We start from the raw sequence: 144,179 nt of genomic DNA on the forward strand, positions 1-144,179 counted from the left end.
GCACTATGGCTGAATTCCGCAGTATGTTTAGGGAGGAATTCCTTCCTCACAACTACCAGCAGCGAATGCGGCGAGAATTGGAACTCCGAACCCAAGCTCCCGACGAGTCGCTCGTCGAATACGTCAGGGCGATGCAGGAGCTTTACGATTACGCCGATCCCAACGCTTCGAACACGAAGCAAGTGGAACGAGTAATCCGACAGAGCCACCCCACCTTTGCTCTTTACCTGCGGGGAAGTCGCTGCAGGAACCTGAATGAGCTGGCCGTGGAAGCGCGTCGGGTGCAAGCCGAAATTTCAGCTGCCCGAGCGTACCGGCCTCCGCCACCCCCATCGGATTGTCTGGAGCCCAGCTGCGCCTGAAATGGCAGTGCGCGTTCAAGGAGTGAAAACGCTCGAACGTCACGTGTTTCAGGTGAGGGCGCTTTCCCGGAAATCTCGGATCGCGCTCTTGATCCCTACTCAAACGGGCCGAGGATCATCGAAGCTGTGCGAGAGGAAAAGTGGTCAACCTCACGCCGACCGCCCGACAGAGATTACCAAACACGGTCAAACGATCGAGCGCTGGTGACGCGTGCGGACGGGCAGCGTAACATGGTGGTGGCACCGGCTCAACAAGCTCTCATGGACGGCCGTACGCGAGAGCACCCTCGTCTGCCTCAGCCTAGAGCCCGGAATCCCGGGCCATGCTTCTCTTGTGGCCAAGTTGGTTACTTGGCTCGTGCCTGCCCTGCGAGTCAGGGAAACGAGGTAGGCCGCCGGTAGCAGCGCCGGCGGCCGAAGCTGATCCGAGCGACGGAGCTGCAATAGTGGCACCCTCACTTCTCAGGATCGGAACACCGACCACTACCAGGGCTCCGTTCATAGACCTTGCGATAGCAGGGACTACGTTCCGAGCACTGCTTGACACGGGTGCTAGCACTTCTCTAATCGGAGACGAAGTCGTTTCCCGCCTTCGACAGAGAGGCATTCGGGTGCGAAAACGCAGCCTGCCCCTCCAGTTGGCGAGCGGAGAAGTATGCTCCGGCGGTGATGTGCGCCTCGTCGCGCGTTGGAATCAGCGCGCTCGGCGACAGCGTTTCATTCATCTGCCTGGACTCACGGTACCAGTTATTCTCGGCCGAGATTTCTTGTCCCGTACGGGAATCGTGGTTGATATCGGCAATGGCGGCTATCGGGAAAGCCCGTTCGCGCCACTCAAACCGTTCGTCACAGCACAGACCGCGACGGCCGAAAGGACAGCTTCCGAGGTGGAAAGGAGGAATACCTCCCGAGGAAGCGGCGCTCCACCTCAGCCGCTGAATACAGCAGCTGCAGCCCGTCCCCATGCCTTGCGCGTGGGCGCGGAAGAGCGTTTACGGGGTCTGCTGGCAAACGCTGACAACCTGACAGACCATGAGCGCGGCCGCGTCTTTTCGTTGTTAGGAAACTTCGAAGAGATGTTCACGGACCGCCCCGGCTGTACCAAGCTTGTACAGCACCGCATCGAGACAGGAGACGCGCAGCCTTGAAAATCCAACCCGAGACCGGTCAGCCCTGCCAAAAGGCAGGCGATTGACGCGGCGCTGCAAGACCTGATCGATGCGGGCATTGTTCGCCGCTCATCAAGCCCCTGGGGATTCCCAGTGGTGCTGGTCCCCAAAAAGGACGGTAGCTCACGGCTGTGCGTGGACTACAGGCGACTGAATGCGGTCACACAAAAGGATGCATACCCCTTCCCGAGCGTGGACGACATTGTTTCGAACCTCGGCGGAGCGCGGTATTTTTCTACTCTGGACGCTAGCAAAGGCTATCTCCAAGTAGAGATGCGACCAGGCGACGAGTCTAAAACGGCGTTCACCTGCCACAGGGGTCCCTACGAATTCGTTAGGATGCCCTTCGGTCTGTCCGAAAGTCCGAGCACCTTTCAGCGGCTGATCGACCGTGTACTGGGAGACGCCAAATGGCATCACGCTCTCGCCTACCTGGACGACATCGTCATCTACTCCTGCACGTTCGAGGAACACCTCGAACACCTCCGAGACGTTCTGGGAAAACTCAGAACAGCAGGTCTCACGCTGAACCCCGCTAAAGCACAGCTGTGCAGGGCTGAAGTCAGTTTGCTCGGCTACCGCGTTCAGCGAGGAAAAGTAGCCCCGGACCCTGACAAACTTCGCGCGATCCTGGAATTCCCGGTGCCGAACGATGTAAAGGCCGTGCGCCGTTTTCTCGGCATGGTGGGCTACTATCGCCAATTCATTCCCAACTGCATCCGCCTGCGAACCCCTCTAACAAAATTGTTAAGGAAGGCAGCCTCGTGGGAATGGGGAGAGGAACAGCAGGCGAGTTTTCGTCAGCTCTCGCAAGCCATCGCCTATACCGCGTCACTGAAACTCCCCGACCTAAATAGGCCCTTTTTGATCCAGACAGATGCCTGTGATTTCGGAGTGGGCGCAGTGCTTCTCCAAAAGGAGGACGAGAAACTGCGCCCCGTGGCGTTCGCCAGCCGCGCGCTGACGCCGGCGGAGCGCAACTACTCAGTGACGGAGAAGGAATGCCTCGCTATCATCTTCGCGCTCCGAAAATTCGAGATGTACGTGGAAGGTGCAAGGTTCACGGTCGAAACCGATCACATGTCCTTGACATGGCTGACCCGCTTACGCGAGCCGAGCGGGAGGCTCGCGCGCTGGGCACTGACGCTACAGCGCTTCGATTTCGAGGTGCGCTACCGGAAAAGTGCCACAAACGTGGTTGCGGACGCGCTGTCGCGCGCGCCGGTGAATGACCCGTCCCCAGCCGCGGGAGAGGAGGCGCGGCAACTTCCCCGCTCGTCGGGAAAGGAGGGCCGAAAGGAGAAATTCCTGCCTCCGGAGCACGCGCATCTCGTGACAGCGAAAACGCCGATGGAGATTGCATTCAGCAGGGAAGAGCTTATCAAAGCTCAACAGGAAGACTCGTATTGTCGTAAGATGGTCGCCAGTCTGCGTGAAGAGACGGACCAATCGACACCGCTCCGCGGAGAACGTGGTAGGCGCGAGCTCTGTGCAGCTGGTATTGCTGCGAGTGAGCTGGAGAGCTTCCTGTTGGACGCTTATGGAGCTTTGTTGAAATACGTGCCTGGCAAAGAAGACTCAAACGAGTGCTACAAAGCCGTCATCCCCAGCCAACTGAGGCATGCTGCTTTGCAGCACTGTCACGACGCAGACGGTCACGGAAGCGCACCAAAGACATGGAAGAAACTATGTCGGCTCGCTACCTGGCCAGGAATGAAGGCTGATGTATGTAAGTACGTACGGACCTGCCACGTCTGCCAAGAAAGGAAGCCGCGAGGTGGAAAACCGCCTGGCCTGCTCCAACCGATCGTGAGCACAAAGCCATGGGAAACTGTGGCGTGCGATCTGATCGGACCGCTGCCGCGCAGCAAAAGAGGGCACAAATTTGTGTTAGTGGTGACATGTCACTTCAGCGGAATCGCTGAACTCTATCCGCTGCGAAACGCCACAACGAAGGAGATCCTGACGAAGCTCTCAGGATTGTTCTGTCGCTACGGGTTTCCGGAGAGGCTGATCACTGACAACGCCTCGTATTTCACGGCGAAAGTTTTTCGTGATACGTGTGCTGCCATGTGCGTACGGCAGCAGCGAACGACGTGTTATCATCCGCAGTCAAATGTGACCGAACGCCGCAATCGCGATGTGAAGCCACTACTCGGGGCATACGCCCGGACGCACAACGACTGGGATGAGCACCTCGACGCGATCACCTTTGCACTGCGAACAAGCGAGAATCGCTCCACAGGTTTCACGCCTGCCTTCCTGATGTTCGGGAGGGAACTAAATACGCCAACTGACACCATTTTGACCAAAAGGCAGGATGCTTCGTCAGGCGAAACGGCAATAGCCGACTACGCGCGGCGCATACGTGATCGCTTGCAAAAAGCAGTGAGCGAGGCCAGCCAAAATCGCGCTAAAGCAAGGGCTAGCCAGAAGGCTGCCTATGATCGCGCGCATCGGAACGTGGAATTTCAAGTGGGAGACTTCGTTCTAAAGCGTAGTCATCTGCAGAGCGATGCGAGCACGGGGTTCGCAGCTGGCCTTGCGCCTAAGTGGACTGGGCCGTTCATAGTTGCTGAGAAGCTCTCGCATTTGAACTAAGGCTGAAAGATCCGAACACGGGTCGACTCGGCAAGCCGATCCACGTCGGGGAGCTAAAGCAGTACTTCCAACGGGAAGTGGCTGGCAGGGCGGCAGCGCCGATTTCGCGAAGACGCGAGAAAAGGTCAGTGCCCCCACCTACCGCCAAGGCTCGCCCATACAATACCCGCTCTAGGCGAAAACGACCTTGACGGGATGACTGGCTTGACAACAACGCGTCGGCCGCTCAGAAGAGCGGTCAGGTAGGCAACCGGTTGTGAGGAAGTGAGCTGGCTACGGGAGGGTCGTATCTAGCAGTACTGTTGGTATGTCCCCTCGTCCCAAACAAAGGGGGGGGGGGGGGGGAGGAAAGGAAAAGCGGGCGGTGGCGAAGACGCTACCAAGCTGTCCCCCCTCTCCACTCGCTGCCGTAGGGACCTGGCCAAATGGCAGGCAACTATTGGCTAGGAGCGCCAAAGGAAAACTAGTCGGAAATCCGAAAGGGGTCTCCCAGAAGGCGCTGCGAAGACAGGCGTCATCTCCCAGCGAACTCGCTGACGCAGTCGACATCACAAGCATCGGATAGTCAGCAGCAACAAAGCCTTGGGTGCCAGCGACGGTCGCAGCTCTAGCCGCCACAACAGAAGCGCGCACTCCCTCGAGACCGGCCGTGCCACAACCCAAGTGTGATGATGGTGATTGTGGCGAGTGTGCGGGTGGCTCGAAAGGAAGTGAAGTGTGGCCGCGTGCAGGGCGTGCCAGTGCGCGTGAGTTTGTTCCGACAAGCGAACGGGTCGGACGCTCCTGGGCGTCGCTGGCGGCGGAGTTCATCGTCCTGGGCCTGGCGTTCAAGGCCGGCTCGCCAGCACCTGTCGGGCACCTGGTCCGAGGTCTGGTACTGCCCAGCGCTTCGTCATCCGGCGAACAGCTTGCGGAGACAGCTCAACCGCTCCAGCGTGCCTGGCCGCCGCACTTGTGCTGCCGCACTGGTGCCGCACTTTGCAGTACCCGGGCGTGACGCGGTACCCCGCGGTACACCGCAGTACCCCGGACTGTGAAGCAGACGCCGGATACAGACGCCGGAGCGTGGCCTGCCGCGCTACCGAGTCCTCGGGCGACTGGAAGTCCCAAACCAGAAGTAGGACGGTTTTGTGTTGGGACATATCCTATTGGGATAAGCTAGGCTGTATGCATGTCTGTGCCAGTTACGTTAATTGGTCAAGAAAAGAAAAGCGTCCGTGTGTCTGTGAACCTGCTCTGCTACCTGCCCAGAGCTCCTGGACGGACCTGGGCCCATATATAACATCACAATTTGGCGAGCCTGCCAGGATCCTAGAAATTAGTAGATTCAAGGAACTAATCATTCAGAGAGAGGGCAGAGAGTCGAGGACGGGTTCACACGCATCGCGACGTTTGAGCGAAGATGGAGCTCGAGGCGTTGGTGCTGATGAGCGAGCAGCTAGGTATGACGCTTAAAGAATTCCTCGGCTGGTACGAAGAACAGCTTAGCATTGACAAAGAGGAATTAGAAGCGGACTGTGCAGAAACGCGAATGGATGGGCGGCTTACGCCTAATGCCGAACCCAAGCATTTGCATGAGGTTACAGAACTCCGTGAAAGAGAACAGTGGTTGAAGGCGACCGAAAAAACACTATTAGAGCTTCGGAAACGCGTGACAGCGGAGGAGAAAAACGCCTCGTTTCATGGTGTTGGACGTTACATAGATAGAGCTACTGGGTTGGATCAGAGCAGCCCTGACAAAGTGACCCTACTGTTTAATGAAGCACATGGGGCATTACAGGCCGCAGCACCTGCTAGTAGTGTAAGATCACATCTAGAGCATGAGTACAAAGCTGTGAAAGACCTTACGAAGCCTTCAGCGCTACATGTGCTCTGTTTTGACATAGATACAGTTGGACACCGTCCTAATATGTTACCCTCTGTTCTTAACGAGGTTAAGAGCTCCATAAGGACATATGTCTGCATGGAAAGGTGCCTTACTGACTGTCACAGTAATACTGAAAACGTAAGCACCTTGATAAAGGATCACAGGGAAGGACTATGCATCCATGAGAAGGTTGAGAATAAAGTCGTTGTGAGCAGAAATGTGAGCATGCGTGGAGATGAGAAAATGCATAACGAGAGTTTAAGAGTCAAGACTGTGGCTGGCCTAGGTTATATAAGGCTGCTACGAAATGTTGAGCGTGAGAAGCTCGCAAATGGACTGTTGAGCAGCACTGGAAATTCTCCGGAACGTCGAGATGGCTATCTTACTTTAGATACAGCTGCAGCGACTCACACGCCTAGTGAGGATCGCCGCCGGAAAGGTGGGCGACCGAGGCATACCAAGAAAAGTACATATTCTGATGTTTCTAGACTATCTGGAGAACAGGCGGAGGCGAAAGACTGGCCGCAGATCTTCCATGTTCCCAAAGCCGTAAAATCAGTGATGGTTCATCTCAAGAAGAATGTTGGTGGCCGGAAAGAACACCCCCTACGAGAAGCAAGCTGTGCGAGAAAGTGCAGAAGTGCGCGAAGAACCTCGACGTGCAAAGCTCATTTCCGCAAGCACATTCGGTTTAAGCCAAGGACGGAAATGAAACCACATGCCATAAAACAGTGGCATCGTACTCACTGCCGGAAAAAAGCAGCTTGTGAAATAACGGAGGATGTTGCGTCATAGAATTATCGAGAAGTCGAAATCTCTCTACCATGCGCCAATTGTGTTTGTTAAGATGTCAGACAACGCATACGATTATACAGTAACTTCCGGGAGTTCAATAACGTCCTGAAGTCTGACTGTGGGTTCATTCCGCGCATTGATGCCGTCTTCATCCTTGCAGGACAGAAAACGTTTTTCTCCAAGTTCAATCTTACGAAGGGTACGTCATTGGAAGGTCACTATGGTTGCTGGAAGCAGGAAAAAAAAAACGGATTTTTCCAGTATTTCTGGACTGTACCACTTTCGATATATGCCTTTTGGCATCAAAACACCACCACCACCTAGAAAGGGCTCGCACAAAACAAGACATACTACGACCGCAAGAGTCGGCCGGGGAAGCTACAGCCTGGAGAGAAAGTGCTCATCTTCCTGCTGGCCTATTCAAACAAACTATTCATGTAATGGCGAGGTCCATTTGAAGTTGTGGGCGTGAGAAACGAGGTTAACTACCTCACTGACTTGGGAGGTGCAAAGGAACAATTCCACATCAACATGCTGAAAAAATATGAGAAACTGCGTACCAGTTTCCCCACCGTGGCTGTCGCCGCTGTAGAAGGAAACATGTCAAACACACATCCCATCTGTGGCAAGAAATGTGACTACAGTGACTGTATCCCGCTATTAAGTTTGTGCCACGCAAGGACTACCATTGATGCTTAGGTGTCGCAAACTATGGGAACTTGCTTCCATATGAAGTGCGAAAGAGTATGTCAAGGAAACTGACAATGTGGGCGCTGACTACGTAAGCCGTGTGTGAACTTGAGCCTGCATTCTGCAGCCTTGTATTTCTTGTGTTAGTGTTTAAGTCCTGTGTCTATGTTACATGAGCAGCGTGTGAAAGGTGGAGTGTGTTTCTGGTGTCCGAACAAAAATTTAAAAAAAAAACGAACTCGTGTGTTGCATTGTGAAGTTTTGTGTGCTTCTGATTTGGGTTTATTATTGTTGTAGTTTGTTCTCTCCCCGCCACGTTTTCCCCCTCCCCGGCGCCAGAACAGTTGCAAGAAACTGTCTTGAAACGGGGGGAGGTTGTGATGATGGTGATTGTGGCGAGTGTGCGGGTGGCTCGAAAGGAAGTGAAGTGTGGCCGCGTGCGGGGCGTGCCAGTGCGCGTGAGTTTGTTCCGACAAGCGAACGGGTCGGACGCTCCTGGGCGTCGCTGGCGGCGGAGTTCATCGTCCTGGGCCTGGCGTTCAAGGCCGGCTCGCCAGCACCTGTCGGGCACCTGGTCCGAGGTCTGGTACTGCCCAGCGCTTCGTCATCCGGCGAACAGCTTGCGGAGACAGCTCAACCGCTCCAGCGTGCCTGGCCGCCGCACTTGTGCTGCCGCACTGGTGCCGCACTTTGCAGTACCCGGGCGTGACGCGGTACCCCGCGGTACACCGCAGTACCCCGGACTGTGAAGCAGACGCCGGATACAGACGCCGGAGCGTGGCCTGCCGCGCTACCGAGTCCTCGGGCGACTGGAAGTCCCAAACCAGAAGTAGGACGGTTTTTGTGTTGGGGCATATCCTATTGGGATAAGCTAGGCTGTATGCATGTCTGTGCCAGTTACGTTAATTGGTCAAGAAAAGAAAAGCGTCCGTGTGTCTGTGAACCTGCTCTGCTACCTGCCCAGAGCTCCTGAACGGACCTGGGCCCATATATAACATCACACCAAGTCGTCGCCGCCCAGTCGTCAGGAAGCAGCGCCCGGCGACGGTACTGGACGGCTGTAGGAGCAGCAGCTGCCGGCTGCAGTGCTGCCTCTCGAGCGCCGGATCGCCATGGAGGGACACTTCTCGAGATCAGCGCTTCGGATATCGCCGCCGTGTTTCCGGCAAGTGGCTAATTGTGTGCGTGCGTGCGTGTGGGTGTGACCATGGTCGTCGCAGCTGTGTGACAGCATTTCCATGCTGTCGGCGTACCGACGAACGGCGCCGTGTGATCATCGCAACCTTCGAGGCAAGGGACTGAATTCGTGCTCACGGCAGACAGAGTAGCGGTGGAGCAGCGAACGGAAAGATTACGGCGCAACCAACCTCCAGGCACTGGACGTCGCGAAACCGCCGTGGCGGCGCTTACACCTGCGCAGTGAAGAAGTGTACGGAAGACCGGACTACCCGACCATCCAAACTAGCCAACCGGACAACGGCGTTGGAGCGTTGGACGCAAGACAAGGCGGCAAGGAAGTCGTTGCCGGCCTACCGTCGCCTGATTTCAGGTGACGTTCGGTCTTTAGGGAGGAGGAGTGTAGCGATCGCGGAGAACCGCGCATCCCTCCGAAGCACCGCGCACCGCGGAGGATGAAGGGGACAAAAGTATTCCGTCTCTTCCGCGGTTGAGTAACCCAAACGGGTTGCTCGATAGCGCCGCGTTTTCCTCTTCCCTCGCCGGGCGCAGGAGCGCACCGCTAGGCGTCACAGACGCGACGCTCATTGGCCGAAAAAGGACAAAGGGCAAGATGCGCCGAGATCGGCGGGAACCGGCTACCGCCGAGGAGAGACGACAGCGAGCCGCGACAACGGAAGGACGCAAGGTAAATACCTCCCCGCTATACTTCTTTGTTGTCGCCATCTTGCCCTTCGAAGTGTCAGGCCCCATCCAAAAGGATAGGGTCGCCAGCAAGACCTTCACCAGCGTTCTTTTTGGGAAAACCCAATAAACATCTGGTTCCGGGCAAAGTCCTGTTCTGTGTTGTGTCGTACTTCGCATTAGCACTTTGCGGCCGTGAGAACGGCTGCCCGTGGTGTGTGATCGCGGGAGATCTGTGTTTGCGGCCTAGACATCAGAAGAGGCTCGACGGCTTAGTAAGAACCCCCACACATGGTGCCAGCAACACTGCGGTCGCAAGTCTTGCGCGGCCTACACGACGCTCCCACAGCTGGTCGCCTTGGTCGCGGCAAGACCTACGCACGAGTGTCGGAGCGCTTTTGGTGGCCTAATATGTCCAGAGACGTCAAGGAACACGTTGCGTCCTGCCATACGTGCCAATACCGGAAATCGTCCACACGAATAACCAAGCCACCCCAGCAGGCTTTTTCGCCGCCGAGTTCACCTTTCGAACTGATTGGACTGGACCATTTGGGCCCATTCCCGAAGACGCCCGCCGGAAACAGGTATATTCTGGATGCGATCGACTACTTTTCCAAGTGGGTCGAAGCACTGCCCGTTCCAGACACCTCTTCCGCTCATGCCGTTTTGTTTGTGGAACATCTCGTTCTTCGGCATGGTGTGCCCCGACGCCTCATCACGGACTGTGGGAGGTGCTTTATGTCCCAGGAATTTGAGCGAGCCCTCCGCTCCTTCGGCATTGCGCATTCCACTACATCCTTCGATCATAGATCCCCAGTGCAATGTCCTCGTGGAGCGTGTTAACCGCACCCTCACGGATATACTCGCTTCCTACGTGGCTCCGTCCCACAGAAACTGGGATCGTTTTGTTTCTGCGGCAGCTTTTGCACTCAACACTGCGTGGCAAGAAACAACGCATGTCACGCCGTTCTCAGTCGTCTATGGCAGAACACCCTCCATCCCTTTCGACGCGCAGTTGGGCCTTCCCCATCAGACTGCGTCACCAACTGACTCTGTCCAACGACTTCGTTACGCCCGCCTCGACGCTCAGCGCAACCATCTCACTGCTCATGTGCGTGTGCAAGTGGCCAATGCGGCAGCACCACCACTACCCTCCTTCCGGTCCGGTGACTTGGTCCACTCGTTCGCCGCACCATCCGCGCGACTGGCCGTGCCACGAAGCTCATGCCCCGATACCGCGGCCCTTACCGTGTCGTTGAACGGCTCGGCCCCGTGACATACCGCCTCGCAGACCTCCCCGAGCAACGACCATGCGGTGTGTACCACATTTTCCCGGAGCATGTGTCAAACATGAAGCGATATGTCAACGGCGCCAGCATTGACTCCGACTTAGATACCGGGTCATCACCCCTACTGTCGTCGCCTGCTGTCTCATTGCCTTCCCCACGAAATGCCGCCCCATAAGTGGAGCGCCTGCAGCAGCTCACCGACACTCCCCCCCCCCCCTCCCCCGCGCGGTGGCAAGATATGTTACGGCGTGCGCCGAGGAGCCCGTCGCCAGAAAAAGAAGAGGCGCGGGACGAGCGCGAGGGTGAGAGAACAAAAGAAGAGCGTCGGGGCAAGTGGTGTTTGCCTGGTGTCCTCCGTTCTGTGTCTATCTCTAGGCGGGCGCAGCGTCCCACAACAATATACGCCCGTTTGTAGAATAAACCTCAGTTGAAATCCGGCGTTAATGTTGTCTCTTACCTTCGTCCATGTTTTTCGTGCGCTGGAAGAATGTCTTACGATTGTATAAGAACTCAGAGACTTGCCAGAGATTAGTGTATTGCTCTCGCATTTGGGCTAAATTAAGAATCTGATCCGTTCGTATGGCGGTTCGATCGATTCCTCGGGCCGTGACACCACCATTTCTTTCTTATGTGTCAGGTCGTGCGGACACGCTGATGACAGGCTTTATCCACGCCACTCATGAACTAAGAAAAGCTTTCACATTATTACAATATTCTTCTCAATACATCAACAACGCTTCACAATAACCGTTGACAGCTCTTTCAAGTTACACAGCCAATTCTTTGTGTTGTTTTATTTCAAGCCGCACCGAAAGGGCTGATCACCGAAGCTAAGAAAAGTCGAAATAGTGGTAGGTCATCGTAATTAAAGACGCGAAAACACGAGCGAGCCACTCACAACTGCTGTATTGAAGGAAGGACACACTAATATATAGTCGTCGTACACACGGAACACCATGGTGATTCAATGAAGGAAAGAAGCCAACAGTCGGCGAGGCCAAGGAAAGCATTGGGGACTGTACTCTTTTTTTTTTACTTCGGTAATGACATAAATTAGTAACGTAATCTGTTTAGGAAAAAGATAAGGAAAAACAACGTGCCGATGGTGGGAACCGAACCCACGACTTCCGAATATCGCGTCCGGTGCTCTTCCAACTGAGCTACATCGGTCGCTGTCCCCCCTGCTACTTTTTGGGGTATTAATGTTGTCTCTATACGAACCTTGAGAGTGTTCACCAGCGCCACCCTCAACCATAGCGGTGGACGTGGAACGTCCTGTGTTACCGCAAGCGTCACGTAGAACGTGATCAAGAGCGAGGGCGAAAGCTTTCGCCCTCGCTCGGAGAAGTCTTCGGACATCTTCTGCATGGTGTGGGCATGCCAGTCAACCCCGAACCTCGGCCCCAAACCCAACCCCACCTGGGAGGACTAGGAGGCAGCCCTGCTCGGCTGCTCGGTCTGGCAAGCCAGGAGCTCTGCATGGTCCAAAGAGCCCGAGCCGCAGCGGTCGCCAATGGGCTCCTGTACTGAGTAGCCCACCTAGTGTTTGCGTGAGGTTGCCCCGGCTACATCAAGCTTCCTCCGAATAAAGTTTTTCACACACACACAACCACCTAAAGCAAGCGGATATTGAAAATGACACCGAAATTTTCCCTCTCAATTTACACGCCGGAGCGCGCCGCAATGAAAGCGAAAAAAAGATAAAGATAACGCCATGCTCCACCCTTGAACACGTCACCGAGCCGACCGATTAGTCGGTTGTTTACCTCCGGCGGGAGCGCTCGCTCCGCTCTTTTCATCTGTTCGGCTGCTTCGGCTTTTCTCCGACATATGGACCCGAGCTGAAGCAGCAAATGCAGAAAACATGGTGAATGGCTCTAAACTCATCGATAGAAAGATGCACCAGCGATAATCAGATTCACCTGATTTATCCATCTTTTGGGATTGGGAAAGTGTTCGTCTGGAGTTGGCGCCACATGATGGCCTGGCTTTGTAAGTTTTTGGTGCGGACCTGGATAGAGTTTGCGAGAAAGACTTCTCCATGGACGATAGTGGTGAAGCAGGTCGCGTGAAGTGATTATGGTGTCCTTTCTGACCAAGGCGGGCATGTTGGGGGCGGGGTGATAAGCTGCTCAGAACGTGAGCCCTCGAGCTAGCTCATGTGCTCCCTCATTACCCTTGAGACCATGCAGACGTGCGCATGGTGCACGCTTACGTTTGCTAAAACAGCCTAATGACTGTTGCCTGGCCGCTTGCATGCCCTCACGGACCAGGGCCCTTATTCAGAGTTTGCGTCGTCATCGAAAGTGCCGCTATATCTCCCCTACTTAGAGTCATATATGATTGGTTGAAACGCCGGAACCGTATGTCGCTACTGCTTCCGGTTACAGCGTTTTCGCCAATAAGATGACTCAAGGTCTGGGAGGCAGCGCCACTTTGACAGCGACGCAAACTCAGAGTTGGAATACGGACCATGGTCACACCGGCACTTTGTGAGATTGTACACCCATGCTACGATGTAATAATAATAATAATAATAATAATAATAATAATAATAATAATAATAATAATAATAATAATAATAATAGTAATAATAATAATAATAATAGTTCACAGGAAGGAAAAGGCAAAGTATCTGTCACACTTGCTCTGTGGACACCTGACCGCGCCGTAGGGGAAGGGAAGAAGGTGGGAGTGAAAGTGGAAAGAGAGAAAGGGCAGCCGAAGTGGAGGGCTATATGAAGTAATTTCGACCACCTGGGGATATTTAACGTGCGCTGACATTGCACAGCACACGGACGCCACTTCATTTCGCCTCCATTGAAACGCAGCCGCCGTGGTCGGGATCGAACCCGGGAACTCTGGCACAGATAGTCGGGCGTCTTTGGTCTTACCACTGCTTCGATGTAAGCAACCGTCGATTTCAGTTGTAACCAAAAATATACTCAATGACCATTTTTATTCGGTAAAATTTGTGAATTTTCTCTCCACAATCACAAGATTTGTACACACGAACGCGACGCTCAAAACGGTGCACGAAAGCGATGCCGCATCCTGTTCGATGCCCGCGAACATTTACGTTGACAGTCTTTTCGCAGTGTGCCACCGCCCGATCCATGTGCGCGAAGACAATGACATAGCTCACGCACGCCTGAGGGATTTACGCAGGGCACGAGCAGATAAATTTCGCCGCTACCGGTTGGTTGGTTGCACAACTTTTATTTGCATCGGAAATGGGCGTCCTCTTTCCCGCCCCCGGCACGCATGCCGGGGAAGACGGGAAGTCATGCGCCTGCGGATTAGAGGCTGGCAGGTATAGCGGTATAGCCCTTGGCTTGTAGCGGCCTCTCCCGCCAGATGGACGGTGCGATGCTAGATCGCAAGGTCCGCGCTTCGCAGCAGGGTATCCCAGGCTTCTCTATCTGTTATATTTTGTCCTATCCCTGGAGGTTGTGGGCACTCCCAAATTATGTGGTCGAGGATCCCTTTCGCTCCACAGTGTTTGCACATATCATTGTCCCTAACGTCTGGTAGCGCGTGAAACGCCCAGACCGGGCTCATGAATGTAGCCGCCTCCTCGCGACAGCTGCTCTATTATTTAGGCTAACATCTGGCGGGGGTACCAGTCTACATCCTAGTTTATAATGATCGATGATTTCCCCGTAATTTTGCAGACGCTTGTCGTATGCCCAGTGTTCGTGGGGAGGGGGGGCCGGGGGGGGGGGGGGGGGGGCTCGACGGCTCCCCGGAAGTAGAGCTCGTGAACCGCCTCGTTGCCAGGAAGTGTGTCCGTGACGTCACGGTCATCGCGGCTGTATCAGGGGCCATAGCTGTACAGAGTGGCGGCCTGATACCAGTGACGTCACCTAACCGCCGGGGTGGCGCAGTGGTTACGGCGCTCGGCTACTGTTCCCAAGGATGCGGGATCGAATCCCGACTTCGGCGGCCGCTTTTCGATGGAGGCGAAAAGCAAGGCGCCCGTGTGCTGTGCGATGTCAGTGCACGTTAAAGAACCCCAGGCGGTCGAAATTTCCGGAGTCCTCCATTATGGCGTCTCTCATAGCCTGAGTCGCTTTGAGACGTTAAACCCCACAAACCAAACCAAACGTAATTGCCTCAAGAGTCAAAAGTTCAGGTGCCATCCTATGAGCCCGCGAATTTCAACAAACGCCGTTTCTAAAAATGGCTTGCTTTGCTCCAAGCAGCGATACTTTAGCCGTGTGCTCAAATAGGCATTCGATAAAAAGCATTCGTTCTACAAATTGATTCAAACATGTTTACCGGTGGCCTGACACGTACGTACCTCCCCCCCCCCCCCCCCTTTTTTTTTTAATGTGGCCCCGTTAGCCGCGGCTTGAATTTCTTGTTAGCACAGAATATTCCATTCATGAAGTGACGCGCGGCACAATTCCAACGTGTGAATATGAAACTTTCTTGCAGCACAGAGTTGAAACAGTGGTTTTCTTTGAACTTTGTTTCTCGTCCTCGTACGCAAGCCACGCTCTACGGGAGTACGATCAGACTCTAAGGCCTTTATTTCCGGACTTTACATTTTCTTGTTAAGTATGTGACACTAATTGAAGTGAAAATTGTGCACGGTGAAAGCGGCAAGCTGGTGCCCGCAGATCAGAATTGGTTTCCGCGCGAGCATGCTGCATGGGCATCATAGGAACCAGGAGAATGGTAGGACTAATGTACGTAAACTGAGCAAGGAATTATAAAAAGCTTCTGCGCACAGATGGAAGTTAATGGAGATGATTACGAGCAATGCATAGCGCGAGTGTGTGTTGCAGTCAGCAAGTTTGCGAATGGTTGCAGCGTATAGTTTCCATGTTCCATACTGCCTTCCGACGTGAAATTCTTGGGTTCGAATGTATTGCGATCTGAGTTTATTTTTTGCTTTATTGTGACAGACAAGAAACGAACATGCAAGCGTTAAGACCCAATCACACTTGCTAGTCGCGAAAACATGCGACCGGCTGTCAGATGCGACAAGGGAGCAGCACACCTCTAGATAATGTTCACTTACAAAAGCGACCCGTGGGCATGCCCGTGGGTCGCTTTCCCGAATTGGTCTCGTTCAGAATGAGATTAGTTGATCCTGCCTGTTCACCAGTAGCATATAGACATTTGCAACGAAGGCTCTCTGGGCGTCGCCATAATCGGCTCTGGGCTGTTGTGTGCGCATGACGCTAGCACCGTGGAAGCGGCAGCGGAACCGGTTTGCAACAGTCCACAGAGACGTTTTGACATCCTCCTCGCCCGATGCAAAGGTCTAAGAAGAAATACTCATTTTTCCTCAATTCTTCATGACCAGCTAGCAACGAGATAAGCCGAACGTACTAACTTCCGTTTAATTCAGCTGGGAGGTCCTGGCATGGCGCAGTCTCTACGTCACTTCTACGTATCCTGCCTGCGTTTTTTTCTTCTTTCCACTGGGAATGAGTGAGGAGGAGATGCAACGTCTTTCACAAGTAGAATGCGCAGGAAGGATGAGAGAAGGGGCATTGACCTTGAAGGGGCGGGCAGGCTAGTCAATGCAGACGAGGATGGTGGAAACCTCTTGCATGCCTTGTTCAGCGCCACTCTTACCTTCGGTGCGGCTGGGGCCGGCGGTGACCTGGTTTTAATAGTCACGAACAACAGTCGCTCTTCGCCTTGCTTGTCGCCAGTGTGAACGGGCGAGACAGTTGCTCTGCTGTGACACTCGCACAAGTGCTTTCACTTGCCAACTTGCTAGTGCGTCGGCAGTACGGTCGGCAGCGTTGCTGGCACGAAACGACGCGTCGCGAAAGCACGTTTTATCCATGAGCGCAGAGCAGCAGCGGCGGCTTCCGCAATTAATGACAATCTTAGCATTTCTTTCAACCACTATCGCACGCGCGCTTCTGTCACCTGCTGGCGATCATGCATATCTAGTCGGCGCTTTTCAGAAACGCCAGTTTTGGCCACTATACTGGCAAGGAGCAAGAGCATCAGCTATTTTCGGACACTCGTGTTCGAACGGAGACTCCTAGTAGAATACAGACTCAACATCACAATCCTCCATACTAAATTTCTAAACCCTATACTTTCTGTGACAAGTAATGGAATGTGTGAGCAGAGAACATTTAAAAGCGCCCACTTGTTTTGCTCTCGCAGTTTTTAAAGCCCTTTGGAGAGGGTGTGGCGCTGTTCAAATTGCTTCACTGGTGGCCTCACTTTTTAGTGAAAATACCTGCACCCAGGTCCTCCTCTACGAAATAAAATAAATATCGTGCACAGATGAGAATACTTGAGCCCCTAGGTAGTCGGCCCTTCGGTCCATTTTTTTGAAAAATCGTCGCAAAAAACACGGCCAACAGAGAAAATGAACACGACGCTTTCAACTCCGCATTATTGGTTATCACACCACACATTCCCTTTTTCTTTTCTTTTATCTTCCCTTTCACGTGCACATATCTAGGCATTATAAATGTGTGACTTTCCTGCATTAGACTTTTCTTTTGTGAGACAGCACTGTTTGTCCATGTTTATAGCGCTGGTTTTTCCACAAATGCGCCCAATTCATTGTTCCCCTTGGTCCCTCTGTCCACTCCCATGGCCAAAAGATATTATTCCCAATGAGTGAAAGATGAATGTCCTAAAACAAAGCATACTACTATAGTGTGAGGGAGATTCAGCACCACAGGTTTTCTTTTCTTGTCCTTCCCTAAACACTTGGTGACGAAACACCGAGGAGAAGCTAGATGTTCCACAAGATTGCTTCTTGAGCATGACTGGAAATGAACCTTAAAGAAGTGGGTGATGACTTTATTCAGGTGGTGAGTGCCGCCATGAGGTGCTCCATCTTGGAGAGGAAGGTGCGGCCTTGCATACGCTCGAGGCAGACCTCCCGGAAGGCCCCGCTCAGGTTGTGCCATTTGCGGTCACGCACCAGCGTTGACGGGTAAAAGTCCTGCTGCTGCGGCGAGCACGACACGCTCACCTCAGCACCCGACTCTGCACCGCACCGCACAGAGATCATCCTGCAACACAGTTCCAAACTTTGCTCATTTTCCATCCTTGGAAGGAAAAGCTCTTCTGCCACATGTACAAGTCTGCCCCTTTTGGATGGCATCCTGACAGCAGTGACACCGTCCTCAAATATCTGCACTATTTCAATAGTCATCATTACCATCATCATCAGCCAGACTATACCCACAGCAGGGCGAAGGCCTCTCCCATTTTCCTCCAATTAACCCGATCCTGTACTAGCTGCATCTACTTGAGCCCTGCAAATTTTTTAACCTCATTCACAAACTTGACTTTCTACCGCTCCCTGCTACGCCTTCTCTCCCTTGGAATATAATTTGTTGCCTTTAGTGATCACCGGTTATCCTCTCTTCATACTAAATATCCTGCCCATGCCTTCTTCATTTCCACTAGAATATCATTAACTCAAGTTATTTTGTTTTCATTTTCATGATCTGGACCTGCAGTTACTCCCTGTCCTAAGTAAGCATATTTGTATGCCATTTCCAGTGCTTCGCTACATGTTGTAAACTGCTGTTCCTGTCCAACGCTGTTGAGTATTACCTTAGTCCTCTGCATATTAATTTTCAGGCCTAACTTACTGCTTTTTTTCCTGTCTAGGTCATCAATCGTTCTTAGCAATTCATCTCCTGAGTTATTTATCAGGGCAATGTCATTAGTGAGTCGCAGATTACCGAGGTATTCTCCATCAGCCCATACCCTTAATTGCTCCCAAACCAAGTCTCTGAATACTTCCTTTAAGCAAGCTGCGAATAGTACTAGGGAGATCGTGTTTCCTTGCCTAACACTTTTCTTAATTGAAATTTTATTGTACTTTTTTTTATTTCTGTGCAGCTACTATAGATATCTTCCAGTAACTTCAGATGTGGCTCATCTACACCCTGATTTTGCAATGTCTGCATGGCTGCCGATGTTTCGACTCAATCAAATGCTTTTTCGTAATCAATGAATGCTATATATAGGGGCAGGTTATAGTCTGAACATTTTTCCATCACCTGGATATGAGTGATGGTCGAGTACCCTTTCCGAAAACCTGCTTGGTCCATTGGTTGTCTGAGTCTGAGGTTGTCCTGCTTCTATTAGTGATTACATTGTGCTACTGTGTTCAATATGACTTGCAACCAGTCAGCATGTGGCCGCAGCCCTTCTCCGAAGATAGGTGGCTGAAACGAAGTGAGAGGAATCCACTGCTCTGGTGATCAGCTGCAAACCCCGCATTGCCTGCTCAACACAATTGAAAAGTGTAAAGCATTTATTGCATGTCGAAATCGCGCTGTGTGTGAAACGCAAGTTGCCCTACCCACTAATTTGCTAAATCATGGGCGCAAGATGCGGGCATGATAAATGCCCATGATAGTAAACAGGCTCAATTGTACCAAGCGCTCGCGTTGTATGATAGGCATTGTCCCGCAAGCACTGGTGATGCGATAACGCTGGAACTGCACAGAACAATTTAGTAATACTGCCAAGTGCGGACGATGCGGAGGAGAACGCTGACATCTGGAAGAGCAGAATCCTTTTCATTTCTTTGTCAAACACTCCAAAGGCGAGCTCCACCATGCTTCCGGGAAGGACTGCAGCCACGGTGCTGGACACTGCAACTCAATCATCGTAACGAATAATAAGCTGACTACTGAAATGTTTCAAGTCCTTTCATCTCCTGTTTCATCTCCTTTAAGAAAATGTGAAGATAATATTTGCATTCTTCCAAGATTCCGGTACCGTCAAGTCATCAGGCATTGAATTCGGTTGCAAGTTTTTCTAGCATTTTTCTAGCACAATATCCCTATCGTCCTCCAACAAATCCATAGTTACTTGAGCCTCACCATCTGCTTTCCCTCTTTTCATAGCCTCTATATTTTTCTTAACCTCGTCCTTCTTTACAGGCTGAACGTCTGATCTCCATTAATTTACCCATATTCTAACTATCCTACCGCCTATTTGTAACCGATGTTGGTATAGAAGCAATAAACAGTAAATTCAGAGATATCATTACTGAGTGCACGTTACAAATAGGCGGTAGGATAGTTAGAATATGGGTAAATTAATGGAGATCAGACGTTCAGCCTGTAAAGAAGGACGAGGTTAAGAAAAATATAGAGGCTATGAAAAGAGGGAAAGCAGATGGTGAGGCTCAAGTAACTATGGATTTGTTGGAGGACGATAGGGATAGGGATAGGGATGGGCACTCAGTAATGATATCTCTGAATTTACTGTTTATTGCTTCTATACCAACATCGTCTTCCTTGGTAAATGATGTTGAATATCTGTTCTGCAGCGAGATCCTGAAATCGTTTATCTTGCCTCTCACCATTAATTCGTTGATAGCTTTCTTCATTACTGGTCTCTTTCATTCCCTCTTCCAACCTAGACTAATTAGGGACCTTACCATTGTATGGTCCCACCTTTCTGATTACCTCTACATCCTACACAATGCCAGGGTTAGACCACAGTATGAAGTCAATTTCATTTTTAGTGGGCTTTTCCATGTCCACTTCCAGTTCTTTCGTTGCTGAAGGTATTCATGATTCTCAAGTTATTGCGCTCTGCAGCTTAACTAGTAGCTCCCTTCAGCTATTCCTAGAGCCAGTGCCACAGTCACTCACTGCCTGGTATCCAACCTGCTTTTTCCCTACCTTGGCACTGAAGTCGCCCATCAGTACAGTATACTTAGGGTTGTTCGTTTTCGGGTAAAACCAGACTTTACCCGGTTTTTGCACCCCAAACATGTTCCTAAAACATTTGGTAAAACCTGATCTTTCCCCAGTTTCTGGACAACTGTGCCCATGAAACTTGTTGAAAGCTCGTATGAAAGCCCCAAAGCAGAAGCTATTCGAGCAATATGTTCTGATAAAGTTTCTTTATGCAAAGGCAGTCTTAATGGGAGATGCACTCGAGCCACTTTAAAACGTCCAGGAAATGCTGGAAAGCGGAAAACTTCTGATGCCAGCTTTGATCACCTGGTAAACGTCAAGCTATAGCGGACTGCCAACGAGTTTTCCACAATGATCGGTAAAGGCGATCGAACAAAAACAGTTTTGTCTCTGTTACCTAAAAGCAGTGCCGCAATAGTAAAAACTTGTGAAGAGTTCTGAACATCTCCACAAAATTGGGCTGCACTCTAAAACCGAACGTCTCAGACAAAGAAGCAAACTAGTTGACAATGTGGAAACTGGGTGCCTTACTCAATCCATTCCAGAAGTGGCTGCTGAGTCAGTCGTTTGATGGCTACCGACCTGTCTTTATTTCCGCTCGTTTCGCGAGGAATTTAACCTGTACTTGCGGAAGCGTTGACATTGTTGTGTCTAGCTAATGACAGCTGTAACGTTGAGAGAATGTTCCCTCAGCTAAGATATCTCCAGAGACCAGACAGGTCTCGGAGAGAAGCTGAAATGTTGCGCATGCAGATGATTATGTACGTTAACTATGACTAGCTCATGTGAATAGAAATTTTCTTGTCCAAAAACTGACCGTTGCATATCACTCAGAGTTATAATTACGAAAGAAATGCCATATTATTAAATAATTTTTTGAAAACCACCCACAACCTAACCCTAATCGTTACCGACTGATAAGGAGAAATCGAATATATTATTAGATTGTAAATGTAACTCGATAAAACCCAAACTCTGTAGTGTTTCTACGAAAAACCCGATTTCTGCCCTAATATCAAGTCGAAAAATAATGCCCGATTTTTACCCCTGAATTTGAAAAACAAATATAAAACCCGAAAACGAATAACCCTAAATATACTGCGTTTATGTTTTTACTTTCCTCATTGCCGTTTCTACATCTTTAACTGCCTGGTCATCATGACTACATGTAGGTACTTAGGGCTGTACAACGTTCAGTTTAACCGCTTATTAAGTTTAATTGATGACTGCCACCCTTTCGTTAATGCTATAGAATTCATCTATGTTACCAACTATATATATGTTGACAAGAAACCCTACTCCTAGTTCTCGCCTCTCCAGAAAACCGTGATAACACAATATACATGCTCCCCCTTTAGTACAGTATATGCCTCATTCGGCCTCCTAAGTCCTGTAATATCCCATCTGATGCTTTCTTGTCCCTCAAACAGCACTGCTAAACTAGCCAAACAAGATAGGGTTCCAGTGTTCAACATTGCCAGGGTCAGCTTACAATAGCAGCCTGTCTGGATCCACATCTGTAATGTCCATTGATGCAAAGCTCCTTTCTTCTGCAACTTACAAGCTTGCTCTGACTGAGAAGAGGCAGAACTTGCAGCCCATCATCCTGGAGTTGAAGCTTGTGTGCTACTGCTTTCATAGTTCTAACAATAACTCCTGGACATACCGTAAAAACCCGCGTATAATACGAGTTTTTTTTCCAACTTTCAGCGTTCCAAATTTCCGCCTCGTATTATTTGCGGATCCCAACCAAAATGTCAAAGTTTTGCGAGAAGTTTTGGTTTCGTTGTTGCCGCGTGGCTACGGCTTGGCTTTGTTATCGATGTGCGGCTACGGCTTGGCTTCGTTGCCCTAACGTGGCCGCACCCCGCAGTGGCCACGACGTCGAGGTGTCGTCTCTTTGTTGTTGAGTCGTCGAGTGCGCACAGCATCAGCGCATGTGCTCTCGTGCAAACCACGGTTCGCGAAAAAGTGCACGCTTTTTTCTTTAAGTGAACGAGCAGGATGCCAGGGTCTCGGAAACAGTACTCGGCTGCTTTTAAGAGAAAGGTGATTTTAGTTGCTGAAAACATCGGCAACAGTGCGGCCGGGAGGCAGTTTGGCGTCACCGAGGGAAGCATTCGCGGATGGCGACGACAGAAAGAAGCCCTTTTCGTGTGCAAGGGAATGCGAAGAAGCTTTCGCGGGCCAAAGAATGGCGCATTCCCGGAAATTGAACTCGCTCTGACGGAGTTCGTACGAGAACAGCGAGCATCGCATCTAGCTGTGAGCGTAGAGCTTATGCAAGCAAAAGCTAGGGAGCTTGCAAGGGAAAAGGGAATTCCGAGCTCCGCCTTCAAAGCAAGCAAGCACTGGATACATCGCTATATGTGCCGTGCTGGGTTCTCGCTACGTCGGCGAACCTCGATTTCACAAAAGCTGCCCGAATCCTTCGAAGAGCTGCTGGTGGCTTTTCAGCGCCACGTGATTTCTTTGCGAAAGACCAAAAACTTTCAGCTGGGGCAAATAGGCAATGCTGACCAGACGCCGGTTTACCTGGACATGCCATCGCCCCTCACCGTCCATGAGAAAGGCTCTAAACAAGTTTGTATCCGGTCTACTGGAAACGAGAAGACGCGGGTTACAGTCATGCTATCGTGCACGGCAGACGGCCGCAAGCTCCCGCCCTATGTCATCTTCAAGCGCAAGACAATGCCGAAAGGTGAGGAGCTGCCGAAGAATGTCATCGTGAGATGCCACGAAAAAGGTTGGATGAACGAGGATCTTGTCCTCGACTGGGTGAAGTCAGTGTGGTGCAAACGGCCCGGTGCACTGTTGTCCTTTCCATCCATCCTCGTGCTGGACGCGTTTCGTTGCCATTTGGCCGACTCGGTGAAAAGGCTGCTAAGCGACTGCCGCACAGAACTTGTTGTGATTCCGGGTGGGATGACCTCACAACTTCAGCCTCTCGACGTTTGTGTCAACAAACCCTTCAAGGACGCAGTCAAGCGATGCTACGCGGAATGGATGCGGTCAGGTGAGCCTGCAGTGACGCCGGCCGGGCGGCTGAAGCGAGCATCGCCAGCCACGCTGTGCAAATGGATTGTGGACGCGTGGGCAAGCATCCCAGAGGAGCTTGTGCGCCGTTCGTTTAAGAAGTGCGGCATCTCAAACGCCCTCGATGGCACAGAAGATGAGTACCTGTGGGATGATTTGTCCGACAAAGAAATTTCCGAGGAAAGCGCTGCTGAAGATGAAAGTGATTGAAGTGTGAGGTCCGATTTCAATAAATGTCTTGTTTTTTCTCTCTCGTATTATATGCGGTAAAAACTTTTTTTTTCCATTTCGCGTCTCCAGAATTTCACCTCGTATTATATTCGGGTTCGTATTATACGCGGGTTTTTACGGTACATTGCTTAAATTGCTTATTTACCCTGGATCCTCAGCTGATGTAAGTACGGCCACACAAAATTTTTTGTTTCTATCAGCATGATCAGCATTTTGGCAGCGGCAACAGCTTCACACGCACCGCCTCATACACTCCTTTCGCCTGTGCAGGTTAGTCTTCAAGAAATTCCACACTCAAGTTTTAGCAGTTTTGTTCAATGTCGCTGCTGCCAAAGTCTGCTGAAATTATACCTACCATATTGCAGTGTGCCTTCTTGATGCCCATTTTCTGTTTATGCTGAGTAACTGTTCTGCAAGTTTCCCACATGCGCTGAACTTGCGAAAGGAATTTATGATATTGAAGCAATGTTCCTGAATGAATCAGATCGGCTTGCCGATCAGATAGTAGGAAAAATCACACTTAAGATGCAGACATCAGGGTGTGACATCCTGGAGCTGAACAAGCAAATAGACAATCTTGAATCTAGCGTGCAATTTCTAGATGATTTGGTTGAGTAGCTGCGGCTGCTTTTGTGTCACCTGGCATCACAATTAAGCGTAGGCACGATCTTGAATTTAAGATTTAGAATTTGATTGCTCTGTTATAAATATTGACCGCAAAAATTTCATTTTAGGCTTTATTTATAGGTCACCATCCTCTTCAACTTCTGAGCTTTGCAATGCTCTTGAGCATGTCCTAGAAGTATTGTCATTTGAAAATGCAATGTATGGGTGATATCGATGCTAACCTTAATGACACTTCTTCCTCCATTTATAATATTTATTCCAGTTGTTTTCAAAGTTTTGGCTATGAATGCTTGATAACTGTTCCAACACAATGTACACACACAGTAGTCCAGGTACACTAATCAACCACTACCCTATCTGTTTACTTTTTCACTCAGGTTTTCAGTCTAATACAACCACTTTTCACAAAGTTGTGCTCGATAAGCAGCCATTCGTTACCGCCATATCTGATGCTAACTAGTCCGAAGTACTCTCATTGAAAGACCCACAAGACGTTTTTTTCACTGTTTTTACACTGCTGTTATCGTATTATCACTCATGCTTTCGCAAAGTAAAGTGTAAAAAAGCTTAAAAGGATAGCGTCATCGCAGACTCCATGGTTAACAGATCAGTTGCTGAAGTCTATGCGCACTAGAGAAAATCTTTATAAGAAAACAAAAAAGCAATCCTTCAACACAAAATTGCTTGCTAGACACAAACATTTTGCTAACTCTCTCTCAGTGCAATTGAAAACAGTGAAAAGAAAGTACTGTGAATATACATAACAAGCAGTGGAAGCAATGTCGGGAAAAAATGGGACACAGTCAACTCTGTCCAAAATCGCTTTAAAAAAACATACGATTGCCAAGGTTTTCGATGATGACAAGGAATATTGCAACCCATCAGAGATTGCAGATGCCTTTAGTAACCTTTTCCTCATATGGATAATGATACCACATCTCGCTATTCACATCCATCTAATCGCCTTCTGCACTCGTTTTTCATATTTCCAACTACACCTGAAGAAGTTTTATCTGTTATTAACAGCCTCAAAGTGACAAGTGCTGGCTTGGATAACCTTCATCTCAGTCATATTAAGCGCGTTTCAAACCTCATATCCCATGTTCTAACTGCAATCATTAATTTGATATTTAGAACAGACATTTTTCCTGCGAACTAAAGCATGGCAAGATAACACCAGTATTTAAAAAAAGGCAACCACACCTCAATAAAGAACTAAAGACTAATTTGTTTAACACCATCTTTTAGTAAAATATTGAAAAACTAATTGAAAAGTGCCTAACAAAGCATCTTAACAAGTTTAACATCCTTTTTTTGCGTCAGTATGGGTTCTGCTTTGGTTACCCTACTGATCTAGCACTTAATTTTTTTAACAAAGAAACTTAAGAAGTTATCTGACAATGGGAAATGTGCTGGCTTCGTATTCATAGACTTATTTAAAGTTGTCGACTCGCTTAATCACACCATTCTTTTTACTAAACTTGAAACAATTGGTATTACAGGCCCACCTTTACTGTTACTTTGTAATTACTTACTGGATAGAAATCAGCTTGTTACTATTGCACGAGTTGGTAAATGTCGAAAATTTCAGCGCAGGTGTGTGTGTCTCTCACCTTCTTGTCTTCCTCTGCCAGCACTGTGATACCATAATGCTCGACAACTACCAACTAGCCCAGCAGCATACCCTGTATAAACTAATATGTATAGGCCTCCTGTAAGGTTCTATCTTAGGACCGATTCTCCTTTTAATTTAAAATAATTTACAGTAATGACCAATTCCACCAATTGACAATTGCCTTCTATACGCTGATAATACCATAGCCTAAGAACCATGACCTTGCTAGCGTTCTGGCCTGGTGCCAGCTAAATCGTTTACAAGTCAATCATACTAAGACAAAATTTATGTTGTTCCCTTTGCGTTCGTCATTGCCTAATCCGATCGATTTCTGCACATACCTAGGAGTTAAATTCAACTCCAGTCTAAAGTTTCATGATATAAATCACATAAAAAAGAAAATTGCTTACGGCATTCATGTTCTTGTCAAATCCTGTAACGTATTTACTAAATCTACTCTTATGTTATAGTATCATGCATCCATTCATTTCCACATTAATTATGGCATACTCTCATGGGGCAACACTTACCAAGCACACTTGTTATTGTTGCAAACTTTCCAAAATCGAGCAATTAGAATTCTCACTTTTAATGCACGCAGCCCTAATGAAATGCACCTATTGCATGACAATCATATTTTAATAGTTACTGAACCTGTAGAATATAATTCAGCCATTTTTTTGTTTAAGTTGCTAAACAATCTAATTCCTGTGCTTCTCATTTCTAATAAATGCTTCATCAATACGAGCAGAACAAGATTTGCACGTAATTGTAACTTAAAGTGCATACTAATTACGGAAAGCAACCAGTACATTTCACATTGTTCTCACATTAGAACACACTACCACCAGACTTAAAAGTGTAGAATAGGTATGGGGTTAATTCAGAACACAATTTTTTAATAGCAAGGCATAATATGATGTGACTTTGCCTGTGACATTGTTCTGCCTGTACATTCTTTTTTCCTTTATTCTTGCGCGTTCACCTGGTGTATTGAGATTTTGCGACTGTCGACATGTTCTTGCGAAAATTGAGGGGATTTATTGTTTTCATCTTTTACATCGTTGAACCCTGCTCTATATTTTTGTTAAACGTTTGTTATGCTGCATTCTTTTTTGAACACTTTCATGTCGTTTAAGCGGCATTCACACGAGCGCTCAAATCCCTCTCTAAGCGAGCAATTTGTCAGTAAACTGTGCTGACGTCACGCCTTCGAGAGGCTGCTGGGCATCGCAGCTTCCGGTTTCCCGCCGCCGGCCGCAGTCTCTGGGCTGGGGGATATCTCAGCCGGCCGGTACAACACTCCCTGAGATAACCAGAGAGGGAAATAGAAGCGCGCTGCTACCCTGACCGGGCCTTTTGTATTTGACCCTTCTTCCACGGGCCCCTTCCATTTTGGACGAGTTTGTTTAGTTTATTTTGCATACTTTTTTCACTAACTTGTTTCCCTGACCGGCAAAGAAACATAGTAGGTCAGAAACAGCTGCCTTGTGTACTTCTCCATTCCTGTCCTGCTGCGTGCGGCTTAAAACAGTCGACGTCTCTCTTCGACTACTCTTCATCGCCCATGTGAATGTGCAAGTTCAGGAGCGGGGGCGAGTTTTCCCAGCCCGTGACGTCGTACACTTCCTTTCCACATCCATCCTCGTCGGAATTCCCCGTGTGAATACCGCTTTATGTACGGGAGGCCCCAATTCAGTTCCTCCTCCTGGATACCTACTGTGTGTATCATGTTAGTGAAGAAAAATAGACTGTTTTCTGCTTCAAGCAGCACTGTGTGCTCATATTTTCTTGCATCAGGTATTTCGGGCATCCCGACCATTAGTAGGTGGCAGACACCACCTGAAACCACTAAGGCAGTGACTGACATGGGAGAGAGAAAACCCATACACCCACGCTCGAAAAAAAACTTACGCGGAAAGTGAAAGTTGTCAAACCGAGTGTCAACTGATGTGTTCATGTGTAGGCGTGGTCTCCAAGCTGTTTCCTCTATTCTTTTCTGCTGTCTCGGAGTGTGTGAGTTTATGAAGAAGAGGAGAAGAACAAATTAGTTGTGGTTTAGCTCTGGTTAACCCTAGTTGAATTGCAAAAGCAATGGCGGAAGCTTCTTTTGCCTGCTACATTATTCCCCTATTACGCACTATCAGTGTAAGTTTAAGGTGCTACATTATTGGGGACACTTAAGCTCATCCTTTAAAGGTATGATACAAGAGTGTAAGCTACCAGCTCACATGTAACGCATTTTTTTCTTTCTTCAAATTCTCGAGGGCAAAAATGGGGAGTGAGTTCATTATGCGAGTGGGTTGACTACGCGACAAATACCGTATCATTTTTCACGATCGCAAGTGGCGTCTCAAGCCGATTCTGTATATCGAATTATCGATATAACTATTTCGCAATCCCCTTCGAGTTCGATACAGTCGAACCCGGTTATATCGAACCCTGATATATCGAATTTTGGTTATATTGAACTCATGGAATATTCCCTTGAAGATCCCATGTAAAAGTATAGAAAAGCCGCGTCATATATCGAACTCAATTTCACCGGTCGTTCGATATATCGAACTCCGCACCACGCACTTGAAAGTGTGCCTTTCCTGAAGACGATCGCATCACCCTCGGCCGTTTGCCGTGTGATGTTTTCAAGCCACGCTCGGAAGTAATGAGAGGGGACAGTTCGGCTAGGACAGCGCCGCGCCCATTCCCTAAAGGCGCGCGCATTTGCGGTTATCATTTTCCGCGCGCCAGCACGTGACGTTTGCAAGCCATGTGCGTGAATGAACCAGAGAGAACTGGTGGGAACGAGAGGGGAAAAACGCGACAGAGCGAAGCGCAAGGGTGTGCCCATTCTTTTGCCGAGCTATCTCTCTCCTTCCTCTTTCCCCGCTATGGCGCCTGCGGAAATTAAGAAGCGGCAGATCTATCTTTTTTTTTTAGCGAGAGTTGTCTTTATCGTCGTGCTGTACGCGTGGCGTAGCGTAAGATATGGCGTTACGAAGCGGCATTTTTTTTTTTTTGCGAGAGTCGTTTATCTTTGCATGTATGAATCAACGAAAGCATGTGGTCAGCTGCGATCATGACACCAGCTTTTAGCATTTTTCGCTTCAAACAGCATTTGCAGCTACTGTATCACGCTTTCCAATGATTTTGTGGCAGTGGACTACGCCCGCCCCAAGCGCGGGGTGATAAATCGAACCAGGCTTGTGCAATCAAGCCACCACGGGCAGTCTGCCAAGTTCGCTTCCCGCCGCCACAGGAGCTATCAAAAGATAAACACGGCGCGACGTTATCGCTGCGCAGCATCTTGGCACGCTGCCAAGAAATGGGCTGTGGATGAGACGACCGAAACGGAGTGCTACATGCAAGCGAAAACGCTGGCGATTTCTGCCGCGGCGACACAGAAACATTGTTTTGAGCTCCCGCATTGGCTCTAACGGCAGAGGGACGCAGTTCCAACAAGTTAGAAATTTTTTGCCGTATTGCTGCCGCTCGTTGCTGAGATCGCTTAATCGCTTGCATGTGAGCGAGCTGGCCTTAAGGCTCTTTTTTTTTTTTTTCCAAATTCTCGGTTGCAAAAGTGGAGGGTGGGTTAATTATGCGAGTGAGTTGATTACGCGACAAATACGGTATCGTTTTTTCGCATCGTAAGTGCCGTCCCAAGCAGATTTCTGTATATCAAATTAGCGATATATCGAACTATCCCTACAATAATGCCCCTGTGAGGGCACTGTAGGTACTGTGTATAAATATAAATAAAAATAAAAACAATCCCCTTTGAGTTCGATATATCCGGGTTCGGCTGTATTTGCACAAGCCTAATAAATAATTATAATAGTAATACAGTCGAATTCGGATACATCGAACTCGAAGGGGATCGCGAAATAGTTCGATATATCGATAATTGATATACAGAAATCGGCTTGTGACGGCACTTACGATGCGAAAAAACGATACCGTATTTGTCGCGTAATCAACCCACTCGCATAATGAACCCACCCTCCACTTTTGCACCCGAGAATCTGAAAATAAAAAAAAAAAAAAAAAGAAAACCGTTAAGGCCAGCTCGCTCACAAGCAAGCGATCTCAGCGACGAGCGGCAGCGACAGAGAGAAAAATTTCAAACTTCTTGGAACTGCGTCCCTCTCGCCACTCGAGCCACCACGGCAGCTCAAAACAAGGTTTCTGTGTTGCCGCGGCAGAAATCGTGAGCGTTTTCGCTTGCGTGTCGATGGCGCGCGTCACTCGGTCGTCTCATCCACGGCTCATTTCTTGGCTGCGTGCCAAGATGCTGCGCAGCGATAACGTCAGGGCACGTTCATCTTTTGATAGCTCCTGCGGTGGAGAGGAGCGAACTTGGCAGAGTGCCCGTGATGGCTTGATTGCACTAGCCTGATTCGATTTATGACTCCGCACTTAGGGCGGGCGTCATGATCGCAGCAGCTGACCGCGTGCTTTCGGTGATTCATACATGCAAAGATAAACGACTCCCGCAAAAAACAAACAAAAAAAAAAAAAAACCTGCCGCTTCTTCCGTCCGCAGCAGCCATATCTTACGCTAAAGGATGACTCGCAAAAAAAGAAAAATAAAAAATTAAGAGAGCTGCCGCTTCTTAATGTCCGCAGGCGCCATCGCCACGTCAGCCGCCACGCGCAGAGGGTTCGCAACCCACGCTGGAGAAAGCGTCCGACGTCTGTCTGAAAACGGGCTGAGCTGGCTTGGCGCATGCGTAGTGCGTGCTGAAGAAGAGAGATAGCTCGGAAAAAGAATGGGCACACCCACGCACATGGCTTGCAAACGTCATATGTTGGCGCTGGCGCGCGGGAAACGATAACTGCAGATGTGCGCGCCTTCGGGGAATGGGCGCGGCGCTTCCCAGACCAGCTGTCGCCGAACTGTCCCCTCTCATTCCTTCCGCGCGTGGCTTGAAAACGTCACGCGGCAAACGGCCAAGGGTGATGCGATCGTCTTTGGGGAAGGCACACTTTCCCGTGCGTGGTGCGGAGTTCGATATATCGAACGACCGGTGAAATTGAGTTCGATATATGACGCGGCTTTGCTATACTTTTACATAGAATTTTCAAGGGAATATTCCGTGAGTTCGATATAACCAAAATTCGATATATCCGGGTTCAATATAACCGGGTTTGACTGTAGTACTACTACTAATAATAATAATGCTGTGAGCCAGTTTATTTTTCCTTTTGCATTCCTTTCTGTCTTGTACCCCTTCCCTCTACAGCTGAAGCAAAGGATGTGTACGCACTTGTCTCCAGTTGGGGAGGCCATGAGGATGGAGGAGGCATTGCCCAGCTGCTCGGGGGGACCCACGCCAACATTGGCACATGTCGAGAGCACCTTCCAGCCCACAAACTTGGCCAGGGTCTGCACCGCGCTCACGTGGTGCTGGGCCACCTGCACAGACAGGCACCGCCACCACCAGTGGCATGCAAGAAGTGAGTGAGCAATGCACACACAGCAGGCACTTAATGATGAGGCAGGGAGTAAAGGGAATGTGTCAGTACCAGTTTCAAAAATGGTTTGTGCTGCACGCACTATCATCAACCATACCACAAGCCAGATTATTTCCCATATCTAATTGGCATGCTTCCCAACAAAAAGTGCAGGGGAGAGAGAGAATGTTAATATAGGGAATTATGATCTTAATATTTATTGCTACAGGATAAAAACAGCTTGTATGGTCTTCGTAGAATTGTATTATACTACGTATTCATTGTCCTTGCTGTGAGAGAAATTCAAAATGCACCCAGTCTGGCAACAGTGAGGGCAAACATAAACAAATGCTTCCCCTCACTACTCTTATGCATGCACTGAAGAGAGGCTGCGTTAACAACACTATACAGTGGGCCCTGCAGAAACAAATTTTTGGATAAGATTGTACGGAGGAGTCTCCATTCTTCCCCTCCAAGCTATGATGAGAACAAAGGAGTCGCCTCCATTGCAAGCGTGATGCAGATAAGGCAAATAGGCTATCAGGTGTTGGCATAATTTCTAGCATGTAACCCACACCAAAAATTGGAATAAAAAAAAAAAGAAAAGAAATGTGTTTAAAAAGTGAAAGTGCGGGTTATCTGCAATACAATGTATACAGTTGAACCCTTCTATAACGAAAGCCCTCAAGAACGAAATTCTCGCGACAACGAAAAATTCTGGCGCCCCCGGCGAACTCCCATAGGGTTCAATGCATTTGTCCCCTCTCAACAGCGAAGGGTTTTTAAAAAGCAGTCCCGCATTAACGAAAGTTTGAGGTAGTGATCTGCAACATTTTTTCGGCACATCAGCCAGTCGGGAACATAGAATGGGCGAAACTGCAGCAGCACACTCATCCGACAAGTCGAGCCCGTTCATTTCACTTGCCAACAAGCACCGGCGCAGCCATTTTTGTTTACTTTCGGTTGGTTCGGTAATGATGATGATAGCAAAGCATTTTTTTTTTTTTTTTTGCCCGCTGAAAGCGGCTTTTTGCTAGCCTGTCTGTTGGCCACTACGCATGTATGCGACGTTTCACGCCACGTGACGACACCGCCGGCCAACCGGGGAAGAGCAAGGAACCTCCTTTTTTTTTCTTTTCGCTAGTGCGCCGACCACGCGACCACGCTATCTCGCCGATCTCGCCATCCGCCTTGTGCCGCTCGCGACTTGCCTGTGTACAGTGTTTTTTGTTGTTTTTTTTTTTTACTGTCGGAAACATGCCGCCTCCTGTAAAGAAGCGCAAGTTTTTGACGCTGCAGGAAAAGGCTGCAATTATCGCCAAAGCTGAAAAAGGCAGGAAGAAGACTGATATTGCGGAGGAGTTCGGTATCCCGTGCAGCTCGCTTTCTACAGTAGAATCTCGGTGATACGAACTCGGCTGATACGAAATTCGGTGTGATACGAATTCATAAAATTCCCCGGCCGAATTGCATTGCGTTCAGTGGGCAAAAAATCGGATGTTCCGAACACTTTTTCTTTTCGCTACGGGTGATACGAACTTCAGTATCACGACCGGTCGAGGCCCACGCACACACGCACAGCGAGAAAAGCGTGCGCAGCGGCGCAGCACTGATAGCACGGATCACGCACACGCGCGCGAAAGAAGAAAAAAAAAATACAGCGAGGAAAAAACCGGCTTGGCAACCCGCGGCAGCAGCGAAGTTGGCGAAGAAGGCAGCGATATCTTGCCCCCCCCCCCCCCCCTCCCGCTCTCTCTTTCTCTCCCCTCCCCCCGCATTTTTTTTTTTTTATCTCGTTGTTGCTTTCTGCTACTGGTGTTGTGCGCACGGCCTTGCGGCCCTCTCCACATTTCTCCGCCGCCCCGCAGGCCACGCTCTTCCGATTTCCGGAGTCTCCGCTGCAACGGCAACACGTTGCTTCGTTTTCTCGTTTGTTGAGCAACGCGTTGATAGCGCGTCGTTTTGTGATTATCTCGGCAACGTGAAAAGGTACATCATACTGCAATGTCACGGAAGAGAAAGGCGCTGACCTTTAAAGACAAATTGGAAATTTTAAATAAGGTGGACAAAGAGCCCAAGAAAAGGCGCACTGACATGGCCAAGGAGCTAGGCCTGCCGCTGTCAACGTTGTCAACGATCGTTGGTCAGCGCGACCAAATTATGCAGAATGTGCAGCACTTCGCGATGAATTCTAAAGAAGCCAAAACTGCCCACCATGTGAAGTTGGAAGAGGTTCTTCTAACGTGGTTCAGAGAGGTCACGGCGGCCGGCGTCAACATCGACGGAAAAGTGCTTCGTGAGAAGGCAGCGGACATCGCACTCACACTTGGAATTGATGATTTTCAGGCCTCCGGTGGATGGATTCACCGGTTCAAGGTGCGTCATAATCTTTCATACAAGACCGTTTGTGGCGAAGGAAAAAAGGTCGACGCCTCCGCTGTGGAAGACTGGATGACAACCACACTGCCGTCTTACATAGCGGGATATGAGGCACGTGATGTTTTTAATGTAGATGAAGCAGGGCTGTTTTACAATCTCCAGCCCGAAAAAAGTTTGTGCTTTAAAGGCGATGCCTGCCGGGGCAGACAAAAGAGCAAACAACGTATCACAGTTTTGTTTTGTTGCAACGCCGACGGATCGGAAAAGATGCGGCTGACAGTCATTGGCAAATATCAAAAGCCCCGATGCTTTAAGGCAGCCGGTCGATTGCCCTGCGTCTACAAGGCGAACAAAAAAGCATGGATGACGTCTTCTTTGTTTATGGAATTCGTCACGTACCTCGACCGCAAGATGTCTTGCCACAACAGAAAAATAGTTTTGCTGCTGGACCAGTGCACCGCCCATCCAAAACAAATGACACTACAGAGTGTTAAGGTGGTGTTCCTGCCCCCGAACGCAACAAGTCATTTGCAACCACTGGATGCTGGGATTATAAGGAATGTTAAGCACCATTTTAAAGCTTTGTTGGTGCGCCGCCTCCTCGCGAAGATTGAAAGGAAGGACGCGAATCTCCAGATCACTCTTCTGGACGCTGTGCATTTTCTTGCAATTGCCTGGGATCGCGTCGTTCCTACGACCATCGCCAATTGTTTCGCGAAGTGTGGGGTTTTCAAATCTGCTGTGGCTACTGCCTCGCAAGTGCCAGACCCGATTCCCATCGATGTCTGGAATCAACTTGACGTCGACTGTTGCGTCGACGATTTCGTCACCGCGGACGACGACCTCGCCACCTGTGGTCTCCGCACGGTTGAAGATATTGCGGAGGAAACGTCATCACAGCCTGGCATTCCATGCAGTGACGAAGATGACGACGACCAAAGCGTTGATGACCCACCGCCGACGGCAGCAGAAACGATGCACGCCATCGATGTTCTGCGGCGCGCCGTGACCTCCGAGTCTGTGCGGGAGAAGACAGCGGCCCAATTTTTCAGTTTTCAAAATTCTCTGTTATCAGATCTCGCGGAAAAAAAGGTGCAGAAGGATATACGCGATTTCTTTCAACGAAAATAAATATTTCGTACCTGTTGGAAGGCTTGAAAACGAATTTTGCTCGTTTTTTGGTGATACGAAATTTCGGGTGATACGAAAATTTTCGTCTCCCTTTGAATTTCGTATCACCGAGATTCTACTGTATGATTCTGAAATCAAGGAATGGCATCATGGCGGCACTCCAGAACGGCGCGCGCGCTCAGAACAAGACTTTGGCAGCGCCGGTCTACGAAGACGTGGACAAAGCCGTATTTCAGTGGTTCCTGGACAAGAGAGTGAACAAGGTGCCTTTGTCCGGAAGCCTCCTGCAGCAAAAGGCGATTGACTACGCGTGCATTCTGGGGCACGACTTTAAGGCGAGTGCCGGATGGCTAAGTCGATTTAAAGCGCGGCACTGCATCGTCGCCAAAGTGTTGTCGGGGGAGTGTGCGAGCGTAGACGCTGAAGCAGCATCTTCCTGGATGGAGAAAAGTTACGAAGGCATAATGGACGAGTACGAGCCCTCCGAAATTTATAATGCGGACGAAACGGGCTTCTTCTATGAAATGTTGCCTTCAAAAACGCTAGACCTGAAAGAAAAAAAATGCCATGGCGGCAAGCTGAGCAAAAAGCGGGTCACCATTCTTTTATGCTCAAACATGGATGGATCTGACAAGCGTCCCCTCCTCGTGATCGGCCGGAGCAAGACTCCACGGTGTTTTAAACGTAACCGAAAGCTTCCGGTCCAGTACACTGCAAACCAAAAAGCGTGGATGACGCGCGCAATATTCACAAGCTGGCTGGAAGCCTTTGATACGGACATGCGAAAGCAGGGCAGATCTGTCTGCCTTTTTTTGGACAACTGCAGTGCGCACCACATTGAAGACGTTGCCCTGACGAGCATCCGCTTGATTTTTTTCCCCGCGAACTGCACATCCGTTATCCAGCCTCTTGATCAGGGGGTTATCAAAAGTGTGAAATCTGCATACCGAAGAAGGCTCATACAGCGGATGTTGCTAAACATCGAAATGAAGCGACCGACGGAAATTGACCTCTTCATGGCGCTGGAGATGCTTGCCAGCGCGTGGATTGCTACTTCGGCCACGCTTGTCCAGAACTGCTTCAGGCACGCCGGTTTCGCAGCTGGTCAGCACGCCTTGGCAGAACCGGAAGCTGCAAGCGGTGATGATCTGCAGCCACTAACCGAAGCATGGAACGCGCTTCGCAGTGTAGATACAATGGTGCCAGAGGCTGTTGAACTGGAGGACTTTTTGTGTGCGGACGCCGACTTGATCGTGCACGAGGAATTCAGCGACGACGCTATTATCGACAGTGTGCGCAAAGGAAATGAGGCGAGTGACGACGAAGATAGCGAAAACCAAGCACAAGGTAAGCAAGTAAGCTCGCGTGATGTGCTTGATGCATTCGATGTGATCCGGACTTTTCTCGGCGACCACGACAACGACGACGAAGCTATGCATAGCTTATCAAGCTGCAAAGCCAGAGTCGTCAAGCTCCTGCACAGCAATGTCAAGCAGAGCAAAATAAGCGACTTTTTTAATTAAATTTTGGTTCTGGAAGGTAATGGGTGTGCTTATTTGTCCATTTTCGCGACAGCGAAATTCTCGCGACAACGAAAAGGTTTTCCTTCCCCGGCAGTTTCGTTATTGCGGGGTTCGACTGTATATATATATTTTTTTTTTTTGAAGGGGAGGACAGGTTGGGCATGCGAGGGATCGGCTACATGGAAATGCACGACCTTCCGTGCAGATCCTGCCGTCCCTACCATGAATGACAGGACAGGCCAGCCTGAAAACCTGGGCCGGGCCTCAAATTGTGTTGCTGGCCCGGTTGGTAAACAGCAAAATGCCATTGAAATCTTTTTACAGAAAGAAATGGCTCACTACTGGTGGCAGTTAGCACTGCAGTGCTGGAAGAGGTCACTGAGTTGCTGGAGAGTTTCAAGCAGGCCAGCGACAAAATGGAGGGAGAAAAGGCAGCGACTTTGTTGCTGGTACTCGTGTATACACGACAGAAAAAAAATTGTCTTGCGTCTATTTTCACAGACAACCCAGCAATATTTTAATTGAAAGCGAGGGCACTGGAACTTCTTGATACTAAGATTCAAGTCGATTAACTTCACCAATGTGCAACATTTCTTTAACCAATCTTTTGCCAGCTATGAATGATTACTGAAAATGAGTGACAAACTACTTATTGCACAGTCCGCACAGTGTTGCTCAGGCTACGTTCATTTTTGTTTACGGAGAAAAAAAAGCAGCAAAGAACTTCCGCGGTGAACAACAATAGCTCAGCTGCTGAAACCTAAACAGATGAAAAAGGAAAATTTAAGTATAAATTATTTCGCAGACGTATGCAAAAATTACATGGTTATCGATGTATATAGCAATGTCTTGTGTGTCATTACAAAAGAAAGAAAGTGCAGCTAAAATTTGGTGTATGTACTTTTGCTCGGTTACGGGATATGGCTTGTGTAAAGCAGCACTACTCTGGACAATTCGATTGCACGAAAACCATGTTTTGTTCAGGAGAGCAATTTCTCATGAGAAATGGGAACACTACGAAGGACAAAGAATCGACATTTCTTTTTTTACCTGTGAACATGAAAAAAGCAAATGGCAAGAAATAACGCAGAAACAGAAGAAAGCATAGTGCTGTTTCTTTGCCCTAATGTGTGTCTTAGACTTGGTTTGGTTTGGTTTGTGAGGTTTAACGTCCCAAAGTGACTCGGGCTATGAGAGATACCATAGTGGAGGACTTCGGAAATTTCACCACTTGGGGTTCTTAACGTGCACTGACAATACACAGCACAAGGGCGCCTTGCTTCTCGTCTCCATCGAAAAGCGGCCGCCGAGGCCGGGATTCGATCCCGCTTTTTTGAGAACAGTAGTCGAGCGCCATAACCACTGCGCCACCCTTGCGGGGTGTGTTTCTTAGACTATACCGTTCACTTCATGTATTCACATTCCCATTGCAGCCATATAATTTTTTGTTGGTACTTTCTTGAAGAGTGCAAGCATTAGAAACTCCAGAGTAAACTTGCTCTCAGATAGCAGCACAGCAATGAGTTTCAAAATAACAGCTTGAGGGGCAAGTTGGTGTGATTGTGTTTGTTGCGCCACCTTTCTGGGTACAATGAGTTTCAGTGGGGTACAGCCATACAATAGGATATACCAAACCCGAAAGAGCCTGGCATATTAGCAACAGTCATCTGCAAAGTAATAGTGAGGATATCCATGCTGGTACATAATATGCTCTTTCAGAAATGACCAAAAAATCAAGGCGTAGCCAGTTTCTGGACTCAATCAAGCAGCTTTGGCTTCACCTGTGCCATAAGCAGGTAGCGCAGCTCCTGCGGCTCATAGGACAGCAGGATGCAGCGGCCGTCGCGGCAGACGACACGCAGCCGCTGATCTTCCACATGCACCACGAGCGGGGTGCGGCAGATGGTCTCGTAGCCCTGAGAGAGGATGTTGATCTTCACCGAGTTGTGCGTGGGGCTCGACAGGCAGGCCCAGTGCGCCACCACCAGGGGGTCCCGCACCTCCATCGCATACTGGTCAATCATAAACATGGTCCTGGGCAAACACAGTGGGAACACCTTTGTTACGTTTTGCAGAAGGTAGGTGCACTCGTGAAGGGGTGCACTTTCAGCATATAGCCTCATTTGCACAGATTTCAAAGTCATAGAGTTCAGCGATCAGATAAAAGACACACATGCTCATTCCAGTAGTTGAGCAAATTTATGGTCAATTTACACGTACAACTGGCTGATGTGTGATCGTCTTAGTCGAAAATGGTTGCATTGGTCAAGAATTACAGTCATGAGCCATTCGAGCATTGCTTATTTTGCCAGCCTTGTGCAGCTGAAGCGCAAAGTAGTTAGTTTTACATGTGGATTCTCGATTTGGGCGGAGAGGCAAGATTGACAAGGCTCACTCCAAACAAGATCAAAGCACGCCGTCGGCTGCCTCTCCAAGTGTGAACATCAGCAGACCTGAGCGAGTCCCTGGTCACATGCAACAGTTGGCTGCATGCCTGCTCTTCGCGATTAGTAGGTGTGAATGGGTCTTCAGGGTTTTATCTTCATCTAACAATAGTTCCTTATTCCAATCACAATAACTGCTTCAAGTATTCTTTCTTTTCCAGGACTGTTACTGAATGGACGAGACTGTTTTACTGCCATCTCAAAACCTGTTTTGCTCACGCCTCGATCTGTAACGTTAGTGTTATGATTACAATGTTGTTTGCAGTGATTTATTTTGTTTCAGTTTTTTTCTTTTTACTGAACTTTGTATCTTTGTTATATTGCCTCCTTGTTTCCTATAGTATTACTTGAATCATATTGTATCCCACCTTGCTAAAATCCTGTATTGTATTGCAGTATCTATAAATAAATAAATAAAATAAATAAAAACACACTGAAGAAACAAGAAATAATATTCACAGTACACAACTGATGCTGCAAGGCATGATGTGGAGACTGCATTTTCATTCTGCTCGTTTTCTAAGCCAGCTAGTGGAGTGAGCTTTCGGGTGGTGATGAGAGAACATGTGCTGACCATGTTACACGGTGGTGTCAAATATGTGTGCAACCTGTCTGGCATTGTCGACATTTCCAATTAGTACGATGAATTTGTTCCCACCGAGCTGCTTTGTGCCCTACTGCGCACCATCATGTTGTTGTTGTCGAAATTCTATGGTAGACTAAGAACTCATCTTGGCTGGTCCTAATGGCCTTTAGTTACAATGCTATAATAATAAAAGTTTTACTTCATAGCTAAAAATTCCTCAAGTTTGTTTTGACTCCTCAAAAAATCAAACTTTAAGAAGATTTTTTTTGCCCATTCTGCTCATTTTCCGTAGTCATTTTCTTTCGAGTTTACTCTGTTTTCCCGCTTGGCATTGCACAGCCAAAGTATAGCACTTCTGCCAGCAGGACGTGTAGCACTCATGTTCAGTTCCTCAAAAGCTAAGCCTAGTACGCATTTCAAGTATCCTAGGACACTGAGTGGACTCCCAGTTCATATTGGAAAGACAGCGCACAGAAGACGAGATATAATTTAACACCATGCTGGATTGGACTAGTTAGAAGCAGTTCATCTTGAGGATCAGTACAAAACAGAAAGAGACCAATATTTCCAGTGTTTTCCCAATAAACATTCAGCTATTAGATGGCCCTCCTTTTGTTATTTCTTTTGTTGGTTTGGTCCTTTGTCTCTTTAAAAATGGTGTCACAAGCTAAATGACTTCAGCTTCAGGTGACGGACAGCGTTGATGTCGCAAAAGCTCAAGTAAGCCCTTTTTCATTTTTTCTTTCACAGTGTGCACTATATTTATATATGACATTTGTTGGCTTTTACTTTTTTCTTTTTCCTGCCATTGCTACCATTGTTTCCCGATATGTTATATTTCCACCCTGCTAAGATCCCTTTTGCGGACTGCAGTATCCGCAAATAAATAAACCCATATCCACCTTTTCATAGGGCCACAGGCCCCACAAAGTCGGCCCTTGCTTATACAATCAGGTATAAGTAGGATAACTTATTCCAGACATGGCTCCCTTATACCTGCAGACATTTGCAGAAAGTGCCCAGCCAGACACAGAGGTATGCTGTATACTGCTTACAACAAGACAACCAGGGGGACGCAGCAACTCTCCACGCAGCACAGACCATTGGTGCAATATTGGCCCAACATTATGATGTGTTGGTAATGCACTGGTCCCATGTAGGGCCAAACACAGTATCAATATTGGGTGTGCAGTTCTAAAGCATTCCCATCCTAGAAGATCCCATCACCACTGTGTTTGTGCAGTCATTCCTTCAAGTGGACAGCCATTGAACAAACGTGGTCAGCAGCAGAGGAGGACACTCACCGCATTCGCAGGGCCACGTGCTGTGTCTGGGCAATGATCTTTTCCAGGATGGTCTGGCTGCAAGGAGCAAGCCAGTATCGTCAGATCCTTCTAATTCACACACTAACACGAAGGAAGTAAAACGTGCCTTGATGTTAACCGAGCTCAATAACTTCAGGGTCAACATCATCATCATCATCAGTCAGACTATATCCACTGAAGGGCGAAGGCCTCTCCCCTATTCGTTCAATTAACCCAGTCTTGTGCTAGCTGCATCCACATGACCCCTGCAAACTTCTTAACCTCATCCGCCCACCAAACTTTCTGCCACCCTTTGCTGCGCTTTCCTTCCCTTGGAATCCAGTTTGTTACCCTAAGCGACTATCGGTTCTTATCACATATGTCCTGCCCATGCACATTTCTTCTTATTTTCGACTAGAACTTCATTAACTCGAGTTATTTCTCTGATCCCCTCTGCACGCTTCCTATCTTCTAACGTTACACCTACCATTTTCCATCCCATAACTCTCTACATATGAATGACCTAGTTTTTTTGGTGCACAGAGCCCCATGCATCCTGCAAGGTACCCATCACTCATCCTACCCATCACACCCTGCAGAGAGGCCAGTCAAGTTTCGGATGGTCGTTTTCCCGAAGAGAGGCAGACTTTAAACCGTATCTATAATGATTTACCATGATGTCAGTAAATAGCCACGGCGCACCGTTAAAGCCGTACCAGTGTGGCTTTTTTGTGCTAAGAGCTCTGAGCTTAGGGCAATACGGTATATTAAGCATTAGCATCTTTCTGCACCGACATTTCGTGGCTCTGAGGGGGCCGTCACCTCATAGGTTCGTGGCAGAATTGCGATCGGCCTTCCCGCAAATAGTGCTCCAAATCTTAAATGCCTCTTGTGTGCTATTGCAGTGCTGCCCTTATGCTAATCTGATGTCCTAAATAACAGGTGACCTGACAGTGCAGTGACACTAGTCAGTCAAGAACGCAGACAGTAGACAAGCATAGGACATGGCATAGGAGTCCAGTCACTCGTATCTTCAATGGGACTGCAGCTATGTACCACTGAGAAATTAAAAACTTCTTGTTCATCTAGATTTGTGGTGTAGCACTTTGCACTTATCCCACGAGCTCGTTTGCTTTCTGAATGAATTGATTGCCAGCATGCACATGCACGGCAATGCTAGTCCTTGCATAAAATTTACACACTGATGGCCACCACGAAGTGGCCACTGCATGCGCCAGTGCAGATTTTGAACCGCCTTCATCGCGAGTACAGTTTCTTAAACAATCTGCCCTTTGTAACCACTCCTTTGCATTTTCATAGTAATACATATAACCTCACGAGGAAAGTATACAACACTCGCACCATACCAGTACCCATCCACAGGGCTGGAACGTGGAGGATAATGAAACAACAGAGGGCTATGAAACGAAAAATGGTAGGGTAAGAACTAGGAAGCATGCACAGCGGGTCAGAAAAATAACTCGAGTCAATGACATTCTAGTAGAAACCAAGAAAGAGAAATGGGCATCGGCAGGGCATGTAGAGCGAAAAGAGGATGGTCGCTTAAGGTAACAAACTGGATTCCAAGGGAAGGAAAGCGTAGCTGAGGGTGGAAGAAAGCTATGTGGGCGGATGAGGTCAAGAAGTTCGCAGGGGTCAAGTGGACGCAGCTAGCACAGGACCGGGTTAATTGGAAGAGTATAAGAGAGGCCTTCTATCTGCAGTGGGTATAGTTTGGCTCCCACCTATGCTATGCCCCCGTGCAGTTGTGAACTGAGGTAACGACCGGCATACTCTGTCTGCTGCTCTAGACGCTGTTTACAGAATGGTTAGATCTGTTTGCCTCATGGGCTGCTGGGACACCAATGGGAGATCACCTGTGCAGGGACTGGCGCAGCCGGTGCCGGTCGTGGGCGTGCGGCCCTGCCAGGTGGCGTTTGCGGGGCACCCCCAATGGGGCAGAGGCTGGCCGGGGCGCCCCCTGGTGCAGGAAGTTATAGTGGTGCTCACGCAGCAGCTGGTGCAACGAATGCTCCAGCACGTGCTTGTGGTCCAGCCGAGCTGGTGGAATTGCCGGCTGACGGTCCTGCACCACACGGATGCAGCAAACAAGGCACTTGGATTCCAATATGCTTGCCTCCATGCCATATTCACTCAAATGTAATGCGAGTTTTTTTTTTTTACGATTTGTCTCGCAAAATCTTGCCTCGCATTATAACTGAATACTGCAATTCAATTACCCTAAAACAATGCCGCTATGCAGCAATTTCGAAGCCTTTGCCACTCTGTTTCAGTTTCCAGTTTTACGATGTTATGTGGGCAACATGGGTACTAGAGAACCTAAATCATCCAAATCAAAACGTCACTGTAACAATGTTAGCCTATGTGCAGTGCTGCATAATGGCTTTCACAGGTATCTAATGACTGCCACACGGCCATCCAACAGTTGCACTTCATGCTTGTTGGCACAGAATCCTGTTACCCTCGCTACCCGCACTTGTTGCATTATTCGCAGTGTGTCGGTAAGGTTGCTTTAGCTGTTCCCGCAGTTCACACAATGGCAACATACTATGCAGAGTATGACGCTCTTATATTATTATTTGGTGCAAGACGATGCGAAGGAAACGTTCCCGAAGAATGTGATCGTCAGTTGCCAGAAGAAGGCATGGATAAGGCATCGCTAGCAGTCGACTGCAACAAAACCGTATGGTACCATCAACTAGGTGCGCTTCTTCACCCTGCGTCAATCCTGGTGTTGGACTCTTTTCGCGAACACCTGACTCCTGAAGTAAAGAAGCTGGAGGGTCGGAAACCGTTGTTGTTGCTGCTCCCAGGTCGGTTTCTGCCACTTGGTATAGCTTGCCTCATGGCACGGTCGCTCACTCTTTCAAGAAGTGCAAACTATCCAATTACCTCGATGACCCAAAGAACGACACACCAGGAGAACAACAGTGAGAAGCAAGCTGTGTGTGTAAGAACTTGGTCTCCAAAAACGGGGACGATGAATAGGCCAGTTTTGTATGTAACTACTAGCGTGGGCCAAAATGTCGAATTAATACAGGTGCTCTTTTTTCGACTGCTGGTCTCACATTGCATTCGTGGTTTTATTTTTTCTCATTGGGCAGTATATAAAGCCGCCCCTTGTATTACTTCTGGTATTCTTTCTTTCCCTCCTCTTTCCTATGTTCATGTCCTTTGCGCTATTCCAATGTACTACAAAGTAAATATGGTATAGTATCACTCTGTCAGAGAGAGGTAGGAAAACAGGTGGACAGAATCGAACAGCTCACTAATGCTGCTGCACTGCTCTCATTTGAGCCTGATCTGTAGCACAGTTTTCTATGCAATATCCACGCCACGAAACTTACCAATGCATGTGCGGGCACACTGCACACTAGTCATTTTTCCCACATACAGGGGTGGAAGCAGGATTGAACATTTTGGAGCAGCTTTAGGAGCAGTAGTAAAGCTATCCTGGAGCAGCTTTAGAGTAACGAAAAGAGAGTTTTGGAGCATTTGAATTATGTTTTGGAGCATGTTTCTAAGGTTAAACACCTTTGATAATTGCAATTTTCTTTTTCTGAAATACAAAATCTCCATTCTGATTCCTTTCTATGCAAGTTCAATGCCTTTCCAACCTCCCACTCACCTGTGACAAGACAAAGCATGTAAAGATATATAACACAGGATAACCTTAGCAAAACCTTGGAAAAGACTAGCAGCAGACGTAACGCTTCCATGTGCACTTTACAACTGAACATGTAGTCTGACCTAAAGCGTTTACCTATTTTGACTTGACAGACTCTTATGTCAAGTCTACATATAGATGCGTTATATCTCAAGCAGTACCACTAACTTAGAGATGACATTTCTGCTCCCTATCTTGTGCATATTTATTTTATTTTCCTTATTTAGAATTCAAATATGGGGTATTACATGATCCCTTTTGATCCTATGCCTCGGCTGTTAAATTCCTGAGCACATGGATATTTTTGTCTGCAAAAAAGGCGTCTTCGGATCACAATAATGCGCCTCGACAAGCTTGGCGCCAGTGCCGCTCTCTTGATTTTTGCCTACCGTGCGATCGGAGACTGCAGCACAACCTCGATCTTCTTGTCCATTTGCAAATATGATGGAGGTCCACAGGGGTGAAAGCAGGCTCGGGGATTTTGGAGCAGCTTTGGGCTATATAGAGATGTGGCTTTGAGGGGTAGACTTTCGATTCTACAGCTTTTTTACTTCACTGCCTCCTGCCAATAGTTCATCATTCTTTGCTTGAGCAATAAGGGGGCTCATTTTTAACATTTTGGCGATAAATTCCGTATGCCTTTCTAACAATCTTGAGAAGCTGCCTAGTGATTCACAGCTTTGGCGTACCAACCCATAAGGCTTCAAGTATGGTTTTGTCTGCCGTAGGTCTGGCCAGCTTGTCACTGACAAAGAGGCTTGATGGTGAAGCACCTCACAGCCGAACCATTAGAATAACTCATGCAGTTTTTGCAGTCGGGACAAGTTTTCTTTCTAACAGCTCACAGTAGGTTGCGCTACCTGCTTCGCTTGCTGATCTTGCTTCTCTCCCCCGGTGATTCAAAAGGCTGAGAAGGGGTGCTACATCACATGCACAGTGCATTTGTTTTTCAGTAATTATCGCCAATCGCCGGTGGCTCATACTAAATTTACTTACGAACAAATATTTATTATGCTCCATGCTTCCTTCCCTTACAAAACTTACATCTGTATTAAGTCCAGTGCAAGATGCGTTATACCTTTGCTACTGGTGCAATGACATTGTTCCCGTGTTCTGCTAAATTTGATGGCAAAACATCAAAATAGCCAGTTTGGAGAAGTTTTGAAGCAATGCATTTTGGAGCAGGATGGAGCAGGGAAAGCAGTTTGGAGCTGAATGGAGCAATTGGAGCAGCACTTCACCCCTGCACATAATGTGGAACGACTAGGGCAGACTGCTGGGGCTCACGAGATTCAACATAGCTCAGAAATCAAGGCTCAACAGGGGGCCATGATCAGAGTCTTTGAAGAAAGGGGACAACAAAGTCAGTCTGATGTCTAAAAATTGTCCCAGCGAAGTCAGGGCACGATATATCAAAACTGCACCAAGGCAAGAAGGGTTATAGCATCAGTGAGATAAGAGCATTCAAAGATACACAAAAGTAGAGTAAAAGAACAGTGCTTTCTTCCAAGCTCCACAACGTTCCTGCGATTTCTCTCTGCACGGAAGGAGAGATCAAAAACTGCAATGGGCAAAGTAGACTGCTGCTCCCAGATATAAAAAAAAAACAAACCAAAAGTCCCTTAGAGACATTAAAGCTGCTAGGATCGGGCTGAGGACCAGGCTAATGAGGCTGATTTGCCAGACATCCCGCAGAGAGCGCATTCAGGAAGAAGACGATATTTCCCTCTTTGATGCTTTTTCATCGTTTACTAAACCTTGCGCAGTTGATGTGCTGTTCGAAAAATTTCACGATATTGTTCATAGCTGCACTTCTGAGTTTGTACCTGCTAAGACTACACTAAAGCGTAATTTGAAGCACCCTGGTACACAAGGGGAATCTTGCAACTTGTTTAGTTTACTGAAAAATACACTCGTGTGATAATTGTAGAAGCTAGCAACTTTTCTTGCAACCTTTATGAAAGAAAACCCAGCTAAATTTTAGAAGTCGGTATGTACTTCCCCAATCTAATTATTCGTCTACATTCATCATCAGTGATGTGTCCTGTGCAGATCCCTTCATCAGAGCAGAAACTTTTGTAAAGGGGTTTATTGAGAGGTTAGGACGACTAGAAGGGGAAACACTGATGCAGGGCAATCAAGGTAGCGCAAGACCGGATCCAGAGAAGGTGGCTCAAGCTCTCTGTGCATGCAGCAGCTGGCAGCCAAGGAACACCAAAAGCTTCCTTGTCGTTTACATGGTCGCATGGTTGGCTGAAAGAGAAAGTCATCCTGGACTCGTGTCGAAGTTTTTCTCTGGGTTTGAGTCTTTAATTCCTTTGCATGCTGCTTCATTCCTCCTCCAACATGTTACTTTAACCCTTTGCACCGCATTCCATTTTGTTTGAAGCCTTTATCGGTTTTATCAGTCTTTATCCGATATTAAAAAAGCACCTCTTTTTGATGCAATAAATGCACATCTTTCTGACATGTGCAGGAGATGACAGGTGTTATGATGGTAAACCTACATATTTTGTGTGCCCTTCAGTAAAAGAATCAGTTGCCAATAGTGCGCCGTCCTCTCTTGTGTCCGTTTTGTTCTGTGCTAACCTGTTTTTGCTTGAAAATGCACCAGCTAGGCCAGCAACAAGTTTTACTTGTTTCTGCAAGTCTTGCTGCTGGCACGACAGAAGTTCACTAAAGTATTTGCACCACCCATAAGTGGCATCAGTGTGAGTGGCAGTGGAGTGCCCTGCTCAGTGTAGGCCGTCAAAACAGTCAAAATGGCTGTGCAGTACAAAGTAGGTACCATGTGCGCTACCACAACAGTGATGTAGCAGCCGGATTTGTACTGCACGTGCACGAATTTCACTGGGAGTTAGAAACGAGACCAACTCATGAAAACATGGCAGATAGAAGGCAGCAGGGTTGCGTATTTACTTCTCAGCGTACATAGCCGCACTGGCCGCTAGTCGCGCTGGTTGTCTTGAACGTCACATCCGGCGTTGCCAACATGACGACATTGGAACTGATTGGGACGCCAGTTCGCTCGTTGCTTGCATATGGCCGCCCGCATTGGCCGCCTCCATGGGGTATACGCCCGTGCAATATTCTGCGGTTAAGTACGCGAAGCGACTAATTTCAAAGCTGTTGTTCGGCAAGTGAGTGACAGGGGTTTGTTGCGAAAGGTTTGTTGTCTCTTCATATTCTGTCCCATGCTGTGCATCGGGAAAGTCTTGATCCGATGCCAGGAGGAGAGCAGTGATGTGTGTGTGAAAGATATTCCACCGTGATCGCGATGAGACTAATTTCAAAGCTGTTATTCGGCAAGTGAGTGGCTGTGATTTGTTGCGAAAGGTTTGTTGCCTCTTCATATTTTGTACCACGCTGTGCATCGTGAAAGTCTGGATCCGATGCCAGGAGGAGAGCAGTGATGTGTGTGTGAAAGGTATTCCACCGTGATCGCGATGAGACTAATTTCAAAGCTGTTATTCGGCAAGTGAGTGGCTGTGATTTGTTGCGAAAGGTTTGTTGCCTCTTCATATTTTGTACCACGCTGTGCATCGAGAAAATCTTGATCCGATGCCAGGAGGAGAGCAGTGATGTGTGTGTGAAAGATATTCCACCGTGATCGCGATGAGACTAATTTCAAAGCTGTTATTCGGCAAGTGAGTGGCTGTGATTTGTTGCGAAAGGTTTGTTGCCTCTTCATATTTTGTACCACGCTGTGCATCGTGAAAGTCTGGATCCGATGCCAGGAGGAGAGCAGTGATGTGTGGAATATCTTTCACACGAAAGATATTCCACCGTGATCGCGATGAGACTAATTTCAAAGCTGTTATTCGGCAAGTGAGTGGCTGTGATTTGTTGCGAAAGGTTTGTTGCCTCTTCATATTTGTACCACGCTGTGCATCGTGAAAGTCTGGATCCGATGCCAGGAGGAGAGCAGTGATGTGTGTGTGAAAGATATTCCACCGTGATCGCGATGAGACTAATTTCAAAGCTGTTATTCGGCAAGTGAGTGGCTGTGATTTGTTGCGAAAGGTTTGTTGCCTCTTCATATTTTGTACCACGCTGTGCATCGTGAAAGTCTGGATCCGATGCCAGGAGGAGAGCAGTGATGTGTGTGTGAAAGATATTCCACCGTGATCGCGATGAGACTAATTTCAAAGCTGTTATTCGGCAAGTGAGTGGCTGTGATTTGTTGCGAAAGGTTTGTTGCCTCTTCATATTTTGTACCACGCTGTGCATCGTGAAAGTCTGGATCCGATGCCAGGAGGAGAGCAGTGATGTGTGTGTGAAAGATATTCCACCGTGATCGCGATGAGACTAATTTCAAAGCTGTTATTCGGCAAGTGAGTGACTGTGATTTGTTGCGAAAGGTTTGTTGCCTCTTCATATTTTGTACCATGCTGTGCATCGAGAAAATCTTGATCCGATGCCAGGAGGAGAGCAGTGATGTGTGTAAAGGATCGCTTGCCAAAAATAAAACTGGCTCTGGATAACGACGCTTGAGTATCGTTTTTCCTAGAAGCAAGATGTTTGTTTGGTGAGTTATGCTTATGTGGAGAGATGCTTATCACAGGAGGTTGCAGGATCGTAGCTATCTTTTTCAGTTGGCTCGGGAACTGAAATATTGATTTTGTACATTACTTACGAGTAAGTACACGCCAATGGAGATTTGTTGCATGACATGCTAATTGCAACTATTTATTTTGATATTGTGCATATTTAAATAATGTCTAAGTTCAATCAAGCTATACAGTGAAGCCCGAGGCCATCCAAATGCACATCAGCGCTGCCGTCACATGTTTGCTTCCAAATACCTCATCTCGCAATCTGCAAGTGCAACAGAAGGATCACTTTTGTTCACTGTATATATATATATATGTCACCTTTCAGCCATTAAAATTAAGTTTTGAGTCTGCGCACGTCCTGTCCACCATTTCATTTGTCCGTGTGTCTTTTAGTGCAGTACTCCCCTTCATGGAAAAGATGAAACTTGGTAAATATGTTTGGCATCATCTGGATGATCAAGAGTCGTGTAGCCTTGCTGAAGCATCCTTTTTGGTTGTTGTTACATAGTTCTTACTAACCTCATTGAAAGGCCGCATTATTTCTGGGATTTCAAGCTATTATTCAGCAAATGAGTGACAATGGTTTGCTGCGAAAGGTTTGTTGCCTCTTGATATTTAGTACCGTGCTGAGCTATGCCTTATGTGGAGAGATGCTTATTATAGGAGGGTGCAGGATAATAGCTATCTTTTCCAACTGGCCCATTTACGGAGGAAAGAATGTAAGCACCCTGGCATTGACATGTTTAAAGTATTGATTTTTTACATTAGTTGCGAATAAGTACATGCCAATGGCACATAGTTTGCAATAATTTTGTACTCAAGGTGAACATAATCCAGTATGCTATCACGAAGCACATCACCACATATCGCGCAGCTTAACATTATGCTGCTATATTTTAGGACAGCTATCTTTTTCCGCCGATAGGGATATTTATGGATCGCTTCTGTATTCATCTTTCAGTTTTTTTGGTTTTTTTTCTGGTGTCCTGTGCAGGGACTGACCATCGAATGTACCCCTTATATGTGGGCAAGTACGTTAGAAACCCGTTCAGGCGATGAGGAGTGCACGATTGCCAAAGACACATTTCGCGTACAACGTTAGTAACAAGCCAAGGTTGATGAAGAGCTGCCTTGGTGATAATTATGGGGGGTTTGCAGTTTGCATGCTTAATGCAACCAAAGGAGAGAGTGCTGCAGAAATTGGGGGAGCAATAAGAGTGATCCATACAAACACTGTGAAGTCTACATGACATCATAAAAGAAAAATATGTTTGACACTAACAATCGCAAAAGTGGAGAACAGCTCTGCAATAATGCACGTTAAGGCACTCGACTACTGTGCTCAAGGATGCGCGATCGAATCTCGGCCACGACAGCCGCTTTTTGATGGGGGCAAAAAGCAAGGCGCCTGTGTGCTGTGCGATGTCAGTGCACGTTAAAGAACCCCAGGTGGTCGAAATTTCCATAACCCTCTACTATGGTATCCCTTATAGCCTGAATTGCTTTGGGATGTTAAATCTTATTAACCAAACCAAACTTTCCTTAACCTTGCTAATACCTTGGAGTTCACGTAAGGCACTCACTGAGTGCTCTTGTTAGATGAACATTGTGCACAGAACTTTACATTTGTTATGGCATTGTCAAATTTCACATTCCTTTGGTTCAACTACTTTTCTGCTTGAACGAAATACTTCTAAATCAGCTTTTTCTGTCCTCTCGCATGAGTGATTCATCAGCAGCATTTGCCTTTGCTCACGTATGCTGCTTTAAGCATACTTCATGCCTGTAGGGGTGGCCAGAAATAATTAGAAAAGCTAGGAATGTTTGGAAGAAGCACTATTTTGAGGTTTATAAATATATAGTTGCCTTGGCCCACAGCACTTGCTGTGGGGTGGGACATCAGAAAGACTGCTAATTTTTACATATGCACAGTAAGCCAGTTACTGCTGGTATGTGCATTCATTCTTTCAAGGATTCTCAGTATACTCTATTCTTGTTCTACAGAACCACCAAGTTCTTACTAGGATCCCATAAGTGGTTATACCCAAGAATGCATGAACCTGGAGCTTTCCTTTACTCCCCTTACTTTCGGACTACTCGCAATAATTGTGATAGAGGTGTTCACCATATGGCTAATCATAAATGACAATTTTCTTTTCAGAGGCTGTCGTGCCTCTCTATTTTCTGCCTACACGTGTCCTGCATGAAGGGATAGAAACTAAGGTGCGTGGCATTTCTCGGCACTTCAAGAAAGCTTTTGTGGTTCTCCAAGGGACAAGGACTGAGCATTGTAAGACACGCACTGACAGCATGAGTTATGCAAAAACAAAACAATAAAAGATCATCCAGCAGCACTGTATCTTTGAAAAGGTATTTATTCTGGACAGATTTACTACTGCAGACACATCTAGTGGTGATGAAATTGTCCCTGAAAGGCAGCTGTCTGCTGCTTGAAATACAACTTTGGCTATAAAAGAAAATAAACAGCACTGTGAGCCACAGTCAACAAGCCTTCACCATGTAAGCATTAATCATGTTTGTCTAAGGACAATATTTCGGTGATAACGCACATCCACTGTGGAGCAAAAACACATGCTTACACAAAGCGATTATCTGCACTGTCTAGGCATCAATACATTTGCATCCTTAAAAGGTGCCATTCGGCCCCTTTTATTACAACAACAATGGCAGTGCCCCTTACCGGTACAACACAATCACTTCTTTTGTGCCAAGTACAGTACCATGTCAACCAACAAGGAAGTGTTTGAGCTGTAGTTCTATTAAAACATTTCTCAAGTCTTAGCACTCTTTCATGCAAGATATATAGTACTCGGCAGGCTTGCAACTGCCTGCAGAAATCCTGTCAGTGCAAACTGTTAACATTTATTTACATGCAGTCTGAACCAACTGCTTTTCTTTAAGCTTGAAGCAGACTAGCAGCAAGATGGAATATTTAAATGAGTAGGGACAGAAAATTTTGTCCCATCTGTTCATATGTTTAAATACAAGAATTATAGTTAAACTGGTAATCTCATCCTGCTTCTGTTTCAACAGCTGCAGGAGTCAAGATAATGTTGGAAACTTGTAACCAAGTGCTACTTTTTGGCGTCTTTTGCTCCAACTTGTAGGCCTGCCTATCCCAAAAGTTGGTAGGGCAACAAATGGATAGGCAGCAAATTTTTCTATGCTTCATGTGACGAAGATTAAACTGGGCTCAGCTGGTCTCAGCTACCACAGCTAACTGGTGGCTCTTGAGGCAAATTCCTTGCACAATCTGATAACTTGTACATTATCATAAGAGCTAGCAGCCAAATGAGGCTTTGAATGCAGTTAAGGTCACTTATAATAAACCTGACGGTCACGTGGATTTTGCTTGTATCCGAAGTTTATAGTAAGTGGACTTGCTTTTTTACAGTCAAAAAGCAAAGATCAGAAAAAAGTGGCATTAATTCTTTGAAAAGTGTATTGCACACATTTATCCTTTCAAATTTCATACTATCAAGCTGCTTTCTAAGCTCTCAAGCTGTACGGATTATCCGCTTCAGGGATGTGAGAAGCAATTGGAGCATCAGTGGCAGATGGTGTAGAAGGTTGGCTTCAAACCTCAACTAAGTTATACGGATCCAGTGACAAAGCTATTACAAGCCATGTCTATGCAGAATGCTCAGTGAAAGTTACTTTTGTTTTAACTGCTCCAGTGACAAATTTGCCTCCAAATTAGGATACACCTTCCTGTAAATACATGGACTTTGATGTAACATCTGCGTGGGAGTAGAGCCACTTAGACCTAAAAACAAGGTGGAAACTTGCACTTTATCTGAAAACCGTCAGATCAAGTCAGATTTCAGTCTTCGTTAATTCGTGTGCACTGCCCGCTAGACACCGGAGTGATGCATCTATCTGTGGTCTGCATACTGTCTACATATGGCAGCAGTGCAGCAGGCAGAGATATGATTGCAGACAATGCAACTCTAACATGACTGGGTAGGCCATCAAGTCGTACCATGCAACCAGTATTCAAACGTATCAGATTGCTCTCATTAGTGGATGACTGGCAGTGTGCAGTAATTTAGTTTTCAACACAGCCCCTATTGGGCACTTACATTTCTCGTTCCACCATAGACACTTTTCCCAACTAGCATATGTGCATACACTAGCAGCCCTTCTAGCTTGTCGGGGCACACTTTGACCTGTAGCAAACAGCCAGTGAAAAACTGCCAATTCAAAACACATTTTTACTGTTTTTATTATTGCAGGGGGGGGGGGGGGGGTGGCATCATTGCGGCTTGGAGACTATTTATGATCTCCGCACTCTCTAGAATAGAAGTGTGCTCTTTGATTTTGAGGGCGAATTTATGGGGCCTCCTCATTCGTTAACATAGTGGTGCAGCCACAGTTCCCTTTTTTTCTTCAAAATGCAATGCCATAGCCCTAATACAGACAAATTGTTTTGGTAGTCCTGCCCTTTTTGTGATAAGCAGGTGTTTTGTTATAGCTGCAGCTGTTCTAAGCAGGTTAACTGCTGAGCTAATTGATTGTCAGACATAATTACAGGGAATTCAGCACAACACTCACACAAGAAATAGGCACCCATGGTGTCCTCTTTCTTGTGTGACTGTTGCGCTGAATTCCCTGTAATTAGTTCTAAGCAGACTCGACTGTATTTTGCCTAAAAATATTTTCATTACCCTGACTACCAGTTAAAGGGCCCCTGAAACGGTACTTTCCCCTAATATTCTAGTGGATGAACTTCATAGACGTGGGTTTTTATTAAAGCCAAATTCGGAAGCTTTGTATGAAGCCAATAATATACAAATAATTTTCAAAAAGTGCTCCTGGTTACCACTCACAACCGATTATTGCAACACGTTCCCTCTGTGCAAGCCTTCCAAGTGAAATCATCGAGGCTAGCTGGGTGCGCCCATTCATTGGTGGCTCCGAAGTGACACGGGCAGAATGGAGCGTGGTGGGGTGAATTCACGGCTTGTTTTCTTCATTTTTTTTCTTCCGCGCTGGCGTGTGTCGAGTTAAGGGGAGAAAGGAGGAGCGTCGTTTTTTATTGCCAATATTTTCGGTGTTAGTGACGCTAGGTTAAAAATTTTTGCATTGAGGAGAGGATTGATAGCATACTATTACGCGCGTGCGTTTTCTAGATTTTGTATTTAACAGGGCTGGGCAAGATACTTCAAAAAAGTATCTTCGATACTGATACTCAATACCTTGAAAAATTGTATTTCCGATACCGATACAAGATAACGAACCGAAATCGATTTCCGATACAGATACTCGATACTGTGACTTTGATACTTCGATACATCTCTGAAATTCTAATGTGATAAAGGCGGTAATATTATTAGCGAAGCTGGAAAATTTTACCATGCTTTCAAGAACTTTCAGTGGTACATATATCGCAGTTTTTGTTTCTCTGAAAGGGCTTAAACAAATTTGATAGCTCAAATTCATGAAACTCCGCTGTCCGGGCAGCTGGCCTTTTCAGAATGTCACATATTGAATTGAAGCCATGGCTACAAAACTTCCACAAGCAGCCTAGCGAACAATTTCTTTAAGGTAGTGCACTTCATACGAACCACCCTGTGAGCACTAGTCACTAACTAGTTCTAATTAGCAATTAGTCATAACTAAATAGTTATGAGTAATGATCTGGAACTTCTTTTGTGGCTTTTCATTTCATATACTACACGTTAATTACCCGATGGCCCCCTCCGTTTCCTCTTTACTATAACGCTCAATGCTGCGTGCGTTTGGGGAACTGAGCAGGCATTTTGATATTAGTGCAATAGCAGACTTTTGAAGCTCGCATTCTGTGCTAAAAGCTAGAGGATAACAAAAATAAAATGGCTGAACGTTTTCCGAAATAGCTGCGCCATGTGGGCGTTCTGTAAATGAGGTGAACGAGATAAGCATCTCTATATAATTAATCGAGCACGCCACACTGTTACATTTGATGAAGGGGCCCTTTACCAGAAGATAAGAGTGAAGTATAGCCGCGTCGACTCAAGTATCTTGAAGGTAGTTAACAAAGTCAAGATTCACTAAGTGAGCGTCTGGGTTATATAAAAGAAAAAGTTGTTGTTTTTAAGAGAGAGTGGATAATATGACGTCAATCAATTCGCATATTTCAAAAACATTTTAACAGTTTATTGCTTTATGAAACAAGGGTATCTTCACAAGATTTATTCACATTTCGCTGAAATGTTTTTGGCAAAAAAAATTCTTTCACCATGTATTTGTTATTCAAATTTATGTGCTGGAAAAGTGCAGTTACATAGCGTTTACGTTGTGTATTTCTTAATATTTTAGATGTAATAGTTTTTTACAGAAAAAGCCTAGTGGAAGAAAGATGTTTGTTTCAAATCAAACGCTGTAAACGACAAGATTGGCAACTGCATCGTGCCCAACTGAGGCCTTAGATGCTCATGTTCTTGCCGCCAAACAAAGCCGACATGGGAACCTCAAGGGTCTGAAGAGCTATGGTAGTGCATAAGTTACTGCGTTCATCAGCGCACTGAGCATGCTGCTTGACAAGAATCACATGCCTCAGAGACGGACAAGGAGGCAGATTTTAAAGGGTGGGAGAGCAGCTAGGGATGAAGTGCGCATGGTCCCTACTCCCTGTTTGTCTTCTTAGCTGTTTATTTTGTTCTTTGTTTCTGGCCGTCTGTTAACGGCTTAGGGGCTTCGTGGTATGCACTCGGTGCTCATAAGTAAACAACCTCATGAGCGCCTACTTGCAATTGGCTCCTTCAGTTTTAAAGAAAGAAAATATGGATAGATGGAGGCTAAGGAGACTGGGCGTTTGAAAGAAACTTCTAGCAGGAGGGAATTCAGTATGCACTGCAAGCAAAGATGCCTCCCGGCTTGTACTAGCACCTGAGTGAGCGCCGTCAACCAAATGTCTGGCACACAGTGGTTTCACTATTTTGCGGAGTATCGAGTATCATTAATATACACGATACACCAAAAATGTATTTTCAATACCAATACTCCGATACTTTCATTTTCAGCACTCGATACCTGATACCGATACACAAAATGTATCTAAAGATAGTATCAAAGATACATGTATCTTCAATACTGCCCATGACTGGTATTTAACCTATTGAGAGCATTTACGGTGTTTCTAGTGGAGCGTTAATATCCGTTTTTTTTTTTTTTCTAATACCATGCTGAGGGCGAGACAATAATATGTTTTTAATACAAAAGGTAAGAATGTTTTTGCAGCAGTTTATGCAGGAGTTTTGAAAAAATATGAAATTGATATAGACTGGCAGCTAGCGCATTGATTTTTTTATCGATTTTAAAACCTGCTAATGCTCCAGCAGTTTGCATAGTCTTTCAGAAAAGTACATCCGTTCAGAAAGAAAAAAATGTGTACCAAAATGGGGCAAATGAGATGTACAAAAATGTGATAGGCTGAATTTTGAAAAAAATGTCCCATGTGGTGCTCTTTTCAAGTGCAACTGTGGTATTTTTTAGACTTCCTGTAACTGTATGTTCTCAGCTTGCTGCTCATTTGTACCAAATTTCATGGTTCGATGTCTTGTTGCAGGAGGACAAATTTATTTTTATTCCCATTCCATGCCCTAAATTGGAGACGTTTCTACGGATAACTGCTTGACATTACAGAATGCAAGGCCATATTATTCATTCTGTGTTTGCTGCAGGACAAAATTTTAATTTTAGACATAGAGTGACTTCAGCTGTAACTTCCAGTTGCCAACTTAATCAGGATGCACACACACAACTGGTCTTGTGGCCGTATCCAGAATGTCACAGGTTGGTTGAAACCTACTTTCGGTTTGTTTCCTGGTTTCAGCTATCTTAAAGTAATTCTACTTTGAATGTTCTTTTTTACCAGAAATTAGGGACACTAAGTAATGTGATGTAATTATAGACTCAAAATGTAAAAAGAAACACTTTTAATTTCAGTATGGCTCAGTAGAGACAAGAAAGCTTTGCACCAATTTTGTAATGCGAGACTACAAAGAAAATCAGAAAAATAAATACTCTTAACTGGGATACAAAGCAACTACTGAAAGCATCGGCTAGTTCATTTCAACTTCTAACCATGTGCTAAAATTTTTAGCTCAACAGATTCCAGCACTGCGTGGCCTTTGGAAAGAAGAAAATTCTCCCACGTGCTGCTTGCCAAATGCATATACAAGACAGTGTATCAGCACAACAATGTGATACCTATTGCAAGCGAGCACCTTTTTTGTTTGCACCTTTCTTTCTATGTCAACCGACTCCTTCCAGTTGTTGTGTGCCTTTTCTTTTGTGTCGGGTTCTGTCAGAGAGACGCTTTGGCAACTGGTCTTCTGGTGAGTATCCCATATCCCCTAACATGCTGATCGTTTTCTCATGCTGGGCGCACACACCTGCACACAGTCTACGACACATATGTGCAACTCTATGTGCGTGGTTGCGATTTTCTTGCGTACGTTTCATTCATTTCTGGTGCCTTCATTTGATGCGCAGCCATGCAGAGTGCTGGGAGAGACTGAGGACAGAGTGTGTGGACAAGCAGTCGACGAGCAATGGAAGTGTGCGTGCGGTGCGCGAATGTTCAGATGTCCGAGCAATGTGTGTGATCTTGTTAAGTGTATATTTCTAGATTTGTAAATAAGTTTTTTTGGCATCCCTACAGCAATTATGCATTGTATAAGCAAGCATAATGTGTCAAAACAGACTTTGTGGCATGTCTTTTGAACTGTTTACATAATAGTAGAGCTACTATTTCCCTAATTCACTCAGCAAGTCTGAAAGTGTCAATACTCACTTTTGATTGCACGTGAGGACTTATTTAAGATAACATGTTCTAGCTAGGCCAGATTAACCTCTAGTTCGCTCGAAGGTGATAATGTGACTGCTTCAAAACTGCACCGAGTTCGACAAGAATTTTCTCAATGGTAACTTTCACAACTCATTAACTGCTTCTCCTCTATTCATATATATTGCCTTCTTGTTTAAAAGGCTGCATGTGAAACTTAGGTAAGAGGTATGCCTTTTTGCAAATACTGGTAAGGCCTCTGAGATATCTCACTTACTCATTACACACACTGAAATGCATAGTGACATTCAGTAGTGCCCCAGGTGTCAGTATTGTCACCGACTTTATTTAATACTGCTTTCAACCCCCCAGCATAGTGTGTACACAGCATCCCTGCAATTGTTTTGCTATATGCTATTGACATCACGGTGTGGAGCCCTCACCAAGATCTGCTCACTCAAGAGGGTGCCCTCCTATCAATCTTGGATACTTTCTCTCATTAGGCTTCGGCCTTCAGCTTTGTGTGTGCAAAACTATATGCACGTCCATTGCCAACAGCTGGGTTGGTTGGTTGGTAAACATTTATTAAAACAGTCAAGAGGCCAAAGGCCAAGATCTAGGGGTCGGCCAAGACTCCTTGGAATCTGGCAGCCACTAGAGCAAGACCGATGAGCGCTTGTTGGTCGTCCAGGGTAGAGCTGAGTAGACGAGCCTCCCAGGTATGCTGTGTGGGTGTTGGAGTGTGTTGTCGTGGACAAGTCCAGACCATATGAAGGTCTGCTGGGATACTGCAGTGTTTACACATCGGCATATACCGTTCAGGAAATATATTGTTACGTGGTGGCATGACATGCGATGGAACACGGCGACACAGAACGACATGATGACATGACGATGAAATATGCTTTTATGGCCAGCGGGCCTGGCGCGAGCGCTCCGCCCCACGCCACTGCCCGCTTCGTCATCTTCGTAGCAATATTATGAACCTTTTAGGATTGGGGAAAGTGTCTGTCTGGAGTTGGCGCTATATGAAGGCCTTTGTCTTTGTAAGTTCTTGGTGTGGACCTGGATAGAGTTGCCGAGAAAGACAATAGTGTTGGAGCAGGTCGCGTGAAGTGATTATGGTGTCCTTCCTGACCAAGGCGGGCATGTTGGGGGCAGGATGATAAGCTGCTCGGAAAGTGAGCCCTCGAGCTAGCTCATGTGCTTACGCTTGAGACCCATGTGGGCTGGAGCCCATATCAGGAGGGTCAGGTGTTTAGGATTTGATATGAGTACGCAAAATGGTACGGCTGAAATACAGCCATGAGTAAAAATAAGAATGGCGCACTGTGAGTCACTTATGACTACTTTAGCTTTAGGAGTGGAAAGCAATAGCTACTTCCTGCACTGTAGAGATATGTGAAGTGCGTACGGAACAGGAGGCATGAAGAGCCATGTTCTCATCTGTGGCAACCACTGTTGCAGCAGTCCGAGTAGGATGGTCTGCCGCGTCTGTGTAAAGTATGCCAAGTCGGCCAGCATATCGCTGTTGGAGTGACGCGGCCCGAGCTTCTCTGCGATCTAGATGATGATTTGGTTAGTGGGGTTTAACGTCCCAAAGCAACTCAGGCTATGAGGGACGCCGTAGTGGAGGACTCCGGAAATTTTGACCACCTGGGGTTCTTTAATGCGCACCGACATAGCACAGCACACGGGTGCCTTGCCTTTTGCCTTCGTTGAAAAGCAGCCTCCTCAGCCAGATTCAATCCTTGGGTACAGCAGTCGGGCGCCATAACCACTGAGCTATCAAGGCAATATATTTGTTCATGACTCTTTTCAAACACCTTGCTGTGGACACCTGCAAAGATCAGTATGATACCTATCAGTATGACCAATGAGCTCCTTTGCTTCTGCAGGGCCAAAATATACTGCATTTACTAAAGTGCTGTACACAAGAAAATTATTGGAATTGCAATGCAACTATCAAATTTAGTCAGAGCTGTCCACTTGATAATGGAGACTACTAAAATCAAACCTTTGGGCTTGTTTATGCCACAACTAATAGCGCTCTTGAGATATGCCGACAATTGCTTCTGCATTCTACACAAAAGCATCGAAGGTTTTCAAACATCTGATTTCTCCCGAAGAACAACTGCAAGTAGGGCATTTCTGCATCCTGTGCAGACAAGGAATAGAGAAGGTGGATGGCAATAATCTATTTTAGGTGTTCTCTTCGAACGTGGTTCTCACTGCTTATTTTTTTGTCTTCTGAAACAAATGCACACTGGAAGAGAATCTTTATCTGTTCTCTCAGTAGTTCACAGTGAACCAGTGGCACATGTAATTTAGCCACTTTGCAAGAAATAGCTACTGCAATCTGGGAAGCTTTGGTAATTAATTGAAAGTGGTGAAGAGAGATCTTGAATGAAGTGGCTACCAAGAACTGTTTTCAGCATGATGACACAACAAAGTGAATGATGCAAGCACGAAGGAAACCAAAGACAAAACACAGAAATATGCTCCATTTTTCTAATTGACAAATGTTGGCAATATTGTTCTGACTTTCTGGACAGCATGACACACTTATATGAACACCTCATACGACACTAATAAATATGAAAAGGAAGGCTTGACCAAATTGGTCAAAGTGAAAGATTTGACACATCAAATTTCCCAGTCTTGTTTACACAATTCTGTGCAACAGCTGGCCTTCAGCAATACCAGAAATAATGTGGCCTTTCAATGAGGTTAGCAAGAACCATGTAACAACAACCAAAAAGGATGTTTCAGAAAGACTACACCTAAGACTCCTGATCATCCAGATGATGACAAACATATTTACCAAGTTTTATCTTTTCCACGAAGGGGGGTACTGCGCTAAAAAACACACGGACAAATGAAGTGGTGGACAGGTCGTGCGCAGACTCAAAACTTAATTTTAATGGCTGAAAGGTGACATATATACAGTGAACAAAACCGATCCTTCGGTTTTGTTCAGATTGTGAGGTGAAGTATTTGAAAGCAAACATGTGACAGCAGCGCTGATATGCATTTGGATGGCCTCGGGCTTCACTCTATATCTTGATTGAACTTATACACATTATTTAAATATGCGCAATGTCAAAATAAATTGTTGCAGTTAGCATGTCGTGCAACAAATCTCCACTGGCGTGTACTTATTCGTAAGTAATGTACAAAATCAACATTTCAGTTCCCGAGCCAGCTGAAAAAGATAGCTACGATCTTGCAATCTCCTGTGATAAGCATCTCTCACCATAAGCATAGCTCACTAAACTGAAACATCTTGCTTCTAGGAAAAACGATACTTTAGCGTTGTTACCCAGGGCCAGTTTTATTTTTGGCAAGCGATCTTTCACACACTTCACTGCTCTCCTCCTGGCATCGGATAAAGACTTTCTCGATGCACAGCATGGTACAAAATATGAAGAGGCAACAAACCTTTCGCAACAAATCACAGTCACTCACTTGCCGAATAACAGCTTTGAAATTAGTCTCATCGCGATCACGGTGGAAGATCTTTCACACACATCACTGCTCTCCTCCTGGCATCGGATCAATACTTTCCCGATGCACAGCATGGCACAAAATATGAAGAGACAACAAACCTTTCGCAACAAACCACTGTCACTCACTTGCCGAACAACAGCTTTGAAATTAGTCGCTTCGCGTACTTGACCGCAGAATATTACACGGGCGTATACTCCTTGCAGGCGGCCAATGCGGGCGGCCATATGCAAGCAACGAGCGAACTGGCGTCCCAATCAGTTCCAATGTTGTCATGACAACGCCGGATGTGACATTCAAGACAACCAGCGCGACTAGCGGCCAGTGCGGCTATGTACGCTGAGAAGTAAATACGCAGCAGGGTTCTACTGCAAACTCACACAAGACACATTTGCACTTTAGTGACTTTTCACATATACAGTTGAATCTGTATGTAACAAAGCTTCATGCAGCGAATTTCGCGATATTATGAAGTTGTTCAATTCCCCAATGCCCCTTCCATTGCAGTGTGTGTATCTGAGAACACCATATAAGGAACATGTTGCAATGGTTGCCCTTAATGTAATAAACTAGAGATGCCGACTATCTCTTAGCTAGTGCTCAATTACTCAAAATTCTGTGGAACCCCACTAACTTCATGACAACAAACCATGAAATGTCTACCATTGCAACGAGTAACCACTGTTGATACAATGTGCCAAGTTTCAGGAATGACAGCGCATCTAGTATGTGGCATCGTATTAAGATATGTGGCGCAAATAAACACAAACACAGGAGAAGATACACAGCACACGCGATGATGCACCAACTTGCCCCTCTAGCTGTTATTTTTAGTATGTGGCAGTCTCCACTTTTCTCCCGTTTAGACCATGACACTACAATGTCATGCTCATTGCAGCTCAGAAGCAGTGAAAAATAATAGGATGAAGAAAAAATACATCTACTACATATAAAAACTTAAATAAAAACTTTCAGCATACAACATAGGCTAAACCACCTGCCGCAGTCCGCCGGTGCAGGCATGACGAATTGTTTGCGAGCCACCATCAGAAAAAAAAAAGCATGCTAAAATCTGTTGATCTCTTAAATATTACGCGATTGGATAAATTAATGTAAAAAAACTCTTACTGAGGATCGCTGATGTGCAACGAGATTCTAAGGATAACTGCGATACAAGCGAATCTCTGCTCACAGCCCACAGCTGCTGACATGTCGCTCAGCTCATCCGATCTCGTACTCTAGCTCCGCTGCTAAGGTGTCGCCGAGATTACATCTTTCTTTTACTCTGAGACAGTTGGGTTGACAGTAAGGCTATTCCAAGAACTGACCATGATCAATTTCGAAGCGCCGATTGCTGCGGCTTTGGATTGCTGCGCCCTAGCGACGATTAGGGCGCAGCGCACAGCCAGCGTGCCATTGTGCACCGCTCTCGCGGGCAGCACCGTTGCGGTAAGCTCACTGCACTCAGTGCGGCAAGTGTTGCAAATTTGTCGTCTACTTTCTTGATGCGGTTGGAGTCGGTCACATTTTGATGTACCACTTAACTTACGCCAAGCAAACGATCCTGAGAGGATGGAACGGGGCTACATGTTGCGCCACTGGATGCGTACGCTCGAAGGTGAACCATGTCCGTCGGTCGCCGTGCTACAGGCAATGCCTATATGACTTGTTGCTCTTGAAACATCTGTTAGTGCACGGAGTGCACGCAGTTGAAACTGCATGGCCAGCCTGTGCGCTTCAAAATATCCACCTTTTGCGCGAGTTTTCTGCGCATGCGCGAAGTCGTAGCGGCGACCGATGGAAACACATTGAGAGGCGTCGACAGCGTTTCTCGGCGCCGCCAGTGCACGGGGGCTGGCGGCACCGGGCGGCACGGTGGCCGTCACAGGCTTCGCAAAGCGATGCCAACCACATCTGCCGCGTACGGTTGCCACTCTCTAAGCGCGCCAAGATGCAAGACGCGGTTTTTCAGGTTTCCTTCGCCGAGCCGCGGCCAACAACGACGTGAAGCTACAATTAGGGCCACCAAGCGTCAAGATGTGAATGGCCGACCTTAGCTACCTACTGCGTACTCTCGACTGTGCGAAAAACACTTCGTTACAGGTATGTATGCATCTAAAGGAAATGTGCATAATGAAAAGTATCTACCGGAATTTGCACCAAGCCTGTAACCCATCAGTGATAGCCGCAACGAGCATTTGTTCGGTGCGTCTGATAGCGATGTATTTTGTCGTTTGTTTTTTTATGTGCGAAAGGGCCGGGTAGCGCAGATATCACAGGTGGCTGTGTGCGCTAGACCGTAATATTTAGCATGTTTTAACGCGACTGCCGCCTGACTAAAAAGAAAAGAAAAATTGGGCGTTTGTTGTGATGCACCGCTGTTCGCGAGCCGAGTGGTTGAGCTGGTCATGAGGCTCGCGAACGGCAGTGCATTAAAACGCCGTATTTTTTTTCTTGTTAGGCAGTCACGATAAAACATGCTAAATATTACGGCCTAGCGCACACAGCCGCCTGTGATATCTAAGCTACCTAGCCCTTTCGCACATAAAGAAAAGAAAGGACAAAATACATCGCTTTCAGGCCCCAGCGCAACTAAAGCAATCACGTACCGAAAAAATCCTCATTGCAGCTATCCCTGGGGCGCAACAGCCTGGGTGAAAACTCCAGTAGGTACTTTTCATCATGCATATTTCGTTTAGATGCATACATACCTGTAGTATCTGTGTTTTTGCCGCTCGGAGCATATGACGCACTTGACACTCTTGCACAACGCACAGTATTTTTTTTTAAATTAAAGGCTCGCCTTCGTGCACGCCAAAGCATCCGGATTTTGTTCCTTTGGTGTACGCAATCAGATGCACTTCGTTAGGGAGCTTGATAATCGTCGTCTACGTCCAACCGTTTGCAACGGCAAGGAAACCGCACGGCACAATAAATGAGTCTCCTGGAGGGTTCATGCTCGTTCACTTGCAGAGTGGATCGCTCTGGACGTAGAACAGGGTTGGTTCCTGACCGAGATGCGCATCCGATATGTAGGAGATTCACATGTGTCACCAAGTTGTTGATTCCGCAGAAATCGCGGCGGAGGCAGAAATGAACGTTGGAGATCCTTTAACAACAAAATGAGCATTCTCTGCGCACCGAGAACCTTTTCACCACTGCGACCACATCCGTTCTGACTCCTGAGGTCAGAAACCGGCTACAGCTCTGAATCATCCATTGCCAGAAAAATGCAGCGCGTTTCCTGCAGGTGTGCATTCCGGCCGGGACAATGCCCTTTTCACGGGGTGTGTATATGTGCCTCTCTGCCGATCTTCGTGGATGAAATCCTATCGCTGCACGGTTGTAGATGACGCGAGGAGGAAGCGACGCCCATTGCACCATGCCGGCGCCACGGTGACCGCATTGTGCTCGGTAACTCAAGACACCCCGCGCATATGCGCCGCTCAAAGTCACAGGAGACGATTCCACCTAGCTCTGCAGCATCAACAAACCCCTGGCTGCTTTGCCCTTTGAGATCCCTCTCTCTCTCTCTGCCCCCACGCTCTCCTGTCTGCCGAAAACCTGCACGCTGAGAGCGTCTCATTCTGTCACGTCGAACACGGCCCGCGCTACACGCTCTTACAATACGAAGATAGTATATGCGTACGTGCGTTATGAGTGGATTGTGAAAACGCTCTACCTTCCCCCATACTGCGTGAACATGATATGCTGCTATCACTGTCACTACTTTCCGCTCCGAGGCCAAAAAAGGGGGGAAGCTTTCGCTTTCTACCAACGTTGGCGTGGCCATTTCGTATGGTGCGCTTTCGCGTCATCTGCTACACTGCCGCTCAATGTGTTTCCCGCCCGCTCCCGCATGATGGCGCCACATCCTCGCGCAAAAGGCGGATTGCACCTTGGCTCGGCGTACCTTCCGCACGCTTCCATAAACAAATGCCGACACTCCCGCTGAGCTTTGTAACAGATAGTCGTGATCAGCAAGTTGGCTACATATGGCATGCAAGACGTCAGCTTACCGCTGACGTCTTACATGCCAGAGTGCAATCATTTTCATACCATACTGAAGACCTATAAAATTTTGTGTACACTCCAATTTTTATCCATCGCAACTGCTATTACAGTCGAGTCCACTTATAACGATACCGGTTTTAACAATATATCGGTTACAACAATGAAAACCTGCAGTACCATCCACTTTTGTATGTTTTCTATGGTAAAATAACCCGCTTACTACAATGCCCCCTTGCCATATTATCGGTTATAACAATGAAGTCTCGCTCCTGATTTCTTGTGCTAAAGGTAGTTGAATGCGAAATTCTTTAAAAGAAAAAAAAAAAAAGAAAGAAATACCAGCTGCTGCACCTTCCCCGCCGTGCGCTCATACAATAGAACCTGTTTTCTGGCCTTCTCCGCATTGTAAGCCTGCGCGCCTCTCTCCCTCTGCCCTTCCACCCCTCGGAACACAAATGGACTGCGCCCATAGCTCTGCACTGCGCCACCCTCCGAAACACAAATGGACTTCGCCAACGCGCCGACAGCGCTTATCCGCTGATCTGCTCATTCACCGGCTCGCCCCTCATTTTGCGCAGTTCTGAAAACAACGGATTTGGTTGTTTGTGCAAGTTGATTGTGTTGAAGTCGTTCCTGGCCACGCGGTTTCTTCGTCTCGTTTGAATCGCCGCCGAAACGTAAGATGGCTGATCCATCCGCTGATTTTCGGACAACGTTGCCGGTGAAAAGAAAGCGCATGGCTATCGATTTGGAGACGACAAGTGCAGTATCGCGAAGGAGTACGCACTATCGCAACCAACGGTGTCGACAATCATCCGCTCCTCTGAGAAGTTCGACAAAGAAAAGTCCTCGCTTGACAGTGGGCGCAAACGCGTTCGACAAGGCGCCTGTCGCTGCACTACGTGGTGTACCTAGATGCCATGGAGAAGGATGTCGACACGCTTCGTGTGAGGCAAGCAAGGTTAACGGACATGGGGTTTTCTCATGCAAGCCAGTGAGATGTAGTACGTACGTGGTGAGATGCTTGTGGCGATTTCACCCCAGGGGCCTGCGTGCTCCAATCTCCTCTGCTTTTAAATAAAAGTTTCGTCTTTCTCTCTCTCTCTTCACCCTAGCGTTACTTTGGAATTTCTCAAGCTGAGGGGCAGCCACGGCAACCTTCTCGTATTTTTTACAAGACCCCTTTCGGGGCCACCAAAACGATGTCTCAGCGGAGCTCGCATGTCACTTGCCGTCCGTGACCCCTCTCTGCAGTTGTTAGGCTTGTTTTCGCGCAAACCGTTTATAACAATTATCGGTTATAACAATGGAAACTTTGTGGCATTTGAATATTGTTATAAGTGGACTCGACTGTATATGCAAAAGGCATTAGTTTTGGTCGTGTAGCAACGCGTAGAAAAAATTGAAGCAATGCCAATGGTAGGAATAAATTTTCCATGTGGAAGGGGTATTGCTGTGTGGACAATAATCTCACTCGCAGCGAGGTGGATTTAGGGTCGATACTGAGAAAAAAAAAGGAAATTTGTAGTAATGATCACTCGCCCTTATATATGCTGGGCACTTGCATCGGGATTTGTGAGAGTGCATAAATGGCTTAAAAATTTTAGGGAATTATTGCTTTATATGGCAATAATTTAGCCGCATTCAAGATCACTCGCTCGTTCTGCCCTCATCGGCCATGCATGCTAAATATTGGTTACATTCCTTTTCTTTTTTTTTTAAATTGCATTTGAATGACTACTATAGTCCTAGCTGTGCCTGTCTACTGAAATCGAAGGCGACTCACATATGTTTCAGACGGTGCTGTACATGGGATTGACATTTGCACACCTCGGCAGAACGGCAGCGGGTGCGCCGCACGCCTGTGTCGTCGTCATGTGACGTCATGCAAGGCAGTGCTCTCCGGGCCCCGCACGCGAGTTTCAATTTTAATTCAAGTTATTTCCTTATTTAAATTTAGTGCTTGCGTACTGTAAAAATGTAATCACATACTGTGATGACCGAGCCTTCAGCAATATAAATCAATCAATAACTCAGTACAATTGAAAAATAGCTGGAGTTGCCCTTTAAAGCTACTATACATTCTATGCATAAGAGCAAACACAACAACCACTTGGTGCATGTTGGCAGCAACTTCCAGCCAGCTTTCACTTTTTCTAGGATGACTCAGCAGTAAAGTACAGCAATCTAGGGAGTTACAAGATGTCAATGGAATTACGCCTCTCCAACTTCCGCAGAGATGATGGCTCCGAAATGCTTGCTAAGATTCACAAATGGTGTTTGTTGTCAGGGATGGCGGGGGTTCAAAGTGCTAGAATCAATGCAGAAAGAGAGAGAGGAACCACATAGGACATACTCCAATTCTAGTGCTTTGAAATAGTTGTTCATGCACTGACTACCCCGATCCAGAAAGTGGTGCCTGAACTGTACAATGAATAACCAACACGCCCAGACTGCTACGGTATTGTACAACTGGTATGACGTGATTGCGAAACTAAACATGGAATTGCTCACACGATTCCAACGAAAGAGGACAGCGGGGGTGAAACCAGTTGTCCTTGAGCAGCAGTGCAGGGCAAACATTTCACGCCTGGAAATCAGCCATTTTTTTTTTGCTACGTCCAAGCACACAAAGACCGTGCCATGCTCACCTGCAGGGTTCGGTGGCAGAGGCCGATGCTGAGTTGTACGCTGGGGAAGAGGGTAGTGGTGATCTCGTTACCCACCACTAGGTTGGGGATAGATGGCTGCAGCTGGACGGCCTCGCGTGCCAGCTGGGAAGAAGAAACAGCAAGCGACTGCTCAGAGACGGCGGGGTGCTGGGGTCAAATTACGCTCCAATCACATCACAAAAACAGTCACAAACCCACCGATCAGCCCGTCGATCAGCCCCCACTCTTATTGGTTTACAGGTCAACTGGTCAGAACCGACCAAAAGGAGCGTGGGCTATCACCAGATTATCATGCTTTGATACAGAAGTGAATCTTCTTTTTACTTGAAACATCTCAGTTAAATGCTTTCTTTTCAATTAATCTGAACATTTTCCTTTTTCTACTAAAAAGCAACGCGGACAGCTTGTGAGTACCATCGACCACCTGGTCGAAATTTCCGGAGTCCTTCACTATGGCGTCTCATAGTCCCGAGTCACTTTGGAATGTTATACAGTGAAACCCGGATATATCGAACTCGAAGGGGATCACGAAATAGTTCGATATATCGATAATTCGATATACAGAAATTGGCTTGGGACGACACTTACGATGCGAAAAAACGATACCGTATTTGTCGCGTAATCAACTCACTCACATAATGAACCCACCCTCCACTTTTGCACTCGAGAATTTGGGGGAAAAAAAAAGCGTTAAGGCCAGCTCGCTCACATGCAAGCGATTAAGCGATCTCAGCAACGAGCGGCAGTGACAGAGCAAAAAATTTCCAACTTGTTGGAACTGCGTTCCTCTGCCGTTTGAGCCACCGCGGCAGCTCAAAACAAGGTTTGTGTGTCGCCACGGCAGAAATCTCCAGCGTTCTCGCTTGCATGTCGCACTCCATTTCGGTCGTCTCATCCGCAGCTCATTTCTTGGCAGCGTGCCAAGATGCTGCGCTGTGATAACATCGCGGCGTGTTTATCTTTTGATAGCTCCTGCGGCGGCGGGGAGCGAACTTGGCAGACTGCCCGTGCTGGCTTGATTGCACAAGCCTGGTTCGATTTATCACGCCGCGCTTGGGGCGGGCATAGTCCACTGCCACAAAATCATTGGAAAGCGTGATACAGCAGCTGCAAACGCTGCTTGAAGCGAAAAATGCTAAAGCCGGTGTCATGATCGCAGCTGACCGCATGCTTTCGTTGATTCATACATGCAAGGATAAACGACTCCCGCCAAAAAAAAAAGAAAAGCTGCTTCAAAACGTTATATCTTACGCTACGCCGCGCGTACAGCACAACGATAAGAATAGACGACTCTCCCACAAAAAAAAAAAAAAAAGATCTGCCGCTTCTTAACTTCAGCAGGCGCCATAGCCACGTCAGCCGCCGCGCGCAGAGGGTTCGCAACACACGCTGGAGAAAGCGTCCGACGTTCTGTCTGAAAGCGGGCTGAGCTGGCTTGGCGCATGCGTAGAGCGTGCTACTGCGAACGAAGGCTGGGAAAGAGGAAGGAGAGAGATAGCTGGGCAAAAGAATGGGCACACTCTTGCGCTTCGCTCTATCGCGTTTTTCCCCTCTCGTTCCTACCGGTTCTCTCTGGCTTATTCACGCACATGGCTTGCAAACATCACGTGCTAGCGCGCGAGAAACAATAACCGCAGATGCGCGCGTCTTTGGAGAATGGGTGCGGCGCTGCCCTAGCCAAACTGTCTTGTCCCCTCTCATTCTTTCCGCACGTGGCTTGAAAACGTCACGCGGCAAACGGCCAAGGGTGATGCGATCGCCTTTGGGAAAGGCACACTTTCCAATGCGTGGTGTGGAGTTCGATATATCGAACGGCCGGCGAAATTGAGTTCGATATATGACGCGGCTTTCCTATACCTTTACATGGGATTTTCAAGGGGATATCTCATGAGTTCGATATAACCAAAACTCGATATATCCGGGTTCGATCTAATTTTGATTGCAATTTTCTTTTTGCTAGTGATACGTGCACATTGTTTTTGCCAATGACAGCGAAATAATTTATACCTGGACTTTTTCTCACCTGTTTTGGTTTTGGTTAGAACAGCCGAGCGAGACTGCTTGAACGTCAGTGAAATGTAGGTTGCATGAGAGGATGAACTCACCGTGATTCCTGTTTTTGAGCCAGTGCAGTGAACTAAGATGACTAATAAGTGACTATATCATTGTTTTTTCCACGACCTACTGTATAATGGGCGACCTGCGCGTGCGCCGCCTCCCCAGCGCCGAAGGTTTGCTTTTGCTTGTGGTGTTTTTTTTAGTTCTCTAAACCGCCGCCGTTCAGAGTGGCGCTGTAACTCACCCCCACGACGAAATCGACGAGACGGCAACTGGCTACGGAGCGCGAAGATTTACCACGTGTGGGCCGTCGATAACGTGCTGAAGCTGCCGCTAAGCTCGGTGCCGGCAAGTTCTTTTTAAGCAGGCAGTCAATAACTTAACCGGAGGCAGTTTTGACGTGCCGTGTGCCTGTGTGTGGCGGCGGATGTCTACGCGTTTGCGGCATCATTATGGTCTACTGCTGCGTGCCGCTCTGCAAGTCGAGCGGGCGAACCTCGGCAGGGACCTCCTTCCACGAGTTCCCTGTAACAGAAGTACGCAATCAGTGGCTCAAGAACATCTCGCGGCAAGCCGAAGGTAAGTTATGAATCTGCACCAGCTTTTAAACATGCTTATAAGGTCGCCTTACTCGAGCATTCCGGGTGACGGCGTCAGTTGTGATAGCGAGATCAGTTTAAAAGGAAAGAGCTGCGATCATCAGCTGATGCTGTAATAGTCGAGTTTCCGTTGCGTTCAGTGATGTCCGGAAAGAGCATTTCTGTTATGGCACTCCTTGCTTTTCAGGGCCAGGGAAACAGCCCTGGATTCCAAGTGACAGGAGCAGAGTGTGTAGCCTGCATTTTAAGCAGGAGGACTACAAAGAAGGCCTCAAGTTACGGAGATTAAATGCCGATGCCGTACCGACAATTTTTCCACAATTCCCGGCCTATCTGCAACCGTCACGAAAACAACTGCGGCGCCCACTAAAACGAAAGAGTGCTGCTCCAGTTTCACGTGCGAAGAAAAACAGGTAAAATCCATTCTTTTCCACAATTTTTGTAGTAACCTTATTAAAACATAAGTAATGCACGCTGGTTTTAAATTCTATGCTTAACTAAATTGGTGTCTGAATTTATGTAACAAAATTCGCATGATGACTATATTGCAGGCAGAGCGGGTGTATACCTCAATCAGTGGCTGACAAGTCTGGAGTTGGCGAACCCGATGCCGAAGCAGGCGCTCAAGAATCAACCACACCTGAAGGGACCAGTGAGCTGCTGCCTATTCAAGAGCCTGGTAGCTCTGATCCTGTAACAACACCTTCGCCACAAGCTGAGTTGGAGCTACCACCACTTTCATCGGAGCCCACGCAACAAGCCTGCTCTGTACCTCCTTCGCTTCCTGCTGTGGTACTTCTTCCAGAACAGCCACCAGCAAATGGTTTTAAGCCAGCTCCATTGTGCAAAGCACGTTGCACACAAACTAGGTTATCAATTACAAGAATTGCTAAGCTTTTTCGGCAGGTTGCAACTCTATCGAGAAAATGTGGAAGGCTTGCAAAAAAAAATGTGAGGATGCTAGAGGAGGTTTCCTTGCTGAAAAAAGAGAAGAAAAGAACAGAGGCAATGTTGAAGAAAACGAACTTTGTAGTCTTTCAGGTATGGTATCCATTATCACATTGATTATACCTAGCGTTTGTCATGAAACTCGATCTTAACAAATTTTGAACACTTTCAGGAGAAAGTGGAACAAAGTGACGAAAAAGCCCTATTTATACAAGAACAGCTGGCTTTTTTGAGTGTGGCAAAGGGCCGCTGGCGTGAGGAGACCATACGCAACTGTGTGCTTTGGCATGCTAAATCGCCATCCTGCTACCAACTCCTCAGAGAGACCGGTGTGCTGAAGCTGCCTTGCAGATCAACGTTGAAGCGGTATATAGGCGCGTGCACAGGAGAAGTTGTGTCATCTCTTATAAAACAGCGGCTTCATATGGAAGCAAGACAGCACTCTAAAGAGGTAAAAGATCTGTACTAGTGCCTGAAAGGGTTAGCTAAGTTTATGTGTTAATCTCTGCAGGCACGGTGTGGTTCACTGGTTATGGATGAAATGTCGCTGAAGCAAGCCACCACGTATCACAAGCTGTCAGATGCTGTTCACGGCCTGGTTGACTTGGGAGGCGTGGAAGCAGACTTTGGCCTGCAAGATGAATTGGCGACGCACCTTCTTTGTTTTGTGTTTGTTGGGCTGGCCACTCATTACAGGTATATAAAACTATCAGCTGTGTTCTTAGGTTGGTAGGTAATTGATCTGAGGGTTTTAACACCTTGAAGGAACTAAACGGTAGCAAATTTCTGGCAACTGCTTTTTTTTTTTTGCAGGCTACCAGTCAGGTATTATTTTACCAAGGCCTTAACTGGTGAGCAGCTTGAAATTCTTGCTCTCAGAGTAATGGCAGCAGTAGAAGATGCAGGATTTCAAGTGGTACGACTCGTTGCAGACAACCATCAAGCCAATTGCAAATTTTTTTCAAGTTTGTCAAATGGCCCTATCCGACCTGTCATCACGTGAGTGTGGTCATTTAACGTTCCATGTAATGCATGTGTTACTGTTAATATTTGTGGACTACATCCTGTGTTGTACTTGAGTTCCGGTAGATGTGTATAAAAAAAGCATTAATTGCATCTTGAAGATTAACTGCTGTTTTTTAAACATCTCTTGTAGGCACCCTCTTGATTCAAGTCGGCAGTTATATCTGTCATTTGACTTCTGCCATATCTTGAAGAACATCAGGTCGCAGTTTCTGGATACAAAGAGGATCTTCACAAACAAAGGAAAACTGATCCTTCCAGATTATTTAAGGTTGCACAAAACTCTTGTTTTTGAACATTTGTTGCAATTTGCTAACACTTTACTTTTTTGTAGGTCACTGTATGAGATACAAGAACGGCAAGGTGCTTTCAGGCTGGTACGATGCCTGACAAGAAAACATCTGTGGCCCAGCAATTTTGAGAAAATGAATGTCAGTAGAGCCGTTGACATTTTCTCACCGCAGGTAAAGTGTGCATTGATCACTTTTTTTTGTTCTTGTGAACATTATATAGCTCCACCCTTAATAAATGGTTGCCACACTCTTATGGACCTTGTGCAAGATATAAATCACTTGTGCCACTTAAATATATGCAATGGTAGCTTGAGATTAAGCCTTGGGTCAAAGTCATTATAGATGCTTACAGTATTTTTTTTTCTTTGAGGTCACATCGGTCCTCAGGTTCCTTCAGTAGCATGGGCATCGCCTTGGTGCTCCTGGATTCGATAAATGCCTGCCCACTGTAGAATTTATGGAGACTGTGTACAAATGGTTTGCTCTCCACAATGTCAAGAGTACCATGTTCCACATAGTGAGCAGGGATGCCTGGAGGATGCCATTCTACAGTGCAGAGGATGAGAGGTATGCAGCGGTTGGTAAAGTGCTCAATAATTTTTAGAAGTCTTATCTGGCACGTGAAGCCCATGTGGAAAGCAGTAAAAAGTGATTCTCGTTTATCATTTTGAAACTATTTTCTTTGTTTTGTAAATATATATTGCAATGAAAGCTCTGTTGCAGTTTCCATGAGGCGTAGTCATGCATTTATTTTTAACTTTGCAGGCTTTCAAGGCTGGAGTCCGAGTGCTTGCAGTATTTCGCATCATGGAAGGAGGGCACCAGCCACAAGCTTGAATTCCTTACGGCAGAGACTTATGAGGCATTGACTGTGACAACAATGTCTACTGTTCTGTGCACAAAGCATCTGTTGCAGTCAGGCTTCCATTTTGTTCTTACGGGGAAATTTTCAAGTGATGATGTGGAGTCGTCGTTCTCTACAATCAGGCAGCTGAATGGAAGCAACGACCAAACGGATGCATACACAGCTTTGTCAGCTCTGCAAAAAATCCTAGTCACGGGAATCATTCATTCCTCAGCTAGTGGCAACGTTGGAGGTGTGGTGGGCTCCCTAGGAGCAGCATCGAACCTGCCTCTCGAAACTGAGCGCAAGGCCGTCCCAAGAAAGGACATCAGAAAGCTTCTGCTTCCTCACCTGGCTGCATTGGAGCGCTACCCAAATATGCAGTGTATTCTAATTAGTGTAAATCAGAAATCACTTTCAAGGATCTGCACATCTGTAAATGAAAACATGAGTTGTTCGAGCTCCGAAAGTGCACAATATGCTATCAGCGGTCTTTGTTGGAAAGCAATTCCCATGTTTTCTTTAATTCACCCTGGCTTGTGCCCAATTGCAAGGGCTCTGTAGGCTCAATTCAGTCTTCAAAATGTGTAATTGTGGTGAATGTGTTGCCACAGTACTAAAATATTTCAAAGTTGTCATTGAATTTTCTTACTCACTCTGTCTCTCATTTTTCAGTCCCTCCACAACAGAGCCTCAAGTCAAGCACATTGGCGCTGATTGCTGGCTTTCTTGTAAGAGCTATACAAGATAATATTGAGTGCACTGGGTGCATTGACAAGCTGCGAGCGCCTTCATCAGTTTCGACGACAACTGCCCTGATAGCCGGCATCGATAGAGGAGGGCTCTCCTACCCTACAATTGCTTTTGTGGGTTTCATTACCATCCTAGAGAACGCAGCTTCTAGGGTAGCTTCAGAGCTCGCGAAAGGACAGCAGCCACTAAAACGGTTCACAGCTGTCGTGCTACCATCAGCTGCAAAGAACCCAATATTTCAATGCTGCATGGATGACAGTACGGCCCACAGAATGAGGCTTGTGAAGCTCATATGCCAAAAGTTTATGAGGCCATTTCTCACCAACTTCACTGGCCAGCTGACTGAGCGGAATGCGAAAAGAAAAATGTTGAACAAAAAGCCTTGCTCGCAAAAAGTACTCAAAGTATAGCGCCCATTTTTTTTGTGATGACGCAATAAAACACCACTGGCGCTTTTTTTCAACACATGCTTTCGGAATCATTTGTTATAACTGCATGACTCGGATCTCAGCTCACTGAGAATGTTTTTTTTTTTCCACAAATATTGCATGCATTAAAGTTGACAATCTCGCTCTTTCAAAAGGCTCATCACTACAGTTTGTGTTCACAAGCTTCTTACGCGTATGATGAGAAACGGAAGGGGGACACGCCGAGCATGCATATTCGGCGAAGTTTTAATTGCACTGAACGTGCATGAAGGGAGACTGGCAGTCTGCTCCAACTGGGCTACTATCGCACACAAACTAAAGAAACGCAACCGCGTCCGTCGAGAGGACGACGGCTGCTTGGGGGATGTCCCCGGAGCTTTTACCCCCGACACTTCCACTCTCATTTCACTGGCCCACGCCTTTATCTTGCCGCAGCTAACGCTCGTGAGAATGGTTCCCCAAATTCTTCCGCGGAACTCCGCGACGCTCGCTTGCAGGCACAGCCGAAGCGCGTGAAACGCTGCTCTGAGGGTGAGTTTTGGCGGCACCTACCGGCTGTTTCGGTCCCTACTCAACGGTCACGTGGTATTTCTTCGGCCGCGCGCTCCCGTAGAGAGTGGCGCGATGCGCAGGTCGCCCATTATACAGTAGGTCGTGGTTTCTTCATCCCTCACATGACCTAGACTTAACTTAGACTTCATAGCCATCGCTAGCGGTTCAAAACCGAAAAAGGGTGCGGCCGTATCATCATCGCCATCACTGACTGAATGGCGCCGACTACAACAACAGCGCGATAGCTCTCGAGGTATAAAAACAAAAGATTCATTGAGATTTCTGGCAGGGTTTCAAGGTAGTAAGCCTCGTGGAAAAAATATGGGCATTCACACTCTACGATTTTATTAACCACCAAGGCTGTGGATGTCCTGCAGTTCATCCAGTCGCTAATTGGTTTCGTGCACGCAAAAAGCACTGCCGCCACAGTACGGACTACTGGAAGCCATGCTCACAGCGATTGTCAAGCTTCAGCTGCCGCTCAAGCAAGCGTGAATTTTCTATTCCTTTTTAGTATTCTTAAGTTATTTATGGCTACTGATATAGCCTGTAATAAAGTGTTTAGTGCTCTTTACAATGATTAGTGTTGTTCAACCAAATTCACTCATCCCTAGTAAGTAGGCAAATCTACATGCATGCGTGGAATGTTTTTTTTCCTTTGTTTCCCTTTTTTTTTCAACAAGTACAGATGTAACGACAATCTGTTATAACGATCGAATTTTCCGGTTTTTTTAATATCGTTATAAGTGGACTGCACTGTACAAGCTAAATTCAGTTCTGCCCTACTCAGCTGGGCCCCTCTGCACGGTGGCTAAAGCACTGACTTGAGAAAACAGCCGGTACCTGAGCGAAGAGCTCCCTGCAGAAGAGCACATTCTGCGCGGCCTCCAGACGCTGTTGCCAGTGGGTCTCGGGGCTCGAGAAGGCGTTCTGCGGCAGGTTGATGCTCAGCTGCCCACTCGCTATCGTCTCCATGTCTGAAAAACACATCAAACAGCGTCTCACTCTTACCCATCACCATGCATCCCGGGCCGGCACCTTACCCAGTGCCCAACAGTAAACTTTCACACTTAACGAACATGCATATAAATCCATGCTCATATTCCGTAAGATCCTCTAACTTTGCAATGGCTCAAGAAAACAGGGAGACGCTATGATGTGAGCAGAGTTTTTCTCTGCTCCACCAAACTTTGCCGAAAGTGTGAAGCCATCATGAAAAGACCTCATGTGATACTGTCATGGGCTGGTGACAATCCCGAAAGCAGCAAACAAAGAGAGTAGCATTTCACTGAAAGAACTCTATTGGGCTGACCTGCACTCGCAAAGAACTAAGCAATTTGGCGGCAGCGGTAACAGCAAGCGTGCTCGTCGGTCGTTGAACAATGAAGGGTCGTTGCATTCGTCAGCCCTCCATTTAAAGTGGGCGAAGAACCATCTCAATAACTAGCCAAAGAAACTTGGGAACGTCTCGAACGATACAGAAACTACTTTGCAGCGATCACTCGAGAAAAGCCTCGGCACATCACGCGGTACAAGGTAAGTGGTAAACCTGCGTCTCATGACAACGAGCATGATTAAACAGCGGGTGCAGAATCGATGGCTGCGCTAATATGACAGTTATAAGGCCGCATGCTGGCGGCTTTTGAAAAAGAACAAATAAAGATTGCAATGATTCACGGCAATGTTGCCTGTCACAAAAATTACAGAACTCCAAAAGCCTGCGACCATGCATATAATAAGTCAAATTAGCCACAGCCTGGACATATTCCGCATGGACCTGAGGATTCTGTGAACAATGCTCGCTCTAGAAATCTAGCAGGCCTCTCACAGGATTGTTGTTCCACTCACAATGTATAATTGGTTTGCGAGTTAAACGAAGAATTTCACAGCGCTAAACCAGCTGACGCATGTGTCTGCACTCTATCAGTAATACGAACAAAAAATGAAACTAGCTTCCTTGAAGGAATGTAATTGTGTCTCGTCTTGCCTGTCTATCACCCGAGATTAAAGGGGTGATGATATTCACACCCAATATATTGCAGTTTTGTAGTCTGGCAGATAATTATTTATGTTTGAAATTTGAATGCCCTAGACACATTCTTTATTTCGAAATAAGTGGCTGAACTTTAGGCCACGAAGCTCCTCCCATTGACAGCGATCGCCACGTTGAAAACCTTGGTGACGTCATACACTGACACCACCGCATCTGCTGCTGTGCCGGCTCCGATAAGCTGCTAATACACTACCATGTTCGCGTTTGCTCAAAGATCAGCATGACCCCAATGACGGTACTCCTGATCTTTCTGAAAACAGAACACAGGCTGTAGTGAAGCACAATTTAGTTCTTGCCCACACATGCACCTCTAAAGCGACCGTCGCCATCGTCCGGATGGCAGTGCTGTAGCCACTGCCACAAACACTGCAGTGCCGGCCATGCCGTCCAAAAGCCTTCACTCCAGCGATACAGCAGATCCCTTGCACCTGTGTCAGAAAAGCATGCTAAAATTTGTTTTCCTCGTAATAAATTTAGGCCCTGGAAAAGGGAATTGAAAAATAAAAAAACTTTTTGAGAAATGTTGACCCATACGATGGTAGTCTTTGCTTACAGCCGCATAGCAGCTTCCACCAGTGCGGTGCCGTGTTCTTGTACGTAAGCTCAGCTGCTAAGGAGTCGCCAAAAATTATAATTTCCTTCACTATAAAACAATGGGTTGAGAAGAAGTTTCATAGTCGAGTGACCATTTTACTAAAACATCTCGCTGATCAATTAAAAAGTGCCATCTGCTGTGGCTTCGATGCTAAGCACTGTAGGTCTAGCGAGGATTAGGGGGAAGCACACAGCCAGAGCGCCGTCAGCCATGCTCGTGGGTGGTACCATTGCCGTTAGCTTGCGGCATTATCTGCGGTAAGCCTCATGAGCTTATCGTCTACTTTCATAATGTGGCTGGGGCCAGATTTGGACCTGACAATGAGGAGCGCAAACGATGCTGCTAAGACGGGACGGGGTTCTGGGTGCCTCGATGTAGTGCGCCGTACTTTATACACTACACTGCTGCGCTGTCAGGTGATACACAAAAATTGTACAAAAGCCCCACCCAGCGGCACTCTATGCACATTTTACGTGTTGCTTTTGAGGCGTCTTTCAGTTTACAATGTGTAGTGTGGTTGGCTTGGTCGCATGGCACAATTGAAGCTCATGTGTACTCTCTGCTTTAATTTCCGTGAATTGCCATCAAGTGTTGCCATTCTATGCATGATAGGCAAGCATATTGGTTGCTACATGGCAGGCTTTAAACTGAAAGTAGTAGAGTTGGCATTCAAACACAGCAGCCGTGAGGCGGGCAGAAAATTAACGTGCACGAGAAGTGTGTCCGAAGATGGTACAACCAAGAGGATGCGTTAAAGAACACCAGGTACAAAAGGCTTGCTTTTTGAGGCAAGCAGTGCAAGTATCCCAAGCTGGAAAAGCTGTTCCGCTATGCAATGAAAGCGCGGAACAATGCCGCGCTGACAACGGACGTGCTGCGTGTGAAGACACAAGCCTTGGCGGGTGCGAGAAGCATACCGCATGAGGACTTCAAAGCGAGTGTCGACTGGCTGCAAAGATTTCTAAAGAGGAAGGACCTATCTTTTTGGCGAAGGACCACGCTGTGCCAGTGGCTTCCCCCCCAACTACTCCGACAAGGTGCTGAGCTTTCAAAAGTATGTCATCTGTCTGCGCCATGAGCACAACTATATATTGTCTCCAATAGCGAACACCGACCAGACCCCCATGTGATTCTACTGCCCTAAGAATTGCAAAGTTGAAATGAAAGGGAAGAGTGTTTGTGCGGACAACCGGTGTGGAGCACCAATGGTGCACCATTATGTTGTGCATCACCGCGGATGGGCGGTAACTGCCCCCTTATGTCATCTTGAAAAGGGAAAGGATTCCTAACGATGCTTTCCCCAAGAGAGTTGTAGTTTGAGCCAAGGAAAGGGGCTGGATTGATGATGAAATTGCACTCGATTGGATAAAAAGCGTTTGGCATATTCACCCACGCGCGATGTTGGCCAAACGATCGCTCCTCGTCTTGGAAAGCTTCCACGTTCACTTGACGGATACGGTTAAAAAACACCTGCGCAGAATCCGCACTGACACGGCCATTATTTCAGACGGCCTCACTGGCATGCTGCAACCCTTGGACGTCAGCATCAATCGGCCTTTTAAGGTTGAATTCCAAAGGCATTACTCAGAATGGATGCCAAGCAGCAATCACAAGATGCCGACCGGGTGACTCAAGAGGGCACCGCTCGCGACTGTGCTTGGCTGGATTTTGTGCCTACAGAAATTGTACTCCATAGTTTCAAGCTGACCGGGATTTCAAACAGTTTAGATGGGACTGATGACGACGACTTGCAAAGTGAACGTGTCTCAGAGCACAGCACCAGTTTGGAGTCTGAAGACTCCGCGAGTAACGATTGAATGGTAATGAATGCCGTGCATTTACTCATTGGTCTTTACTTAAAATTGGCCCTCGAATCTGAGAAAAAAAAGTTCGGCCCTTAAACGCGTTTATACGATAATTCTAGTTCTTTTCAAAAACCACAAGCTTATAAATGGTAAAAAGAATATCCCCTGGTATAACTGCTACATGTGTCTGTTCCCTGTGAACCACCTTGGTTCCCATAAAAACTGTGAGTGGCATGCATGGAAGTAAGTCATACCCTTCTGGATGGTGACCTGGATGTAGGAAATGCCCTCCAGCTCTGAGGGGAGGGTCACCTGCAGGGAGCTGCCACCCCCGCGGGGCTCACTGCTCTTGGACACCTCAAATGTGCCACTCTGCCAGAATCGGGAGCCCGCTGCACAGAGAAAAGGACCAAGGTCAATCACAGAATTCTCAGCCCCCACCCCTACAGGTGAAGGTGACCTTCCAGGCCAAGGGAAAATCGAGGGGAAGATGTGCTACACAGTATGAGAAAGAATTAAACAAGAGTACAGGGCATAACTCATGTCGCATCTCCTTTTCTTGTCCTGTTTTGCATGTGATTTTCAGCTGTGCTAAACCAAAACAAACAAACAAACAAACAAACAAACCTGCCCAACTTTGTGCTTTGATGAAGGGTTGAGAAAGAACCTCAGTCCCCCTGTCAAAACATTGGCTTGTGAACTGAGGCTCAGTCCCCTTGTCAAAACACTGCCTTGCAGACTGAGGCTCCCATCAACTCTTGTTCAGTTCTTCCTCAGCCTTTATACAGGCACAGGTGGCCAGCTGAAATAGTGAGGGCAAACAAACCGGGTCCACTCACCACTGCGGTAGGACAGGTCCCCCAGGATGGTGGTGCCCACCTTGCGCAGTCGCCAGTTCTGGCGCATGTGCAGCAGCTCAGCATGGAAGTCGGGGGCCAGCCGCTGCGGCGGGGGCAGTCCTCCCGCCCCACGGGGGCTATTCCCACACGACGGGTCGGCTGCCCCTCGCAGGCACTCAGCCCCCGTCAGGAGGACACCTGCAGCTGCTGCCAGGGCCTGCACAACAACATGATGCACCCACCGTTTGTACACTACAGCTAGGCTATGTATTTTCTGGTTTCAACCATAAAACACCACTTTTTGTTATATTCATGCTAGCCTAGAACCCATTATTGGTAAAAAATTTCCCATTTCCTACCCTTCAGAGTAAGAAAGCAGGTTAGGGGAGATGCTCCAGGCTCTGATGCCCCGGCCGCCGAAACGCACCCACTAGCATCTTCATTTCTGTTGGAATGGAGACCATTTGCGAAAATCTTCGGCTTTTCGCCAAGGCCTGTTGATTTGTCTCCTAGCAGCCAACGGGATAAATTTTATGAAGATGGATTACAGTGCGATTCCCACGGCTTCCAATCGAGCAGCGACAACTATCGGAAAATTGGACGAATTTTAAGAAAATGAATGACAGCGAAATAAAATTTTCTACTTCTCCATGATTCTGTAGAGCAATGTATTTGCACTGCATTTTTTTAAATGTGAAAAGAGATAGTCTGAATCCATTTTTCTGTTCTTTCTTTCTTCCTCTCTTTTCTGCACTGCTCTACTACACATTTTCTTGAACGTGCAAAAAGTTTAAGGGGACACTTAGGCTCCTCTTTTACGGGCAGAATATGATAACATGTTGGGGTTTCTCAGAATCCCTCACCAAGCTATTCGAGAATTTGAGATGTCAATATTCTGTATGAGAACGGAAGGTTGCCCAAGGCTGAGGAGAATCTTGTGCCAGCTGCCCACTGGTAACGCTAACACTGACGGTGATGCCACTCGCACCAGGGGCCAGATCCAGCGACGGTTCCGCTCAGGAGCTGGTTCCTTTCACCGCTCCTAATTGGTTGCTCTGTCACGCCCGGCGTGACCCCCAAAACTTCCGGAGGAGGCTCCGCGTTTTCCGCCTACATCCCGGGGCGGGGCCACCGCTCCGAAAGGAACCGTTTTGCCGGCCGGCGCAGGAACCGCGACGAGTTGGTCCGCTTCGAGAGGGAACCGCTCTGGGCTCGCTGTGGCGCCTCATGGCCGTAGTCGAGCGACGGCGCGCGCCGCGCAGCTGCTTGAGTACGGCCGTGATATGTTTTTTTTTTTTTTTTTTTTGGCAGCACTTTGTGGTTTTAGTAAACTGACGCAGTAAAAAAAAAAAAAATTACAAACTACGCCTTCTACATGTCTGAGGAGATTTTGCGGCAACACTGGCTAAGGCTGTGTGCCGATCGCGAAGCGAAGTGGGGACGAAGGGGTATGCCGGGCTGCCGTCAGAAGCGAAGGTGCTCTACGCGCTTCGATCACTACTTTGCGATCGGGAGCTCTCGGTCAACAGCAGTGCAACCATTTGAATCCGGCAGTCGTAGAGACAAGTAATTCGTGTCCGTAAGTGTGTGGGCTGGGTTTTTGCCCCCTTCTACATCAGTGGAAGGGGAGCAGACGATGGCTGACTGGATCGAGTGCCGTCGGATTCCATGCGTCATCGGCTGCGTCCTACATTGACAGCTATTCACGGAAAGTTTGCGCATACTCACGACACTTGAGCGGCCGATAAGGCTACGGACGCTGCCTCGCTACATAGGCAGGCGCGGACGCGCCGGCGCGGTGCCGGTATCAAGCAGCTCGTTCGTACTCGCAACGGCAGTAGCAACTCCTCCGTCATAGAGCTAGCGTGATTCGGACTGCATACTACGGGCATTGCAGACATCGTTCTTAGGATACTAGCCATTATGTGCGAAAGACAGAACTTACAAAAACTTCACAGCGAGCAAGGAAGCAGACGACGCCTCGCGCGCGCGACACCATTTAGCCACGCAAAAGGTACTCATGAGTCAAGAAAATTGCTTGGCAGTAGTTAACAGAAAGTTTCTAAGAACATTTCAATCTATTATTCACTAGTTTACATTACTATGTACTTATTAGATTTATTTCCTGCTTAACACCACTTTGGTAGAAGTATTTGGTACCAGAAAAAGCCACATGCTCGTGGTGGACACGCCTACGATCTGGCGCCATCGCTGATTGGCCGCTGTCTTTCCCGTCCTTGCCGTGAGGTGGCGCCCGCCGTCTTGCTGACATCAAATTGACGTCATCTTGAATGAGAACGATTCCCGAAAAGAACATCCGCTGGATAGAGCCCCAGGAATCGGCATGTAAGAACTATGCTCTAAAATTATGCACAACTTACCATGGCAAATACTGTGCAAAGAAAGCACTAACTTAGAAATACTTGCTGGGGGGCTAGGTGGTGCATACTTACTTGAAGGGATGTAGTGCTGAAACAGACAGTGCACAGACAAGCCCGGCTTGTAACCGCTTATTCACAGTAGATGAGTGTGAATATAAGATAAAACAACTGAGATGGAGAGGGTTGGATTGTAATAATGAAAAGGCCTTTTTAGATAAAATGCAGCGAGACATGTAAGTGGCTAGATACTATATTGTAATCAGCTTACCTATCTCTCACAGGCATGTTTTGTTCCTCCTCTCCATTTTGATCCTTCAAGTAAACACTAACTCAGAAGGTCCCAGTACACAGCCTCGAGCAGCTGTCAACTGGAACCACAGCTGCAGTACCCACCTTTTTCTTGGCAACCAGCACAGCTATGGGCCGGTGCTCGGGGGGCTCCTGGGAGACTGGGTCCAGCACCAGGTAGTGCTTCTGCCGCGCTATGCTCAGCACATCGCACAGCACGCTCACCTCTGTCAGGGCCTGCCTGCACCCCACACAACAACAATCCAACTGCTAATAATGCTGCCTTCCTTGGGACAGCCTCTCAACAAACATTACAAGCAGGATGTGCGCACGCAGTAGTGGCCATGTCTGACAAAACTACTCCGCTTACCGTATTAAATCAATTCTGATGCCCCTTCGATTCTTCAACCATTTTTCAAGGTGAGGAGAAATAAAACTGCAAAGCCATCAACTGCACCATGCACCACATTTTCGTGCTTCAGTAAAGAAAGGAATATACTCCTCATTTAGAACACTGAACCTTCACTGCAATTGCTCTAATTTCATGATGAGGCAAACTGTGCCACCATGTTACCTGCCTTTTTGTCTGATGCCTTCGATGCAAAGCATATGCACCAGTTCACTGCCCTTCTCACTCATGATCCACATTTTTCAGGGCACCAGCTTTTCTTACCCAAACCCTCGGTGTCTGCAAACAGGTTCGGTAAGTGGCAATCAGGTGTAACCAAGCATACTCCTACCAGTAATTCCACTCAGTTCCTTGCTCCACCCAGTTTTCACATTTGAACATCAGAGCTTTACTCCTGGCACAGTTTAACTTGCCAAGGAAAAAAAAAAAAGCAGACATTAGTAGGGACAAAAGGAAGAGAAGACAAAGGGAGAAATCAACTTATGGAATCATCTTTGCACTAAGTTCAGATTCAATTCAAGAACAGACCAGTATATTGCTGCTCAAGGCAACCTTGCCACAATCAGCATCGGCTTATCATTCTGAAGTCTCGATCAATAAAATTGCCTCTGCTGGTGTCGCATTGCATACGGCTAACCATGCACGCGCCATGTGACTCAACTGCAACATCATTGAACGATAGGAAAATGAAATGAATTGAGTGACATTTTTTTTCCAGATTCGTCCTTATGCTTTTGAGTTGCACATGGTTATACACTTATTCATCGAAATATGCAACTCAGGTTATGAATTATATGCTATTTCACTTCCTAGGAAGCTAGGCTCCCGAATGGGGTAAAGCGGCGCCATTGCGGAGTGCAGCGACCACCAGTGTTCGGAATGAAATGATAGCCTGGCAGATTGGTGCTATGCATGTAAACATGTATAGTACTTTGTTCTTGTAACGTCTTTGCAAGGGACGATTTTTCAATATGGCTGTGATGTTTGCAATTTGCAATGGCATGTTGGAAATAAGCAAGAAGAGCACTTTACAAGCAACAATAAAAAAAGGTCCGGTTCCAGTTTTTGGTTCGGTTCCAATTCCAGTTTGACACCCTAGATGGCATTTTGTAATAGTAATCGGTTACTTATGTTCTGCAATGCTACAAGACTGACTACAAGGCCCTTTTTTCATCGTAGATTGCACCATTGTGGACTGGATGGAGTCAGGACCACATTTTTTCTAACTACAATTTTGAATTTTGCAACATTAAACTGGACTTCATGCTCTCAAGTGAAACACCTGCCCATCACCCTGGGAGTCTCGCAGGGACTGCCTGTGTCCACCAGCACTCTAGCGGCACGTCTGCAGGAGACGCCACATGCGCCAGCCCAGAATAAACCTCCTCTCAGAAAGGGGAAGATTAACAGCATTAACAAACAGACACAAATAGGCACACAGGACGGGCACTGACTCCAACATCTTTTTTGAAACCACACCACATACAAACTACTTCTTCAACAAAAACTCTTCCACACCGTCAGCAACATATGCTTAGCAGTTTAGGCCTTCCCTATCTTACCAAAATTCAAAAGACCACCTGCTTTCACTACTGAATAGCGATACAGATGAGTCACTGATACATTCCGAACCTAGCCTTTTAATATAAGCGGCTTCTAGCAACTCACGGGCAAGAGTGTCCCTGCTCCTGCCTAAAATTTTAATTTCTGTGAACTTGGGTTCACAATTTGCCTTGAGATCGCACGATTGGAAATGGACAGGTAGATTTAAATTCGGACTATTTAACAGAGAACACTTATGGCGGTGCATTTGACGTATGGCTTGAAGTGCTTTTTAGTTCAGCCTTGTTTTCTATTGACATCGCCCGTAACCCGTCCGCACATGCAAGCCAATATTTTGGGGGCGAGGATCATCCTGACACCGTGTTCGCTAGCAACCTTTTTAATATTATGTGCCACCCTATGTATATAAGGGGCAACAATAGGTCTGGATCCGACCTCCCCGTAATGGTGCCTTTTATGCAAACGTTTGTGTCCCTTCATACTCTCTATCAAGGACTCCATCACGGCCGCCGCTAGGTGTTCAGGATAGCCTGCTGATTGAAGCTTCTTCAGCTGGTTATCGAAGCTCTCCATCATGTGACAGCAGGATCTCTGCAAAGCACACTTTAGCGCTTGCATCGTGATTGCTTGCTTAATTACCTTAGTGAGCGCAGAATCATAAGGAAGTAAACACTTACAAACTCTGGAATGATACCGCCAGCGGACACCATTTTGTGTGAACTTAAGATTTAGGTCTAAAAACTGCAAGCAGTCATGTTCCAGTATTTCCGACGTGAACTTTAAGCCCTGCCCGCAATTGTGAAAAATCTAGTATTTGTCACACGGTTTTCTTATAAAACCCGTAGTTCTCTCTCTTCAAAATGACTAAAAAGTCATCGACATATCTAAAAACCCTGAGAAATATCCCAGAGTCAACGGTAACAGCATACCTATTACCTATTACCTATATATATATATACAGTAGAATCTCGATAAACGGAAATCGGTTAAACGGAACTACCGCTTAAACGGAACAAACGCCTCGCGATTGGTTGGTTTTGTATTAAGCCAATGTAAAAAAAATCTCGTTAATCGGAACTCAAATTTTGCGACCACCACGTTAACGGAACCGAAAAACTCGAAACCGCAACTAGTTGGACAAGCGCAGTGCCATCGCGGTACGCATCAATGCTCCCCTCCTTCTCCTCCCCGCGTCACCACTCCGGTTTCCGTCTCTGGCGGTTTCCGGTTTGCTCGTACACTGCCCTCCGCATCGCTCGCTCGCGTTCACGGCGGTTGTGTTCAGTTAGGCCTAAGCCCTAGAGCCCTAGAGCTTTTGTTCGGTCCGATGGCAGCGCAAAAACGACCGCACAATGCACTTGCGTTGGAAAGGAAGATGGAGATCATCAACGACTTCGAGTGGTGGCTTCACGAAAACGGCGCTAGCGACGAAGTACGCCGTCCCCAAAAGCAGCCTAACAAGAATTCTTCAGGAATTCTTCAGGAATCCTTTTTCACTAGCCAATAAGTGGTAATTGCCACTCTTTTGACATTTTTTTTTTAAATTTCAGTACTAGTACTACTGGAACAAAAATTCACTGCTTATTTTTCTCTAATAAAGTTTGTTCTCATAGTGTACCGTTCTCCTTATTACCTAGATTTCGCAAATTGAGATCCGCTGAGACTGCCAACTGCGCGCGCGCGCGCCAGCCGCGTAGGGTTCACGCGGAAGCGGATTGCGCAATGCTGAACTTATTCTCTCTTTAAACGAAACTCCTGATAAACGGAACATATTTTCCCGGTCCCTTGAGGTTCCGTTTATCGAGATTCTACTGTATATATATATGAGGAGGTAGGGGCACATGAAAGAAAACGATTAGTCATTTCTAACGTTTCGGCCGGGACCCGGCTTTTGTCAAGGTATGCGAAAAGCAGCCTATGCTTGCTGCTTAAATACATGAGCTATCGAAGAACACGTGACCAACTAGTTATCCATCTGTAATGATAATATAGCAATATGCACATACAATCACAGATAATGCACCATATGGAGAGGTTGCACCATTTCGTAATGAAGCGTGTGGCGCTCATGCAGTGCATTTTCGGCATGATACGCAGGTACACAGAACATTCCTTGACGAAGGCCAGGTCCCGGCCGAAATGCCGGAAATAAATAACTGTTTTTGTTTGTGCAACCCTACCTCTTCTTATACATATTTCTGGATACGGGAAGCCTTTTATGAAACATTATACAGTCGAACCCGGATATATCGAACTGGAAGGGGATCGCGAAATAGTTCGATATATCGATAATTCGATATACAGAAATCGGCTTGTGACTGCACTTACGATGCGAAAAAACGATACCGTATTTGTCGCGTAATCAACCCACTAGCATAATGAACCCACCCTCTTGAAAAAAAATAATAAATATCGTTAAGGCCAGCTCGCTCACATGCAAGCGATTGAGCGATCTCAGCGACGAGCGGCAGCGGCAGAGCGAAAAATTTCCAACTTGTTGGACCTGCGTCTCTCTCGCTGCTCGAGCCACCCCGGCAGCTCAAAACAAGGTTTACGTGTTGCCGCGACAGAAATCGCGAGCGTTTTCGCTTGCATGTCAATGGCGCGTGCCAGTCTGTTTCGGTCGTCAGATCCACAGCTCATTTTTTGGCAGCGTGCCAAGATGCTGCGCAGTGATAACGTCAGAGCATGTTTATCTTTCGATAGCTCCTGCAGTGGCGGGGAGTGAACTTGGCAGAGTTCCCGGGATGGCTTGATAGCACAAGCCTGGTTCGATTTATCACGCCGCTTTTGGGGCGGGCGTAGTCCACTGCCACAAACTCATTGCAAAGCGCGATAGCTGCAAATGCTGTTTGAAGCGAAAAATGCTAAAAGCCGGTGTCATAATCGCAGCTGACCGAGTGCTTTCGTTGATTCATACATGCAAGAATAAATGACTCCCGCAAAAAGAAAAAAAAAAAAAAGAAAAAACCTGCCGCTTCTTAACGTCCGCCCGCAGCCGCCATATGTTATGCTACGCTGCGCGTACAGCACAATAAGAATGGACGACGCTCGCCAAAAAAAAAAAAAGAACAAAAACAAAAAAGATCTGCCACTTCTTAATGTCCGCAGGTGCCATAGCCAAGTCAGCGGCCGCGCACAGAGGGTTAGCAACACACGCTGGAGAAAGGGTTCGATGTTCTGTCTGAAAACAGGCTGAGCTGGCTTGGCGCATGCATAGCACGTGCTAGTGCGAAAGAAGACCGGTAGAGAGGAAGGAGAGATAGCTAGGCAAAAGAATGGGCACACCCTTGCGCTTTGCTCTATCGCGTTTTTCCCCTCTCGTTCCCACCGGTTCACTCTGGTTCATTCACGCACATAGCTTGCAAACGTCACGTGCTGGCATGCGGGAAACGATAGCCACAGATGCGCGGCGCTGCCCTAACCAGCCGTCGCCTAACTGTCCCTTCTCGTTCTTTCCATGCATGGCTTGAAAACGTCAGGCGGCAAACGGCCGAGGGTGATGCGATCGTCTTTGGAGAAGGCACACTTTCCAGTGCGTGGTGCGGAGTTCGATATATCGAACGACCGGTAAAATTGAATTCGATATATGGTGCGGCTTTCCTATACTTTTATATGGGATTTTCAAAGGAATACTCCGTGAGTTCGATATAACCAAAATTCGATATATCGGAGTTCTACTGTATATATATATTATTTATAGTTACAACCTGCATGGCAGTGTCATTGACAGAAGAGACCTCTGAAATATGCACTGCACTACAAGAGCCTTATGAACAATGTTTGCCTAATTTTCTCATGCCTACAAATTACACTCGCAAGAACTTCCTTGCATGTATCCCAACTAGCTAATGATGCACATGATGCTACAAACATGCCTTGTAATGAATGACTGAAATAAAATCAATCAGTCAGTCAGTCAATCACCAATGACTTCCCAGAGAGAAGGAGCCAACTGGTCTGGCAAAAGAGTGAGGCACCCACCTCAGCTTGCTGCGCACTGAGTCCCAGGGCCAGAGTGAGGGCTGGAAGGCGGCCTTCTCTGTAGTGCTCGGCTGCTCCTCCTCCTGGCCAAAGTCGATCTTCTGAGCCAACTTGGTGAGGTTCTCCGACATGCTGCATGGCCTGCACCACCAGCAACGGCACAGACTGCACCCACTCGCCCAAAATACTGCTGCTGCCTACCCCGCGCAAATGAACAGCCAGCCATTTGCTTCCCCCTCCACAGACTGCAGCGAAACTGAACGCTACTTACATGGCCTAACTGTTACTATGCTAAATGCATACCACAACCTACCTGCTTCTCTGAGTTAAATCATCCATTTATTCCGGCTGAAATTTCGCATAGGCATGGGAAAATGATGTCTCCTTGCCAGATGTGCTTCTGTAAAACCCTAAACAATAGGCTGAAATTTCATGCAGAGATGGCAAAGGACAGAACATTTCTATTAATATACCATGTTCGGATTGTGTACTTGCCTGATTCATCCAGAATGAATTTGAAATCTGCATTGTCTGCAGCATCAGCGACCCCAAAAAAAGCACTTTTTGCGTAGCTCATACTGGTGATGACATCTGGGGCTTATCCGAGGAAAGAGTAAACTTTATTACTCCAACAGGCGAGAAGCAAGCTTGTTAACTTTGCAGCAATTTGTTCAAGCAACATTTTTTTGTCCTGACTATAGCACAGCAGTCCAGAAAATATCTTCGGATAAGGCATTCATTCATCTCTTGCACCGCCTTCCCAAACTCAATGCAGCTTCAAGGTAAAACAATATTTCCACGGAAAGGCACCAGCTGTCACCGCCAGCATGGCTATGCAGTAGACAACATGAATCTCTAATTAATTCTGATTGAATCAGGCAACTGCATAATCTAAATGTGGTATAAAAGGTGATAAATTTCCATTTTACAATCACAGTTGGAATAAACATACTCACTGCTGTTCCTTCCCGAGACTGTTGAACATTACCTTAGTTGTCTGCATATTGATTTTCAAGCCTACCTTTTTACTTTTCCAGTCTAGGTCATCAATCATTCTTTGCAATTCATCCCCTGAGTTACTTAGCAAGGCAATGTCATCAGCAAATCATAGATTACTGAAGTATTCTCCACCTACTCTTATCCCTAACTGCTCCTATTCCAAGCCAAGTCTCTGAATACTTCTTCTAAGCAAGCCGTGAACAGTACTGCGGAGATCGCATCTCTTTACCTAAACAGTACTGCGGAGATCACATCTCTTTACCTAACACCTTTCTTAATTGGAATTTTATTACTTTCTTTATGTAGAACTATAGTTGCAGCGCAGCCACTATGGATATGTTCTAGCACTTCACATATGGTTCACCTACGCTCTGATTTTGCAATGCCTTGCATGAGCGCCAAGGTTTCGACCGAATCAAATACTTTCTCGCAGTCAATAAATGCTAGGTATGGGCCTGGTTACATTCAGAGCACTTTTCTATCACCTGGTTTATAGTGTAATATGATCGATGGTACAGTACCCTTTCTGAAATCGCCCCGCCGGGGTGGCGCAGTGGTTACGGCGCTCGACTACTGTTCCCAAGGACGCGGGATCGAATCCCGGCCTCGGCGGCCGCTTTTCAATGGAGGCGAAAAGCAAGGCGCCCGTGTGCTGTGCGATGTCAGTGCACGTTAAAGAACCCCAGGTGGTCGAAATTTCCGGAGTCCTCCACTACGGCGTCTCTCATAGCCTGAGTCGCTTTGGGACGTTAAACCCCACAAACCAAATCAAACCTTTCCGAAATCCTGCTTGATCCTTTGGTTGATAGAAGTCTAAGGTTGTCCTGACCCTATTAGCGATTACCTTGGTAAATAACTTGTACGTAACTGATAGTAAGCTTTTTGGTCTGTAATTTTGTAAGTCCTTAACGTCCCCTTTCTTATGAATTAAGATAATGTTTGTTTGTGGGGTTCAACGTCCCAAAGAACTCAGGCTATGAGAGACACTGCAGAGATAAGATAATAAGATAATAAAGATAATGTTAGCATTCTTGCATGATTCCGGTACTTTAGATGTCATCAGGCATTGCGTATACAAGGTGGCCAGTTTTTCTAGCATGATATCCCCTCCGTCCTTCAACAAATCTGTAGTTGCCTGATCCTCCCCAGCTGCTTTCCCATTTTTCATAACTTCTGAGGCTTTCTTAACCTCGTCCTTCGTTACTGGCTGATTTTCTGATTGCTCTTCGCTACTGCCAATCTCAAGTTTGCCCTGACTACTGTAGAGGTCCATATAGAACTCCTCGCCTACCTTGATTATCTTGCCCATTTAGTAATGAAATTGCCCACCTTGTCCCTCAATGCATACATCTGATTTCTGCCTATGCCTAATGTCCTCTTTACTGCTTTCAGGCTAAGACCGTTCTATAGAGCATGCTCAATTTTCCCCATGTTATACTTCCTTATGTCGGCTTGTTGGTTAGCTTTGACATCTTTGCGAGTTCTATCATTTCTGTTGGGTTAGAGGCTTTCATGCTTTGGCGTTTCTTAATCTAATATTTCGTCTCTTTCGGTAATTTACCAGTACCCTCTCTAACTATACTACCGCCTACTTCTGCTGCACACTCCATAACAATATCACTGAAAAAAATGTTCATTGCTTCTAGGCTAAGGTCGACTTCCTCGGTTAACACATGAATACCTATTCTTCAGGGCGAACCTCAATTCTTCTGCTTTTAACCTTACCGCTAATTCATTGATGGACCTCTTCCTCACTAATCAGTTCTGTTCCCTCTTCAAACCAAGATTAATTAAAGAGATCACCATCTTGTGGTCACTGCATCACACATTTCAGATTACCTCTACATCCTGCATAATGCCAGGGTTAGAACATAGTATGAAGTCAATTTCCTTCTTAGTTTCTCAATTAGGGCTTTTTTATGTCCACTTCCCGTTCTTCCACTAGCAGAAGAAGGTATATATGATTTGTAAGTTATTGCCCTGGAGCCGCCGGTTACCCACCGGTTTTTAAATGGGTACAAGCTTTCCTCCAGCCTGGTGCTCGGCTCTTCTGGGGTGAAATGCTTGGGAAAAGGGGTCACGGCCCAAATAGTTGCGCCGATGTGGCAGTGATTCGTTCCGCCATCGGACAACAATAAGTCCGCCTTGCGCGGCAACAGCCCATTATGTGGCCCTTTTCTTTTTTTTAGGACTGCTGCAGCTGAGGCTCTAAGGGAGCACTTCAGGTGAGGGTCAAAGGGAGTACCTTTGCAAGACAAACAGAACCACCTTTGCAGGCTGCGAGGTTCGAAACTGGGTTTGGGCCCACTGCGGAGGAGGGGCGCGCAGTGGGGTTTACGGAGCTTCTCCCAAACGCACACCCCTGGAAAAGCCGAGCGCCAGGCCGGGGGACGCTTGTACCCATTTTGGTTAGCCTTGTACCCAAGGCTAACCATTTGTACCAATGGTTAGCCTTGACCGCCTAGTAAAGAGCAGAGACATTAGTCTGCCAACCAAGATCCGTATAACTCGTGCTATGGCCTTTCCAGTTGTGATGTATGGATGCGAGAGTTGGACGGTGAAAAAGGCTGACCGCCGAAGAACTGACGCGTTTGAATTGTGGTGCTGGCGAAGACTCTTGAGAGTTCCTTGGACTGCCAGAAGATCAAATCAGTCGATATTGTCGACCATAAACCCTGACTGCTCATTGGAGGGTCAAATTCTAAAGTTAAAGCTCAGCTACTTTGGTCATCTGATGAGAAGAGAGGAGTCGCTGGAGAAAGATTTGATGTTGGGAAAGGTTGAGGGTTGCCGGAGAAGGGGTAGGCAGCGAACGCGATGGTTAGATGGCATCCTCGAGGCACTGCAGATGAAGTTATGTGATGATAGGAAGATAGTAAGAGACCGGAAAGCGTGGCGTGACATGGTCCATAGTGTCACGAAGGGTCGGACACGACTGAACGCCTGAACTGAACTGAAGTTATTGCCTTGTTCGGCGAAGTCAAGTGATAACTCTGCCCTGCTATTCCTTGACCCAATGCAATAGTTGCCCACTGCCTGGTCTCCAGTCTGCTCTTTGTCTACCATGGCATTGAAGTCGCCCATCAGTACAGTATGTTGTGTTTTTACTTTCCCCATTGCCGATTTCACATCTTCAGAGAAGCTTTCGAATGCCTGGCCATCGTGACTACATGTAGGTGCGTATTCCTGTACAACAAAAGTTAATTGAAAGAGTAATTTTAGGAACATGGAAAAGGCCTTCGCCCTGCAGTGGGTATAGTCAAGCTGATGAAGATGATTCCTGTACAACCTTCAGCTTATACTGCTTATTAAGCTTAATTACAATACCTGCCACCCTCTCATTAATGCTATGGAAATTCATCTCTGTTGCCAGTCATATGCTTATTTACAAGGAACCCTACCCCTAGTTCTCGCCTCTCCGATAAACCTCGATAACACAGTACATGCCCGTCCTTCAGTACATTATATGCCTCATTCGGCTTCCTAACCTCACTAAGTCCTATCATATCCCATTGCATACCCTTTAGTTCCTCTAACAGCACTGCTAAACTAGCCTCACAAACTAGGGTTCTAGCATTAGACGTTGCCAGGGTTAATTTCCAATGGTGGCCTGGCTGGAGCCACAAATTCTTAGCACCCTCTGCTGCGTCACAGCTCGCAGAAGCGTTAATTAGTGCAAAGGCATCAATTCCGAGACTACCCCCTGAGAAAACTCCTGTCTCGTTTGTGGCACAGGCGAATAGCAACTGCACAACAGGTGTACAGCAATGTGTTGTCAAGGCAACGGCAAGTCTTGCAGTACTGCGCTGTAGTGATGCAGCCAGTCAATAAAAGAAGAAATTTAACTTGTAGCTGAAGAGTGTCTCATTTGAGCCGACTATATTCGGTGGTAGATCGCCAATGCCTGTCCAACACCAATACTAAAACTTTAACCAAAATTCCCAGCGTTTTTCTCTACAGATTTTGAATCTCTGCACTGTATATTTTTACATTTTTGCAACAATCTTTTAGGCCTTTCCTTGAGAGTTAAGTTACCAGACTCTGCCGCAGCACAAAGGTCCTGCACCAGCTGCTACACTTGCCTTCTCCTGGAACTCATTCCGCCTTCACGTGTCCATTCCTTCTTCATGATGCCCTAACCCTCCCCTTGCTGTCTCCTAAAGTGCAACTCTGGTGCTTTTTGCCCCTCCTGGAATTTTACTGAAACTTCCATGATACATTTACCTCAGTTTCCCAGTCCTTTGTAACAAATTTTGCAGCGGTTCAAAGTTTTGTTGCTGCACAAACAAATTAATATTTCAAATTTCAAGGCCTCAACTGGGAAGATTTCTACGGGCAACTTTGGATATGTGATGTCACTGGGTGCACTACAGTCTGTATTCACTCTGCATTTGCTGTAGGATCAAAATCATAGCTTGCTTTTGGCTATTTCAGACAAAAAGCCAGTAAACGTGCTCAAAAAAATGTAATGTGATTCTGAAGCTAAAATGTCCCGAAAACCTCCAGAGTTTCCCTTCAACGTTACAGCTGTCATCTCCCTTTCCCCAGCCCTGTCCTCAACTTGTGTTGAAGATGTTCCTCCAACACAGATGCAGCTGAATGGACGACACTCACTGGACGTAGACCTCCTGCCCATCGTAGGTGATCTCCTGCACCTGGTACTCCTGGCAGGCCTCCACGCACACGTTGACAGCCATCCCCCCACCGGCACTGTTCGCCATGGCTGCTGCACCTGCAAACATCAGTTCTCTGCTAAGCCTCATACACTGAGAAAGTAGCAAAAACCACTGCTGCAAATAGACAGTCTAGGTGAAGTCGAGAGTTGGATGAAAACTCGTCTGGTAGGTGACAAGTGTACCGAAGCTTGAAAATGGAAGCGCAGCCAAATAAGAAAACAAACAAAAGCAAGACACTTAGTCTCTCGTAAGGCAGACTTGTTCACACAGAAATGAAGTAAGCAGGGAAGGGAGATTAAACACCTGAAATCATTAGTCATTGCAACTGCTAGTCACACCTCAACTGCAACACTGGAAATCTCAATGCTGTTTATATACATGCTTCCTGCACCCCATTTTCAAGAATTCCAAGAATCCTTCCCTTATTACTTCATTTCTATGTAAACAAGGCTCCCACATGGGAGCTGGAAAGGCGTGTTTCCTTTTTTTTTTAATTTGGCATTTGACTATGACATGTCAGACCCCCACATGAACTGCTCACACTCTCACTGAAAGAATATTTTTTGTGCTACGCATATTTCTTAGGTGAAATATTATTTATGTCTAGAAAAAAGAATTTAAGTAGCTAGATTTTTGTGTATACTGAAGCAAGGTGTTTTGAAATCATTTTTCTCTTAGACACCTCAGAAATCACTTGTTTTTTCATGGTCACAAAGAGTCAAACTGAAAGGCAGCATTTGTCTTCTGTGGGCCTTCCGATTCCACAGATTTGCTTCAGGGCTACCTTTAACACCTTTGCTACATCCCCGACAGTGTTTTTACACACAAACACCTCCAGGGCCTGGTGGTGCTCTTAATTTTTCCTGCACACGGAAGACTTTTTTTCTTCTGTTTTCCATGTTTTCAACCCTAAAAGCAGTTTCAACAGTTTTCTGCATTTCATCACCTCTCACTGAATAGCCACTAACAAATAAAGTTTGTCCATCCAGTTTCCTTTCCACAGATACCATCCTGTCAATTGTTTCACCTGGATGTTGGTCTACAGGATTTCTGTTTTTTGTCCCTTATTACTGTACGGTGCCAATTATAAGTCGACCTTGTATACTAAAGTAGGTTGGTGCAAGGTGTGAGTAATACTGCATATTCATTACATATTCCACAACAGTCGTCAGGCATGGCATGAAAGTGGGCTGCTTCTTCTAAAAAACAAGAATTTATCTAAAGATACACTCAATATTTTTTTCATACAACTGAAAAGCTTTGTAAATGAAGAGTGGGCATTCTACGTAGAACCGGCAACGCCGTGCCACACATCCAGTCCAATCCCAAACCACGCGACCAGTCACACATTCTCATAAGCATCTTCACACATTCAGCATTGTGCATTTCGTTTCATTGGCGTGGTATCGTTGACCGTCAGTGCAGTCAGTGACTGTCGATGACCAACTGAGTGAAGAAAGCAGTAGCAGATGCTGGATGCGACTTGATCATTATTAGGGGCAGGCCGCCATCTATCCTTCAGCCACTAGACGTGGTGCTGAACAAAGCATTACAAAACTGCATCAGCACTTTCTAAAGACTGGGCGGCTGAAACGCACTTCTTTAAACGAAGTGGCGAAATCCTGGAAAGGACTGCCAACCAACATGGTCTCCGGGGATGTTTCCACGAGTGACCTCTTGACACCGCTCGCAACATCCAGCAGCTGTAGTGGGACTGCATCCTCCCAGTGAGCGACGACCAATTAGGAGGCGATTCATGTACAAATAAACATCTCCTTGAATGGCTCAGACTTTTGAAAAGTTATTGGAGAACTAAGTTAGTGCCAAACTAGTGTCAATGTTTTCTTGCTCAGGACATTTTTTAAGTTATACGGTCAACTTATAATTGGCAGTATAAAGAAGTTCAATTATTTGGCCAAGTGCAGCTTAGGTACAACCAGGGTTAAGTACAACATCGCCAAATAAACAAAGGAAGTCCCCAACACAACGGCAAGTCCTCCAGTCACGGGCAAGGCAGAAGAAAAGGACGGAATTATCCCTACAGGAAATGTGAAAAAGATGGCTGTCCTACACCTGGAATAAAAACAAGAAAGGGCTTTTATAGTAGCTATGGTAGTGGAAGCCTAAGTGACTTGCACTAGCCACACAGATGCCATTTCACTGTTCTCAGCTTTGTCAGCCTGTGTGCCACAAGCTGTTCTGTTCATACAAAATGCAGTATGTTTTTGACGGAAGTTCGAAGAAGAGATTGTCCAACAGGATTGGCCAGAGGAAAGAAGCCAACAGGACATACAATTGATGTTCACTGAAAGGAATATTTTTCATTTATTTTTTTTTGTCTGTTTCAATGTGCCTGCCAAAGCGGCATGGCAGCCTGCAAAGAGTGTGCACGTGGTAAAATGTGTGCGACAGATACAGAAGTGAAATGACGCAGGCGGACATAGCTTGCAATTATGTGACAATAGAAATTTTACAGTAACCAGTTGCGGCTCACAGCACCAATGAGCAAGTGCGCATATCGTTATCGCCACAGAAAAACTTTGCATTTTAATTGCCATCAATTGGATAACACATGCCAGCACTCGTACTGGTCCAAAACATCCTGTGAATTAACATCAGTTGTAAGCCTCCTCTGCTCTTTTCTGGTACTGTAGGATAGATTTCTTCCTGTAAATGCCATACAGGATATGACCAAGGAAGATTAAATTTATCCTCGGGCACGCTGCCAGCGGCCACCTCTCGAGGAGAAATTCGCTTCATTAAAACTTCCCACTGGGTGAGTTGGTAGTTCATCTTGACGTTTTATGTTTCTCGTCCCTGTCTTTAACTGCGCTACGAAATCCCCACATCAAGGACCTCGCTGTCTGAAATGAGGGCGAAGGAAATGAGCGCGATCCTCCGTTGTTGTCTTCAACGAAGGAAAACGTGGGAATATATGGCGAAGAAAGGCGGTGCAGCTTGGATCGTACGGCCCTTGAACTGCACTTGCGCCTTATGCTGCCTTGGTCACTTTCAGCGTGCGCATCCTTGCATTCGCGCAGACAATTTATGCGCATGCGACGAAGAGATGGCGAACACTGCAGGTCATTTGGTTCTTGAGTGAACTGCCAGTACATTTCGGGGCAAACGGAGGACACTGCACAAGCTAACGGCCCCGCGATGCAGACGCACAGTGTGCCGGCATTTGCAACAACTCGAACTCAACTCACCTGATCCGAAACAGAGGCCGCCAACACAAACGCTGACGGGTTAAGATGTCAACACACTGCCGAACCACTTTGTTCCATCGGTTCTCTCTTTGCAAACAACACCATCGAAACCATCACCGTCAGCAGCGCGGCAGAGGCCCAATGGTTCGGAGCGCGCCCGATCGCCTGCCGGCCTGTGTGCCACCGGAGCCCTTCGAAGCACCCTATTTCGACGGGGAGTTGGATCACTGTAGCCACTGTATCACTACTATTCGTGCGCACTACGTGAAGCCGTTGCCGAACACATAGAGCTAATGCGGAACAGGGAAATTTTTTTCTGGAGGTTGAGGCGTTGAGGTTGGTTCGTGCACACCACAAGGAATATATACACCACGTGACCCTCTTGCTGATGTTTGTTTTTGTTTTTTTTTTGTATTATTTTTTAGGTGGTTGGATGGATAGATAAGGCTGAACCCTTTGAATCGGGCAGCGGCTTCACAGGCCGCCTAGCCCTAGCCGTGAATCAACGTTGCCGTGAATACTAATATAATTTGTACCTATTCTTTCTTTCATTTCAGCCACCAATCAGCTAACCTTCGTTTGATTATTTCTACCTTGCAATACCTAAACCCCAATCAATGCCCACCTTAACTCTGCCCCGTTGCGGAGCCCTTTACAGGAAGATATTAAGTGTTCAGCTGGTTCAGCCGTTTCCGTTCCCTAGAATTATTGTAAATGTTCTCTTTGGCTATTTTCTGCTTGAAAGTTCTGAACATTTCTGATTTTGTACCTCATCCCTGTTTTGCATCGACCCCCTCTGTTTCTTTTACCTTTTTCTTAATTGATTCTTGGCTGGTACCCCTACTGCTGTCCAATCATTTGCTTGCCAATTTTCTTATCCGCCTTCTTTGAGTCGACATTCCTGATGTAGAGGTAGTAGCTTCCTACCTTTCCTAGACCACTGCTTTTCTCCAATTTCTCTCAATCGCTACTGAAACGCTACCTTGCTGCCAGCCTCCCTGCTCTCAAATGAAGACCGCCCCACTCAACGCTCAAAATCGGTCTCAAAGGCCCATCTATTTGTAGTTGTTATGGTGGTAACTAGCGCCGCCGAGGTGCTGTGTCGCTAACCAGCGGCACTGAGGTGACTGAGTGGACATCCAGTTTAACGTTGATCCAGGTGGTGTGCCGAACTTAGACTGGATAAAATCCCTTGATAAAATCCCTGGATAAAATTATAAAATTCCTTGGGTGAAAGTTGGTGAAAGTAGCGACTTCCTGTGAACTCTGCCGCCGCCTGCGCACCCTCGCAAATCCTTCTTTCTAACCATAGAGTTTCTTACTCTTACCTAGAGGGAAAGCTGTGCTGCCGTCTATGGGAGTTTACATGGAGTTTCCAGACGGCCAGTTCAGCCACCATGGGCGCTCAAAGCATCATGGGCCGGAGAGCTACCGAGTGCAGAACTACAACTTTTGGCTAAAAGTAATGCAAAGATAAACGTTGTTCTACCGTAAATAATGTCCTAAGATTGAATATTGTGACTATAAATTGCAAAAAGAGAGAGAAACAGAATGCCAGTGTGAGATTTATCCAATATAAGCGATGACCCTTTCTCCTATTGGCTTAGTTTTGAGCAGCACAAATACCAATATTTCACAGGTAATAGGCACACTTTGAAACAAAAAAAATGTTATGAAAATATTTATCGTTGTGCAATCACTTAAGGAAGTTTTTAGTGACATTTCGGGAAACAAAAACCATTTATTGGCGACGTCTGCTTTTGCGCCTTCGCTACTATGGCTTTCGCGCGGTCTATGGGTGCGTTCCAATTCTTAGACGTCTAGCAAGACTGCTTCGTAGACGTCTACGTAGACGTCTACAGGTTCGCGTATTGGAACGCGTCTACCTGTTTACGCCTAGCGTCACCTCGCGGCATAAAGGTTGAACTAAAAAGTTTGTACAACTATTATAACGCTGTTTTCTTTAAAGATTTACGACAATACAGGTAAAAATCACGTTTTTAACGGTTCGCCGATTTTTTGCAGCAACAATATTACATGTGTAATCGCCACAATGTAGATGGACTATTAGTAGGTTAACTTGTAGCAGACAGACTTCTCACGCAATGAGCATGCTCACGAATTGACGGAAGATAACGTTAGTCCGTTTTTCCTTTTTTATTACTGATGCTGAAGTGTACATGCTTCTCAGATGTCTCATTCACACAGCTGTAAAAATGAAAACGTGCAAAATACTGTAAACTTGAGGCGATTACGGACGAAAGGTGATAACCGGCTACAGCAAACGAAAAACTGTGCCGTTACACCTGTTGTCTGTAGTCACTAGACGAGGAAACCAAAGACAACTTGTTTTAATAATGTACAGGCACAAAAAAATCAATGCGCAACAAGTCGGCATCGTCAGGCGAGTTCGTTCTTCCGAGATTAACTGAAAATCCGCGGAAGAGTTTGCCACGGCTACTACAGCAAGATAGAAGCACACACGTGCGCTGTGCAGCAGCCGTCCTGACTCCCGGCGAGGTGCGACGAGTTCGTCGATAACATCAAGACTGAAGCAGACTGAAGAAAGTCGTCGACAAGTTAAAAAAAGAAGACCAACAGCATCCAACGCACGCTTTCCTCTTAGCGCGGTAAAAGAATCTGCAGTGCTATATCTCACGACCATAAAGACAGCTAAATTAGCCTCTAGCTAGCGCATACATTGACGTAACAACTCACGTTTGAAAGATCGTTCATTATGCATACTCCGACGTTCGCAAAGAGCACGACCACCGTACAGCTACTGCAACCACCGCACGCGCGACTCACTCAGCGCGAAACGCGCTCTGTCCGCCATGTTTAGACAGCAAAGTAGTCTGCATCGATGTTGACTTCGGCGAAGCCGTCTTCGCGAGACTGCTTCGCGAGAATTGGAACGCGTCCCAAGATGGCGGCTGCTCGCGTAGCCGTCTAAGTAGACGTCTACGAGGGGGTATTGGAACGCACCCTATGTACGCACCTTCAGATGATGATGATAACAAAAAAGAAACATTGCAGTAACGCCACTCCACGTACCCGAGAAAAACCGACTGTCCCGCAACAAGTAGCACACCGGCCCATGATTCTTAGCGCGCCCATGGTGGCTGAAGTGCAGCGCCCTCAGCTTTCCCTCTAGTTAGTGTAAGGAACTCTATGTTTCTAACCTCTCCTATCGGCACTTTTCTGAACGGTGATTGGCTCCGCGGGCTGTCGCCGGGAGAAGTGCGCCAAACCGCCAAAGCACACACTTTATGTGTTTTCATTTTTCGTCGGCGCCATTTTTAAAGCAGCCGCTGTTGCTAGGATCGAGCTCCTTAGCATTCCGCGCTTGCACTTCGCACAATTCGCGGTGAGTTTTAGTGCAGCGCTATGCAGAGTTGCAGCATATTTCAGTGCACAAGCCGGCGTGAAGAAAGGCTTCGCTCTTTTCGCGATTCCGAGCGGAAAGAAGGACACCATTCGAAGAAAAAAAAGTGGTTCGATAACATCGGCCGCAAGAAATTCGCCCCGACAAAGACCGCCCACCGATGAGAAGTACTGCGCATTTCTTCCAAGCGACATGTGTATACTTGAAACTGCTTGCAAGCGCATCATAAAGCTGACAACGTCATTTAATTCACTGATCATTTTGCGTCGTTATGCGCGTTAATTTTTTCACTCCATGGTTCCGCTCAACATGCTATAACAGTGACTGCTAATGCATAAAATGCCCATAAAATAGGCGTTCTAATTTCTGAACCTAGGTCTCGCTTTCAACGATAATGCGTGCAATGAGGGAGATTATTAACTCATTAATAGGCTTAGGTCGCAAGAAAGCGTGTAGAGAACGTGTCCGCAGAAATTATATATTCGCACATCAAAAATTTCCCTCTTTAGACCCTGGAAATTTGACCTCGTCCAAATCTAGCGAAAATTGGTGTCCAACCTGATTTAAATATGGCGAATTAAGTTATTACGTCCAAATTTCGGTGGGCTTCCTTCAAAATGTAGTCCTAGGAACACCTTAAATTTGACCTCAACCGAATGTGACCAAAATTGGTGTCCAACCTAAATTGCGTACGGCGCTTTGTGTGCTGACGTCCAAACCTAAGTAGATCATTCCCAAAATTAGCTCTCCGGACCCCCAAAATTTGACCTCGTCCGAATTTGACCAAAATTTGTGTCCCACCAATTTGAGTATGGGAAATTCAGTGGTGACCTCCAAATTTAGAAGGGCCACTCGCGAAATTCGGCCAACTAAATCCCCCAAATTTGACTTGGTCTGAATCTGAATAATATTGATGTCTATAACCTAGTTTGAGTATGGCCAACTCAGTGGTGACTTTCAATTTTAGTCCTTAAATATTTGGCTAGTAACGGGCGTGACGTCCATTTTCGTAGCGTAGAGCAGCAGTCGGCTGTGCACCCAAAAGGTCTAGTGTGTGCAAAGAAAACAATGCTGTTTGGACTTGGGTTGACATAGGAGTGTTTTGTACCTTTGCACGCTGTCGCTGTTATCAACGTAAGGCCTGTATTTTTCCATATTCTGTCTCTAAAAGATCTGAAAGTGTTCTAGGTCACGTTTCTTCGGTCCAATCAAAGCAAAAGCAAGAAAATACTGGTCATATTAAGTTATATTGCTAAAGGGTCATACTAAAATTAGGGCTGACAACAATTTTGATGAAAAATTCAGACAAGGTCCGAATAAATAAATTAAGTTTCGGTGGTTGAGAGGGCCGAATTCTAGGGTGCGGACAACAGGAAATCGGAGCCCGAATCTTGGCTCTCGGTTTCGGCTCGCCGGCAGCGGGAGCTCAAGGCGCTTCGCGTTTAACAGAAAAAAAGTTTATATTCGTTTTCAAGCGGGCGTGAAAATTTTAAACTACAAAAGCAATTAAGCCGCTGCATGTGCAACTGTGGTTCCAAACTCAGGCTGCACCTTACTGAAAAAATTTAGGACTGCCATCAAAGCAAATGTCCCAGCCTCTCTTGCTAACAGCAATCGCACTTCTGAAACTCTACTCGTAAACAAATTCATAAACTGTACTTCCGCGAAAACTATTTCGAGGCGAATCTACATTTAACTGAGCACTGGTATACTGAGAATATTGAGGAGTGTTCAAATATATTGTAAATATTATGCTTAATATACTATGCCGTGTTGAGACAGATATTGAAAAGTCAAAAAGAATGTGAGGTGTATGTACAAACGTTTTTTGTTTATGCCGCAAGCACTCGTAACTGGCACTTTCATTGCGCATACGAGATGCTACATATATGGCTCGTGGTAGAGTCAAGTGTGTCGAATGTCTTTTTCTTGTTTTTATTCAATAACAGAGCGCGGAAAAAGCGCAAACTTTAAGAGCGCGCGCTGTGTGCCAGCCTGGACGGCGAACGAACGATGCCTAAAAAAGCATGTCATGTGCAGTGCGCGCAGCCGGCCGGAGAGGATATTCGAGGAGGAAAACGCTGGAGTGGAGGAGAGTGTCACTACTTTCAAATTATCGAGGGGCTTTAGGACTGCATGGAGTGCCTCGATGAGGCGTCCGTGTGCTGTGCGATATCAGCGCACGTTAAAGATCCCCAGGTGGTCTAAATCCGTGTGCTGTGCGATGTCAGCGCACGTTAAAGATCCCCAGGTGGTCGAAATTACTGCGTAGCCCTCCACTACGGCTCCTCTTTCTCTCTTTGCATTTTCACTCCCACCTTCCTCCCTTCCCTTACGGCGCGGTTGCGGTGTCCACAGAAAACAAGTGAGACAGTTACCGCGCCTTTCTCTTCCTATAAATAAATCAGTTCGGAGTGCCTCGATGAACATGAACGTTTCGACGCAGGCCACTCAAGACAATATACTGTGGGAATGCACCAGCAATCCCCTCCAAAGACACTCTTGCCAGCTCCCTCAGCGGAGGAATGGGAGAAGCTGTTGGCCAGCCCAAGAAAAACTGCGCAACTGGCCCTCGTCACGCGAGCTCAAGAGGTCGCTCCCGACTGGAAGCCACCCTAGACTCTAGACTCGCCCCAGCCCGAAATAATTCCTTTCATTTCGTGGCAATAAAAGTTGTTACCGCTAGTATCGAGACACCCTAATATTGGATAAAACCCCGCAATAAACTAAAAGTACCGCCATCTCCTCCTCTGGCGTCGCCGCTCCTCCTGTCGCGTTTCGACCGTTGCTCCATCTGCGCGGCGCACGGCGAGTAGACGCTCTCCGGAGCATCCGCTGGATCCGCTGAAAGGACCGGAGCGCAGATGGTCCGCGCGCGTCAGCACGGATCTGGTGCCACGTGACCACGCGTCCGCGCGTCTATCCGGCCGTCAAGCATTCACCCTTCGGGTGCGTTCCAATACCCCCTCGTAGACGTCTACTTAGACGGCTACGCGAGCAGCCGCCATCTTGGGATGCGTTCCAATTCTCGCGAAGACGGCTTCGCCGAAGTCAACATCGATGCAGACTACTTTGCTGTCTAAACATGGCGGACAGAGCGCGTTTCGCGCTGAGCGAGTCGTGCGTGCGGTTGTTGCAGTAGCTGTACGGTGGTCGTGCTCTTTGCGAACGCCGGAGTATGCATATGAACGATCTTTCAAACGTGAGTTGTTACGTCAGTGTATGCGCTAGCTAGAGGCTAATTTAGCTGTCTTTATTGTCGTTAGATATAGCACTGCAGATTCTTTTACTGCGCTAAGAGGAAAGCGTGCGTTGGATGCTGTTGGTCTTCTTTTTTTAACTTGACGAGTTTCTTCAGTCTGCTTTAGTCTTGGTGTTATCGACGAACTCGTCGCACCTCGCCGGGAGTCAGGACGGCTGCTGTACGGCGCATGTGTGTGTTTCTACCTTGCTGTAGTAGCCGTGGCAAACTTCCGCCGATTTTCAGTTAATCTCAGAAGAACGAACTCGCCTGACGATGCCGACTTGTTGCGCATTGATTTTTTTGTGCCTGTACATCATTAAAACAAGTTGTTGTCTTTGGTTACCTCGTATAGTGACTACAGACAACAGGTGTAACGGCACAGTTTTTCGTTTGCTGTAGCCGGTTATCACCTTTCGTCCGTAATCGCCTCAAGTTTACAGTATTTTGCATGTTTTCATTCTTACAGCTGTGTGAATGAGACATCTAAGAAGCATGTACACTTCAGCATCAGTAATAAAAAAGGAAAAACGGACTAACGTTCTCTTCCGTCAATTGTGATAGGGCTCATTGCGTGAGAAGTCTGTCTGCTACAAGTTAACCTATTAATAGTTTATCTACGTTGTGGCGATTGCACATGTAATATTGTTGCAGCAAAAAGTCGGCGAACCGTTAAAAACGTGATTTTCACCTTTATTGTCATAAATCTTTAAACAAAACAGCGTTATAATAGTTGTTAAAACTGTTTAGTTCAGCCTTTATGCCGCGAGGTGACGCTAGGCGTAAACAGGTAGACGCGTTCCAATACGCGAACCTGTAGACGTCTACGTAGACGTCTACGAAGCAGTCTTGCTAGACGTCTAAGAATTGGAACGCACCCGCCAGCGGACCATCCGCGTGTACCCTCCTTCCCATCGGTGGCGGCGCGCTGCCGAAAACCTTTCTACCGAGAGGTTAAACATGGACGCCGAGCGAAACCATCGTCTCGCTGCTCTGGCTGTTCTACGTGAAGTGTGAGAGGATGATGAGGAAGCGAAAAAGCGTTCATTTATTGCAAGCATCGTCAATATTCTAAAGGGTGTTGCACAATTAGACGCGCGCTGTAGAATGCTTCTCCCAGCTAAACCGCGGAATCCTTGCAGTTCAGATTTCGCACAGATATCACATTTTGTCGCTAGTATTTTTTAATACTAAATTTGTTTGGGGTACTTGCCTGATTCGATCAGAAGAAGTAAGATATTCCCATCGCCTGCGGCGGCGGCGACGCCAGACAAACCGCTGCCCCAGCGATGGGACTGGTGGCGCCACCTCATGCTGCTTACAACAACTCAAACCTTCTGCCAGAAACGTTTGCCCCCTCTTTTCCTGCTACAGAGTTGTTGTAAGCAGCATGAGGTGGCGCCACCAGTCCCATCGCTGGGGCAGCGGTTTGTCTGGCGTCGCCGCCGCCGCAGGCGATGGGAATATTTTACTTCTTCTGATCGAATCAGGCAAGTACCCCAAATAAATTTAGTATTAAAAAATACTAGCGACAAAATGTGATTTCTGTGCGAAATCTGAACTGCAAGGATTCCGCGGTTTAGCTGGGAGAAGCATTCTACAGCGCGCGTCTAATTGTGCAACACCTTGTATATCGGTGGGCAGCTCTCAACGCGCGCTAAAAACGTGATTGTCGCTTCATCACTGAGCGCTTTTTTCGCTACAATGAGCACTAGAAACAGAGTAAAGTTACAATTCTGGCACACCCACAAGCACAAACACAAAAAAAAACGATGCACTGCAACGAACACAAAGCGAACGAAACTGAATACGAGACGAAAAGCGCGGGCTTATACGCGGACGCAGCAGAGGTAAAGCAAAAAGAACAAAAACAATCTCCGTCTGCGGCGGACGCCCGGTCCGCGCGGACTGAAAAAGGTGCTTGGCATATTCAGACGGCTCCGCCCGGACGGTCACGCCCATAGAGTTAATACAAAGACTCTAGAGGGAAAGCTGGGCAGGTAAACGAGCTTCCCACTGGTTGGTCGCCATCATCAAATTTTCATTGTGGCCAGCACAATTTTTGCTCACTGCGTCAAAAATGAATAAAGGTTCGAACAAAAGTTTTAAAAACTGCTGCAGATAACACAGCTGCAGGAAATTTCCATACAATGTTTTCAAGTTTCAAGCACATTATATGATCTTTGGCACCTTCTTGGTCGTGAAGGAATGATGTAGAACTATTGGAAACCATGTTTGCGAGCAGACGTAGCAGACGCCCTTTGAGTTTCGGTTTCAAATTTCACTTTTCGAGCGCCTCGAGGACAGACTCTTGAAACAACGAGAAGTTTATAGCAAACAGGTGCTTGCTCTTTCATGCATCGCGATGGCACCTTCCTGCGCTGTATGCAAGGCAACAGCTATAAAAGGATCCGGCACATCGCTTCACGTGTGAGTAGACGTGCCACATTTTATATTTGCAAATTTCATAATAGGTGTTCATAATTATACCTGTGCCAACTAGAGTTTTCTTTCAAGCAAGTCAAGTTATGCTAGATTAGATTTGTATGCTTGATTTTTTCCCCTCTCGTTCTCCTCTTTCTTTTTTCCTGCTTAATCTTTAGTTTTACATTATTTTTTTTTTTAAGTCAGCTGACAGCATATGTATGCTCAGACTTGCCTTACGCTGCTAAAAACTGCCCTACAAGCCTTCTGTTGGCTTTGGCAGGCCCATATATGCATCATGGCATTCCACGAATGAATCATTATTATGGTATACTTGCATGATCTCGTTTAATGCTACATGGGTGTGAAATTGCACACTATGAGATGACTAAAATGCTCAGTTCCTAACTTCGGGCTGCAACTCGAATAAAAGGTCTTCAGTGATATGCCTTACCACTGTGTGCATGTCTTGCCATGAGATGCACAAAAACCATTATGATCCTGTTTATTTTTAAGTATATTGAGCTTCCTTATCGCCATTTCCCCAGCCTGCTAGGGGACACATTATGCTAATTTTAAATGGTGAATGATCGAGTGTTTTCAGTGGCATCTAAATTTGTTTTAGATTAATGTTTTGCATCGCTAATACATGCGGTAATAAAGACGATATTATTTAGCGCATTTCTGATTCCTCATAACTGCTACTCCATATACTGAAGAACAAACAGCTGTTAAAATGGCTGGAGATGATGCTGTGGTGAGATAATCCCATTGCGACATCGTCCCGCGCCAGAAAAGATACGTCGACTTCCTCCTATGCGAAACGCAAGGTAAACAAATGCACAAGATCCACAGGAGTTAAGAAACCTTTGACATTTATAAAAGGAAACAAAATAAAAAATACGCACACAAGGCAAATCAACAGTAAACACACACGAGCACCCTTTGACGTTTGCTGTATGCAGCACTAGCCATCCCGGATAGATCAAGAAGGGCCGTTAGCTGTGGAATTCGTCACTGTTTTTTGTTAATATACTGTGGTCGCCGTCTTGCGCCAAAGCAAATTTCTGACGTGTTTTCAGGTGATCGGGCACAGACGAGATGCATGTGTTCTCGACAGACGAAATGCATGCGAAGCGCGTAACAATTGCAGGGATAGCCCGCCTTACGATAACAACTCGGAAGAGGCAGGACACCTATGTGATGTTACAGTAGGTACGCGACACAACATACCACCAGAAATACTCCAGACGCGACGATTCTGCCGTTGTTTACAGCACCTACTCTACAGTAACACAGAAATAGAAGCCGCCAGTTAACTGCACGCCGCCATCTTCCCACGATCTACGTTGCCAGCTTCAAACTATCTTCATGTGCCTGATTTAGCAAGTAAAAATCATCTGGCAACCATTAAACAGTGTGATGATGGCGGCAATCACGCGGTCACTACTCGAATGCATTGGCTGAACGGGCAGCTTTCCCTCTAGAGTCTTTGTATTAACTCTATGGTCACGCCGCTCGCCCGCCGTCGTTCAGAGCAGTGACGTCGGCGTCACGTGGGGCGCGGGTAGCGATGACGAGCGCGGATCGTCCGCGCTATAGAGCATATCAGCTTGTATTTGTCGCAATATGTTCGCGTTAAAATATTACTCGCTGCTAAAACAGTTTCAGTTGACAGTGTCTGACATCATACGTACGCGATGTTGACGTCGGTTTAACTAGCCTTCACCTCCGTGAGTCCGTCAGCTGAAGTGCGCAACATGCTTAAAAATTTTTTAACTAGGGGGCGTAAGCTGCAGTCTGTATGGTTTATTTGCAGCTTTGAATGACTTGTGAGCTACAGCCTACCGGTAAACTTGAGAAGCGTGGTAGCAGTTATTTTTTTAATAGTTTGGGCTAAAACGGTTTCGTTTTTAGCTGTCAGTGTGTGACACCATACGTACGCGATTTAGGCATAGGTTCAAGTCGCCTTCATCTCCCTGCGTCTGTCATCCGTTGGCCAAAGTGCGCAACATGCTTGAAAAAAAAAAAAAACTTGAACTAGGCTGTGGAGGAGAACAATTTAGCTGCAGTCAGTGTGATTTCTTTGCAGCTTTGACTGACTTGTGATCTACCGGTTAGCATGAGAAGTGTGGTAGCAGTTATTTTTTTAATAACGTTGTTCATTGCCTAAGCGCATAAACGAATATATGAAAATAAAATAAAAAGGGCTATTCAATAAAAGAAAATCCAAGAAGGAGCGATAATGAGGCCCCTCAATGTAAGATGGGTTGTTTGGCGAAAGACGCACTGCTGTCAGGTGCAGAATTCTCGTCGGCTTCAGTGCCGGGCAAAACCACAAGTGGGGTGTTTGCCCTGTGCTGAAGCCGTTTTTATGTGTTTTCGACTTCTGCTGCAGATCGATCAGCGTTTACATGCGTACCGTGCGAAATCGAGAACTAGGACACCGAACAAAAGTAAAGCATGAAAGATGTAGCTTTACCCGCCCGCTGACAGAGCCTGTGAGAGATAAAGGCCCTTGCGATGGGACTACAGGAAGTGTAGCGGTAAGCTCAATGAATTATTAGTATTGCAATACAATGAATACCAGCGTAACATATACTACCCGCCTCATACCTGTTAGAGCGGTTGATCTGCTCCATAGTGTTGAGTTGAAATCCCACCGGCCGATTCGGGGAAGCCAAACCTTCCTCCGCGCCGCATCTAGATTCGCGGACGGTATTCTGAATAACCACTTGCCGTCATGCTCACGTGTCATCATCATCATCATCAGCCTGACTATACCCACTGCAGGGCGAAGGCCTCTCCCATATTTCTCCACTTAACCCGGTTCTGTGCTAGTTGCATCCACTTGACCACCGCGAACTTCTTAGCCTCATCCGCCCACCTAACTTTCTGCCGCCCCCTGCTACGCTTTCCTTCTCTTGGAATCCAGTTTGTTACCCTAAGCGACCATCGGTTATCCTCTCTTCGCACTACATGTCCTGCGCATGCCCATTTCTTTTTCTTAATTTCCACTAGAATGTCGGTAACTTGAGTTATTTCTCTGACCCACTCTGCCCGCTTCCTATCTCTTAATGTTACCCCTACCATTTTTCGTTCCGTAGCCCTCTGGGTTGTCCTCAACTTAAGTAGAACTCTCTTGGTTAGCCTCCACGTTTCAGCCCCATAGGTGAGTACAGGCAAGATGCAACTGTTGTATACTTTCTTCTTGAGCGATACCGGTAAGCTGCTAGTCATAATCTGCGAGTGCTTGCCAAATGCGCTCCATCCCAATCTTATTCTTCTTGTTATTTCCTTTTCATGGTCCGGATGTACGGTTACTACCTGTCCTAAGTAGACATAATCGCCTACTACTTCCAGTACTTCGCCACCTAATGTAAACTGCTGTTCCTTCCCGAGGCTGTTGAACATTACCTTAATCTTCTGGATATTGATTTTCAAGCCTACCTTTCTACTTTTCCTGTCTAGGTCATCAATCATTATTTGCAGTTCATCCCCCGAGTTGCTTAGCAAGATGTATGCGATAAGGGACAAAGCGGGCAACGTCATCACCAATATGGACAAGATAGTCAAAGTAGCTGAGGAGTTCTGTACTGATCTCTACGGCAGCCAAAGTAGTCAGGACCATAACGAGATTGGCGGCGGGGAAAACAGTCAGACATTTCACCAGTGACAAAGGACGAGGTCAAGAAAGCATTAGAAACTATGAAAAGGGGGAAATCAGCTGGAGAGGATCAGATAACTACAGATTTGCTAAAAGACGGGGGGGATATCGTGCTAGAAAAACTGGCCACCCTCTATACGCAGTGCCTGGTGATATCGATGGTACTGGAACCATGGAAGAATGCAAACATTATCCTCATTCATAAGAAAGGGGACTCTAAGGACCTTAAAAATTACAGACCAATCAGCTTACCGTCTGTTACGTCTAAGGTAATCGCTAATAGAATCCAGACGACCTTAGACTGCAATCAAGCAAAGTATCAAGCAGGTTTTCGGAAACGGTACTCTACTATCGATCATATCCATACCATCAATCAGGTAATCGAAAAATGCTCGGAATATAACCAGCCCTTATACATAGCATTCAATGATTACGAAAAAGCATTTGACTCAGTTGAAACCTCGGTGGTGATGCAGGCATTGCGAAATCAGGGGGTAGACGAGCCGTACGTGAAAGTGCTGGAAGATATATATAATGGCTGCACAGCAACCATAGTTCTGCATAAAGAAAGTAACAAAATTCCCATAAAGAAAGGTGTTATGCAAGGAGACACAATCTCCCCAGAACTATTCACAGCTTGCTTAGAGGAAGTATTCAGAGACTTGGAATGGGAGCAGTTAGGGATAAGGGTAGATGGAGAATACCTCAGTAATCTGCGATTTGCTGATGACATGCTCACGTGTGCTGCACCCGAAAGCGTAGCAGCCTGGCATTTGAAACAAAAGACTTCAACGAACAGCGCGAAAGAAGCGCGAATCGCAGCAAAACACAGGACGATATGCGCCGTGCGCGCGTTGCTTGCACCGCTGGAAAGGAGGAAACTAAATAACCCGAAGAAAAAAAGCGCGCGAGAGCACGTTACGGCGCTCGGCCAATGGGAGGGTCGGTCGAACGCCAGAGGAAAGTGCAGGGGAGGAGGTAGCGGCAGTCTTCACATCACGGTGGAAGAAAGAGAGGGGAACTGCTAACTCTCGGGCCGAGCAAACCTGTTTTGTTTGTTTGCTTTACCCACCTGAGTATTTCATAGGGGAACATTTTGCTCAACAGCCGGGCTGAATCCGTAGCAATCCCTAGGTCGGATTGTCCCATATTTGGGGCACGCGCGGCAGTACTACACGAGGCGGGCCGCGCTCATCGCCCTATCGCCCATCCTGCGGTGGCCGGTGGGGTGGTGCCGCGCCGTTGGTAGTAACATCGCCGATGGTTGTAAATGAGACTGTTCCTGTTGCGTGAACGCGTCCGATTGAGCCGACTGTGGTGTTACTAAGAGATTGTCAGAGGCTAGGCTAGAGGCGACAGCCGCGGCAGCTGTCGCCATCGGGGTGATCTGCGCATGCGTACCGACGCTCGCGCGGTAGCGCTAAACTAAAAGCCGACCCACATGGAGCGATTTTGCCGCGGCAAACCTTGCGAACTACCGCCCGCGGCGGACGTTTTTCGCCGGCGGCAAGGCGAACGGCCGCTCCTGGGTGCGACCGCCGTGAGATGGCAGCACTTGCTGCCGCTCGGCGCCGGCTGCAGCTCCCAGTCGTGAGCACCGATGATACGCAAAACTTTAGAAAAGTGTGCTAAAGTTTGTAGTTCCCGTAAATAATAAGCGAAATGGCAATACTGAATCCTTTCTGAGGATCGCTGAGCCGTACCGAGTGGCTGATATAGAAGCGACAGCTGCGATTCAAGCAAGATTCTGCTCACAACCAGCTGCCGCCGTTGCTGCACGGCTGCTCCGGTCTGCTTGCACGCCGCCTCCGCTAAAATGTGGAGCCAAAGTTAATCATATTTTACTTTTATTGTTAGAGAATGGTATTGAGAGTTGGGACATTCTATGAGTAGACCATTTACTATAGCACGAATTTCATAGCGCCGTTTCATGCAGTACTGTACCATCGATGCAAAACAAAATAGGCCTAGCGACGACTAGGGAGCAGCGCACGGCAGAGTATACTGTCGTCCGCCGCGCCAGCGGGCGGCACTGCTTTGGTAAGGTCCTGCCATAAGGTGCTGTAAGCGTTGCGATTTCGCCTACTCTGATGATGGAACAGCTGAAGCGGGAGCTTTTTCGACGTTCCGCTATAGTGTACTAGAGCGCGTTGCACAATTAGAGGCGCGATGTAGAATGCTTCTCCCAGCTAAACCGCGGAATCCTCGCAGTTCAAATTTTGCACAGAAAGGGCATTTTATCGCTAGTATTTTTTAATACCAAATTTGTTCGGGGAACTTGCCTGATTCGATCGAAAGAAGTCAGATGTTTCCATCTTATGCGGCGGCGACGACGCCAGATGAGCCGCTGCCCCAGCGATGGTACTGGTGGCGCGATAAATGAAAAAATAAAATAAAATCAGGGACACAAAAAAATGCTCATGTCTCCAGCATCATGTTGTCAAAATGCGCAAGGCTGCTTTGCGACTGTGGTTAAGTTTAATCAGTTACAGCTGTTCGCTTTGTCAGCAGTCGTCGTCGTACCGTTTTTTCACTGAGCACGTGGTTGCTTTCCTATCAGAAAGATTGAGTATAATGTACATGTAATATAAACATCTGTTAAGGATTAGCAGTCAAGAATGCAAAGCATGCAAGCTGCACATTTTTAAGACATGGTGAAGGAACAGCGCAAGGAACCGGACACAGAGATACGAGGAAGCACAAACACAATTGGCGCTGACTATCAACTGAGGTTTATTGCAAAAAGGCAGATAGTATATAGCGAAGAGAACATGGGGTGGCACATCGACGGCGATAATGCTCTGTCACCGGCCGTCGGAAGATAGTCATATCAGTGAGTTAAAACTTTTGGTAACGATTGAAGTTGCGGTGAAAAAATAACCGTCGATGGGAAAGAAAATAAGCAATAGATTAGCAATAATGGAAGATGAAGCGGAAACGCAATAGCGGGAAAATCTATAAGACGTAAAAGGTAAAAATCGAGGTGTAGATGGCCTTGGTGAGAACAGAACACACTAAAACGAACTAAAACCGCGGCGCTGCACCGACTGCATGTCGCATTATGAGCAGTTGGCGGTGATGCGTGGTCCGCACATCGCCGACGTCGCGACCGCTATAGTCACGCTGTATGCTTGGCTCTAGAGCACTATAGCTTAGCGAGCAGTCTGCGCCGCCGCTCGGCCGGCGCGTCGCCATCTTTTGTCGTGCTAAGCCTTTATAGTAACTGTAGTCGTGCTATACGCACTGCGGGAAGTCCGCGGAGGCACGTGGCGCGAACGACGCCAACGTCGCGATTGCCCGTCGCGCTGTGTGCGCCGCGAGTCGTGGGCTGTGACCGCGCGACCGTAATAACCCTTCTCGGACGTAAACAGCTTTGCGCAACTGTCTTTCCCGTGGTTCTGCAAACTTATTCTCTTTCGTTTTGATGATAGCAATGTTCGGGTGATACGAATTCTTTCGAGACCCTGTGAGATTCGTGTAACTGAGGTTCTACTTTTACAAAATATTTAAACACTTAAAAACCACTTTTATTCATGTAAGTAGTAACAAAAAAAATCACGGTAATTTAAAAGCAGATATTCACAGAGTGCGAAGAAAAATCGAAACTCAAATCAAAATTTTGCTTTCCTGGCTTTCAGGACTGGAAATCTGCTGATCACTTGATCAAAATCGGCGCTTTTTGCCACCTCACTTTCAATCGATAATAATGCCAGATCTGATAGCCTAGACTGACCCATTGTAGATCTCAAGTAGTGTTTTTATTAGTTTCAGCTTAGACAAACTTCTCTCACACGATGCCACAGACGCACATATCATGAGAAATAGCCACAGTCCTAATGACAGGGTGGGAAGGGAGTCGACAAAATCCCACTCCGCAATGAATGTCAAGCATCACCCTTTTATTTTATTCCTGCAACGAAAGTCCTTGTTTACTGCTTGTTTACCTGCCACCCACTTCTTTAACATGATCGACACACCTCTCAACTGCAATTTCAAGTTCATTGCATTTTATGAGCGCCTGCTCAAAGGCATTTTCCACTAGGCGACCACATTCCTCTTCGAAAAAAAGCTTTAAGGCTTCCAACTTTGCTACTGCACTTTGTCAAGGGATAGTCCTTTTGACTGCAAATACAGTTGTGCAGCATTCACTTCGTAAAGTACTGAATACCACGGGTGCAAATAACACAGGTGCCCTCTTTCTAATTTTTTTTCTAGTCAGCGCGTAGTGATCAGGCTTGCCATCCCCTGAGCAACAGGCATTCCGTGTCTTTTGGCGTTTTGATAGTGTGAGGCGGATGTGTGACTGGGCTGAGGAGCGAGAAAGGAACAGGAGATAAATGAACAAGAAAAAAGACTGCCGGAGAGATACTGACAGCGGTCCTCGCTTGGGAAAGGGAAAGGAACTGCACTTACACAAAAAGAGGCGATGCGGCGGCGCGGCCACTCGGTACAGCTCAGCGATCTTCAGGAAGGATTCAGTATTGCCACTTCGCTTATTATTTACGGGAACTACAAACTTTAGCACACTTTTCCGAAGTTTTTCGTATCGTCGGCGCGCACGACTTGGAGCTGCAGCCGGCGCCGAACGGCGGCAAGTGCTGCCATCTCACGGTGGTCGCGCCCAGGAGCGGCTGCTCGCCCGGCCGCCGGCGAAAATGTCTAGCTCCTGCGTAGGGGTTTCCGGTAAGTACCGGGCTACTGCTGGTCTCTTCAGGGTACACGCACGTACACAGGCTCCGTCCAACGTTGAGATGGCGTGGAGTCTCTAGCATAAACTACGGAATATTGTCACAGAAGCCAGTGAAACTGGTTCAGCAGGTTTACTTAGGATTAAGTAAAAGCACCGACAAGATCAGGCACGGAACCGACTGGCGGACGAGCACCGAGAGCGAAGAAGACGAGCGCGTGCCAGTCTCCCGAGCTCGCCACATGGCGGCGCCAGTACGATAACATTGCGGCATTGCCCCTCCCGGTGGAAAAGGCATCGTCCCGATGCCGAGTGGCGAGGTCGAGGATAACCGTAGTCGGGGAGGATGCGCGTTCACATCAAGTAGTTAAAGGAAGAAAAGAAAAAAAAAAACACATGTAGCTTGACCTAGCGGGAGTAGAAGGGCTTCATCCTGGCGACATGTACGACTTCCGATTGTGCTTGCCGTCGGGATGAGCGAACAGTTCCTTGCGGGGTCACTTCGTAGGTGACGTCGCTGAGTTTGCGTTGTACTTCGTACGGGCCGAAGTAGCGGCGCAGAAGCTTCTCGGAGCGACCCCGCTGGCGAACAGGTGTCCACACCCAAACCTTATCGCCAGGGCTGTAAATTACCTTCCTGTGACGAAGGTTATACCGTCGAGCCTCTTTACCTTGCTGTGTCCGGACTCTCAGTCTAGCCAGCTGGCGAGCGGCCTCGGCATGCTGGACGAATTGGTCGGCACCGGCAATCGATGGTTGGGCAACATCTGGCAGTAGCATTGCATCCAGCATGGTAACAGCTTCGCGACCATACACCAAACGAAACGGTGTAAAGCGGGTCGTTTCCTGGACGGCGGTGTTATAAGCAAATATTGCATACGGTAGTATTTGGTCCCAGTTCTTATGATCTTCGTTGACGTACATAGAAAGCATATTGGCGATGGTCTTATTGAGTCGCTCAGTAAGGCCATTCGTCTGAGGGTGGTAAGCTGTTGTTCTGCGATGACAAGTGCCACTGAGCCGCATAACTTCCTGGGTTAGAGCTGAAGTAAATGCCGTGCCTCTGTCAGTTAAAACGATCGCAGGGGCACCGTGACGAAGGACCAGATTAAAGATGAAAAAGTTCGCAATATCAGTAGACGTGCCGCTGGGAAGAGCTCACAATAGCTTTCGTCTCACATAGCGGGTTAGATAATCTGTGGCGACTATAATGTACCTGTTGCCCAATGATGACGTAGGAAATGGCCCGAGCAAGTCCATACCGACTTGGTGAAAAGGTACTCGCGGAGGAACAATAGGCTGCAGCATGCCGGCCGGCTTCACAGGTGGTATCTTCCGACGTTGGCAATCACGGCACGTCCTAACATAGCGCTGAACCATAGCGGCAAGCTTGGGCCAGTAGTACTTTTGTCGTACTCGTGCCAAGGTGCGCGAAAAACCGAGATGTCCGGCAGAAAGCTCGTCGTGGCATGCCTGCAAAACGTCGGTACGGAGCGGCGTTGGGACAACCAGCAGATACTGAATGTCTGTGGAAGCATAGTTTTTCTTGTAGAGGACGCCGTCACGCAAGCAGAATGACGATAGGCCACGCGTGAAAAGGCGAGGAGGCGATGAGGCGGTTCCTTCGAGGTAATCGGTGAGGGGCCGCAGTTCGGTGTCGTCTCGCTGCTGTTGAGCGAGATCTGGCGTCGAGAGAGCGCCGAGAAAGACGGAGTCATCTGTTTCACTTGAAGAGCACGGGATAGGGTTTCGGGATAGGCAGTCAGCGTCACTGTGTTTCTTGCCGGATTTGTACACAATAGTGACGTCGAACTCCTGTAAGCGGAGACTCCAGCGGGCTAACCTGCCTGAAGGATCTTTAAGGTTCGCTAACCAACAGAGTGAGTGGTGGTCGCTTACCACTCTAAACGGCCGACCATACAAATACGGCCGAAATTTTGTTACCGCCCACATAACTGCAAGGCACTCCTTTTCGGTAGTAGAATAATTCGCTTCGGAACGAGACAGGGTGCGGCTGGCGTAAGCAATCACCCGCTCAACGCCTTCTTGCCGCTGAACGAGAACTGCACCGAGGCCAACGTTACTGGCGTCGGTATGCAATTCTGTGTCGGCCTCCTCGTCGAAGTGGCCAAGTACGGGCGTTGTTTGAAGGCGCTTGCGAAGCTCCTCGAAGGCCCTTTGCTGCTCGTCGGCCCAGATGAAAGGCTGGTCGTCCTTTGTTAGACGAGTCAATGGTTCCGCTATTCGGGAGAAGTCGTGCACAAATCTCCTGTAATATGCACAGAGGCCCAAAAACCGACGCACGGAACTTTTATCAGTGGGGGTCGGGAAAGCAGCTACGGCAGCCGTCTTCTCTGGATCAGGGCTAATTCCCTCGGCATTCACGACGTGACCCAGGAACTTGAGCTGTCGGAATGCAAAGTGGCATTTTTCTGGTTTTAGTGAGAGTCCGGCCCCGCGGATGGCATTTAGCACGGCCGTAAATCGTTTGAGGTACTCTTCGTAAGTCGCAGAGAAAATGACAACGTCGTCAAGGTAGACGAGGCAAGTCTGCCATTTCAGGCCGGCTAGGACAGTGTCCATCATTCTTTGAAAGGTTGCGGGAGCGGAACACAAACCGAATGGAAGCACCTTAAATTCGTACAGTCCGTCAGGAGTAATGAATGCGGTTTTCTCTCGATCACGTTCATCGACTTCGATCTGCCAGTACCCGCTGCGTAGATCGAGCGATGAAAAGTATCGGGCGTGGCGAAGTCGGTCGAACGAGTCATCGATTCGAGGCAATGGGTAGACGTCCTTTTTCGTAATTTTGTTAAGCCTCCTATAGTCGACGCAGAATCTGAGTGCTCCGTCCTTTTTAGCGACCAGCACAACTGGTGAGGCCCATGGACTTGTGGACGGCTGGATGACATCATCGCGGAGCATTTCATCAACTTGCGCCCGAATAGCCTCTCGTTCTTTCGGCGATACTCGGTAGGGGTGTTGGCGGATAGGGCGCTCGGTGGGATCAACTATAATTCGATGTTTGGTTACTGACGTCTGCTTCACTTTGGAAGTGACGGCAAAGCAGTCACGGTAAGTGTCCAGAATTGCTTGAAGGCGGCGTTTCTGAGTAAGAGACAAAGCTGGGTTCACGTCAGTTTGAACAGTATGTCCAGTGCTCTCGGGAGGGTTCTCGTTGGCCTGCGAAAGGGCGCAATGGGCGGATGGCGCACTGACTTCGTCAAAATAAGCGATAGCTGTACCTTGCGGTAAGTGGCGGTATTCGGCACTAAAGTTCGTTAAAAGCAGTTCAGTTCGTTTATTTCTCAAGGCAAAGATCCCCCGAGCGACGCAGACTTGTAGGCTCAACAATAAATTCACGTTCGTTTCCGCGAGGCCTTGCAAGGCGGGAGGGTTGTCGCACTGCGCTGTAACAAACAAGTTGGTGAGTGGAGGTAGAGTGACATGGTCGTCGCACACTCGGAAAACTGGCCTGTCTGTGTAGTCGTTGTGTTGTCTGTACTCGTCGGAAATTGCGCGGTGAGTGGAAAACGTCACCATGAAGTCACGGAGGTCGATGATTGCTTCGTTTTCTCTAAGAAAATCAAGGCCGAGAATCAGGTCCTTGGAGCACTCTGCTAGCACAACAAAGCAGCACGAGAAAGTTACGTGGTGAATCTCGACGCGAGCGGTGCGCACTCCGAGCGGCGTTACCACGTGCCCTTCGGCTGTCTTTATCGGGGCTCCGTGCCAAGGAGTCAGGACTTTTCGCAGAATGGTAGCAAGGCCATGACTCATAACGCAAAAATCAGCGCCGGTATCTACAAGGGCAGTCGTGTTATGGTTATCAACGACGATCGGTATTTCGGCGGAATGTAGCTCACCGTCGACAAAGTGCGGCGTGTCAGGGATCGTCGGGCTGACGGGTCGTTCGTTGCGTCGAATTACGGCGTCGAAGGTAAGCTTCTGTGATCGTCGAGAGGTCGTCGGACTCGTTGGTCGTGCGGTGCGTCGATTGGGGGCGTCGGAGGAAAACTTCGGCGATCGTCGAAAAGTGGTCGGACTGTGGGTCGGAGCGAAGGGTCGGAGGTCGGTCTGTGTGATCGAATCGGTGAGCTGAGGATGTTGGTCGTAGTGTGCATCGACGGCGGCCCTACCCCCGAGGGTCGCCGTCTTCAGTTTTCCCGGTGCGGACTTGGGGACTGCCTGAGAAAAGAACGGCGGCTGGTGGAAAACTGTCTCGGCGGTGGTGACCTGGACTGGCGTCGCTGGAGGGACGCAGGTGGGACGTGGTCGCTGAGGTATTGGTCGATATCCCGAGGTCGTTCGCCATAGCGCGGCCGAGGGGCATCCGGGGAAAATCCGCGCAAGCCCATCCGACGGTACGGGCAGTCGCGCTGAACGTGACCGGCTTCGCCGCAGTGGAAGCACAAAGGCAGATTGTTCGGCGTGCGCCACGCGTGTGCTTTGCGAACGGGTGGTCGAGGTTCAGGCACACCAGTGGAAACTGGATATTGCGGTGGAGGACGTGCGGGAGAAGCAGGGTTGCTGGGTGCCAATTGTTCAGGCGCAGGGGTACGCAACACGTCGCTGTACGTCATGATCTGTGGCGCAGGCGGCTGGGGTGATGGTACTGATGGCACTGATGGCACTGCTTGGCGGAGCTCTTCGCGCACAATATCCGAGATGCCCCCAACACGTGGATGTTGTCCGAGAGAGGGCAGCTTTTGCAGCTCTTCGCGCACGATGCTTCGGATAAGCTCGCGAAGGGCTTCCCTGTCGTTTCCGGCCATTGGCAAGCGGAAGTCTACAGCAGCAATGTTCGCAGAGTGATCGAAATGTACAAATCGCTGATTCAAGGCACGCTCGATGCTTGTTGCTTCTCTCGTAAATTCAGCAACAGTACGTGGAGGATCACGTACAAGGCCAACGAACAGCTGCTCCTTGACGCCTTGCATAAGGTAGCGCACCTTCTTTACCTCCGACATGGACGGGTCCGCCCGGTTGAAAAGCCGAGTCATTTCTTCCACAAACATGGCGACGCTTTCATTAGGCCGCTGTGCTCGGGACTGTAGAGCGAGTTCGGCCATCTCTTTTCTTGCATCGTTGCCGAATGTTGCGAGCAGCTGCCGCTGGAAATCCTGCCAGGTGGAAATGGTAGCCTCATGGTTTTCGAACCACATCTTGGCGGCGTCTTCTAGTGCGAAATAAACATTCTGCAATTTTCGCTCCTCGTCCCACGCATTAAACACAGCGACCCGGTCGTAGCTGGTCAGCCAGTCCTCAACGTCTTCGAACTTGTCGCCATGAAACGGCGTGGGCATACGTGGAGTATGGCAGATCAGCTGCTGGGCACTCACGGGAAGTTGAGTGGTGGTCTGAATTGCCGCTGTAGTCATCGTGGTTCGCGATGGGGAAACAAGAGGACCACACTCGGGTGCTAAGCCTCTCAAGCGACGGCTCGCCTTGTGCACAGGTGTCGTGTCCACGGTGTGTAGATGGGCGTAGGGGGCAGCCAGAGGCTCTTCGTACATGGGATCTACCCGGAAGCTCCACCAAAAATGTCACAGAAGCCAGTGAAACTGATTCAGCAGGTTTACTTAGGATTAAGTAAAAGCACCGGCAAGATCAGGCACGGAACCGACTGGCGGGCGAGCACCGAGAGCGAAGAAGACGAGCGCGTGCCAGTCTCCCGAGCTCGCCACATGGCGGCGCCAGTACGATAACATTGCGGCAATATGTTTTCAAGCTCTCTTCGCAAAGAATAATTTGTTCTACGAGGAGATCCCACTTGTCATTCAGTGTCTCCACCAATGCGCGCTTTTTGGCGTCTTTTTTCCCTCCCCCCATCCGCCCCTTCCTTCATCTAACTGCTGCACCCGCCTGAGCGTTGCACCCGGTGCGGACCGCATCTCCTGCACCCCCCTCGCGCCGCCACTGCTTATTACGCGTGTTAAAGGCCATAGTAAGTTTAATTTCTAATATTTTGTTTATTTTTTCTGTGTTTGTTTTGTAATCATAAAGGCGATTACTTTTGCCGCGAACCGTTCAAATCTTTATTTGTTCTTTTTCGAAAGCCGCCCGCTGGCATGCGGGCTTTCACTGATTCTAGCGCACGGATCTATTCCGTAGGTTTTGTTAATGCTCGTTTTCGCGACCCGCAGCTTTATCAGTTTCTTCGTTGTGGAAATGCGCCGAGATGTGTCTCGAAGATTCCAACTACTTGCGTGCGCTTCTACAATGTTGCAGGTTAGACTAGTCCCCATTTGCCACTTTGTCTAGATGTTTTTTCGCCGCCTTTAAATTGAGCGTTGACAGGTGCGACGGGTGTTCGTTGATCGTCGGCCGATCGTCGTAGATCGTTGCTTAGTTCTGTGGGCGCAAGTTGGCCATATAGAATTTATTCAAGTGAATTTAAAGCCTCCTCATTTGTAGCCAACGGCCTTGTCATCACTACGTGACAATATGGAAGGCATAAAAGCATGTTGTTTTAGTTAAATTTAACCCGTTGGCCATGAATTGTTTTAGAAAACTGTAAAAGGGTAAATAAAACCTGGAATGTGCGCCACTCAAGCTTTCCGCTTTTAGTCGCACTACTGAGTGCCATTTCTTAAGAAACAAAGCTTAATGTTTCACCGGTCGCCAAACCAATTTTTTTTTCTTTTCTTGGGATGAATGAGTTGTGAAGAAAAAGAATGCTTAAATAGATAGATGGATTTATTGAAATCAAAAGGCAGATAGGTTGGCCCGAATAATTCAAATCTGGCCTGCTACTCTGCACTGGGGAAGGGGAAGGAGAGAAGAAAGAAGGTCATGATGGGTGACGATGTGGGAGAAGGCATATGAAATAGATATACAGACACAGCAGCTTGCTTTACAAACGTGAATCGAGTCCGCTGGCGCTCATATAACGGCAAAGAGCGCGCACTGCCTGGACGCCCTTCCCCTTGTCCTGCCAAGCGCCCAGCAGCAGTTCCTCCGACATGCTTAAACTTATCACTGAAATAATGAAGGTAAACGCCATGACAAGTAAGGTATGTTTGATTACAGGAGCAAATTTTCGAATGGTATTCTATCCGGAACACCGAACAGTATACATGTCACACATTTAAGTAACTCAATCAGGAATAATGCGTTATGAACACAATAAAAATGCAAATCAGCCATTTTACAGTACAACTCGTTGCTTGAGGAGCTTTTTCTTTTGCCATGTGCGCTTCGAAGCTTGAATAAAAATGCTTACTTAGCGGTCAGCGGTAATGACTACATGGCTCATAACAACAACAACAACAACAATAACAATAATAACCATCAAAAACCCACCAGGGGAGCGCAGTGGTTAGGGCGCTCGACTGTAGGGCTTAAGGATATGCGGGATCGAATCCCGGCCTCGGCGGCCGCTTTTCGGTGCACGCGAAAAGTTAAGCGCTAGTGTGCTGTGCGATATCAGTGCACGTTAAAGAAGCGCAGGTAGAAAAAAATTCCGAAACCCTTCACTACGGTGTCTCCAATAGCCTGAGTCGCTTTGGGACGTTAAACGTGCCCCACAAACCAAAGCAAAACAATACATCAGACGACGGCTTGAAATGACCATAACTGATTGGAAATGATTGAACATGCTTAGCTACTAGTGGTAATAACTACAATGACTAAGCCTGACTCATCATGACTATGAAGCGACTAATATTTGAAATGACGAATTGCAATGATCGCAACTGATTGGAATTAGTAAATGACTAAGGATGACACATCATGATTGCTATGGATACAAAACGACCAATAAGTCAGAAGACGACATGTATTGACCGAAACTTATTGGAAATGAGTAAAAATGCTTAGCTATTATTGGTAATGGCTACAATCACTAGGCATAATTCATCATGACTACGTAAAGACCAATATGTGTAACGACGAGTTGAATTACCAAAGCTGACTAGAAATAAGCTAGAGGGAAACGATAAAAGGTAAATGATGATAGGCAAATTATAGGAGAGGAAGGGCAGGCTTTCTCGGTTGTCTTCCTAAAAGACATCAAGATAGCCTGTAATTGTTTTTATTGTGATCATATCGCTTTGTTTGCGATGAGTTATTTTAATTTGCGACATTATTCTGTGCAGTGTTCTGTACTGAATCACATTCGCGAATTTTTGTTTTTGTGCTCAAACATACCTCTACCTGTCATGGCGGCCACCCCACACGCACACGAAAATTTGTGTCTTAAGGAATGGCACTAAGCAACACGAATAAAAGCAGAAAGCTTGAGTGGCGCACATTCCAGTTTTTTTTTATATACCGTTTTACGCTTTTTTAAACTCTAAACTAACTTCTGAACTCCTACTTTCCTAAACTCAGACAGGGCTCTGGAATCATTCAAGTATGAGATTAGCATTCACAATTGGTACTACTTGTACAGCATAAAAGAAGCAGATATTGCATACTCAAAATTTATTTCCGAATTCATAGCAATTTATGCTTTACACTTTCCTTTCAAGCAGATGAAGCACCCGAAAAAAATGAGAAAGCCTTGGCTGACATCATTCATATTAGAATGATAAAGGAAAAGAACAAGCTCTACCACGTTTTCCGACGTACTCGGTCACCAGAAACATGGATTATATTTAAAAAAAACACGAAACAAACTGAATGCTGAGCTTCGACGCGCGAAGAAAACGCCTTATATTATCAAGAACTATTTGCTGGAATTGCAAATAAGAACCCCAACGTTGTTTAGAAACTGATAAGTGACGTCATCGGCCAGAGACGCAAAAACAAATCAGTCGAAATGATAAACCACAAATTAGTAAGCTGTCAGTCAAAGTACTTGCTGATCATTTCAATATTCACTTCACGAATGCTGGGATAACTATGAACCAGTTAACGAATTCCCAAACGTCAGAAAACGCTTGCGCAGACGGCCTTTTCCTTGAACCTACATCGATGAATTTGAGGTTTACACGACATTCATGCACTTAAAAAACAGCAAGGCCAACATTTAAATAAAGCCAGTGAATGCACTGCACCTGTTATCACTCATATTTTCAATTTGATTCTGGAAACCGGCCTGTATCTTAGTGAAATGAAGAAAAGCAGAGGGACTCGTATTTAAGGGCGGTAACAGAAATGATAAGAAATTATAGGCCGGTCGATGTTCCTGCTTTTTGCAAAGGACTAGAAAAAGCTTTTTTTTCTCGGTTGTCTAAATTTTTCTGCGCTAAGAATATTTTGTGTGACGGAAAATTTGGATTCCGTAAAAGGCCATCAACAGACACGGCCTTACTAACCCTTAAGAAAATAATTTTACAAAATATTGAAGATAACGTTATTTGACTGTCTCAACCATAATATACTAACTTACTAGCGTTCACTTTGTGGATTTCACGGAACATCGCTGGCTCCAATAACGTCTCATTTAAGCAATAGGAAGCAGTCAGTGTACGTAGATGACCAGCAATATTCTTTTTTATTAGTGCAAAATGGAGTGCCACAAGGCAGTGCGTTAGAGCCTTTGTTTTTTAATGTATACATTAATGACAATAATAATTAATAACATGACCGCTCCATATTGATTTCAGGTTGGTCCTAACGTTGATGGCTTAATTCTCAAATGTAATCAAACTCATGAATATTATATCTGTGGTCGAATTTTAAATGTATTAGTATAAATTCTAAGACAAAAATTGCCATATTCAGAGCTAAAAATAAAATAGTACAAACACGCATTGCTGCCAGATATCAAGGCTAATAATAAGTTCCAGTATTGAATGAACACAAAGTTCTCGGGGTCATGTTTTCTGCTAGTTTAACTTGGTATAAACATGTAGAAGAGGTTTGTGAAATATAAGCCACAGTAACGGGAGCTTTATCCCTTTGCCGAGATCTTCCAGCCCAAGCCAAAATCCAAATTTAATATGCACTGTTTGCTTCGCCTATTAACTACTTGACTACAAAATGAAACATACTTATGCTTCAAAAGAGGATCGTGCGACATAGTGCTAACTTCGAATACCTGTCTCCTACGCGAAGTGCCTTCATAACCTATACAACCTAACTCGAGCTGAATACTTGTATCCCTATCGTCTTCTCTGTCCCTTCTACATTTCGTGTTCAGCTAAAATTTTTTGACTAATCTAGTGTTTTTAAAAAGAAAACATGGTACACTATTCACACGTAGTGATGAAGTAAGGTTCATCCCAAGGTTTCGAAACAATGACAAACATCAGTCATTACAGAAAAGCATGCCATTTGTTCTGAATAAGCATAAATGTGTATTCGTATGGTGTTATAGAATTGAGAATGTATTTGCTGGCGAAGGACTGAATGAACAGATATATTTCCTTTAATATGCGCTTGTTTTCTAATGGTTTTTCTTTCAGCATGTATGTATTCTATTTGCTATGGTTTCTATATTTAACCCGTTCACTTCCTTGCTTAGTTGTTATTGCTATGCGTTTTTTGCACTTACCTAGTCCTGATATTCGAAACTAATTTTGAACATGTATATGTTTATATAATTTCTGGGTATTTGTGATGCTGTATAAAACCAACACCACCTTGTACAAGGGGTCATAGACCTAGTCGAGCTGACTTTTAGCCCTTGGCCCCTTTCCAGGATGTATTGTTTCCGCAAAAGATAAAGAATTCAAATGAATTGAATTTGTCGGCCAACAGGGTAATTTTCTCAAACAAGAAGATCAACATGCTTCTCTGTCTTCCATATTTTTATCTTAAAATCGCTCTTTCAATCTGTTTTACCTTTAAATTCTTCACTGATCACGGAATTAGCGGGTTCCTAATATTATCTTGACGGCGCAATGAAGTTATCTTAGCTCTATAATATCCCGCAGCATGTGAGTATTTATTTAACTTTTGCATCCCTGTGCCTGCAGACCAGTAGTGAGCAAGTAACACCAGGCCATTGATTTGCGACAGGAATGGAGCCAATAACGGTTCGCGGGGAACAGATATCGCCGATTAAATAATCGGCGATGTTAGAGGGGTTTTCTAGATTCCAATTACTCACAAATTCGCCCGTCAAAGGATCTATTGGTGTCTGTCGAACACAACGCGCACCACTTTGCGATTGGAATGAAATACAGGTGTGTCCCATTTGAAACGGGGTGGTAGCAGTAGCTATCATGCTCATTCTTCTCCCTATATCTTATATATTGTTTTAGATTGGTTAACTATGCCATAATTCTATTTATTGAATTTTTGTTTCTACATTACTAACATTATGTCACTTTTCTGCTTTTAAGCCACCAATCTTGCAGTTGTTTTTTGCTAGCTTCCACCATAGGTTCATTCACCCGGCCATTGGTATCGCTAAACCCCAGAGCTTCTGGAAGAGTGACTGCGCCTGCATCGACTTCGGGATGGATACCACTACATTCTAGTATAATATGGTCAATTCTTTCACTGGAGTTACCACATAGAGTACATGAGTCATCTTCATTGTTAAATTTGGGCCCTGTCCGCAGCGCCGCTGTCATGAAGCGGAAAAGCAGTCAACTACGTTTTGCATCCCGGCGGTCGGCCCACCTAGGTACCATAAACTCGCAGAGGAAGCTAGCTTGTTGCAATCCCAGTTCAGAAAAAAATACCCTAACTGTAATTGACCTGCAGATAGCCGAAACACAGCAGCGGTCGGCCTAGCTTCGTCGTCCGACAAGCGTCTCGGCGTGCCTCCGCTGAGAATTCCGTGCGTCGGACGGCATGGATGCGTTGCGCCACTGAACGCAGCCTGTGCCAGAGGTTAAGCGAATTTTGTCCTTTTTGAAAGACCGTGCTCATTGCGTCCTACCTGTGCTGATCCACGGGTTTCGAATGCTTTTGCTCCCCGCAAGGATGTGTCCATGTCAAGGGGGAAAACCCAAGCAATGAAGCTCTGTACCAAACTGGAGCTAGATAACGTTGTTTAGTGCATAGAAGCAAAAAAACGAGGTTATCGCGAGTTATTTTTTAGCGTTAAAACGCATAAGGCTGACACCACATTCAGGTCACCGCCTTTAGGCCGATTGTCTCAGAAAATTACACTTGACAAAAGTCCATTGCTCTGTTTCTTGAAAAAAAAAAAAGAAAAGCGCAATCTGCAGAGCACTGACGACCCTTTCTTCAGTAATAATTCCGATGCCCTCTTGAAGTACCTTGAGTGTTCACCGCATAAAAATCTGAGTGTTCTCCATAGACACTGGGCTCGGCCGTACTGTCACGATGCGTACACCTCACCCTCTGCATTTTGTGCAGACTCTTACCTGTCTTCTGTCGCTCGCTCTCGAAGCGCCCATTCTTGGAAGCCGAACGGCGACACCATGTCTTCCGCTTGCGCCTCTGCATCTTCCAGTGTCGATTCACCGCTGGAATATCCGGGACACGCCACCCGACGCACCGCGCTCCTGCCCCGCACTACCGTTCCCTGAACTAAGTTACCACCCCTGTCGTCACCTCGGACAACCGCATCGCCATCACCACTTCTGACGAAAGACGCGCGGAAATCTACCCTATTTCCAGTGGGCGCAGCCACTATGCGCAGGCCTCACCCGCCGGTACTGCTATGTGTGCAGGTAACAAATCGGTATTCCTTGTTTGCGCCACGTACTTCTTATGCCGCATTAATAGTGCTCACGGTTCTTTTGCTTGTGTTGCTTATGACAGCGCTTGTTTCTTTTTGAGCATGCATAAGTTATGCCACGTTGTTGGGGAAGACCACTGTCCCTCTATCCTCCGTTCCAGGGATGGTAAAGAATCGTCAGTATCATCGGACATTTTAGCTGCCCGTACTGGACAGGCATCCTTGCTGAACGAAGTTAACGCATACAGGATAAACTTTCGCAAAACTAAAATACATTAGACGATATTAAACAACGCCTCAACAAAATAAAAAATGACTTCTGCACTTCTCGCTATGAAAGCGGATGTTTAATATGTTTAAGGGCTTGCAGAGCAAAACGCTAAAGACATAGGTGACACAAAGAATCGACGAGGACAGAGCACGTCATTGCAAGCTTTTGTTTTTTGGCCGTGATGACAGCTTGAATAGCGAGCGCAGTCCGAGGAAATTATTCCCCGGCATTCAAGTACTGAACTGGGTATGAGTTTGCAGCTTAAAGATATCGAGCGCGCCCACAGTTGGCATCAGTTAACGTAACAAAAAAAGACCGATTATTGTGAAATTTGCACACTTCAGACGAGGACCGCGTGCTGTTACGTGGCAGGAAGTTAACGGGAACTGATTTCAGCATATGCAAGGACGTTTCACTTATCACTCGGTTCGCACGTAAACAACTCATTTCATTCGGCAAAAGTTAACCCGGTACATCGGAACTTCGGCATAATATAATAAACATTATTAAAAATTTTTGACCACGTTAGCCAGAATATCATTGCGCAGCCTACATAGGTATGTGCTAATAATAGCCGCAAATTAAACCACAGCGGTCTTTCAGTACTATACACCAATACCAGAAGCATCATCCCAAAGCGTGGTTCTCTTCATCTTATCGACACCAGAAATAGCAACATTGTTATACTAACTGAAACATGGCTATACTCATCACTTTTCAATACCGAATTGTTTTTTCCCTCTAACAACTTTGATCTATTCCGGTGTGATCGTTTTGGGAAACGTGGTGGTGGCGTACTAATCGCTGCCCATAGGAGCCTGCAGTGCGCTACCGTCGACATTTTCTATCCACTCGAGGCTGTATTTATCTCATGTTCCACCGCTTTCCCACCCGCAACAATAGCAGCATTTTACCAGCCTCCAGATGCTGACAGTTCCTTCATTGTACACTTGCATACTACTAGTTTGGGTCGCGCGCCTTAGTATCGCACCGCTGCCACCATTATTACATTTGAGGCTCGCGTGCGCCTGGTATCCTACCGCTGCCACTAGTTATTACATGCGGCTCGCGTGGCTCATCCCATCGCTGACGCCAGTTATTAGGTGCGGCTCGCGGCCCCTCGGTAGCGTTGGCCTGGCGGCTCCGTGACTCGGCGGACGAGCATCAACGGTCCCAGCAAAGACGAGGCGTCTTCAAACGAAACAACCTTTACTACAACATCATGAAGAAACGGGCAGAGAAGCTGACCCGGAGAGAATACAGACACTCTCACACAGCTGGTGTCTAGCGTCGTAACAATGGCGCGTCAAAGTAGTCTCTGTATCAGCGAAGTCGGTCGCTGCTTTTTATAGGTTTGCCAGTTCACAGGGAAAGGGGGAAAGCTCTCACAGGAAATGGAGAGCCCAACAAGTCTGGGCAAGACGGGATAACTCAATCGCAGGTGGCGCGACCACATCTCCTTCACCTCCTGCAGACGGGCGAGGGCGGCGCACTTTCTCACGAGCTCCAGGCTTGGCCGGCGTTTGCACACACACGCACGCACACACATTTGGCGCGTGGCAGGATCACGTCGAGACTTGCCCGCGGGAGGAAGCGTTGGGCGGCCGATGGACGGCGCCGAAATGGCCGATCCGCTCGCGGTTCTGCCTGTTGCTATGCGGTGTCCGCGTCAGCTGTCACACTTGTCGACGGCGAAACGTAACAATACGTAATGAGCTCGAGAACTACATTACGCTTCCACTCCCTGATAATAAATTTTGGGGGCTTCAATTTTCCCGCTCTGGACAGATATTACGCTAACCGCATATAGTCCCGAAAGTGATTTTGTAAATACCTATATAATTTGTGGCTTATCGCAGATGGTTCATTATGTAAGTACCCAGGAATTAACATCTCGCATGAAGTTATGTGATGTTAGGAAGATAGAGACCGGAAAGCGTGGCGTGATATGGTCCATAGGGTCACGAAGAGTCGGACACGACTGAACTGAACTGATGATCTTTCCTGGTCCGCCCCTATCACAGCTATACTAACGAAGCTAATCGTGTTTTCTCTTACGGCGTAGTTTGCCGTTTGCCTCTTCGTCTAATAAATTCCTCGCCTACATAACTTTGGTTCGTCCTAAGCTGAAATTGCAAGCGAAGTTTGGGACCCTCATATTGTTATCTGACTAAAATCCTTGAATCTTTCCAAAACCGCGCTGTTAGAATCATCCACTCCGATTACTCATATCATTCTAGTGTGACTGCCATGAAATCAAGAGCTAACCTGACCTCGAGCTGCGACGCACCCCTCTTCCACAAAATTTACAACTTATCTGTCACAGATTTAAAACCAGCTTGCCATGTCTCCTTTCGCACCCCAAAGCTGTATACTTCCCTCGCGCATCTACTATTGCGCACTCAAATTGCTTTGCCCACACTGCAGTCGACTGGAATGGCCTGCCTGCCGACGCTGCACTCCAGCACCATCCATTTTAAGAACGCCATCGAAAATATTATGCTGTCAAACCACCGTCTGTAATTTCAGTTTATTTTGTGTACTGTATTTTCCCGCATGTAATATCCCTATATAATGTCATTGGAGGTGTATGATAAATCAATAAATAAGGATTTTTCGGTTCGTTCCCAAGTTTGGTCTCTTGTACCCAGGACTGTATCGATATATTTGGAAATATAGCTTTTATGAATGACACTGTGATGTGGAGCAGTGGCTTCTAGGAACTTAGTTTTTATTGAAGTAAGACACTCTGCTGGTCTAGATGGTTCCTTTTAAGCGAACTAGTAAAACTACACGAGAAAACGGGACACAGGCACAGGGCCTTGCTTGTGCCTCTTTGTTCCTTCCGTCTTGTGTTTTTTTTTTTTTTGCGCAGTTTTACTTGTTCGCTTAGTTTTTATCTCCGGTCAACTTTTATTCAATGGAGTGGCAGCCATATCTCCAAAAGCAGGGAATTTGTATTGGTTCTTGTATAGCCCCAGTCTTAGTGATTTATTTTAGCTGATCTTGTCAGAGCCCTATTTAGTCCCCTACCGTATTTTAAGGTGACCAGGATTTTTAGATATATGTTGAAAATTTCTTGCTTGGGTGGGTCCTGCGTTGCCACGTCTCTATCGGACTTATTCGTAAGGAGCTGTTATACTCACGTCGCCACTTGAATGGCCTTGTTTCAGCTGTATATATGGTCACGAGGCTGGAAATAAACAGTTGCAAGTCAGCGCTCGTGTGTACCACGTGTCTTCATTGTGCACTTGTCTTTTTTTACGCTGTAAGTTTTCATCATGAATAACCAACACACCCAGACTGCTAAAATTAGTCATGCAGTGCAGATTTTAATATCGATTTCAGGACTACATCAACTTTATTATGACATAAGTCTGAACAGAAGAAAAATCAGATAATTCCGTAACGTAATACAAAGCAGCACAAAGTCTGCACAATCTGCATTCGTACGCACATTGGACGGAGTGATTTAATAGAATATGACCGTCTTTTCAGTTGACTGGTTCCTTCGTACCTTGACGACTTGCCGTTCTGGCTGATTTCTTTGACTATTATGCTTCGTTTTACATATCACTTTTGTACTCCTTCTTTTCTGCTTTTATTTTTTTAGCTTGGTATGTTGCTGGTGTTTGGTCCGTTTAGTTGTTTACCTTCTTCTCGCTTTATGTTTCACTTCTACATTGAAGACTTACCGTGCTTGATTGTCCTGATGACTGTGCCTTGTTTTCATACGTCGCTTTCTGTAATGTACCTCCCTGCTGTAATGCCTTCTGGGTACAGTGTAGGTGGATGAATAAATGAAAAAAAAAAAGGTAAACGAGTTCGAAAAGACCAATACGAAAGCGGAGATGTGTCGTGTTGTCTTCTCTGCTGTGTTCATCCTTTTGCGCCCATATACCATGGGTATACCTACCAGAGAGCCTAACATCGCACGATAATATTTACGGGCTATGCCACAGAGTTCGGTACATACAGGGTCGACCACTTCTATCTATAACACGGTCACTGACTTCAATGTGCCATTGCGTCCGACCGGGTCATGCAACAAAGCGGAATGGCAGGTCATGCGAAGCACCACCTCTGGGTGCATCTGTTCTTGTATCGTATTACTTGCACATGTGCCTTCGTCAAACTGAATGTTGCTTTGAAAGCAGTGACCGTGATAGAGCGAGAAGGGGACGACGTAGGGAAAGGGGCTGTTCCATGCCATATCGGCGTCGAAAAATTTCCAAGTAGTCTATTGCAGAAACATATTTAAGAGGATGGCAGTCACAGAATAAGTAGGTCGGTGTGCAAATAATAGAGTTTTCAGTTGTACAGGCTATAATGGATTACGGAAACAAAACTATTTATTTAGAGTGGATAGTAATTGAGTTACTATAGAACCTGTCCATAACAAGCTCACAGTCATATTGAAGGCTCCTATTAGCAAGGTGAAAATTAAAATTTCTAGATAATAGGACCGTATCATCAGCATACGGAAAATCCCGAACATACAGGAGACCACCACTGAAATCATTGACCTAAAGAATAAATGAGGTTAACTCTGTGGAACACTCCTATAGAGGTCAAGTACAGATCTACGTTACCAGTTGTGACAATGAGAACGGTCCTGGGACAATTATCAATTAAATTAAGGAACAAACCATGAAAACCATAGATAAATTCCTTATCATGAAGTACAGACTGACTAACCGAATCGCAAGGCAGAACAGCGCGATAAAGAAAAGACGAGACACATACCTAGTCCCTTCATCGCCCTTGTCTCGCCTGTGCTGTTTTGCCTTGTGATGAACCAACTAGACAAGATGTGTTAACCAAATCGAAAGCTTTACACGCACTAAAGGATACCACAAACAACTTTGTTACATTAAAATGCACTGTTTACCGTGTTAGCTAACTAATTCAGTGCTTTTGGCGTGCCACGGCTGCCAATGAAATCAAACTGGCTGGTCTACATTACATTATGAATTTCCACTAACTTACATATTGCAGAGTATATGTGTTTGTCTAATATCAATGCAGTTATTGGAAGCAAGGAACTTCCGCGATAATTTTTCACTTTGTTTCTTTCCCCGCTTCCAAAACGGGAATCACTTTAGCTCTTTTCAGCTCGACCGGAACAGTTTTAGTGGTGAGTATGTGGTTGATAAGGTTGACCAAGATCTTTCTTAATAGTTCGAAGTGATTTGAAGAAGTTCAGTCGTTAGACCGCCTAAGCCACTTTTTCTTGTTCAAATTGGCTAAGATACAATGAATTTCTTCTTCTGTACAAGGTGGCAAAAATGCTGGCTCAATAACTGAATAAACAGAGTGGCATGGGCATCTTTTTGGCTGCGCAGGTTGTGCTGAAGAAGGCACATGTGCGTTTCATTTTCAACTCATTTTCAAGAGTCAAAGACAAGGCCCCTGTTTCGAGATTGTGTTGGTCGTATGTTTTCTAGCATTGCCTCTCAAATGGTTACCAATGGTCCACAATTGAGACGAGTTAGATTGCGCATCTTTGAGTTGGTTGTGGAAATACTTTCGTTTTTCGGCCCGAAACCGAATCAAAGCACTTGCTTTGTTCCCAGAAGTTTTGTACAGCACGCTTAACAATCTGTTCTACGGCGGGCTCTTCCCGTAATCGAGTATAATGTTTGTTTATCCTTTGAGTACCAGTCGTTCAATGTTTAACCGAGACCGCGATTTTGTAAGACTCTGTAATCTGTTTAAATTAGAAATTTAAATCAGTCATACAGATCATTTGCTGGCATTATTGAAAGTAACGATTCCCAGTCATATTTTTAAATACCAACATCTATGCGTTTTCTATCAATTGCTTGAATAGTGTTAGAGATACAGCGGTCACCTCGGAATCGTCACGGTGAGTACCGACGTGGCTCCATCAACCTCTCCAACGCCCACTGTCGTAAGGGCCCACCCCCATGACCCTGTCCCATTCTGCGGTACAGGTGAGGTGGATGTCGAGGACTGGCTCTCGGTTTATGAGCGTGTTAGCCTGCATAACAAGGTGGACCCCACGCTGATGATGGCCAATGTAATTTTCTACCTCACCGGCACCGCACGGGTGCTGTTCGAAACACACGAAGTAGACATTCCCTCCTGGGATGTTTGTAAAGAAACTTCGTGACCTGTTCGAAAAGTCTGTTGGCCGTCAGCTCTACGCCAAGAGGGACCTTGTCACTCGCGCTAAGACATCTACCGAGCCTTACATCCGCTATATCTAAGACGTTTTGGCCCTATGCCGTAAAGTTGATAAATATATTACCGAAGCTGATAAAGTGGGGCACATCATTAAAGGTATAGCCGACGATGCGTTTAACCTGCTACTCTGTCGGGACTGTTCTACGGTTTACGACACTCTACAGGTTTGCCGACGCTTCGAGCAGGCCAAGCACTGAATCATTGCAAATCGCTTCGACCAGCTCCCAAACACCGCTGCTAGCTCCACGTGCAAGGATTTGCCGACTCTACGGCAGCCTTCAAACCCTGAAAACGTGACACGCATCGTGCGTCGTGAACTGGAAGTACTCGCCCCTACTCCATCTAGCCCGCTCTTCTCGGACAGCAACCTGGTGACTGTATCTTATACAAGCCGTCGTCCGTCAGGAGGTTGCCAACTTGAGCGTCCCCTGTAGACGTACCGTGGAACACCAGAGTTCGAGCCCCCACCCTCCCATGGTCGCTTCCGCTACGCCCCAAACAATCTACAGGCAACGTTACCGATACTGCAATCCTCATGAGTGGCGTATCCGTGACAATCGGCCGCTCTGTTTCACGTACTCGCGTGTAGACCACATCTCTCGCCACTGCCACAGCCGCTGGTTCTCACCCCTTCGACCTTTCGCCTACATTCAACTCTATTCAGACTATGGCCCGCGCCGTTTCTCGCCTCGCTATGAGCCGCCCCGCACCGATATCACTCCGCCTCCTTCTGCGCCCAGCCGCCCTCCCTTACCGCCAGCCCGCCGTCCGCCTCTTTCTCGCCGAAGTTTCTCACCGTCCTCCGCCGGCCGCTTCATGGGAAACTAGCTAATGCAGCTCCCGGAGGTGACCTGGAAATCCTCTACTGCCCACTGCTTCGCCCTGTAATCTCCTCTCCCTTTTTGTGGATGGTGCACCTGTCTCTGTCCTCATTGACTTTGACGCCCAAGTCTCGGTCATGAACTCGTCCTTTTGCCGCCGCCTCAAAAAAAAAAAAAAAAAAAAAAGCAGACCCCTGCCGCTTCGCCCACCGCTCGTATTGCCGATGGTACTGCTGCCGTCACTGAGGTGTGCACTGCCCGAGCCACCCTTGCCGGTCATTACATCCCTGTTTCGTTCGCTGTCCTAAACCAGCGCCCTCACAACGCTTAAGCGTTGAGCTTGCGCTCAGCAGTCATGGCAGCGTGCCAGGGCTGCTGGGCGCAAACTCAAGCTCAACGAGGACGCGGGCAACAGCCAGACACATTTGAACGCGTTTTCCAAAGCCCTTCTACGCGACGTGCGAAGGCGCATGAACGCATGCGTCTCAAACATCTGCGCGAGTCTCCAGGTACCAAGGCCAAGGAAGCTGAGAAGTCGAATACTCTCTGGTCCCTCGAGTAGATGAAATCAGAATATTGGGTATGTTCATTCGAACGAATGGCCAAAATACAAACACCATAAGGAAACTGGATAATTACGCGGCGCAGGTTACGGGCATTTTTAGGAGAGTTGCGTTCAGAGGCCACGGCCTCAAATAACGCAGCCTCTTAAAGATGACGCAGTCTTACGTCATCAGCCGCATATATTACGCCACACCCTTCCTCGATATTAAGAAAGTTGAACGCGACAGAATTGATACCATAGTTAGAAAATGCACCAAGCGGGCACTAGGACTCCTTATATCCACTTCGACAGAGAAGTTGGAAAAGATGGGGATTCATAGTACATGGCAGGAACTTATGAGGCGGTTCGAATCACGCAGCTAGGAGAAGGAGGAGAAAACATTTATTTATGATGATATGATTTGGGAAGGGAGGTGCGTTTCGTTGTGGAGCTGAGTGGCAGACCCTATTCCGGGACGCCATTGGCCGCCTCCGCTGCCCGAGCTCTCTGGACCAGGTCACGCTGGGCTTCCAGGTCCGAGCTGGACAGGGCCGCCTGCCAGCCCTCCCTAGTAGGCTGTTTTATTGCTTTTAGTTTTGTATTTTGCTGGCAGGCCCACAACATGTGGTATAGGTCAGCATACTGTCCGAAGAATTTGCACCTACCCGTGAATGTCGGGTCCATGTGATTTAGTAAGACGGGATTTAGAAAACACACTGTTTGGAGCAGTCTAAAGTGGCACTCCTCAGATCTGTCGAGACCTTTGGCGGGCCCGGGAGTGCCCTCCTGCAGAGGCGTAAGTAATTTGGAATGCCCGCATAAGTTATGAGCGGGATTGGTATGGTTGAGGAACGCTTGGGCAGCCGCGTGAGCGGGCCCGTTCCCCTCCACCCCCTGGTGACCGGGCACTCATATAACCCGTTTTTTACCAGTAGCTGAATCTGAATTTTTCGTATGTGCCAATAATATTCTGCGGGCGAGTGGCGCTATCCTTCCCCGCATGTAATTTCGGCAGGCCTGTTGCGAGTCCGACATTATGTAGGCTGCGTCGCAGTGGGTGGCGGCCAGTGTAATCGCCACTTCCTCCAACATTAGCGCGTCGTTAGTTTTTAATGAGAGCCCGTTCACCTGCTTTCCTTCGTGCACAACAGCAATAGTGCAGATGCCAACCTCGGTGGGACCCGCTGCATCCACGTAATATGTGCCTGTCTTACTGCCATAGTTATTTTGCATAAATTTTGCCCTGACTTCACGCCTCCCCTGATTATACTCCCAATTCATGTTTTTGGGGAGCGGCTTAACCGTCAAAGTATTTTTCCACACTTCCGGGATGTCCACTCAGTTTTCTGTGGTGGGGAGAAGCCCTAGATTGACGTCTGGGAGGACTTGCCTGTCGGTGCTGGTCACGGACAGCCTAGCAATTTGGCTTGTTTTGTGGGCCTCAATCAGGTCCCCTATTGTATTATGGATCCTAAGTTGCAGCTAGAAAAATTAGGCCAGACAAAAGCGGAGAGAACTATTTTAAAGTGGATTGGCCTCCAACCAGATAGAGGCCTACAAGAAAAAAACAGACATTCCTTTCGACACGCGGGCATGCTTATTGGCCCCACCCTTGCCGAGGAACATGCAACAGCACATAATAAATAACGCAGAGAACATAGAGTGGAAACCATTGCAAAAAGGATGAGAAATAAGATAGCCGAAGAAGTAGTCTATGTCGATGCGTAGTGCGGGAAACATGGAGCTGCAGCCTCGGCGGTGGTCATTGGAAACGGAATACCCAAGATCACGGTCTCGTACCCGCGACACAGACACAGCTGAAGAGGTTGCAATAGCCCTCGCTTGCGTTGGTACGCAGGCAAACATGGTGATTAGCGACAGCAAAATGCTGTTTGGAATTTCGGAAAAGGGAGCATCTCGGAGAAGCCAAGTGCATCTTCTTAGCAAAGCCTATTAGTCGAAGAATATCCATTATATGGATACCTGCACACGAATCTGCCCCTGGCAACGAGGCTGCACACGAGCTCGCCTGAGCTCTCTGGCCGCTGGCGGCTGCGGAACAGCCCGATTGCAAGATAATAAAAGATTGCATCATAACATATCATGGCATTACTGAGCATTATAAGCTAAATAGAAGGAGCTATCCGCGCCCAGATCAGTCTCTCTCCAACAATGAGGCGCGCATTTGGAGGCGTTTACAAGCTGGAAATTACATCTGTCCAGTTTGGGTCTTCCTGACACCAGACCGGAAGATGAAAACAATTCGAAATGCAAAAACTGTGGTCAAAAAGGCATTCTCGATCACATAATTTGGGAATTCGCTGATTCCCCAGGCGCCGGCATAAACAGAGATACTAGAGAAGCCTGGGAAGCTTGGCTGCGGAGCGGAGATTCCGCCATCAAGCAGGTAGCCAGCCATCCACCTGGCGGCTGAGGCCGTGAAGAAACAATGCACTAGTCCTTAGTCCTAGGGGTATTTTCTTACCTGCGACTTCGGCCTGCGTGCCGGGGCCGCGGAATAGGAGGCCCCTTCTCGGTGGAACAAATGGAACAAAAAAAAGTTTTCATATATTGAACGGATCTTCAGGTAACACCATTACTAGTACTAGTAACAGTTATGGGTAATGACTAACTATTCACTAACAACTACTAATGACTATCTAGTCAGTAAGTAGTACTTACTAATGACTAACTGGTCACTAACTAGTAATAATTATTCGTCACTAACTAGTCAGGGGTAAGGACAGAGATGGCTGTGACTATGACAGCATCACATGGTGACGTCATTGGTTATGACGTCATGACCAGATATGTCGTCCATCCGGCCATGCCAAATAATCGTAAGAGTCGTCATAATGGCATCACAACTAGTTACGACTCCACCCAGCTGATGCCACCGGGCGTCCGATCCAAGCGTCCGTGCGGCGCCTTTCATTAGGCACTTCCTCGAACGCCGCACCACACAACATACAGAAGCAGACGCAGTACAGCAGGCATCATCGGCGCTCAAAATTGGTTTACAGGATAGAAAAGGCGCAGTATGTCATCAATCACCGCAAACATTTGAACTGATTGATTGATTTATAGGAAGGGAAAGGCACAGTAACTGTCTCGCTTGTTTTCTGTGGGAACCTCAATCGCACCGTAAGGGAAGGGAGGAAGGTGGGAGTTAAAGTGGAAAGGGAGAAAGAGGAGCCATAGGGGAGGGCTACGGAGTAATTTCGACCACCTGGGGATCTTTAACGTGCGCTGACATCGCACAGCACACGGACGCCTCTTCGTTTCGCCTCCATCGAAACGGCGGACATTTGAACTGAGCCGTAAGGAAAAGGAGGAAGGTGGGAGTGAAATATAAAGAGAGAGAGAGGTGTAGTAGTGGAGGGTTTCGGTTCACCGTGCAATAAAGGCTTTCGGCTAATCACAGTTTACAGTCCAAAGTGCCCCCTAGCAATTTTTTTATAACATATCTAGCTTCGCGTCAACCTGGGACACTGCCGCTAATGCGATGTTCTTGAGTTTTGACTCATGTTACAGGGGCACTTAAGCTGATGCTAGCTGGGATGTTGGCTTATCGACACATTGTTTGTTTTGTGACTTTTCATGTCGGCATCGGGAACGGCCCTTGAGGCAACAAGTAGGCGGAGCTGCTGCTTGGCAAGTCGAATTGTCTTTCAACATTGCTTTAAGGATCAGTCTGTCATTAATCTCAGAATAAACATCCGTAATGACACCTGAGGTAAGCATTCGCTATCAGCAAGAATGAAACAGACGAGCCTGTTACCTAGCACATTAACTGCAATCAGCTTGTCTGCTGTAGCCCTGGATTTAATGTTAACTGGTCAGGACATTCTTCCAAGGACTCATTCGGACCTCTTCAACTTGACCCGGAACCAGTTGATCAAACAACTTGGTCAGCCGCTGTCTATGACATTCAAATTAGCGGTCTGTCTTTTTGGTGCGGAAGGGACGGAAAACACCCTTGGTATTTTAGTAGTCTCTTTTGTGACCTACCCGCGATACCTTCGTCTCATCTAGACCCGATTGGGCGTCCTTGAGCTTCGCACAGCCACGGAGGAGTCGTGAGCTGAAACCAGTTCTTCGGCTACATTTACTTCACGTTCGTAGGCAGGAGTTAAACAACAGCTCCGCGTATCATTATGCTTAATCGAGCTTCAGAGGTTCGGCGTTCCTGCGGAGCGAGCGGACGCGTTTCACCTGGGCTCCGTGTTTTTTTTTTTTCATTGAACTGCTAGATTTTTTGAATCGCACCTTAATGAAAGTGCACCAACCGGATGCATGAAGTTGTGTGGACCAACGGGAACCCAAATTCCGAGGTAGGGGACCGCTTTTTCCGAATTTAAAGGACTTCTGTGTGCCGAGAGGAGCGCCCGCAGCTGGGTCTAACGTCGACTCCGGCCTTGGCAGGCGGAGCGGTAGGCCCAGCCCGAGCCTCAGTGAAGCCGCCAGCGGAACATCGAATCATCGGTAATTACGCAAGTGATATTTGACCTAAGATAACTACCGCTATGCGAGTAGAGGTGGAGGGCATCGAAATTCTGCCGGACCAGTGAGCAAGATCGCAAGGCTGGAAAACTGCCGGCCAGAGGGTCAGGCACAAAGGCATGGGCAAGTTAGGCCTAAACCCCGTTCTTCAAACGAACCAAGATGACTCCAAGGCCATGGCTGCAGATGTCAACAGCCGGAGCAACAACCTCGGCGGAGACGCCACTGGAAGCTATATATATAGGGTGTTGCACAATTAAAGGCGCGATGTAGAATGCTTCTCCCAGCTAAACCGCAGAATCCTCGCAGTTCAAATTTTGCACAGAAATGGTATTTTGTTGCTAGTATTTTTTAATACCAAATTTGTTTGGGGTACTTGCCTGATTCGATCAAAAGAAGTCAGATGTTCCCATCTTATGCGGCGGCGACAACACCAGACGAGCCACTGCCCCAACGATGGTACTGGTGGCGCCACCTCATGCTGCGTACAACAACTCAAACCTTTTGCCAAAACATTCGCCCGCTCTTTTTCTGCTACAGAGTTGTTGTAAGCAGCATGAGGTGGCGCCACCAGTACCATCGCTGGGGCAGCGGCTCGTCTGGCGTCGTCGCCGCCGCATAAGATGCAATCATCTGACTTCTTTTGATCGAATCAGGCAAGTTCCCCGAACAAATTTGGTATTAAAAAATACTAGCGACAAAATGCCCTTTCTGTGCAAAATTTGAACGGTGAGGATTCCACGGCTTAGCTGGGAGAAGCATTCTACATCGCGCCTCTAATTGTGCAACGCGCTGTACGTCACTCAAGGGCGAAACGTATAAATAAGGGCAAATTGTTGAAGGGCGCGCGCATGCCAGACTTGCCGCGCGGCGACATAAAGATCGTATTACGACCACAAGGGGGGCTCCACGTGAGCGACGTGACCCGCGTTGAAATAAGTCGTGCAATTGTGACGGCGGCACAGATCCCCGCCAATGAAGCAAGTGAAGACGTCGTGTGCCCCAACCTCCAGCTGAATATCGTTGTGGTGAGCACCTGCAAGAGAGAGACGCCGACCTATACATTGCAGTCGGAAGGATCGACATACGCGGCACGGCACACGAAGTAAGTACCTACAAAGTGGCCCCCCCACGGCACGGTGAAGGGCGTTATAAGGGGCATCCCGCTCGAGGATACGGCCCAAGATATTCAGGAAAATGTTGTGCACAAGTATAACCCAACGGCCCTACAGGCAAACCGGATCGGTAAGACCCGATCAGTCGTCATTTCTTTCGAAGGGCATAAAGTACCCAAATACGTTAGACACGGCATTCTGCTCACGCAGTGCACGTTACATAGAAAACAAATCGACGTATGCTAGCGTGCGGAAGAGTGGGCCACAGAATGGACGTGTGCCCGCATCCTTCGAACACGATCTGCCGAGGGTGTCCCGAAGTGTGGCCTGTGCGGAGGCAAACACCTGACTGCGGACAAGGCCTCCAAAGCCCGCTTCAAGACACCCTACATTGTCCGCCGGCGGCGCTGGGAACGGCGCTGAGCGGAGGAAGAAGACGCCGGGAGAAGGAACCGAGACAAATGAGTTGACAGGGGACCCAGAGGCTTGCAATCTCTGCAACGTACTTCTGAGTCAAAATCACCTAATCTGGCAATGCCCCGATTCTCCGGGAGCTAAAGAAACTGATCCCCTTGATCAAATAACCTGGGAGTCCTACATCCGCAGCCCAAATGTGTATGGACAAAAGATCGTCCTACGCCTGGCGGAGGAGGCTTACTCCGAGACCCTCTCTGCGGCCACGACGCAGGAAAGCCGGCAAGGAGACCCTCCCCCTGGCTGAGCCCCTGCCCCGAGTCCATGTCGGTGTAAATAAAGTCTTGTCACTCACAAACAAGAGGTGAATTAAGCTACTACAAGCAACCAGAAGCAACTAACATCAGCATCCGTGCTTTCGCATTACTCCAGTGTAGATTCTGCAGTGGTCTTTAATATTTTCGTAAGCAATACCGCCACCGTCCGCTGATACAAACATTTTACAGACAATCCGTTCGGATACGTATGCTATGTCTGCGACCGCCTGTGGTTGCACCACAATCTAAACCCGGTGAGTGGTCCCGAGGTTTTCACGCTTCCATGATTTTGGTTCAGCGCCTCTAAATGGTAGAATCCCTTATGAATGGAAGGAATGTATGGCTTATAAGAGCTTCCCATTTGAAATGGGATGGTTGGCAATTTCGACAATACTGGGCTTTTTACCCCTTATATCTTGAATGCCGTAATAAATCCGCCAACTATTTACTATTATTTTCGTCCGAATGACTTCCGACAAATACTTAGTATTACTAAAAGAACCAATACGTTAACCTAACTTTATCTTTAGTGCAATTGATGCGCTTTAAGTTCTTCTCTGTTGAAATGAAATTTCAGTCATATTTCAAATATTTCACGTTACAAGTGCCACAAAGACTGTCAATAAGAATTTGAAGTTTCCTAAACAACGAGACAGCTAACGAAAGGTTTTCAGCTGGGCGGGACTACCGGGTCAGGAGGCACTGGTGTCGTTCGTGGTGTGTGTAAGCTCCCGCACTGCATATTTCTCCTGACTGGGTATGTTGCTGACGAGCTGTTATGCACTTTTAAAGGATTAGTGCAGCGGCATCCGATGACCGCGATCCTCGGGCACGAGCGCTTCCTAAGCAAATGAAGAAGAAGCAGAAGAGGAATGGCGATCCGGAACGCAGTTATCCAGATCCCCAACAGCGAGCAGCATCAGCAGCCCGGGCTCAATACAGCCGCTGAACGTCGTGAAGGGATATCGATGGCCTCTGCTCCAGCTGGTGGGCCAAGAACGAGCTGCAGCCGTGGGACACCTTCGAACACAGTCGCCACCCTGGAAGACCTGCGCAGCCGGCCCGGCTGCTTCCCCGAAGGCAAGCCAAGGGCGGCACATTTCACAGAGGCGTTTGTATGGCTCAGTTAAAGCGGCGTTTCATACCTATCTCTTGTCGTATTCCGCATAATGCGGAAGAAAATATAAAGAAAGGCACTAATTAAGATATAATTGACTAAATCAGTAACGGAGTACATGTACTGCGGATCAGCGAGGGAAACCGCACACAACTGCTATTGACGCGCATACAATTCGCATCCACAGCGTCCGTTTTTCGCCGTTTCCCCTCGTTCATGGCTTCATCGCTAGAGGGGGGTGCGGGGGGGGGGGGGGGAGCTGTGTCATGCCATTGTGGTCTCGATGCAAACGAAGACGACAGTCTCAGCATGCCTGCCAAGCACGCGCAGTTCGGTCTACGTGGCAGCAGGACTGAATGCCGATGGTTCGCTATCCCTTTCCCGCCTGACTCAACGGGTCCTGTCAAAAATGCTATCGCGTCATGCGTTTAAGGCGATCGTTTGAAGCAATGAGAAAGAAGCACAGAACAATCGCCCACTAACTGGGTCCTTCAAACAACAGGTTTCATGAATGGACACGTGTTTTTTTAACATAGTCATCTCAACAGATATTGCTCGTAATGATATATATGTTGATACCAAATTATTTCCTTCCTGTCTCGGTGGAGGAATATTTAGGCGTTCACACTGCGCCTGCCACCACCCCAGATCTCATTCGGCGCCCCTCGTGCTCCTTGTGAACGCCGAAGGATGGCGCCAGGCCATCAACGCTTGTAGTATTTTAGTATATTATCCCGGCTGGAAGAAACCGAAGCATA

At 47.1% G+C, this 144,179-nt stretch overlaps 1 protein-coding gene across 1 annotated transcript; it reads right to left on the bottom strand.

Moving 5' to 3' along the window:
• Window positions 1–17,409: 17,409 nt before the first annotated feature.
• On the bottom strand, window positions 17,410–98,535 carry MED17 (mediator complex subunit 17). The gene is made up of 13 exons (XM_084580602.1): window positions 98,156–98,535; window positions 94,885–95,002; window positions 89,272–89,412; window positions 83,421–83,556; window positions 80,647–80,863; window positions 80,062–80,199; window positions 76,198–76,331; window positions 67,836–67,958; window positions 42,506–42,714; window positions 40,629–40,685; window positions 38,076–38,328; window positions 31,075–31,223; window positions 17,410–17,640 (listed from the first exon to the last, which is right to left on the bottom strand). Exons 2-13 carry the CDS (start codon window positions 94,989–94,991, stop codon window positions 17,430–17,432), a joined length of 1,875 nt encoding a protein of 624 aa, XP_084436728.1. The 5' UTR covers window positions 94,992–95,002; window positions 98,156–98,535; the 3' UTR covers window positions 17,410–17,429.
• Window positions 98,536–144,179: the final 45,644 nt, after the last annotated feature.

This window comes from Amblyomma maculatum, chromosome 10, assembly GCF_055883805.1.
Source record: "Amblyomma maculatum isolate TAMU_Amacu chromosome 10, ASM5588380v1, whole genome shotgun sequence".
Lineage (NCBI taxonomy): Eukaryota > Metazoa > Arthropoda > Arachnida > Ixodida > Ixodidae > Amblyomma > Amblyomma maculatum.

Excerpts from the sequence above, each read along its gene's own strand:
- MED17 (XM_084580602.1), bottom strand. The coding sequence starts at position 94,991 with ATGGCGAACAGTGCCGGTGGGGGGATGGCTGTCAACGTGTGCGTGGAG. Across the intron at positions 80,864-83,420 it reads TGCTGGTTGCCAAGAAAAAG|GCCCTGGCAGCAGCTGCAGG; the intron begins GTGGGTACTGCA and ends GTTGTTGTGCAG. Across the intron at positions 42,715-67,835 it reads TCTGCCACCGAACCCTGCAG|GACCGTCAGCCGGCAATTCC; the intron begins GTGAGCATGGCA and ends CGTGTGGTGCAG.